The sequence below is a fragment of the Crocodylus siamensis genome, chromosome 14 (assembly GCF_052110815.1).
Source record: "Crocodylus siamensis isolate JL-2025a chromosome 14, ASM5211081v1, whole genome shotgun sequence".
NCBI lineage: Eukaryota > Metazoa > Chordata > Crocodylia > Crocodylidae > Crocodylus > Crocodylus siamensis.
This window is the reverse complement of record NC_143408.1, coordinates 8,873,661-9,012,232: the sequence shown is the minus strand read 5'-3', so window position 1 is coordinate 9,012,232 and position 138,572 is coordinate 8,873,661. Positions and strand designations below refer to the sequence as shown.

Genomic DNA, 138,572 nt, shown 5'->3' with positions numbered 1-138,572 from the left:
AGGATCACCCTTCTTTTTCATGAGACTTTGTGGTGCAGCGGGCAGCACCGCGGCAGACCTGCCACCTTCCCCTTGCTCTCTCTTGGGCAGATAGGTTGTGCACACTGTTTGGGGTAGGAGCCATCCCTGCCAGTGTGGGGCCCTCACAACGTGTCCTTGATCTTAACAGGGCCCTAACTGATAATACTTGGTGCACAGGGCAGTTTTCTCTCCTCACTGTGAAGTACCAAGAGCACATTGGAAGGTGGGTCTTGTTTCCAGCCGGGGTTGTTTCTACAAAACCGACTCCAAACCCATTTCCCTTCAGACCCAGACTTGGTTCGCGCTCAGATCCCAAGGCGAGTACGTGACATTCTCCCTCTTTAAATGATCGGACACAGAGCTGGGACTCTGCTTCTCCTTGCCTCAAATGCTTGTGTAGGCAGCTGGCGTGTCCCACCCCAGACGTCACCGCAGTTCAGTCCCTGCATAATCCTGTGCTGTAACCAATATGCACTGATATGTAGGGGGGTGAGGGGCACTAGATCTGCTCCCAGGCACAGGACTGCTGCCAAAGCTGTTGCTGTTGCTACTAAGCAGTAGGCTGGGCAAGTAAGACTACCCAGAAGTATCTACACAAGACATTTGCTGTGCATCTGACTGATTCACTGCCCTATTAGGGCGCTTGAAACCAATAAACTCCACGGCAGGACAGTTCTCATAAATACAAGTCCTACCCTGCTGGGGGAGATTTTTTTCTGCGCCGCAACGCACATGTAGACATTGAGCCAGCTGGCTAGGGCAGGAGCCTGCTGGCTAGCCTCATGCCCCAGCCAGCCCCTCTGCAGTATGCTGAGCCCGGATGGGGTAGCCCTGAGCTGGCAGGCTGACCCCTTGGGCCTCCTGCCAGCCTGGGCTGCTGTGACCCCGCTCAATGTGCTGCGGTCCGCGCACATGTGTAAACCATGCACCCAGGGGAGTTTATGAACTGTGGCGCAATAAGCTCATCACTTTATTGCTGCTAGTGCAAATAGGCCCCCTTTCTCCTCACCCTTCCCCCGCTTCCCAGTCTACTGTGGTCAGCATAGCCTCCTCCGGCAGTTCCCCCGCTCCTGGGCACCCTGGAGTCGAGCACTGGTGCCTCACAGGATTGGGCCTTCACAGATGACCACAGTTCCCATCAGTGGCCCCACTACGCTACTTTTACTATTCGACTGGATTGAAAAGAAAAGGGAAAGGATGTTTGCTCCCTCCGGATCTGACACAGCCACAGGTTAGCCTCATCTCAGGATCTGGATGGTGAATAGGTCCCTTTCTTTAGAAGGCACAAGACTAGAACAATTATATGAGGACTGGTTTTCATCTTGCAGGTTATTTGCTTGAGTGCATTCCCTTGTTACATACATTCAGCAGGTACCGTAGGCTTAAATAGGGCAGATCAGAAAAATAGCTCGGGGAGGCTGAAGGCTGCTAAGGTCACTAATACCTGCCTATTTTAGTGAAGCCTAATCTGCCTGAATCTCTTGTCCCCAGAGGACTAAGCCAGCTGAACTCATGTAAAGTATACTGTAGGATTCTGCAGCAGTGAGCCCCGATGCTGCTGTGCCCCCCTGGATGCCACGGGCTTTAGGGCCAGGTCTGAAGAATATGGGTTTAGTGAATTTTTATCAAAGCAAACAGCCTGTCCATGTGCAGTCCTTCCCTTCCCCCAGTGTAAACCCACTGGTTCCCAAAATCTGCTGAGCTGCTGGGGGCAGAGACACCATCTCCTTGTACATCTGCCCATTCCTTCAGCCTGTAGCGTGACGGAGGCAGGGTGAGCGGGGCAGCAGCCCCAGGTGCTATGTTGGGGGGCGGAGGATAGGGAGGAGGACAAAAAATAGCAGCTGCCACCACAGCCACACCAGCAGCAGGCGGCAGCGAGAAGTCATCACTGCACCATGCATTGCAGCTGCCCCAGGTGCCCGCTGCCTCGTTACACCTCTGCCTACAGCCCACACGCTCGGGGAAGGGTGCTGGAAAACATGCCAGGCACATGTGAGGGAGTGACCTGCCCAAGGCCATGCAGCCAGCGGGAGGCAGAGCTGGGCCTAGGCTCCTGCCCTGGAGCCCTGGGTGCCCTTCCGCTGAGTAACCACTAGGCTTCTCTCCCGCCCAGCATTTCATGCAATCTGGCCACATTTGCAGCCAGTAACAAACCAGGAGCTTGTGGCTGGCACAGAGAGTCCTTGCCCTCCTCCTCCGAGAGCTGCACGCTTGACGACTGTTATCTCTGAGCAGTTCTGGTGGCTGCCTAAGACACTGTAGCCAAAGCACTTAGGAAACATGATTTGGTAGCAAAGACTCAGACATGGGAGTCCCTGACTCTTCCTGGCCTTGTGGTTGGCTTATTGCATGGCCTTGGGCAGTTCACGTCTCTGCTCTGTGCCTCAGTTTCCCCATCTGTAAAATGAGGCCCATAATCCTTCCCTCCCTGGGAGAGTCTGTGGATAAGGGGTCTGCAAGCACCCAGAAAGGTTGAGTGTTATCAGTGTTAGACGATAACACTCTGGTACCACAGAACGGAGAGGCAGGAAGAGACGCTATTCTGGTAGGTCATAGAGAGCCCTCTCGTGACGTCTGCTGCCCTCCATTCCCGTTGCCTTCACTGCCTTCTGAGCACTTGCAGGATGCGGCCACAGCTGTAACAAGGCCACATCTGGAGAGGAACATACACTGTAGGAGCATGCGGCCATTCAGGCAGGTTACACCGACCCCCCGGAGGCCTGCTGCACCCTGAGTCCTCAGCTGGGAAGGGCTCCTGTGCCACGGTCCCTGCCGCCAGGGCTGTTTCGGAAGTTTGTGTTAAATAGTGGGTCGAATCAGTCACCAGAGCCCAGGGCTCCTTCTACCCCAGGCAGTGTCTACCTTGCTGACCAGAGAGCCAGGCTGCTCTTGCTCTTCTTGTGGCTCGTGACTTCCCGTTCGGGCTCCCCAGGGGCCTAGCGATGAGAGGAGGAGTAGAGACTGCTCTCAGCCCGACTTGCAATCTGGGCATTTGAGGTTCCAGGCGTTGTGGATGGGGGAGAGGTGGGGTCAAACCCCCCAAGGCCGAAGAGAGCCTAAACCCAAGCCTTTTATATTAACAGGGTTGCGAGGACTCGGGCAGGACTGCTCTTAGGCACCTAATCGGTGAACTAGAATCTGGCCCCGCGTGTCTGCAGGGAGAAGAGGGTCACCCAGAGGGTGCCGGGGGCTGCCTGCTAAGAGAATGGGAGACGTGGGCTTCTTAGAGGCAGGACAGGCTCACTCTCCTGAGCCTTGCAATGTAAGTTTGAAGCAAATGGTAGCTAAGTCTGTCACCTTAAAGGCAATATAGGATTTGAGCCAAAGAGTCACAAGATGCTTTTTCCTGCTCTGATGGACTTGTTGGCAGAGAGGCAGGGCTTGCTGTGGTCAGTAGCAAGGAGGAGAAGGACTAAGGGAAAACCCACACCCACCTCCTTCCCTCCCTCCTGGGGATGGTGAGTGTGGGGTGGGATTAAGGGGGATGAGATGCCAGCTCCCGCAGACTGCCTGAGAGGCACAGCTCAGACAGGCTGGGTTACCTAGTCATTCCCTGGGTACTGGGATGTCTTCGGAGACCCTAACCCACCCCTCCTTGCCATGGAGTCATAGACAAGTTGGGCTGGAGCGGACCTCCTGCGGCCATCTAGTCCAGCCCCCTGCTCAGGGCAGGATCACCCCATCTAAGCCATCCTAGACAAATGTTTGTCTAACCTGCTCTTAAAAGCTTTGTGAACAACCCTCACACGCATCATCTAGCAGGCACAAGTCCTGGAGCCTCAAATGCCCTGTTCAGACATGGTTGGATCCTTGCTGCTCCATTCTGGACACCGAGGGCGGGATCTTATTGCACCGCGTGGATGGTCGAGGAGCAGCTCGAGAACAACTCAGAGCTACTCAAGTAAGTGCGTGAGTGAGTCCATTACCCCCTGTGGGCACGTAAGTGGCCCCATGATAGGAACAGGATCTCCCTCCAGAGACGCACAGGCATCTCCCTGCTCCTTACGTAGTGCGGGTATTAACGCCCCCCTGTCCTTTAGTCAGGTACGTCAGAGTTAGTGGTGCTTTGGTCAGCCTCGGCGTCCAGAATGAAGCAGTAATGACTGATCGGGGCAGAAAGCCACTGAATGAGCAGCTCGCTAGAGATCTTACCTGGTATTAAGGAGGAATAAATCCCCATGAGTGTAATCCAGGGGACTTGGAGGGACAATTCTCCCATCAGCTCCCAGAGGCACACGCGTGTGAATCCTACAGACCCATGCATCAGGAGCAGCACATGTCTCTTAGCCAGGGCGGAGCTGTGGTCTCTGCCAGCCACAGTGCCTTTGCTTGCAGCCACTAGCGTGTTCATGACAAGCGTGGGGATAATTCCCAAGACGGTTCCAAAATCTACTAATTCAAGGAGGCCTCTGGTGTTGTTGTCAGACCCTGTCTGCTCTGGGAAGGATCTGCCACATAAGCCTCTGGAGCAAATGATCATTTTGAGTGAAAATGGGCATGGCCGGATTAACAGATAGGCAAGCTAGGCACAGGCCTAGGGCCCTGAGCTGCAAGGGGGCCCCGGTCCTTCCCTCCATGCTGGTGGTGCAAATGGCTCCATATGCCCCCCTTCCCTTCCTGTCCCCTCCGCCAGCCTCACAGCCACTGCGGCTCTGTCCTAGGGGCAGCTCTGAGCCCCGCTCCCCGTGAGCAGCAGTACCAGCTGGGGAGGAGGGCTCAACTGGCCCGGGGCCCATGAGTTTGTTTGCCTGGGGTCCACTAATGGGTTAATCCAGCCCTGAAAATGGGCCAGTTCTACAACCCCTGCCCCCCCCAAAAGGGGGCAGAGGCAAGAACCAGCAACCATTGGCAAGGTTACATTACACGCGCTCGTGCTGGTACAGGTTGATTTTCTCACTGAAAACAGAATTTGGAGATGGCTGCACTCGGGGACAGCGCCCAACAGCAGGAACCACGTGCTGAGACTGGCTGTCCCTTGCATCAGGCTAGGGCAGACCTGCAGTCCCCACACGGTGACCGTCCTCCCAATGAAGTCAGGGGGTTCTGCTTGCCGAATGTCAGCAGCCAACCGAGCCTGCCCTGGGTGTTGGCAGGTACATCCCCTCCACGGGATTTCCAGAGAGCTACGTCACACAGTCAGAGCCAGCCCAAAGTTTTCTACACCCACGTATCCAGATTCATTATTTTAAAGCAGTAGCGAAGGGGATAACACCCGGTACTGCGCTGAATGATTCCCAGGAGCTCATTAACCCTCCCCTAGCCTGTTCATCCACAGATCTCAGTTGCTTCCCGACGCTCATGGACTTATTCAGTTTTGCTGCAGTCTTGCCCTGGGGATCGGTGAAGCTGTGATTCCCGAGTGTGTGGTGAAGTGTGTGGGGCTTGGGTAGGTTCAGGCAGTGGGGCTGGTTGGTGGCAGGCAGGGGAGGGGGTAGGATTCCCATAAACGCTGAACAGTAATGATTGGTGCCACCTCCCAGGGGAGGTACCGGGCTGCATTGCATCTCCCAAGCCCTTCGGGCTTGTCCATGACAGAGCTCCGCTGCTGTATCTACAGTAGCTGGGTCTGTCATGCTGAAGGAGGCAAGGAGACGGAGAGGGACAGGGGCCATACAGGAGTGGCAGGAAGGGTATAACTGTGGCACCAAGTCCATGCCATGTCCCCATCCATCCGTAATAGGGAAGGGGAATGCCACTGAGAGATCTGCTGGCTGTGGTCTCAGGCTGCCAAGTCCAGAGCAGATCTTGGGAAAGAGAAGGAAGGAGACATTTCTCTAAGTTCAAGTTTGCCCCTACTAGGGGGGAAGCAATGAGACAATGCCATCACAGCCCTGTGACCCAGCTAAACTCCAGCTGTTTACTCATGAAGAGGACACGAGGCACATGTGGCTCTGCTGGCCTCTTCTTCCCTGCCCCAAGACATGACTGAGATGCATTTGGATCAGGGGCTGGGGTAGCTCATTCCCAAATGCCCTCCTGTGCCAGGAAGTACAGAGCAAGGGGAACCGAGTGTCCCGCTCAGCAGTGCCCAGTGCCACCCCCCTGCTCGTATGGGGGCGCAGGCAGCCCCGGCACCCGCAGCACCCTGCGTTCTAGCCACAAATCACTCTCGGTGTCTCCTCTTGCCCCACCCCGAGAGGCCTAAGCAGCCTGGGATGGGTTCATCTCCGGCTCTGGATGGAGGCGAGCAGGCATGTGATTCAGGTCAGAAGCTTCCTCCAGGTCTCCTTGGCTAACAGCCCTGTCCCCCCATGCCACCACCTGTCCCTCCTCTCAGTCCACCCTGCCTTTCCGGGAACCGTTCCTGTCACCCGCCTGCCTCCCACCCCCACCCCCAGCCTCTTAATGAACTAAAAAAATTATAAATCCCTCTCAGAGCTGATCACATGATACCCCCACCTCCCAGCCTCCCCTGCCCTGCTCCCCCCCCCAGCCTCCCCCCACAGTAAGCTGACGCAGCGTCTCTAAGCGTTAGCAGCTTTGGCTTCTAATAGGATTAGCAAGGTTTAAAACTGTCATTTGAGTGAACTAAACCTCCTGATACCCTGCATTGCACCTTCTTAACCAATTTGCCTTCAATTAGGGTAATTGGGAAACTAGCAAAGAAGTATAGCATTAATATTTTAAAGTGATGAAGCGATTATGGGCCTCGGACTAGGAAGCAAATCAATTTGCTATCTGTGCCTAAAAGGCAATTATCATCATTTGCAAATAAGTCCCCTCTTCCCCACGGCCCCTCCTCCTGTGCTGGCCAACACCTTAAGGAGGCTGGATGGGAAGGCTGTGAGCACGCAGCCCTTATGGGACAATCCCTGCCAGGGACCTGCAGGCTGTGGCTGGGCAGTCCTCCCACACGCACAGCACCTGCAATTCAGTTTGCCCTTCCTTACTGGTGAGAGCCATGAACTCATGGCCGGCTGCCAGTTCTCACCCAGGGATGATCTCTCCCACGGGCAGGACTGGGAGCAGAGGAGACAAGCTTCCTCGGGGGCCTCTTTGGAATGGGGCTCCTCCTCCCCAGTGACACACCAGCTCCACTTTCACGCGTGAAGCTCTGCCTCCGCAGGTGCTTCTGCACGCGGTTGGCCAAGTGAAGTGCACTTGTGCACACAAACCCAGCGTGCACCAGACACATGTGATCACTTCCTTTCATGTGTGCTATGCAGGAATCACACTCAGGCACACACTCAGACATTGTCACACCTGCTCACGTGCTCTTACTTGGCTCTCAGGCCCAGCTCCTTAAAGGTCTTTAGACACCCAACTCTGATTCAGTGGTAGGTAGCTGCGTAAGTACCTTTAAGCATCTGGGCCTTAGTGTCTTGCACAAGGTCATGTAGTAAGTGAATGGAAGAGCTGAGAACATAACCCAGGATTTCTGTCTCCTGGGCTCTTGGACTACATTTCTTCCTAGTCCCAGCTTGACCTTCAAACCCAAATACTAGAACTAGTCAGGAAATGGGGATCCTTCTCTGTGGGAAATGTTGAGTTGTTATGTCTTGGCACAGAAAATGTCTGATTTGAGGGTACAAATATTCAATTGTGGGCAAACAGTTTCGTTTCCCGAGGAAACTTTGAAATGTGCCATAGAGAGGAGATATTTTTCATACAAATTGTAACTGAGTTTTCAATGATTTTTTTCAATCCAATTGGCATTGCAAAAGAGTTTCAATGGGAGGTTTTCAACCCATCTGTCCAATGATAAACGCACAAGCACCCAGCAAACTGACTCCAGTGCTATAACAGAAGGCAGCGTTTCATGTACTGCCTAGTCCTTAGTGATGCAGAGCCAGTCAATAAAAGACAGCTAATGGCATCCAGATGTGGCCAGTTCAAAGCTGGCAGCCTGGCAACCTTTTTATCCACAGCGCATGGTTTGTCTGTGGAATCCATTGCCCCAGAAGATCAGTAGGCCCAGAGCCTGGCAGGATTCAGAAGGGATCAGACACTTCTGTGGCTACCATGAGTTGCTACTGTACATATTAAAAATAAACAGGGGTTTTTGAAGGGAGATAAACCACCCTGCTTCAGGCGGAGGTATATCTTACCAGGGTCTGCATCCTGCAGCAGGGATGGCAACAGAGTCTGAATGTCTGCCCCATCTAAACGGATGTGTGCAGCTGGAGCCTGACCTCCCACCTCTTGTTGCACTACTGGCTTCAAGGTATGAAGACACCTCTGTTCATGGACAGCAGGACCCCTTATCCCAACAAGTCAGGTTTTCTTGCATCTTCCTCTGAAGCAGCTGGTGCTGGTCACCAGCAGTGCAACACCACAGCCGGGTGCTCGGGGCTGCTACCGCCATGATCACAGTCAACAGCTGTGGCAAAAGCTGTTCTTTTTGCCCCCAACCCCAGCAGCACCCAGGGCAGTTACCCTGTCACCCTGCCCTCATTCTGCCACTGCTGATCATAGTCAGAGTCAAGCTCTGATCCAAGGAAGCAATCCTATGTTCCCCTGAGGGAGCCAATGGGTTTTTTGCCTGAGTCCCTGCATGCACCCAGAGGCACTAAGCAGCTGCAGTGAAGTGGTGCAATGGTGGGGCAGTGGGAGGGCAGGGGGCACTCATACTAACATAAGCGTGTGCATGTTGTGCTATTTCTGTACAGAAAGCCATACCGGAAGCCAGAACCACTATTCTGCTCTCACTGCATCCACACCTGGGGTTGTCCCAGTGTAGCAGTTAAAGTTTGCACCACTAACTGCAGTTGCTCCACTGATTCAAATGCTGCGTGTAGGCAACGCCTAGGAAGAGACTGCAGAATCAAGTCCCATAGTGCATCTAACATAGTAGTTCCCCCTGTGTTTAGGAATGGCAATGACAGTTCTCCACTTGCTTTGTAATCCAGATCCCAGGCACCCCAGGGCATGGGATGCTCTGGATCTGGATATTGTTTGCTTGCTCTTGCCTTCTCTCTTTCTAACACAAAAGCTAAACGCCCAGGCAGAACCATCTCGCTCATGTTGAACTTTGTCAGGATATTTAAAATCTCTTGAGCCAGGCTCTGTGGAGTCACTCCAGATGTAAATGAGATCATGTAAATGAGATCAGAATCTGCCCCATAGTAGTTTCTGTATTAACTGAACTCTTGTGATAAAGCCTTGAACCGAACAAGAAAGTGTAAGGGATGAGAAGCACAGCCAACAGTTGGCATAACTGAGAAAAATCAGCATCCTTTTACTAAAGCTATGCAGATTCACACCAACTAAGGATCTGGACCCGAGTCCTTCTGCTCCAGTTGGAGAAAGAAGCTATAACATCAAGTAACTGGGAACCAGCAGAGAGCTCCCTCGTCACACAGGGTGCATCTACTCATGCAATTAATGTGAAGCAATAAACTCCAGTTTATTGCTCCTGGGTGCTGTGTTTACACATGTGCCCAGGACCGTGGCACACTGAGTCGAGTTGGAGCAGCCCCAGCTGGCAGGGGTCCAGGATGGGGTCAACCCGGTGCCAGCCCAGTACTGCTGCGCCCTGCCTCAACATGCTGCAGAGAGCCTGGCTGGGTCACAAGGGTGCTTTAGTGTGGGGTGAGTCAGCAGGCAGCCCCTGCACTGAAGCACCCTGATGCCCCAGCCAGCCCCATTGGCATCTACATGTGCGCCGCTGCGCAGTAAATAACACTGCCGCAGGTTAGTACTTGTATTTACAAGTATTAACTTACGGTGACATTTATTAGTTTACTGCGGCATAATAGGGCCACACGTATAGACATGGAGACTTTGTTGTGGAGCTAATTAGGCAGCTCCGCAGTAAACGTCTCATGTAGATGCACCCACAGTGACAAAGAAGGAGGTGCACAGTCTTGGGACAGGGCAGAGATGGGATTGCAAGACAGAACCAGCAGAACAGAAGCATGGCATCCAACGCCAAACACAGTGTGAGCACCTAGCTGAGGCCTCTGCACCTGCCTGATAGAGACCTGGGGGTCTGTTCATTCCCTGCCCCTCAGCAGCACTGCGTGGCTTCTCAAAGAGGGGCAAGGTGGATGATTAGAAATCTGATGTGTGCCTGGGGAGCCCTGTGTCCCATTCCTGACTGCCTCAGTATGACCTTGGCAAAGCCACTTCGCTTCTGCTTCACTGTCTGTCTCAACTCTTTAGATTTGGATCTCTTCAAGAAAGGAACGGTCTCTCACCGAGGGCTGTCCAGCACCCAGCACCGTAAGCCCTGATCTTGATTGAGTATCTGTTACTCTGATGAATTAATGTTATATACAAGTGCTGTGCTTAAGGAATGGTAAACCTGTAAAACCAAACACTTGCAAAACAGGAAAATCCCGGGCTCAGACTGCCCTTACACTGTTAATTCAGTGCCCTTATTTATATGTGATGATACAGCCTTTAATTACATGATCAAATATGTCTTAAATGAGACTCCTGCCTCTCTGTATACAGGGCGGATGGTGCTCTGGTCAATATTGCCTTCTATCATCATTTTTTGTTATCTGGCTCCAGGTTGTATTTGCTGACTATGCTCTGCTCTCAAACCCAAATGATTCCTTTCCTTGTATGATTTTGTGTGCTGCTCCCATTCCTAGTAAGTTAGTGCTTCACCAACATGAATAACTTTCTCTTCCCTGCCCCTGTGTGCAGTGGAAGGGTGATGTTATCCCTACTTAATAGATTCAAAAGGGAAGAAGTCATAAAAATCACAGAGCTCATACAGAAGGAGGGCTGGAAGGGACCTCTAGATCCCTTGCCTAAGGCAAGATCAGCCCTGTTCCGACCATCCTATACAAACCCATAATCTAACCTCTTAATAAAACAACCATCAACCCTAGCATAACAACACATAGCACCCTAACCTGCCACCAGTAAAGCAATGGATGATGGCAGCCAACATGCTCCTTTGGTAAAAGGCTGTTAATATACATATGCTCAAAAAATCCCAGGTAGAGGGCCATGCCCCCCGCTGCAGAGGAAGGAAAAAAACCCAATCTGACCATGGCGTAAAACTCCTTCCTGACCCCAGCTATGACAGTTGACCTGACCCTGAGTAGAGGGGCAGGAGCCTCTAGCCACAAACCTCCAAGTTAAAGTCCCAGCAGGAGCAATGGCTCAGCCCAGTCACAACCCCCAGCCTTGGCTGCAGCCAACATCCAATGCCCCTGAGGAAGAGTTAAAAAAATTGCACCTGGCATATGTAGCAGAAAAGGGAGTGAGGAGCAATTCCCTCCCAGCCCCATGCAGCAACCAGCAACACCCAGAGGCATGGACAGTAGAGCATAGGCTGATATCGTCCCCAGCCAGTGGCTGTCCAACTTTTTCTTGGACACCTTCAGTGGTGGAGTCCACAGCTTCCCTAGGCCGTCTGCTCTGCTGCCTCACTGTCCTAACAGTGAAGAAGGTTTTCCTGATATCCAATCTAAACCTACTTAGCTGCAACTCCAAGCCAAGTGTTAAAGGTGTCTGGTTGAGATACCCAGGTGCCAATTTTTCACTGCTAGGACATTATCGGGCTGGCATTTCATCTGTTCAAAGCACAGCTTCCATCAACTTCGGTCGTAGCTGTGAGCGCCAAGCATTCCTGCACACCAGGCCTCAGGGGCTCAGTTGGGTCTCCAGATAATAAGAGACACGTGGTGAGTAGCCCACTTGTGAAAGATTTGCTTTGAGCAATTTCCCCAGCATCAGACAGGGAACCCCGGGTCCTGCAGGGTGCTGTGTCCTAGTAGTTACAGACTTTCTGACCCTGTTCCCTCCTGCCTCACTCCTCCTGCACTTTTCCTCTAGTACAACACCCCACCCTTGGCTCCTATCCCACCAGACTGTTCCCTGTTCCCCAGTCCCAGTCTGCTCCTGTCCCTTCCTCCCTTCTGCATTTGAATCAGGTTGCTCCTTCCATCCTCTGCACACTGCAGTGGGAATGAGACTGCAGGAGAGAGAGGCTCTCTGATCCCAGTTCAGTTTCCCAGCACCACAGAGCCCCCAGCACCTTGGAAGAATTACAGGGAAAGTCCTGCTTAGCTCCAGTTCACATGGAAGCTACAGAGAATTTAGCTGCCAAACTCTAACCAGCTGGATATAGCTGAAGAAAATTATTCTCAGGCTTAGAGCTTGGCTGAAGCTGGGTGGATGATCTGAAGGATGGTAAAGGGCATGTCCCTGCATCTCTGATGATCCTTTTGATGGTTTTCCAGTGCCTGCTTCACTGGTCTTCCTAGTACTTGCTAACAAAACAGTTTATAAGAATTGCCGTATGCAAAATAGAATCACAGACTCATCATGTAATTTCCTCAGAGCTTCATTTTTAGAGGCTGTTGGACCAATTTAGCTGAAGCTTTCAAAGCCCCAGCATGAGACGGTCACTCTGAGTGGGAAATTTCAACACAATCAGTTTAGACAAAATTCTAAGTGATGGAAAATAGGGTTTTAGGGTCAAGCGTGAGGCCACCCGAGCAGCAAGCTTTGCTACCAGCTCTGCCTTTATTAAGAACAGTAATGAAGCCAATCTGATTTCCCAGACCTGGGCCCACCTCTGACCAGGAACCCCCCATCGTTTTGATTTCCTGACTCTTGTGTGCTGGAATTCATAATTATAAATCATCTCACCCCCTTGGCAAGTGACTGCAGACACGTGTCCCAGGGAGTCTCAGTGTACTTGTGCAAGGCAGTTTCCGCACCATAACCTGAGGGTAGGATCAGTAAACCAAGGTGCAAACCACAGCAATCAAGGGCTTGGTTCTGTAAATCAGGAGAAAGCCCACAGGGGTGATGGTATTACACTGGTGAGAAACCCCTTCGAGACCAGAAACAGTCTTCATCATGATGCGCTAGAATTCAATCTGTTCCTGATGCAAGATCCAGAAGAGCATCCAACTCTCTCTGCCGCTGTGCAGATCGGGTGGGTCTAGCACAACAAAAAACTAGATCCCAGGGAAGTAGTTTGATGAAAATGCCTGAATTGCCTCCAGGTCAGAGCACTGGCTTAAGACCCAAGAGGTCTTTGAGTTCAGCTCCTGGTATTTGCCATAGATTTCCTTGGGTAAGTCATTTTATCTGCCCTGTACCCTATTTCCCTGCATGTAAAATGGGTCTAGTGCTGCATAGGTCACTGTGAAGGGATATGGGCAATATAGAAAGACAGAAATAATAAACACTTAACATCTGCCAGTGTAGTAGACAGGTGGCTAAATACCAGAGGGAACACTCAGCATAGTGTGGTCCTGGTCCAGGACTTGGGCTCTGTGTTACTGCTACAAACATGATCATCAGTGGATGAGGCACAGAGGGTGTGACATGGATAACAGGGGCAAAAGTTGTCTGGGGTACTGGAAGTGTGATGTATGTCCAAGGGAGGGGGAAGGTAAAGGGCTATGGGCTGACGGATATGACATGGATGAACATAAGGAATGGATGTGTGGTGCACATCTGAGAGAGCAGGAGGGGCTGTTGCTTGAGGTTTTCATCTACAGTTGGAGCTGAGGGTGAGAAGCTAGGAGGGGTGGGAGGGGGTGATGCTTCAAGAGCTGTGTTGTTGTGGAACAGGGCCCCGGAGGAGATCATAAAATCATAGAAAATAAGGGTTGGAAGGGACCTCAGGAGATCATCTAGTTTACCCCCCGGTCAAAGAAGGACCAGCCCCAACTAGATCATCCCAGCCAAGGCTTTGTCTAACTGGGTCTTAAAAACCTCCAAGGATGCAGCTTCCACAACATTGCTGGGTAATCTGTTCCAGTGCTTTACTACCCTCCTGGTGAGAAGGATCTTCCTAATATCTAACCTAAACTTCCCTCGCTGCAATTTGACACCATTGCTTCTTGTTCTGTCATGAGTGGAAATGGGAGAAGCTGGCTGTGGGGATGCCCCCAGGTTCAGCTCCAGAAAGCACCAAATGGTTAACCAGCTGGTCAGTATTTTGCTGCCCTGAAGAGGACCACCAGAGCCTGTCTAGCTTTGCAGGCTGTGTTGTGCTGGGTGGCTGGGGATGCTCGCAGCAACAAGGCTGGGGAACAGTGTAATGGTTCCCTGGCAGCAAGCAAATGCCCGATTCTCTAATCCCTGTGACCTCATGTCTTCATGGCGGCTTGTAGTGTTACTGAGAGTGGCATCATAGGGGGCACCTTAAGATGTCTCCTTTGTCCCCTGTTCGGTTGCCCTCAAGTCTGTCCACCTTGGTGTTCAGGCCCCTGGCCTGCCACCTCGCAGCCCCATTCCCTGTCTGCCTACTCTGGGTCACCCGTAGACGTGACTCCTTTCCTCCGCAGTTGGCTCCAGGATCCAGCTATACAGCTAAACCACTGCATTCTTGCACATCTCTTATCATGTATTTCCTTCCCATGGAAGAATTGTAATCCCATGCAGCCTGCCCTGCACCATGCTCCTGGCAATGAGCATGGGTGAGACTCCAACAGCTCTGAGTCAGGGCTTCTGCTTCAACAGCTCATCTGCACTGGGGACTGGAAAGGGAACAAGGACACGCTTTCAAGACTGACGTGGCAGGGAACGGGTCACAGGTCAGGACAGATATGAACTGGGTGTGGGAGGCCTGAGTCTGAGCTAGCAGGGCATGACTATGGCAGACTTGCATCCTGGTGTGCAAGCCATTGCATTCAATTCCAGCCAGAGATCTGTACTCTCCCTTTCCCATCTGAACTAAAAGTGACTGCAGTACTATGGAGCCAGCTTGAAACAAGCCTGGTCAGCAGGTACCAGCAGCACAGAGCTCAGCATAGGCTACAAAACCTGCCCATGGAGGATTAGCCCATGCTGAGCCCCACACTGCTATGGTGCTAGGCCCTTCTTAGGCTGAGGGGCTTAGAGACCACATTGCCTACTTTCCAAGGAAGTGTCCTAGCCACAAGGCTATGGTCTGAGCTAGACCTCTGCCCTTCCTGCCAAAGGACAGCCAAGAATGTAAGATCGGTGGGGCAGAAGGAGAGCAGACTAGATGGGGCCTGACCCTAGAGCCCAGTGAGGTGGGCAATGGGCATTCCTCTGGGAGGGAGTGACACCGCATTTCAGCCCCAGACCCCAATGCTCTTCATGCATTTGATGCTGCTAAACACATAAGCAGTCCCAGGGCACAGGCCCTGCTGAGCATGTGATGCTGGGTGCTCTGAGCACTGGCCAGATCCCCAAGGGGGTTCATTGCAGGAAAAGTTATTTTTAGCCCATTTATGATCAACCCCCCCCTTCACTCTAAGGGGCACCAGGCACAGCACTGCTGCAACTAGATGCCTGCTTTAGCCTGGGCCTGGGTAAGACATGTCGGAGGAGCCCATGTGATTTAAGTGACTACCAGTTTATAAAGCAGTGGCTATTGTTATGTCCCAGTGGCCAGGATGGCTGACTACGAAGGGTCACATAATAGTGCGGGGCCTAGATTGCTCTGAAGAGCAGACTTTGGTTTTTGTGCTGTTGATGAAGGCTGAGGCTAAAATTCCTCAGGGTTTGATACAGGCAGACTAGGTTCTTTGAGTGAATCTGATGTCTTTTATCAAACCAAATTAAATAGTTGGAATTTTTTTTGGCAAGCTTTAGGGTTTAAAAACCCTTTGTCAGGCTGAGGACGTCTCTGCAGTTGGTGTGCGCTCTTCCTGGATGCAATGAATAGTAAATACAAAGGAGTTCGATGGTCAGTAAAGCACTCCATCAGTCAGGAAGGCAGAGGATAAACTAGGTCCCTCAAATAATAGGGCCCTTAACACCATTCATGATCACAGTGGTCTTTAGAGCAAAGGTTCCTTTTCTCATTGAGAAAAACAGGACTCCAATTCCACAGAAAGCGTCATGGAAATCTCCATACCCTCCCCCACCTCCCATTACCACTAGTGAACCTTTCAAAGTGACCAGCCAAGGCGTGCAGTCCTTGTCAATGAACACCAAGGTCTGAGGTGGGGAACATGCTTTTTTTTTGGTAAAAATATATGTCTTTATATTTTTTTGCAAATTATATATATATATATATATATACACACACACACACACCCCTTCTAGTCGCTGATCATTGCCTTCTTAACCCACCAGAGGAACCACGCAATTCAGCAATTCCAGTTCTGTAAGTCCATTGCCAGGTTTTATGAACAAGGGCAGCTGTACCCTCTCAGTAGCCCTGTACCAACAATCTGATTAGCTACTGACAGATAACAACCCAGGGTAGCATGTTTCCATACAGAGATGGCCTCATGCTTGTCCATGCTGAAGGGGGCAATGCGTGTGCGCTGGGGATGGCTAGGGGAACCATAGATGGAGAGGAAAAGGAAAGATACATGTGCACTGGTGGTGGACAGACATTTGGATGGTTTAGTCAGGGATGATCCTGCCTTGAGCAGGGGACTGGACTACATGATTTCATGAGATCCCTTCCAACATAGAATACATGTGAACTGTGCAGCTGAATAGTATGGGTGCACTGGGGGCAGAGCAGGATGCCATGTGGGTGCAGAAAGAAGCTAAGAGGAGGGAACCGGGGGCTGGGTATCAGTGCGGGGATGGGGAACATATACAGGGTGAATATATAGTATAGAATAGGGTGCATGTAAAGGAAGAAAGGAATAAGTGGGTTATGGGTGTATTAGGGTGTGAGATGGGGTGTAAGTTGTGTATTAGGAGGATTAAATGTGGAAGGTAGGGATGCATAGGAGGGACAGGCCTACTGAGGATATATGTGCACCAAGGGAGAAGAAACTGGGGTGGCATATGTGCATTAGAAAAAGGCAGAGTAAAGGCAAGACACCTGATGGATGCAAGGTCCATCTCCCTGGGATGTGCTGAAGCAGCATCCTTCCCAATGCGCATATTCCCTTCTATGCCACTCCTGCTTGTGGCTCAGCCATCCACGGGAAAAACAGTTGGAAGTTACCATGTCTGCGAAAGGACTAAACAGAGGGAACAGCCTTTCAACCACCCAGGAGAGTCAGACTGGGCTCCTAGGAGCTCCCAGCCAGCACCCCAGGATAGTGGAAATTCACTGAGAGGAAGAAAGAGAGAACATGGTCCAGGCGGCAGGGCTGTGGCAACCTTTTGCTTGTAGTTTTCAGAATGGAAACCTCTAACATCCCAGCCCACATGCCCAACACAAGTTATTCTTTGAGGGGATGGTGATAACTTGGAGGGTTTGGCCATCCTGTAGACAGATATTACACTCAAGTACTATTGAGATTACCCAGCATTATAACACCCTAATATTTATTGAGCGTAACTTTATCAGACTTTAACACTTCAGTCTGAAATTTTCTGTGCTGAGAATTATCGTAGAAGATTTCGACTTAAGCAGCCCTGCCATTTCTACAGATAAGTCCAGGGAAAAAACTGGTTTTCAGTATTAAAAAATGTGGGTGCACTTTTTGAGAAAGTCCTAGACCTCCCATTGCTTTGGAGCAGGGCTGGGAACTGAGCCAGGAAGAGGCTGTGTTTTGCCATTCCTGTGAAGATCTGCCTCAATTTGGCCAAAACTGGAACTGGCTGGGCAAGGAGACCATGACCAGGAGCTGGGATGGAAACGGGAAGAGATACCGAGATGACGCTTACGGGAAACAGAGCAAATGAGAAGCCAGGAGGAGACTGGAAATGGCACTGAAAGGAGCCTGTGACTGGGAACACATTTTGGACCTAAATAGTGTTCCCATCAAGATTTTTAGGATCCCATCAGGATTATTACTCCATGTCACAGGAAGGTCCCAAGTGACCACGGCCAGCATTTGTGATTGCAAAGCCGGCCCTCCTCGCTGCAGGCAGGCTGGCAAATCACGGTGCTGACTGCGAGCCTGCTCGGGGCTGTGCCCACCACAAGGCAGGCGGGAGGATGGGGGAGCTCCTTTCCCCTCCGGATTGTGCTCGAGTCCCCGAGTCAGTAAACTTCCCCCAGGAAAACCGCGGAGCTGCTGAAAAGGCCAAAGCAAATTGTTTCTCTTTCGCCCTCTCCTCCACCCCCTCTGCCTTTCTTCTCTTCTCTCTGTGTTTCTAATTCTTTTCCTCTCCAATAATGAGGGGATTACAAGGAAAACTCCAGCAGGACGCCTTTGTACAGGAGACAATCTGAGCGGGGAAGGCAGTTCCCTTCTTTGTCCATCGCTGGACTCCCCCTCCCCTGGACTGGGGGGACATTTAGAGCAATTACTTGTCCAGAAAGTAACTGTCAATCATTCTTAAAGGGGAAGGCCTCCAATTAATAACCTCGGCTTAATCCTTTGGACTCGTTTCCAATCTGCAGGGCCTGGTGACATCTGCAAGACTAAATAAAGATTCTTTCGAGCTTTAGTGAGATGGTTCTGTGACAAATAAGAAGACTAGAGGGAACTTTGGCTGCCAAGCTGCAAGATTGGTGAGGTTGAGCCGCTTGTTTGCTTTCCAGGAGGGACCTTCAGAGTTAAATACTCCTGGAAAATCCAAGTTGGGCCCATCAGGTAATATTGTTTTCTTCCAATTCAGTAGAAAGTGCAGGGGGCAATTGCTTAAAAAAAAAAGAGGTCTCTAGAAAGAAGTACAGGCGCTGCACTAGTCACTAATGGGAAATGCAAATGGGACTAGACAAGGAGGGTGGTGTTGGCCGCGATGTGATATAACATCAGTCCTGGAAAGGAGCAGGAAAGAAATGCTAAGAAAACTGACGGCCCCTTGCCCTGGGTGTGACTTTGGTTCTCATCTCCCTGGCACCACAGTAGCACCAGCACTAACTTCCCAAGGCTCCCTCCTGATCCACACACAGGGATTTGGGGGCAGAGTCCCCCCCACTTCATTCACCTCCTGCCAAAGATAGCACATCCAAATAGGAATCCTGCTGGATACCTACTGGGACTTCTTTTCCTCTTTCCTTTTGAAGAAATAGATTCAAAAAGCCAATCGGTAAAACAATCGCAAATTAAAAAACAGCCCCTCAGTAACGTGCCTTTTCTTCCTTTCTTTCTATTTGAAACTTCAAACTTGCTATAGCAAAATAAAAAAATTCCAGCTGGTTTCCTAATACGCTGCTAAGAAAAAGTTTGACTTTTTTTAAAATTTATTTTACTTGGTCTCTCTATCCTTTTTCTCTCAGCCTGAAAAAAAAAGTATTTGTTATAGTCATACAGTTCATTTGGGTTTGGGGTTGAGGTTTTAATAACAGTCAGCAAATCCCTCCACTCCAAATTATAATTGTAAAAGAATAAAAATATATTTAAAACTACAAGCAAAACAGAGGCAAATACCCAGGGGATTTTGTGCCTTTGGTGTTTTCTTCGCTAGTCGTAAAGCCTAAGCACTCGAAACCAAAAATTGCTGTGATAGTAGAGTTCATATTAAAATACCAGGATCCACCAAAGACAGACATGAGAAAATGAAATTAGCTCTTTCCGTTGAGTGAATCTCATTACAGTGCTTTAAAATGTCTAGAAAATATGCATGAGGTGCACACTGGATGGAGATGGAGGTTTCCTTCTCTTAGATTTATTTTCAAAAAAGAATGGGATTCGCAGACAAAATTATTTAAAATGGGTGCAGGGAGCAGGGAGGCTCAAATCATACATTACCAGGCACGATCCTGCGAAGTTCTTGCTCAGGCTACATGCCCAGTGTTTACCTGAGCAAAGACTGTGGGATCCACGTCTCCTGTCAGCTCTGTTTCTGCAGCCAGTAGAGTTTATGATGTGTGGTGCCATTTATGTTTGCTGGATCAAATGCTCGTTCCATCAAGGAAGACACAGGTGAAAATGAAATGGTGAAAATTGGAGGCAGGACTGTGAATAGTAAAAGGAGGGGGTGACTCAGGGGATCCCAGTGGACCTTGCCTCCCCAACCCAGACCAAAACGAGGTGAAAAGGGGAGCTTTTCTTTTTTCGGGTTGGTTTGTTTCCAATAGAGAGACAGGACAATAAGCCACAATGAGCAGAGGAAAAAAGTAATCACTATCCCAAGATAAAGTTGGGGTTTAAAAAAAGTGGGGAAATGAGTCATTTCAAACAGTCAAGTGCAGATGATAGACCAGGGCATGGACAAGGATAGACAGATAGGCAGAAAGCCTTTGTCCTTTTATGTAATTGTACTGTTTGTTTCTTAATTATTTTCTAGTTTAGTCCCCTGTTCATTTGTCATTCTCACCTCTGGCTTTGCTTCATGATTTCCAGTTACTCGTATTCGCTCAGTTCCTTGCTTATTTTATTTGTGCTCCTACTCAATCAGATTATTTCATCTTGTTCTTTCCATTTGATATGTATCCTTTGGTTTCTTATTTGGCTGCTGTGTGTGTGGATGGAGGACATTTGCTGGCATTTCACAGCGTGTGAAACAGAGATGCGATCCCAGGCTTTCACTCCCATGAGCCATAACCTGGGATCTCAAGCACAGGGGCAATCCTCCCAGCCCCCAGCTGCCTGCACAATGCTCCGGCGTTTTTGCGCATTATTGGAATTTCTTAATCACAATTTTTCCTCGTCGAAGGACAGACACCTGCTAATCCTGGCCTAGCCATGGATCCCCTCCTGTCTGCACCCTCCTCTCTGCAGCAGGATCAGGCTGCTTGAGGTTAAACAGGGGATGTGATCCCACCCTAGGAAGCAGAGAGAAAATAGAGACCCTCCGTGGGGCATTTTCTGGCAGGCCAGGCCAGTCTGGGCACGGTGTAAAGAGGACCATCTCAACAGATAAACGGGTGCATAGGCAACCAGTTTTCCCGCTCTGAAAGAAAATCTCTGCCAAAGACCAACCTTGTGGGAGAGGACTCAGGCCTAACTCAGACCCCAAGATCTATGCCCTCCCGCTGCCGTGTCTCCTCTGCCCGCCATGGCACCGACTGGGCAGCACAGGGCAGAGACAGGGTGGGGAGGATCCTTACTGCTCCCCCACGGGGGCTGAGAGGAAGTCTGCTCTGACAGGCTGGCCTGAGTCTACTTATTCGCACCCCAAGCAAGCAGACCGGGCATAGCTCGGCAGCGCCGGGAGAGCCGCGGCCCCGCGGGGAGCTGCCAGGGACTACACCCCCTAGAAGCAGAGGTGGGTTTGGGGCTGGGGGTGGCCTGGCTTCTCTAGCCCAGGGCCTCTGCCCCGGCCTGCTCCTGCGCTTGGAGCCTGCGGCTCCGGCGTGGCGGGGGGCTGTGGCAGGGCCGAGCCAGAAACAGGGGCCCAGCACGGTGCCCACCCTCCTTCTCCTCTTCCCTCTCTTCTTTCCTTGCAGATGCCAAGGGCTGCGCAAAGGAGAAGCGGGTGAGAGAGAGAGAGAAGAGGACAGTGCCAGGAGGGGAGGCTGGTGGCCCCCAGCACCTGTGCCACGCTCCCGCGGGCCCCCGCCCCGCCCCATGCGCCTGGGCCCGCAGCGCCTGCTCGGGCGCCCGCACAGCATCGACGTGATCCTGGGTCAGGACGCGGGCCGAGCGGAGCCGCCGCTCAGCGCCCAGCCCCCGGGCTCGCCCCGCGACGAGGCGGCTCTCCACGGTAAATCGCCCGACGTGCGCCGTCGGGGCTCGCAGGCCCCGGGCCCGACGTGCCGGCGCATGCGCGGAGCTCCCGGCCCCGGCCCGGCCCGGCCCGGCCCGGAGCAGCCCGCCATGGCGGCGGCTCCTTTGCTTCCCCCCTGGCCCACCTGACAGGAGGCCGCCGACCCTCCTCGCCACAGGAACGGGAGGGGAGGTCAAAGGGGAATGTGCCTGAGGTTTGGGGCTGGGCTGAGGGGCGCAGAAAAACCACCCCCGTTACAGGCAGCAGCAGGAGTGGGAGCACAAGGAGAGAAGGAGCTGCCGCAGTTGGGGCTTTCCTTGAGCTGCGCCGGGGTTTTGGCCCCACGGGGTTGAGGGCGGTTCAGGGGCCGGTGAAGGGAAGGGCTCCCTGGATGGAGCCCGGGTGTGAAGAAGTCTGGCGTTTATCCGACCCGTCTGCTGCCTACCTGCATTTTTACATCATCACTTTCCAATTTATGTCAAGTGCAGCGTTGTCCTTGGCCAAGTCAGAGTTTAAGTTACCGCTTCGAAAGAGCCGTACCAGAAAGACGACACAGGAGGAAAAGGAACCAAGCGCTTGTTCAGAGTCGGTCTCCGTTGAATGGGAGTTTGGCGGGAATTATTCAGGGGGTGTATAGTTGTTTTTGCTTTCAAAACCCACCTACTAGATCCTATTCTGATTTGCATTTCTAAAGCCTGGGTTATACTGGCGGGACAGCTGCGTGTTTTGGTAAATACTGTCGTTCCACGTGTTATGAGAAACTCAGAAGTAGCTGCAGGGTTTTTGTGATTTTCTTACTTTGTCTGGGTGGCATGGATAAATATATCCTCAGAGGCATTACAACGGTGTTTAACTGTGTTGGGCCAAGTCGGGTGGGGAAGAGTTTAGCACAAGAAAGGACACAAAGTAAGAAATGAGGAAGAAAAGACATTCTTGCCTGTAAGACTAAAATATTCTGACACTAGCTGTTTCTGCTTTTTAAGGCCGTATAAATTGAAACTAAAAGAATTTCCGGGGTGAGGGCTTTTTAATAAAATCCTGTTGAGATTTCATAGGAAATGTAGGTTTTAATCTTTTTTAATCTTTGTTTTGATAAAAGTTTCCTTGCTTCATGTCTGTGATCACTGGCTTTCCACAAAGAATTTAATAATCCTCTATGTAATATAGTATCTATCTGGCTGTTTAAGGGAAGGGCTGGCTAGAGAGCTGCAATATATAATCTCTAGTTTGTCATCTAGTGAAAAATTGGCGTAGTTCTGTCGAATCCAATGTTGATTTATCCCAAGTGAGGATCCAGCTGAATCATTAACTAGGCAGAGCATTGCCAGTCCTTGTCTGTATTAAGGAAGATTGCGCACTGGCCTAAACGGCTGCTAGATTGCCGCCTCTTAATCGGTGACCCACCAAAATATGTGTCAAGGAGTAAATCTACTTCATGTAGCGAGGACCACAGCAGTGGATTGAAGAGGTTTGTATGTGGGTGCTTTAGCTACAAGCACACTTTGCAACTTGCTTGCTTCGTACTGGATTGTATTAGGTCCTGCAATATCTTCTCAGCAGAGCTCCCATCGTGGTCAGGCAAGAAGGGTCAGACCTATTCAGCAGCTTCATTTTTGTGCCACCAATTCTTAAATATAGAGTCGGTATCCAAATATGCCTGCCTGTGAATTCCCAGTTCATTAGGTTCTAGCTCTGTATGGCAGGCGGGTAGCCACCGGGTTAGACCCTCACGTCGAGTAAATCAGCCTCGGGGGTGCTCTGGCAGTTGGCCCACTCCTTCTGTGTGGCATGCCAAGGGGTGTTGGGCTTGGACCTTTTCTCCATATCCATGAATAGTCTGAACTACCCCAACTGAAGTCAGTGGAAAGATGCTCATCAGCTTTAATCGGAGCCAGGTTGGGTCCTTGTTGTCTCATCTCACCCAGAGGCACAACAGGTCAGCTTTGTTTTCAGGGAAGCAGCAGTGCCCGGGGCAGTGCTAGCAGCGGTGCTGCAGCCAGCTGCGAGCTCTGGCAGCAGGTGTTTGCACTCCCCCCAACGGTGGCATCTGGAGCTACTGCCCCAGTTGTCCCCACTCAGTTCTGCTCCTGGTCCCAGCTTTCTTTATCTGTCCTCTCTCATTCCCGTGAATGCGGTGATCTGAAAGGCAGGCCCAGTGGTTTGCTCTTTATAGTCCTAGTTTGAACAAATCCAGCTCTCTCCCAAGGAGCTCTGGCATTTTACAAAGCAGCCGGAGTTGCTGGAGTTTTGCTTGGATGCTGTCAGGAGAGTGCTTCACCCCCCGCGCACACGTGCAAACACAAATCTAGATCTGGTTGAAGCTAGTGGCAAAGCTCCCATTCAGGACTAGGGAATTAAGCCATTGAAAAGCCTCTGGCACATCCCTGTGCAGAGGTCACATGCCCAGTCTTTTCTCTTCCTTCATTCTAACCGTGCCACTTGGCCGCTGTAATGGAAGGATTTCAAAACACTTCACTGTGGTGGAAATAATTTTACAGAAGGGGAAGCTGAGGCACAGAGAGGAGAACAGATTTGTTCCCAGCCACAGAGGAGATCTGCAGAGCTGAGGCTAGAACCCAGGTGCCTAAAAGCCAAGCCCTTTGCTCTAGTCACTAGACAATGCAGCCTGTTTTAAATCCTAATCCCCTGGGTTGGGTAACAACACAATGGGCTGTTGTGGATATGATTGTGATGTCAGAGGGAAAGGATTATGACTTTGTATAATGGAACAAGCAGCAGGAGCAGATGAACTCTTAAAGGAATGAACAACCTGAAAATATCTGTCTCCGTGATCATGCAGGTTGTTTTGAGTATTTTGGTAAACCTAAGTTATGTGATCAGGTGCATGGCTAATTTGTAGTACCAGAGTAGCATAAAAGAGTCTAAGTGTGGCTGTTAATCTGGCCCTCAGCTGTTGATGCCCTTGGATGCCAGGTGTCCCTTTCCTTTCTCATGTCCTGGCGACAAGGTATTTAGCAGAATTCACAGATTCAGTGGAGTCTGACAGCCCATGCCGTGAGTGCTCCTGCTTTGACCTTGTACTTGCAATCATGCGCCTTAGTGCCCACGCCACCCCAGCTGCCACCAGCTGTCATTAATCATCAGTGAGGGGCTCAGAAGTACCTGAATCTCAGCTCTAACATCAAGATTGTTTCTAAACAGAATATGTTTTGTGAGATCCCCCAGCACTGTGAGGAAACATAAGTGAAAGGGCAGGAATAAATGAGTAGTGGCTTCTCTACACGTCCCGCTGAAGACAGCACCAAAGAACCCCCTGCTTAGATCCCATCTACCAGTGTCTGCAGGCTTGCTCCAAACCTCCAAATATGCCACCAAAGCCACACTAGGCTTGTCCCCGTATGCCTGCTCCTGGTGGGCTGAGAGCAGGTGCTAGGCATGAATCTGCAGAAACGTCCCTGGTGAATGTCTGGGTTTGGAGTGGGTCAGCAAGTGCAAATGGGCAGGGCATACTCCACACCATCTTTGCTGGGTTCTGCCACCACTGCAAGGTGGGCAAGTCCTCAGAGGCTGGACAGTCTTGTTTCTTCACCATAGCTCTTTATTGGTCTCACAAGCCAAGCAGGGTGGCGGCGGAGAATTCTTTAAAAAGAAGATCTCCAAAAATGGAGAACTGTTGCAGGAGGCAGAATTGATGGTTCAGGAGGATGTAGTCTTCCCAGTGGGTCAGTACTGCACCGGTGAAAATACTGGGTCTAGTGTGGACTGTAGGGAGCAGGGGCAGATCCAGATGGGGTGCATTAGTGCCGCTGCACCCTGCTTTCAGTCCTGCTCTATCCAAAGTTCAAAACCAACTGCCTGACAGTGGCAGCAGCATTTCTAGTCAGGCAGCAAAGAGGGAGTCATTAAAATCTACCTGATTTCTTCTACATTCTTCATTCCACAGGTGTTAATGACCCTGTCTCCTTTTTAATGGTCTTGAGGTTCCACTAATCAAGCTAGCCTTTCTTCTGCAGTTCTTCTGTCTATTAGTTGCGCCTGGTAATGTAGCTCCTATTTCACAGCCTTGTAAACCATTTTTAATGCATTCCACTTAAATTATGTTTGTTTTCACTTCAATCTTAAATCTTAGGCCCTAAACATATTAGTAAATCTTATGATTTCTTTTTGCCTGAAGAAAAAATGTGTTGTGTTATATGAGATGATACACCACACCATCTATACCCTCTTTTTCAAAATCCTAGATCTGCCCCGGGTAGGGAGAATCATCTTTTGGTCAATGAAAAGTAACTATAGCATTGTTTCCAAGGGCAGGAGGATTGGCCTCTCTGTCCAGACAGACAGTTGTCCAAAATCCTCCATGAAATTACAGTTAGGACCGACCTGCACCCTGTTTTTATATTGCCAAAATGTTAATTCACTACAAGCCCCTGGGGTATCTACAGTTTTAATGACACAATGGTGTCTGAGCCAGTATAGCTTCTCAGAAATGTGTAGTTTCTAATCAATATGTGTATGCAGACCAGCCTGTAGATACAAAATTCTTCCTCACATACTGTCCTTCTTCTCTTGTACAGTTATGCACCATGTGTGGCTTATTCTGCTGCTGAAGTAGCTGCTTTTTAGTGACAGATTAATTGATTTGCAAGTCGAGTCTATAAAATGCTTTGGGACCCCTTTGAATGGAAGGTGCTGGCTAAAGATATGTGTTAAATTTCTTCTGCTGTCCTTATGCTGCGATGGAGGGACCTGTTTTTCTAGCTGTCTGTGAGGGTAACATTCCCAGCCGGGCTCCACACTAATCCCCAACTATTGTCCTGTTCACAGAAGCCAGCATGTTCCTAAATAAATGTGAGGGGGAGCTGAGTGAGCTGAGGAAGAGTGTGGACAGTGAGGGCACCACACCAGACAACACTGAAGAAGAGCAGCCCAAGAAAAAACACCGGAGGAACCGCACAACCTTCACGACATACCAGCTGCATGAGCTGGAGAGGGCCTTTGAGAAATCCCATTACCCTGATGTCTACAGCCGGGAGGAGCTGGCCATGAAGGTCAATCTTCCAGAGGTCAGAGTGCAGGTGAGAGAAGCACAGCTGCTTCTATTACGTCGATGCACCTAGTTAATCTACAGCACATATGCAAGCCTTTCAGTTCTCAGTAACTGGTTCAGTAGTTGTGCTGTAGTATCTGTGTACTCCAGGGGTGGGCAAAATGCAGCTCGCGGGCCAGGTGTGGCTTGCCAGGCCATTCTATGCAGCCCGTACAGTCCCTAAAAAATAGAAAATTAATATTTTTCTGTCCCTGCCTACCTGTCATGTGGCCCTTGATGGCTTGCCAAAACTCAGTAAGCGACCTTCTGCCCAAAATAATTGCTCGCCTCTGGTGCAGTCAGTTCCTAGTGGTCAGGAGTCCACGCCGCGGTGCACACTAGGTGAAAGAACCAGCAGCAAAGCCAAGGAACGAATGAGCCAGGGAGCCCAGACATCCCTCTCCACTCTAATGGCAGGATTTCTTTAGCCCAGAGCTCAAGAGCTCTAGGTCAGGGATGTGGAAGAAGCTTGTCTTGCTGCGGTGTGTGTGATGTTGCCTGTTACATGAAGACAAAGCATCAGCCTCCAGGATTCCTCTTCAGCGCTCCTTCCTGGAGAAGGATTCATCCTCCTAACTGGGGCAAGTGCCTACTTCATGGAGCATTGCCAGCATTAGAGCCTCCTCTAACAACCGCCTGCCTGGGTAGACATGCACACATGTTCCTGTGGCTCCTTCACTGCCCCTAAATAATCTCTGTTCACTTGGTCCTCCATTACCTGCAGTGCTGAATCCTGCTGGCTCTCAGGCTTCTGCAGTTGTCTGAGCCATTCCTGAGCCGCAGATGCGATCACACTTCAACTGCATGTATGCACAGAGGGCAGCAGGCTGCTAGAGCTGGCAATATTAACTACAAGAAAGGAGAGCTCCTGCTTGCCAGGCTTGTGTGTGGCTTTGATATCAATAGTAATGTTATAGTGTTGGTGTAATCATGATGGTCCAGGGAATATGTGAGAAGCAGGATTTGTTTCATATCTTTCACTGGGCCAACTTTATATTAGAAAGAGATGTGAGACACAATTTGGGGCACAAAATGCCCTTTCTCTGAGGCTTTCCTCTGCTTTACAGTGAAGCTTGATCCAGAAAACCCCAGCTTCTGGTTCTAACTTGATGTGACTGCCTGGTGAGGGAGACCTGGTCCTGGTCGTTTCCTTGGAGCTGAGAAATGTTTAAGACACTTTAGAGTGTAGCGCATCAGACAGATAGAGAATCTGCTCCAAAATCTGCCACTAGCCTGCTGCTGATCTCAGGCTTGACATCGCTCTTCTCTCTGCTTCACTTTTCCAGTTCATCAGAATGAAGATGATGATACGTTCCTTTTCTTAGAGCTTGTAGAGATTTTTGGATGTAAAGCGCAATACAGGAACTAGACCTCAGCGTGAACTTATTATCAGTATCAAAGGAGTTTGAAAAACAAGGGAAATGACATCACAGGAAAACTGATATTTTGCAGTGATTTTCATTTTACAAGGCTCTACTCTTATGTGAAAAATGTCACAGTCTGTTGCATCGTTTTCCTGGGAATTTTCTCAAAATATATAATTTATTGAAAACCACATTTTCTCAGTGAAAATTAGGTTCTTAGTAAAACAAGATACAGGGAGTGTGATTTTGAAAATGATTTTGATATACATTTTAGTTAAAAATGTTGTGAAAAGAAAGGTGCATAGGAGACAGAAATTTCTAATCATTATATGACCTCAAGAATTCTAGAGCTAGGAAAGACTTGAGTTTCATAAGGTGTAGATTTTTTGATCTTGTGATATTCTGGAAAATTCTAGATCTGGGATCAATGAAATCCTGGTGTATTCTCGAGTGTCAGACTTTAGATGGTGTCTGTTTCCAGAATATAGAACTTCATAGACGCTGAGGTTTTGTTTCTTGAACTTTTGAGCACATTCCCCTATTGCCCAAAACTGGTCTGAAAAGAAGTTGTGCTGCCACGTATTTATATGTTAGAAACTCCCGCTGGCGAGCTAGAGGATGGTGAGGGGCAAACGTCAGTTCATGTAAACTGACAACACTAGAGGTCTAATTTTCTTTTTTAATAGTCCATAGCCTTCACTAGCAGCACAGGGAGGGATGTGCCAGAAAGCAGTGATCCCTGCTGGAACTGAATGGAAATCACTAGGAATGAGTTGGACCCATGGTTTTTGGGAGCACCATGCCTTCTGGAAATGACTGTAAGCAGTACAGAGACATAAAGGACAGAATAAAGGAGGGAAAATTCAGGAAAACTGGAAATAAATTTACAGAAAAACTAGCAAAAAATGAGCTGGAAGTGGGAAGAAGTGGAAAACCAAGTCACTCCAAGGAGCAGCAGATCTGGTGGTTAGAGGGCCCCATTTGTGGCACCAGACGTTTCAGTTCAGCACTGTCTTAGGTTGCAAATGAAATAAATTTGGTGGTTTTCAACCTATTTCCCATCATGAAAGTACAGGCTGATTTGACATGATTGGATGCCTCTGTTCAAGAGATGCCTAGCTGTCAGACCAACCTGGTTGCCTTCTATGACCAGGTCACAAAATCCTGGGACACAGGCAGGTGTCGCGGTGGACGTAGCCTTTCTGGACTTTAGGAAGGCCTTTGACACTGTTTCTCACCTCCTTAAGAAATAAAGCGACTGGCATCGATGCCTACACAGTCAGATGGGTCACAAATTGGCTAGAAGGCCGCACTCAGAGAGTGGCGCTGGACGGGTCTTTTTCGACCTGGAGGAATGTGGGCGGTGGGGTCCCCCAGGGCTCGGTCCTCGGGCCCGCACTGTTCAACATCTTCATTGGCGATTTGGACAAGGGGGTTCAAATTCGCGGAAGACACTAAGATGTGGGGAGAAGTAGGCACACTGGAGGAGAGGGACAGGCTACAACTAGATCTAGACAGGTTACGGGGTAGTGGATGAGTACAGGATGGGATTCAATACTGACAAGTGCAAGGTACTACGCCTGGGGAGGAAGAACCAGCACCATATCTACAGGCTGGGGAACTCCCTTCTCATCAGCACAGAGGCAGAGAAAGATCTTGATGTCATTATTGATTCCAAGATGAACATGGGCCGCCAATGTGGAGACGTGGTCAGGAAGGCTAACCGCACCTTGTCATGCATCCACAGATGCATCTTGAGCAGGTTCAAGGAGGTGATCCTCCCCCTCTATGCAACACTGGTCAGGCCGCAGCTGGAGTACTGCATCCAGTTCTGGGTGCCGCACTTCAAGAGGGATGTGGACAACATGGAGAGGGTCCAGAGGAGGGCCACTCGCATGATCGGGGGCAGCAAGGCAGGCCCTATGAGGAGAGGCTACGGGACCTGGACCTGTTCAGCCTCCACAAGAGAAGGCTGGGGGGGATCTAGTGACTGTATACAAATTGGCCAAGGGAGACCAGAAGGCTATGGGAGAGTCCCTGTTCCCCCAAGCACTCCCGGGAGTAATGAGGAATAATGACCATAAGTTGACAGAGAGCAGATTCAGGCTGGATATCAGGAGGCGCTACTTCACTGTCAGGGCAGCCAGGATCTGGAACCAACTTCCAAGGGTAGTGGTGCTTGCTCCTACCCTGGGGATGTTTAAAAGGAGGCTAGATAATCACCTAGCCGGGGTCGTTTTAACCCAGTACTCTTTCCTGTCCGTGGCAGGGGGTCGGACTTCATGATCTGCTCAGGTCCCTTCCGACCCTACCAACTATGAAACTGTAAACTATGGAATAAGAACTCATGAACTGGCATTATGGATCCATCAGAACAAGGCTTCATCTAAGCCGGTGTCCTCCACTATCTCATCAGTGAAAGCAATCAGTGACAGATGCCAATTTTTACCTCTTCATAGGGGTGTTTTCCCACACACTGATTATTCTTGCCACCATACTTGTAACCCCCTCTAGGTCTGTTATCTTCTTCTGGAGAGTGAATGACTAATACTGCAAATTAGGGCTGTGCAAAGCTTCAGGTGGTGATTTGATTCAGAGGAGATTCAGCCCGATACGGTGGCTGAATCTCCGAATCTGAATTGAATCAGGGGACCAATTTAAAAGTCCGAATAGATTCATGGATTTCATAGACATTAGGGTTAGAAGGGACCTCGGAAGATCATCAAGTCCAGCCCCCCGCTCAAAAGGCAGGAAGTCAGCAGGGATCATAGGATCCCAGCAAGATAAGCATGCAATTTACTCTTGAAGGTGTTCAATGTAGGTGCTTGAACCACCTCCGACGGCAGGCTGTTCCAGACCTTGGGGGCTCAGACAGTAAAGAAGTTCTTCCTTATGTCCAGCCTGAAACGGTCTTGTAGTAGTTTATAACCGTTTGACCTCGTCATCCCTTGGGGTGCTCTGGTGAACAAATGTTCCCCATATCCTGGTGAATACCCCTTATAAACTTATAGGCGGCCATCAGATTGCCCCTGAGCCTGCGCTTTTCCAGGCTGAAGAGTCCTGTAGCTCTCAGCCTCTCATCATAAGCTCTGTTTTCCTGACTTCTGATCATGAGTGTGGCTCTCTTCTGAACTCTCTCAAGCTTCTCCACATCCTTTTTGAATTGTGGAGCCCAAAACTGGACGCAGTACTCCAGCTGCGGCCTCACCAAGGCTGAGTACAAGGGGAGAATGATGCCCTGGGATTTGCTTGAGAAGCATCTATGGATGCAAGCCAGCGTTTTGCTCGCTTTACTAGTTGCAGCATCACATTGAAGGCTCACATTCATCTTGGGGTGAGTCCTGATCCCCCAAGTCCCTCTTGTCTGTAGTGCTAGTCAGTGTAGCACTGCCGATCCTATAGACATGCTGCAGGTTTTTCCTCCCAAGGTGGAGAACCCTGCATTTTTCTGTGTTAAACACCATCGGGTTCTCGCCCATTTCATAAATCTGTCAAGGTCAGCCTGGATTACCCCCCTGTCCTCAGATGTGGATGCTTTACTCCAAAATTTGGTATTATTGGCAAACTTGGCCAGTCTGCTTCTGACTCCAGTGTCTACATCATTAATGAAGAGGTTGAATAAAATGGGTCCAAGGACAGAGCCTTGAGGGACCCCACTGGTCACAGGGCACCATGACACTTGACTTCCATCAACCACCACCCTCTGGGTCCCACCACAGAGCCAATTCCCCAGTCAACAGATCGTGGTGGACCCGAGGCTGCAGTTGGCCAGTTTTGCCAAAAGGTGATCATTGAAGTTGAGATATATGACATCAAACTCCTCTCCCTTGTACAGGTCACCTGGTTGTAAAAGGAAATGGGATTGGTCAAGCAAGACCTACCCACAACAAACCCATATGCTGGTTGTCCCTCAGGATGTTGCCATCAGCCAGTCTGTTTAGAATGGCCTCTTTGATGATTTTTTCTAAGATCTTCCCTGGGATAGAGGTTAGGCTGATGGGCCTATAGTTCGCCAGATCCACTTTCCTCCCTTTCTTGAAGATAGGTACCACATTAGCCTTCTTCCAATCTTTGGGCACTTCACCAGAGCTCTCGAAGATCCATGCCAGGGGCTGAGCTATGATGCAGGCCAGCTCCTTGAGTACCCTGGGGTGTAGATTGTCAGGGCTGGCTGACTTGAAGGTGTGCAGCCTCTCAAGGTGTTCCTTCACAAGATTGGCATTGATGGAGGGTAAGGAACCACCCTCATTTAGGCATCCCTGTCCCGTAACGGGCAGGGGCCATGTGAAGGACCGACGCAAAGTACCCATTTAGCAAGTTGGCTTTTTCCTGGGTGTCAGTCATCGGTTCCCCCTTCTGGTTTAGCAGGGGTCCAGTGTTGCCCTTGCTTTTCCTCCAGCTCCCCACATATCTAAAAAAGGACTTTTTATTGTCCTTGATATTTGTGACCAGTTGGAGTTCAGTTGCAGCCTTAGCTTTCCTGATTTGCTCTCTGCAGGTCCGGACCAGTGCAGTATATTCCTCCTTGGAGGTGGATCCCATCCTCCATCCTTTGTAGGTCTGTCTTTAGATGCAGGAGGACCGCTAGTTCATTGTTGAGCCAAGGGGGCTGCTGTGCCCTCTTGCTGCCTTTCCTCTGAGACAGAATAGCCTTAGCTTGTGCATCTAGGATTGCTCCCTTGAGGAGCAACCACTCTTCCTGGACTCCCCTCCCCTTGGCCTCATGGTCCCTTAGGGCCTCACCAACAAGTCTCCTGAGCTTGTCAAAGTCAGCCCTCCTGAAGTTGGGGACCTCTGTACTGCTGACTGACTTGACAGCTTTTCAGCAGATGGTGAAGGTGATCAGCCCATGCTTCCTGTCACCCAGCTTCCCTTTGATCTTTAGGTTGCTGATTCAAAGCTCTCTGAATCTTCAAAAAAGATTCAGAGAGCTTTGATGATTCGGGCAGTCCCCGGTGGCTGCAGCAGGGAGCTGCAGCCAACTCCAAGCTGGTAAGTACTAGGGGTGGGGGAAGGGGGGGAAGGAGGAGGGGTCCATGGAGGGACCCCTGCCAGCCCTTCCAACCTCCCACTCCTCCAGCGCCCCCGTGGCTGCCCCTGCCCACCCCAGCTCCCAGCATTTAAAAAAAAAAGGCCCTGGTGCTCACCAGGTGGTGCTGGGCAGGGAGCAATTCCCACTGGCCCACACTGCATGGGGGGCTCTGCATGAGCCCCACAACCCTCCACCCTCGCTCCCCCAGCCCCCCCATAGGTGCCCCGTCTGGGCCAACTCTGGCCCTTTCAGAAAAAAAACACTGGAGAAAACCCCTGGGACTCATCGCTCCTGGTGCAGCTGTGGGGGGGTTGTGGGGGGCTCGTGCAGAGCCCCCACGTGGCGCGGGGCAGGAGGGGGAAGCAGGGATCACCCCTGCTGACAGGAGCGGTGAGTCTGGGGGCTTTTCAGGTTTTTGTTTTTTTTCCTAAAGAGCCAGAGCTGGCCCAGGTGGGGCACCCATGGCGGGGCTGGGGGAGCGAGGCAGGGTTGCGGGGCTCATGCAGAGCTCCCCATGTAGCGTGGGGCAGTGGAGGGCAGTGGGGATTGTCCACCACCCAGCAGCACCTGATGAGTCTGGACTTTTTTTTTTTTCCAAAGAGCCAGGAGCTGGGGGTGGACGGGGCAGCCATTGCCAGGCTGGGAGAGCGGGCAGAGGATGGGCCTGGCTGATTCAGAGAGTTGGCCGAATCGAATCAGGACAGTGATTCGAATCACCAAATTGAATCACTGTCCTCCAAATCGGCCGAATCCAAATCCAAAGCAAATACTCGCCACTTTGCACAGGCCTACTGCACATGTAAATCCCTGGCATTAAAGGACGTTATTCTCCATCCTAGTCTTAAGGATCCCTCCAGAGTTTCTCTAATTCCCTTTGGATTCTTGGCTAGTTTAAATAATCTGGTGCCCTGCAAATTTTGCTACCTCATTACTCACCCCCAGTTTCAGATCAGTGAACAGCAGCCTTGGAGTCCAGGATCTGAGGCCCACACCGTTAAACTTTTGCCATGCTGAAACTTGAGTACTTGCTCTTATTCTTTATTTTCTGTCTCCAAACCAGTTTCTGATCCCTGCCAATATTTTGCCTGTTACCCAATTACTACTTAGCTTCTTTACCAACTTCTTGTGATGGGCTTTGTCAAAGGCTTTTTGAAAGTCCAAATAAATTCTATCAGCCACTTCTCCTTTCTCCGCTATTGTGCTGAAAAGTTCGAGGAATTCTAATAGAGCATTAAGAGAGAATTTTCCTTTGCATATGCTGTGCTGTTCAGATTCTGCTATATCATCGTCTTTTATCATTCTGTTTTGAATAACAAGCTTTAGGCCTGAGGTGCAGTAGCAGAGTGGTATATACAGGAGTGGTATATACTAGCAGAGTGGTATGGTGGGAGGTCCAAGACTATAACAGAAGTGAGGCCGCAGGGCCAAGGTTGAGATGTATTGCTAGATTCATGAGGGACACCTCTGGCTAGTCCTTCTTTTTGCAGTGGAAGTGCATGCTCCTGGAACATGCTCTAAAGCAAGAGTTTACAGTTGTGAAGAAGCCTAATGCATAACATGTGGTTAAAAGCTCAAACCTGACTGTATTTGTGGGGAAGAAGACAGGGAGCAGGTCCCCAGCGGTGAAGAGTGGTGCTGATGGAGTCCAGCAGGAGTCATGGCCAGACTTGCATGGGGGAGCCTAAATGAATGGGATGATGGAGGCAAGGGACAGTGAAAGGCCACATGGTTCTGAGCTTGTTCCACATAAGGATAAAGATGGATTGACTACAGGATATAAATACCTACATGGGGAGAAGGTTGCTGATAGAAAAGGGTTTTTTAATTTACCAGACAAAGCCAAAACAGGGCCCAGTGCCTGGAAACTAAAGCTAGACCTCAGGATTCCTGGGAGAAGCCCTTTGGCCTGTGCAGTGCAGGAGGTCAGTTGAGGTGGCCTTGAAGTATGGTCTAAACTAGAGAAGTCAATCTCAGGTGCCCCAGGGTAAGAGCACCTTGGTCTGAGCAGCAGCTTTGGGGTAAAGCATCTTTGTATAAATGGCTCTTCCCTGGACACCTCTGTTTTTCCTCTTGTTCACATCACACCTCGCAGCCTCCTTCCCTCCTCTTAGCTACTCATAAAGTGCTTGGGGATGAGGCTTGCCAGAGGGACACCATACAGAACTGTGTGTCTGAAACATCCCAGCAGAGGTGACTGTCCTGTGGGTAATTATGGAAACAGCACTCAGCTGTCACACAGCATCTTCAGTTCCCAGTCTTCATGTGGTACCAGGATGGGGAAGCACTGTGTGTGGGGCTATGTTATCGCTGCCCTCTGCTAATAGACTTGGAATTGCTCAGCTGTGCATCATAGACCCTGTACGGCAGGATTCTCCTTTAGCCCAGTGTGTGGCAGGGGTGATTTGGGAACAGGAGACTCTAGGTTCTCTGCAGATGGCTACTGTGGGCAGTAATCCTACAGTCCTGGATGTCTATGGCTGTTGTGCTGAATGCTAATTAAATTAGTTTGGTGTGAGTTGGTGCAGCATAGGTATACCTGCAGTTAATCACTGTTCAGCATCTCCCATTGCAGGTGTGGTTTCAGAACAGAAGAGCCAAGTGGAGACGGCAGGAGAAAATGGAAGCCAGTTCAATGAAACTCCATGACACCCCCATGCTGTCCTTCAATAGGCCCCCCATGACTGCCAATGTTGGGCCTATGAGCAACTCCTTACCTCTGGACCCCTGGCTGACTTCCCCTATCTCTAGCGCTACCACGGTGCACAGCATTCCAGGTTTCATGGGACCTACCCAAGCCCTGCAGCCTGCCTACACTGGCCACTCCTTCCTCAACAGCCCGCCACCAATGTCTCAGACCATGCAGCCCATGGCACCCACCCCTTACCAGTGTGCCACCACCTTTGTGGACAAGTACCCTTTGGAAGACGTCGACCAGAGAAGCTCCAGTATTGCATCATTACGGATGAAAGCCAAGGAGCATATTCAGACCATTGACAAAACCTGGCAGCCTATTTGATAAATGGTCACTTCCCTTCTTCCCTGCAACTCTCCAAACTCCTATGCCTGTCACTTTGGCTGCTCTCCATTTTGGGTTGCACTGAATAGATGTTGGACACCGTGAAGCCCCAGCTGAGGAGAAGGGTGGGGAATTGCTAGGACCCTACTATGCAGCAGCTTGCCCAGCTGCTAACACACTTTCAATGCCATAGCTCAGTGCTGGGGGCAGAACCCTCCTCTCTGCCCTGTGTTTAGAAGCCTCCTCTGGCTGAATCAGTTGGGGTCACAAACAAGGAAGCAACCATGGAATCTAGCAAAAGGCCAAGACACCTAAGACCTCCACAAAGGAGAATTCAAGAGCAGCTACTTTGACTATCACCTCCACAAAGCCAAGTGGACAGCACCATGCCTGTTTGAGCTTTCATTTTCTTTGTAGCTGCAGAGGACCCGTTCTTTGGCTGGAGCCATGATAATTTACACCAGCTGAGGACCTGATCCACAGCTTCCCTTCCCTTCGGACCTGCACCAAAACAATCCTCCCAGGCTGCTAATTGCCTAGTGAGAGGTGTGAGAACAGGATTGGGCTCCATGCAGGGGTGACATTTGCTGGCCTTCCCATCTGGGAGGTCCTGTATCTCCAGAGCCCTGCCTTTCAGGAAGCCTTGGCTTCTCGCATCAGCGAGTGGAACAAGCAGCCCTCTGTACCAATGACTGGCAATAGAAAACTGCCAGGCCCCCACAGGGACTCTTGAACTCCCACAGATTGGTGAATCCCTGTGAATTAAACCAACAGATCTCTGGCAGCCTGTTGTAATCTCCCTGGACTTGATAGACTGTGCTTTCCCCCGGATAGCTGTTCCTCAGCCCCTTTGTCTTTACTCTTATTCCTTTTTTATATGTTGCAGATTTTAAAAAGATCAAAATGAAATGATCTAGTTTCCTAGAGAACAACTTTTGTTGGGGTTTTTTTACCCGTGTCAGAGGATGATGGTGGCTCTATTGAGAAATGCAGTGAAAGACGGGCCTGTTCTGAGTCACTGTTGGGCACAGGACCTTCCCGGGCACTCTTTTTACTGCTAATACAGCAATAGTAGATGGTTTGTTAGTAATAATTTAATAAGCGTATTTTGTCTCAAGTTTCCTCGGTGCTCCTTACAGGCTGTGCTTAATGTAGGAATTGCTTAATTTAACCAATGACTAAAATACAGCACTCTGGTGTGGAGAACGACCTGACAGCAGCACTACAGTGTGTTTTAAGGGAGGTAAGAGACTAAGGTTAGAGAGACAGGATATACTTGCCTGAGATGGGGTCTGACCAGAGTGCTGGATCTACTTTCATTATTCTTTTGAAAAATAACACCTGTTTGTTTGTGGGAACTTGTTTTACTGAAGAGTGCTCCAGGTCTGTGCTCTGAATTACAGACATGGGAAGACAAAGCAGTTTTGCTGGGTCTTGTCCATATTTTCTTATAGGAGCTTTTGCAGCATCCTGAACTGCAGTGTCCTGCCCTCCAGTAGCATAAGGAGGTGGAGTGAGTGGGGCACTTGTCTTGGCACTGATTCCTGGGTGGCAGTAGCAGCTCATACAGGGGCAGCAGCAGTCCATGTATGGCGGGGTAAGACTGGGGCTCGGCACTCCTCTCCCCACCTCCCAGGGTATCAGAATTCCTAGTTATGTCTCTGCTGCCCCCACCCATTCCCTTTGGTGACGGTTTCCACTGGGGCAATTTTCCCTAATATTCACCTTGCTGCTTACCAAATGTCAGTCCATTTATCTTGCAGCTTTCATGTCTTGTAGCAGGTTCCCTCTCATAACATATTGCTGGGCTCCAGGGGCCCCTGCTCCACTCTCCTCGCAGACAGCAGTACCCAAATGAACTGTAACCAAGGTGACGTTGCTGGATACCAATGATGTGTTTTATGGTAGTGCCCAATCTGATCCTGACTCCGTGGTAGTGGGTGCTGTACAGGTACTTGACCAGAAAATGGGCCCTGCTCTAAGGATCTCACAATGCAAGTAGGTAGGAATTGGAGGAAGAAGGATGGAGTGGCCTCTTCAGAGTCATACAGGAAATCCCTAGGAGAAACAGGAGGTAAACTCACCTATTCTGAATCACAGGCTAGTGCCTTCACCACAAGGTGACCCTTGCTTCTGCTTATGAGCCTCCTGTGAGCCTGTGAGAGCATAGGACTTAATCCAGGGTCATGCACAAATAGTACAGGTGTCCTGGGACTTTAGGGAGGCTTGTCTTCTTCATTAGTTTTGCCCCCTCCTGCCTGGTGCTTTAGGCCCAAACCTTGGCAGACTTTTGAGTAGCCTTAGGTTCAGAGGCAGTTAAATGCCTTAAATTCCTTCGAGGAGTTGGCCTTAATATCTAGCCTGGCTGCAATTAGAACGCCCGGCTGCTGAAATGGCTAGGCCACCCCTGGGACTTAGCTAACCAACCGGAGTGGGTGCCCTGTCCCCACAGCCTGTGGCCTGCTCCCATCACTCCTTTTGTCTCACTCCATTTGCATTTTGCTTCTTAGCACACATCTGGTACCTGCAGGGCCAGTGAGCAGTGTCCCATGAGCCAGCTGCCTGCTGGGGATGAAGGCTGCCATACAGGTGTCCTGACCACTGTCCTGCTGTGCTCATCCATGGCAAAGCAACAAGGGGCTGGACAGCCCACCAGGCAGAGAACTCAGCCCCACACGTCTCAGGAGGGGAAGGAGCAAGCTGCAAGTCAGCAGGGACTGTTCTACAATGAGTAGGCGGTGGGGGACACTGTAGCCTGGGGACAGGGAGCCATAAGGACAGGGATGGGCTCAGGGTTTGCTTGTGCCCCCGATGTGCTCATCTCTGCCCCTCCCAGTCCCCTCTTCATGCTTCTCAGTTCTGCCTCTCCCCATCTGATCTCTTTCTCATTCACGTCTCCCTGTTTTTTGCCTTGCTCTTCCTTGTGCTCTTTCATCCCCACTCTTTGCTCCAAAGTCTTTCTTCCTTTCTTTCCTGCACCCCTTCTCCACCTCTGCCTATTGTGTGTCAGGACTAATTCCATATTCCATGCATGGGTGACCTGACACAAGTTTCCAGTGAAAGTCTCTCCCAGGCCCTGGCCTGGGAGCTGGTATTGTTATATTTTTAACAGGCAGTGTCATGTCCCTTTTGCTTGTCAAGGGGAATCTGGTCTCCAATCACTCTGGAGCGGTGCGGGGGGCTCCGCCTGGGGGCTGTGCCTTTCCTAATTGCTCTCAAGCAGTGACTGCAAGGCCACATGTTGGACACACAAAGCTGCAGTAATTACATAGTTGAGAATGTGAATTTCAAAGAAACACAGATGGAGCTGCAAGGAACAGCAGCCGCCTTCCTGGGGCTCCACAATTGGGGCCAGGGAGGAGGAGGAGGAGGAGGGTGCCCACCGGTCTGGGCTGGCCCCAGGAGGCTGGGTGAGGGCCATCCCCATTGTTTCCCTGCCAGGTTGGTGTGATCTGAGGCGTATTTTCCAGATCATTTATGATTTCCAAGGGCTCTACCCCCCTGCCACATGGCAGTTGAGTAGGAGCAGGGTGGGGAGTGAAGTAGCAACAGCAGATGCCGCACAGAGAAGACAGGAAGACCCCTCAGGCTGCTAACAGTCTTCCAAGGGGGCCTTTCCTTCCCACCCTGCCTCTGGCACAGCCCCAGCATTCCCAGACCAAGGGCTGGCTCTGGCTCCGCGTAGATGCACAGTCCAAGGCGGGTTGTAGCCTTGAGGAGCCTTCCCCCTCAACCCCACAGAGTCCGGCTGCTACAGAGGTCCTACCTCACCCAGGGGTGTTGGGATGGAGTCTTACAAATGCTAATCCCAGTGCCTAGAAACTTCACCCATGGGACTGAGCTAGGGAGAGCCCCAGGGTCGATCTACAACCAGCACCCCAGGACAGAAGCATCTCTGTATTCATGAGAGCCGAGCCCTGTCTCCTCCCTGCCATGAAGACGGTATGAGCAATAGGGCTAACACTTATACAGGCAACAGCTTCCTCAGTGGAGCTGCAGAGAGGGCAACTAACAGGCCACTCTCCCCTGTGCCTGTCACATAGGGTGGCAAGACAGACATGTAGTGTAGGGGGTAAAGCCAGGAGCAGCCTGTCAAAGCATGTTACCTAGAGCTGCCAGCGTAGCACAGCTCCCCTCTGTCCCATTATGGGAGAAAGGCAGAGTCAGACCCTTTTCAGATAGATAGCGCTTGACCTAGGGCCACCATTTGGAGTCTGCTGGATCCTAACATAGGCCATTAAAACCCCTGCTCCCAAGTGCCCCTTACAGCCATTTCCCCCATCTCATTTCTCCGCATGGTCTCTGCTTCTCCAGACTGCGTATTTGCTATTTGCATGTGTTACACGAGTGCCCAGAAGTCCCAAGTAACATTAGGCTGCAAAGCCAGATGTGTCAGTCAAGTTCAGACCTCAGGCCAAGAGGATCCTAAGCTGTGTGAATAACTGATGGGTGCGGGAAGGAGGTTGCTGACTGAACTGCAAAAATGTGATTAAAAAGTCGTGTTGGGGTTGACCTGAAACAAAAAGCTAAAAGGATTGATTAGGGTTGAATAAACAGTCGTACTGGGGGTTGGTTTTTTTGGTGGGGGGTCCTCTCTTTTTATTCTTTGTTTAAATTTAGGTAAACAGAACATCATTTCCAAAGGAGAAATCAAAATGGTATGTTCCTGAAGTGTCAAAATGAAACATTTTGACTTTTCTTTTTTTTTTTTCCCTAGCTCCTTGTAGACCGAAAACTCCACGGTTTCAAGGCAAATTCACAAACTCTTGTGGCCAAGCCAAAAATACATTACTTGGCAAAAATTTGCCCACAATAGTTTGCCCAGCTCTGGCCATAATTGCAAATCTAAAATGGCTTTGGTGGCTGTGCTGGTGGCAGCTGCACAAGCTAGACGCATAACGGAGTGGCGTGACAGCCGGCTCTGGTTGTCCCCAGCTGCTCCGCAGTAGAGATGCTGTCTGCATGCTAGACTGCCAGGGGTCATGTCCCATTTGAGAATTTTGCAGTACTCTTCTCCCTGCCACTTTTGCTCCCTTTATTCCTTTTTTACCATTTTGCCCCTGGAAACAGGAAAATGGGAAGAAAAAAGGAGTGAAAAGGAGAAAATGGAAAAAAAAAGATCCCCCCCCAAAAAAACCCATTGAAAAAAATGGGGAAAAGGAAAATACCTTTAAAAATCCAAGAAAAAGTCACTGTCTCCAGCGCAGCACCCATCAGAGTGGACCTTGCAGCCCAGGTTCTGGAGTAGGACTGGTCTAAAAGCAAGAGCACCAGAGACATGGAAGAGGGTCTTTTCTGAAAAGCAGATGCTCAATTGTATTTCTCCTTCACTGAAGACTTGGATCCATTCAGGAATTTAGGCCTCAGGGGCTTGCCCATCGGTGACCCTGGGGCTCAGACAGATCCCTGACAATCGAGCCATCCCAAGGGCCAGGTAAACAAGTCCTGGCCTATAATCAAAGGAGCTGCCCCATGTCCTGGGCCAGGCTTTGATGGGTAGGGCCGGAAGAGCCCTAATCCCATGAAACTAGACACCTTTCCCCCTTGTTCCTGGCCGTTAGATTCTTCTGGATCAAGGCCTGCCCGTTAATGACAATTAAACCTCTAATGACCAATTAAAAGCAGAGTCAATTCTTCCCCTGCAGCCTGGCCTAGCTAATGGGACCAGGTTTCGATTAACAGCCCCATCAAGAGGCGCACTCCTGAGCAGAGATAATGAAGCAATGGCAGTGGAACTAATGGGGTTTGATCTTGGGGATGGGCTTCTCTGAATGGGGGCTGCTGTTTCACATGACATAATTGGAGAGGCCTATCCCACTGGCGCCGGCGCCACGGCTCTGTCAGGGCAACCAGGCCCCTCTCCCGGCATGGCTTGCCGCAGCCTTTCGAGTCCCAACAAAGGACGGCTGGCCAGGAGAAACGGGAGTGGAGGGCACCGTTCCCACCAAACCTTCCAGCTGGATCCTCCAGTCCCATCTTCCCCCTTTAATTGCCCCCTTGACCTGAGTCACCAGCTCAGAAAGGCAAACTCACCGCTTGTTCCCACAAAGGGCTGTGGGAAGATGCTAAGTAAATTCCCTCGCTCTTCACTGGATCTCGTGGAAAGAGGCCGGACACGAAGCATGGCAGTTTTGGGGCTGTTCTGCCCAGCATATTTCTACCAGAGCTGGCTGCGCGAGCCGAAGGCAAATGACTCCATGCTGGTGCTTTACACGTAGCTGCCCCAATAACTTTGCTATTCCAGATGTAACCACTTATTTGTATCGTTTAAATGAGCCGAGTTGCATATTACCAGCTCAAAAGCAAAATGGCACATGGCTTGAGTGCCATGGCATGAGGCAGGACTGGGTGGCAATGGTGGGGAGAGAGCACCCAGAGAAGCCACAGCCATGTAAACCACACTGGCCTCCCCCTGCCCCACCCCGGGACATGACCTGCCCTTCACAGCCATCCTTCCTCTGCACGTGAGCCAGTGGAAACAAAAGAGCCTGAAACTAGGACTTCTTGTATAGTCCTACATGGGATGCAGCTCTGGGGGTTTATTTGGGCCAGAGGCACAGCAAGCTCTTCCAGTGCCGAGGGGCAGGGGGAAGGAGTATGCTGACCACGGGAGAGCAGGGGAGCGAGGGAGAGGAGTCTTACCTGCTGGGGTTCTCCTCCTGCTGCTGCCATAGCATCCTGGGCTGGAGCTGCTGCCACTGAGGGGCCAGCAGCAGCCTGGCCTCCTTGGGGGGCTCCTGGTGCCATTTGTCCCCCCGCCCCTGGGGGCAGGGTTGTGCCTCATGGCAAAGCCTCCAGGAGTGTCATTCCACCTCCCCTCCCTGCAGAGACACAGCGTGGCTCCTATGGGTGGGCTGCACCCGCTGTGGCCAACTTGTACGGGGAAGAGAGCCAGACTGGTGCCCCCTCTAAGTCAGTGCCCAGGACTGGTGCCCCACTTGCTCTGCCCTAACAATGCTACTGATCTGGGCCCCGTGCTATAGCTTTCCAGGGGCTCTTAGCTATTCCAAGTCACAGTAACTGTTCCTGTGCAGCTAGCTACTTATCTACTAGAGCAGGTCAGACATTTTCCAGTTGGGGGAAAATATCTCTTCCCTCACTCTGTCCTTGATGGTGGGGGGGAAAGCCGATAAAATACAACGGAAAACTTTGAAACAACTGAAAACACTTATTGTTCAACTCTGCTTCCTTTTTTTTCCCCAGCCACTGTCCTTTGCAGCTCTTGATTGCCCCATTCCCTGTCCCTCCCAAGAGGTGACCCACCGAGCTGAGGGCTCCAGGCATTACTGCAGCGGCGGGGGCAGCAGGGCTGGGCTCCATGAGCAGCCGAGCGCTAATGCTTCTCCAGGTCTCGGGGTCTTGGGTTTTGGTTCACTCATGAAAGCCACATGGAGGCACTTCCCTCCAGCCCCAGAGCAACCTCATTTTCCTGCCCTGGCTCCCTGTAATCCACCCCCTTTGGAATCACCCTCTAATCTGATTATTTCTCTCCATTTCCCCTGTGCCCGAATTAACCTGATTGCAACAACAGCAACACCTTGTGTGCAGCTGATCTCGGCAGCAGACGGGCCGTCGGACAGAGTTGCTGGGATGAACTGCATCCTGCAAACCATCAGGGGCTTGGCAGCACACAACCCTGCAGGGCCATTGGTCCTCCCAGCAACTCCCCTGGCCAGGGCTGCCAGTGCCCGCAGAGAAGAGGTTGCTGGCTGGCAGCAGGCAGTGCTGAAAAGGCAGGGCTGGCTGGTACCAGGTACAGCAGGCCGGGAGGCTGGCGTGGGCAGGTCTGGGGCTGGCTGGTGGCAGGATCTCAGTGGCGTTCAGTCCTCGGGGCAGGCGGGGATGGAGGGGCCAGCACCCTCTGTCCTGCTTTGTCCCTGTAATCTTCCTGCCGATTTGGGGTATGCTCATATTTGCATGACTGTAACAGCTTGGTTTCCTTCTGCCCAGCTGCCAAGGACACTGCAGCCTCCTTAATGCTCTTGCCTAAGTCCCCGAGTGTCTGGAAGTAGATTTATGTTCCTTAGCTGCAGCAACAGCTCTGACACGGACCCCACTGTGGCTTTCAGGGCATCCCAGGATACACCGGGCCCACAGCTGATTAAAGGGCTCGTTCCCCTTGGAGACTTCCCTTTGCTCTGTTCCTGGGTGTATCACGGTTAGAAAGCACGACACTGGTGCAGCATAGCACCAATGTGTTGTTGTATCGGGGGGGAGATGGAGCAGTGTTTTATCATCCCCCAGGTGGTTCAAACAAGGGGTAAGTACCAGAGAGGCACCACTACCCTGACCTGGCAGGGAGGAGTCTTCCTTAATGGGGAGTGGGGAGTCCTGGGCCTGGGTCTGCCAGCCAAGAGGATGACTGCCCAGCAGGCAAGCAGCCCTGACAGGGGCAGTAGTATGGTCACTGCCCTCCAGAGCTGCTGAAAATCTTAGGGCACATAACACGTTGGATGAAGAATGCAGTTTGGGGGCAAAGCCAGCCACTGAATGCAGTCCTGGCTGGTATAGATCTGGGACCAGTTTTTAAACAGAGATGGGAAAAAGTCCCAAAGCTTCATTTCAGCATTTCTGCAATGGAAGGTTTTCAGTCATTTGTTTTAAAGGAATGGCTCCTGTTTAGGAATGTGCCTTAACTGAATCAGGAAAGAGCTAAAATTGACTAAAACCCCCGGTATGAAATTCTTTGGTGACACCTACCCCCACTTCTATTTTTTGGCCAGCCCTACTAGCCACAGCAAGGGGATCTCAAGCTACACACTTAGAGGGGAAGCGCTCTGGGCTCTGGTTCCAGTCTACTAAGCCAGTGTTTCCCAACCTTTTCCAACCCAAGGCACGCTTACATTAATAAACATTTTCTGCAGCACACCTGTTCAGGCATTCGCCATCCTTATACCTATTGTAGCTCATTGCCATGGCAAAATTCTGCGGCACACCTCTTCATTTCTGATGGCACACTGGTTCGGAAACACGGCCCTAAGCCATGCAGGCCCTGTTTCCACGCAGAAGGCCCAGCTGTTGTTTTATAGAAGGTTGTACCTTTATTTTCTGTATGAGTCACATGTAGCTCCCTGTGACCGCCATACAGAGGAGCCTGTATGGGGAATGCCGCTATGGACGCAGCATTCGCTCTTTAACACCTTGCGTGGGCCAGCAGAAAGTCCTGGGCATGAAGCAGGGTGCAGGTCTCTGGCCTGTGCCAGGTAGGAGGTCAACCTACATGGTCACTGCCAGGCTTTCCAGTCCTCAGACTAACAAATCCAGAGGCTTCTTTCTTGGGCAGCTCCATGGTTGTGCCAATGGCCTGAGCAAGAGGTTTTTAAGACCCAGATAGATAAAATCATGGCTGGGATGATCTAGTTGGAGATGGTCCCACTTTGAGCAGGGGGTTGAACTTGATGTCCTCCTGAGGTCCCTTCCAATCCTTATTTTCAATGAAGAGGCCCAGGGCCTGGCTCTGTTCTGAAGTTCAGGGGAAGGATCCAGCGTGTAGCTCTGTCCTCACTTAGATGGAGAGGCTGAGGTGACCCTTCGGCCAAATGGCAAGATCTACACGGAATTAGAGGCTGGAAACTCAGGACTCAGGTTCTCCTCTGGGGTGTTCACCCACTGGGTATCATCGCCACACCAGCTGCCAACATGGGAGCCAGAAGGGAGACTCCTGCAGGCATCAGAAGCAGCCGGTGACTGTGAGGTCTCCCCAGTGCTTTGGAAAGAGCCAGTAAAGACATCTGCACACACATCGATGCCAACCAGTGGAGAGTGGGCGCTGGCAAAGCCCCCTGGCCCATCACTGACACAGAGGTTGAGCTTTGCAATCAGCGGCTTCCCAATATTTACTGACTGGCTCTCCTCAATAAAGTCATCAATTCCTTGGTATTGGTACTGCAGGCAAATGGTGAAGGTCAGTTCCTTCTGCAAGGGCACCAAGAGCAGTGGTTAGTGTCCAGGAACATGATAAGAAGTGCAACAGCTTTCATTGCCAGACACACATTGCCTACTGTCCGCCCAAAACCTCTCTCCCCAGCAGTGCTGCCTGGAGAGTCTGCCTCCAGCCATGCAGTAGTAACCCCATCCCAGAGAGTCCTATGGAGAAGGCACAGGGCGCTAGGCTCTGGTTTGGCCACAGACCCTGGGTGTTCCTGGGCCGAAGCACAGCCTAGACATGTTGAATCTGTAGTGACTAGGTGAGAAGGGATGAGCACCTCCCGACATGGTGCTTCTGACCCCTGGATCAAAACCCTGATGCCCAGGAGGCAGCAGAGACACCAGGGTTCGCATTGTCCCTCCTTCAGTTCTTGCTGTCTTTTGGCCTTGCAGGGATGACAGAATGAGCTGGATCTCTTCCACCTCACTCATGGCCAACAGCACGGGGGGTTACATGCAATTATGACTGGAACGCATACCCTCAGCACCACGACAACACTTACTTTCAGCTTCTGCAGGCCACAGAGCCGGCTGTAGAGGCAGCAGTCTGGGAAGTGGGTGCTCGAGGCCTGGGGGAGAGTGCTCCCCACCTCCTCCGGGCTCTCCTTGTTGGTGAACTTCAAATCCACGTCCAGCTCCTGTCACAGACAGCATGGTCAGTAGTTGGGGTGGGGAAGGCTACCTCGAGGGCACAGCCCAGCATAGCCAAGCCTGAGGGAGTCTCTGCACTGCAGCTCTGCCCACCCAGGGTTCAGGAATCAAACCTCCCCAAATCATGGGGGGCGGTTCAAATCTGGGACCTGCCTCTTTGTCTCCTGCTGTTAGAGCCTTTGATGTCACACTCTCCCATAGTGGGGGATGGGCTGAACCTGGCTGGGTTTAGTGGGTTTAACCAACATCATTTGGCATAGTTGGGGGAGATGATTAACCTCCTTTGCGGAAGCAGCTGTCTGAAAGCAAACAGACCCCAAGCCAAAACACAAGGCTTTTGCTTCCTCCAAACAGAGGAGGAGGAAGAGGGGCTTTGCTGCATATTGTTTGAAGACAGGGAGTGGAGGCGAGACGGCCCTGGTGGAGATGTACAAACAGGTCCGTAGCAGAAGGGGAGCCGGGGCAGGCGGCACGGGGCAGAAGCATCCCATGCTGCCAAGGCAGTAGCTGGGAGTTGTACCTGCTCTGCCAGCACTGGCTGGTTCCAGCACTGGGGCTAGTGGAAGGGGAAACGTCTTTGTGCCGTCTCCTTGCTTGAATCCTCCCCCCACGCTCCAGACTGGTGGGATCTCGCCAGTCCACTCCAGAGAGGGGCTGAGCGAGACAACAGCGGTGCCCAGCCAGAGCAGTGATTCCCAACCACGGTGTTGCAGCAACTCGGGATGCCAGGAAATCCTTTTGAGGGTGCTGCACAATATTAGCACTGTTAGACACCTGCACAACCGATGAGATAAACCCAGAGATTTCAAAAAGTGTCCAAACCACTCTGACTCCCTGTGTGGTAGGACAGAAGAATTGCTCTGTTATGTTTCCATAGCCAAAAAATGAGTGAAAGCTAAGAGCTGGTATTTTCCTGGGGGGCCCTTGAGTCTAACAAGGGGGAGCCTTGGGTCTAAAAAGATTGAGAATCCCTGAGCTAAAGCTTCCCTAACAGGGGAATGCAGGTTTTGCTGCTTGGGTCCACTCTACTCACCTGTAACGACAGGAAACGTGCCTCCGTGGGAACAGGGCCAGGCTTGGGCCAGCGCTTGCACAGAGCTCAAGGGCCCCTATTGCTCCCAGAGAGCTGAAAGCCAACCCTACGCTTATCCAGAGCCAGATCTCTGGGCTAACCAGGGTCTCTCACCTCCGGGATGTCCGTAAGCTTTGCCTCACACCTGGTGATCTCTTTCGGTGTCACCACTATGTGCGTGTAGATGATCAAGATGTTGGAGAACTCGGCGGCAAAGCCCAGCTGTACTCTGACCCCGCAGTCAAACTGGAGGTATCGGCTTTCTGGGAGGACTGCGAACAAAAGGGAGCGATGCTCAAAGAGGGGGTCACATCTGCCACCTACCGGACTAGGAACTACTCACAGGCTCTCATGGCCCTGTCCTACTAAGCTGGTTCCTGGGGATGCTCCTGCAGCTCATGGGCTGGGGCCGCATTTCCAAAGCAGGCGAGTGCTTGGTCTTGTAGGTGCAAGACTCTGCTTTGCTGCACCCATTTGCCTTCCTAGCAGTGCCAGGGCTGGGCAGAGCAGGAAACCTAGCCGTGGAGGCCTCCTCTGGCTCACACCAGTCCCTGGGCACTCTCCTACTAGTGTCTAGCATGACCCCGAGCAAGCCGACCTCCCGCTCCCCCCCAAGGGCCTTGCCTAGGTGCTCTGGCTCAAGGACAGGCTTCTCAGTGTCTGCTTCTGCCCCCTCCCACTTTGGAGGAGGCCAGACACTCACCGTGAGCCTTGACCCATTGCAAGTTCCTAACAGAGACTTCCTCCGGGCCCTCAGATGGCTTAATTGGATCGGTGAGGGCTCGTCTCTCACATAAGTTGCTCCGTAGCTCCAGCGCCTGCCGGCCTTTGGTGATCTCTAAGGTTCCCATGTCTGAAAGACACAAGCAAGGTTGGGGAAACACCTCCGGCTTGGCAGGGAGTCCAGGATCTGTGGGTCACCTTGAGCTGTGCTTCCAGATGAACTCACCTTCAGCCACCTTGTCTAGCAGCACTGTGATCTTCTCATCCTCCAGCAGCCACCTCTTCAGGAAGCTGACAAAGATCCCATTGGAGAGCTCTCCCTGGCTGAGCTCATAGGCCTCTGCGTCAGCACATCTAGGAGAGGGCACCCAAGGAGGCTAAAGCCACTGGGACTCTATCAGTGGGCTGAACCTTCTCGACTCCTGACCGCTTCCTTCCTTGGCCCTTTCCTTTAGAGGTTTGCAGCAAAGATAACTCGGGGACTTCTCTCCTATGAAGCTACTTCAACCTTAGTGAGACCTGGGAAAGCTTCTGCTGCAGGAGGAAGGCTCAGGCTCCCCGTGGCAGAGAGCAGCCTGGAGCCATCTCATACTGGGGAGAGGCCCGAGCCCAGAGCCCCTGGTAGTTCAGGTTTGGGTGTGGAACCAGGCCCTGGGGCTTGGTCCTTCCATGACAGCCAAATAGCTGAGAATTTGGGTTGGGTCCTGCTGTGTTTTAAGCCTGGAGTTTTCAAAGGGAGTTTAGAGCCTAACCCCCTTCTTTCCAGTGGGACTAGGTGCCCAGCACCCTTGGGCTTCTTTCAGAAGCCCGGCCCCAGGCTTTCTTTTCTCCCCTAGGCCTGTTTGGGGTGGAATTCATCCCACTTTTCTTCTGCTTTGCCCTTCTCCTTGTACAGGTCCCTCCCATGCGGCCTCCGCAGGGCTGACAGGCACAGAGACCTGCAGAGCAGCCTGTTCTCAGCTGTGCTGCCCCTGGCAGAGAAGCAGGTGGCAGCCCCACGATATCCTGCTGGTTCAAGGGAGGGTGGAAGGGGCTTTGGCTTGGGATAAGGAAGCTGGACCAATATAAATAGCTCCAACAGCTGGAGAAGACACACAGAATAGAGCAGCACTTTTCGAACTGTGTTCTGTGGCCACCGGTGGTCTGCAAACCCAAGGTGAGCAGTTCACAGGTCGTACGGGCCCCGTGCGCCTTGAGAGTGTTTCCAGCTTGGGGACAGGGTTGCAGGACGGGCCGGAGAAATTGTGAGGGCAGACAGCTGTTGCTTGGATGGAGCCCAGGACTGGGAGGCAGGGCTCTGGGGCCTCTGTCCACCCCCGCATGGGATGTCCATGGAGCCTCCAGAATGCCAGCTCCTCCGGCCAGGGCTCAGCTCCCCTCCTCTGCCACCTCCAAAAGGTGAGGACCTCAGGCCCTGATCAACCCCCTGGCCATGCCCATCCCACTCTGCAACTGCGGGACACTGAAGACCGAGCCGGGGCAGTGAGCGTCCCCGTGGGCAGCAGGAGGCACCAGCCGATACGTACGTGGCATAGCCAAACACAATGTTGGCCGTGACCTGCAGCGCTCCCACCTGCGGGATGATGTCGTCGTTCAGGTTCCTGGGGGGAAATGGAAGCAGCATGAAACATCCCCGCAGTTCCCAGTGCAGCACCCAATGCCATAATTTGGGGCCTCCATTTGAACTGGTGCCCCTGGATCTCTATCAAGAGCATTGGCTTTGGGGCTGCTGCCAGCTGCCTGAGCAATGTGGGGAGGAAGGGGGGCTCTGCTTGGAGGCTGACTGGTGTCACCATCAAATGTCCCTCTAACACCTCCCACTCCAGCCTGCAGACTCCCTGGCATTTGTTACACCCAAACCAGCACTGTCCTGGGTCCTCTGGGCCGGGGGAAAAGGGACTGTGACCCAAACCTCACTCTGCAGCATCCATGTAAGGATACACCTCCCTGTGCACATCTCCCTGCATCCACATGTGTACAGCAGTACGTCCCTGCCATGGGAGAGCATCAGCCTGCCCCCACCTCCTCCCCAAGGGCAGAGACCCCCTGCCGCTGCCGGCTCGCGGGCTCCGGTGCCCGCTCACCTCTTGCGGCACATGTCCAGCAGGAAGATGTTGAGGCCGGTTTGCCGCTGCTGCATGCTCTGCAGCACGCTCTGCACGCACAGGCAGTGCTCCGACGTGTAGGATCCCGGCGCATCTATAGGAACCATGAAGCTGTTCCCGAAGTTCTCGTAGCCATGGCCGGCGTAGTAGAGCAAGCCTGGAGGCGGGGAGCACAGCACATCAGGAAGAGCTCTCCTGGCGGTTGCCTTTATCTCCGACTCTCCTCCCTGCTGTCCCCGTGTCCCACCGGCCAGCCTGCAGGGAACTCCGGCAGCCTGCTGTGCCCAGTATGTGAAGCCAGAAATCCAGCTCAAATTCTCTTTTCCTCCTTCTCAGCCTTGCTCCTGTCTGCCCTAAGCCCTCCCGCACACTGTTCACCTGCGCTGGTCACTTGGGGCTGCCGTTCCCTCCCCGCCTGCATGCACCGAGACCCTGTGGTTGCACGTGCTGTGAAACGAGAAGCACACGCAGGACTTGTCACCGCCCTTCTGCTGCTGGGATCTTCTTCCTGGATCCATGCCCTGACTATACCACCCCACTGGCTCCTTCTCTTTCAGTGCCCCAGTACAGACGTGCCCTTTGTTACCATTTAGCCGAGACCTGCTGATCCAGCCTGTCTTCCCAAGGCCATCTCCTCCCTTTGTTCAGCACACGTGCAACCTCCAGGCTCCCATTTTCCGCTCCACCCATTTTGCTGTACCCTCACGTTACGTGGGAGAAAAGCTCCCTGTCACAATCTGAAAGCCACCTCCGTGCCCATCCTCGAGTTCCCACGCTGAGGCAGTTTCCTGTAGGCACCCCGGTAACAGACTAAGGGCCAGACTAAGGGCTTGGACAGATATGATTATATCTGTGTGATAGCATTTCACTAGTATAAAAATGTAGTGGACAGACAACACTAGCCCCTAAACCAGGGGCCAGGGCAATTATTTCGGGCAGAGGGCCGCTTACTGAGTTTTGGCAAGCTATCAAGGGCCACATGACAGGTAGCCAGGGGCAGAAAAATATTAATTTTCTAAAATTTTTAGGGACCCCACAGGCCAGATAGAACAGCCTGGCAGGCCACATCTGGCCGGCAGGTAGCATTTTGCCCACCCCTGCCCTAAACCATGGCAGCTTTGCTCAAGTTAGTGTGCAATTACCCCCAGAAGGGTTGTGATAAAACTCTACTGATGTAGATTATACTGGTTTAGGTTTGTCTGTCCACAACCGTGTGGAGTTAGCTGTTTGGTTAGGGCAAACAAGCTATTACCTGTTTCCTCACCCTTTTCTGGTGAGGAACAGTTTTAGCTGCTTATTGCATGAACTCTGAGTAGCTGCAGGTCTGTCTGTTCCTAATCCCAGGGTAATTTATATCATCTCTGCATTCATCCATTCCCTAAGAAATATACGTTTCCTATTATTTGTATTACCCTGTCACTTCTCCACAACACACACACACACACACACACGCACACACACGCACACACACACACACTCGCCTCATTGGAAGAACTTGCAAGGAACCTGCAGGTTGGAACAGGAGTAATAGGAGGGATAGTTTGGAGAGTGACACTGGTGCTTGGTGCAGATGTGAGCACCTAGTGTGGCTGCAAACAATGTTTTTAATAAAGATTCAGTTGCTCGAGCCCAGATGGAGTCCCTGGATTATTGCACAAGGCTCTGTACTTGAAACATGGTGTCAGCGCCTGAGAACAACAGCAAAGAGAGAAAAGCGTGTACGATTCAAAGCATCACTTATGCAGCAAAGAGAGCAGGCAGCATGGAGGGGCTCAGACGCCCTGTGCATTTGGATTTTCAGTCAAAGTACCTAGCTGTAGCATGGAAATATTGCATTATTGGGAAAAAGGACAGAAAAGCGAGTGCAACATTTTTCCTGGAAGGGCACAATGCATTAAAGCAGCTGAGGAAGGCTTTTGATGAGAAAAAGGGAGACTGGAAAGATACTGCTTTTTTACCCAGAATAGGGATCTAGAAGAAGGAATAGATAATTATGTTACAGAACTGAGAACGCTGGCATCCGTGTGCCGTTTTGGGAACATAACAGATTCCCTTATTGGAGACAGAAGTAGTTGGGGGACATCTGATCCTAAGCTAAGGAAGAGATTGCTAAGAGAGGCAGATCTGACTCTGGAGAAACACCTTGAAATATCAAGAGCAGATGAAATATCTAAAGAAAGAAGCAAAACAATAACTGGTGCAGACCCAAGACATGGGGTCAATTTAAAGGAACCCAAGAGATGCAACAAAGATCGGCCAACTGAGAATGCAGTGCTAGGCTCCAGTACTGGTACTGCGGAAAGCAGTGTGAAAGACAGAAAGTGTAATACTCGGATTATGGGCAAAGATGCCTGAGCTGCCTTTTTGTGTCTCCACAGTCCCGGGGGAAATAAAACAACAGTACACTCAGCAGGAAAGGAGAGTGAGATGTTTTATAAGGCAGATGAGTGACTTTAGCAGATCCAACTACTCTGAATATACATGCCCTACAGAAGAAAGCTACTACACAGCCATCTGCCATATTTGCAGCTATTTTAGTGGAGCAGCAACCAGTCAGATGCTGGCAAACAGCTCAGCAGTTGTATCAGAATGGAGAAATGAGAGGAAATACTGATGCTATACAATGAAACAATTATACAACCAGTGGGTATATTCAGACTTTCAATACAACATCCATGAAGCAGAAAACAATATCCCCTGCATTCATGGCGGTTGACACTGAAGAAATCCATCACTGCTTTGCTGTTCGGCAGCCAAGCAGTGCAAGCTGTGGACCTGATCTCAGTGCAGCACCACGCTATCATCCACATGAGGAGGGAGAAAACCCAGCATGGTCCGTCTCAGGTATTTTAAGACTTCAAAGATGTATGTGGCAGACATGGTTCTTCGGGTAAATCTGATATCTTTTATTAGACCAACTCAAATAGTTGTAAAAATTCTTCTTTGCAAGCTTGCAGGTACAAATACCCTTTGTCAGGCTGAGGAAGCATCTGCAGTTGGTTTGTGCTCTTCCAGGATGGTTTTGAGGAAGATGTATTTGAGGAAGACGAGCGCTAGGGGTAAGCTCAAGTTAGAAATAAACCCACATGTACAGCCTGTACAACTGCTGAAAGAGTACCACTAACCCTGGTGGAGCCACTCAAACAGCCTAATAAGCCTAACAAGAAGAGGGATTATTAAATCAATGGAAATTATTAGCGCCAACCGGGTCAGCTGCCAAGTAATGATAAGACCATCTGACGGACTGAGGATTTATATAGACGCAAAACCTCTTACCAGGGCATTGGAAAGAAGTCATTAACTTTTCACTCTTGAGGACCTCCTGCTTGAAATATTGGGGGCAGAAATATTTACAGGCTCTGCTGTGAAAAATGCATTCTAGCATATCAAGCTAGATGAGCCTTCAAGCCATCTGACAACATTGCAGTCCTCTTTAGCAGATACCACTGGGTGCAAACACCCACAGGCATCAGTTCTGCTTCAGAGGTGGTCCAGGAATCAGGATTGTAGTAGATGACATCCTGGTGTGGGAGATAGAAACAGTGAGTCCAGGACCATGATGCTAAGCTGTGATGGCTCCTAAACAGGTCTGAAGAGCAGGATATTAAACTGAACTCAGAAAACTGAAGCTGGGGAACATGGAGATCTCCTACATTGGACACCTGTATTAGACACTTTCTGACCTCAGCAGAACTCCAGCCTGACCCTGATAAATTGAGAGCCAGTAAGAAAATGCCCAGACCACAAGATGTGAAGGGAACCCAGAAATGTTTAAGCATAGCTAACTATCTTTCCAGACCCTGTGCTCACCTGTCAGAGGCTTGCAACTCTTTGAGACAGCTGGTACCCAAGAAACATTAGCAGAAGTCTATCAGCAGGCATTTAAAAGGAAAAAAAGTCCTAAGTGAGGCACCAGTCTTGAAGTGCTACAAGCTACAGAGCAACAGCAACTGCAGTGTGATGCCTCTGAAAAAGGCCTAAGAGCAGTATTAATGCTGAACCAGCAACTCATGGCGTTTGCCAGCAGGGCCCTGACAGATACAGGAAGAGGGTGTGCTCAGATAGAAAAGGAGCTCCTGCTGTGCTCTTTGGAGTGGAGCGATTTCACCAGTTCACCTTTGGACAGAAGACAGCTGGATCACAAGCCACTGGAAGGCATTATGAAGCCACTCCTGAGTGCACCAAAGCAACTGCAACCCATGCTGCTGAGACTTCAGTGCTGTGATGTGAGCATCAGGTACTGTCCAGGGAAGCCACTGCTCGTGGCAGATACTCCGAGCAGGACCTACCTTCCAGAGCACGCCACACGTGGCTCTGAAGAACAGGAGACTAAATCAGTGTGCTACAATACCTCTGTATCTCCAAAGGAAGTCTCCACACAATATGTGAGAGTGCAGAATTGGATGGATGGCTAGAGACTGTGATAAGAATCACACCCCAGGAATGGCAAGATCTCAAGGAACAAGTACCCCAGGAATTCATTCCTTACTGGCGGGCTAGGGATGAGCTATGGGCACAAGATGGAATCCTATTTAAAGGAGACAGAGCTGTAATCCCTGCCAGTTTGAGGCAGGATATTATGAAAAGAGTCCATGCTTCACACCTGGGAATAGCAGCATGCCTGCAGCAAGCTCGGGAATGTCTACTAGTCTGGTAGACAAGGTGCTTTGGGTAGATGTGATATCTTTTATTAGACCAACGAAATCAGGGGTGGGCAAAATGCAGCCTGGGGGCTGGATGCAGCCTGCCAGGCTATTCTATCTGGCCTGTGGGGCTTCCAAAAAATTTTGAAAATTAATATTAATCTGCCCTGGGCTGCCTGTCATGCAGCCCTGGATGGCTTGCCAAAATGCAGTAAGCAGCCCTCTGCCCAAAATAATTGCCCGCCCCTGAACTAAATACTTGGAAAAACTGTTATTTCAAGCTTTTAGGCACAAACACCCTTCTTCAGGCATAGGGAGAGTTTGTCTATGTCCTGAGACCAACAGCCCTACTAGCCAGGTGTGCATTCCCAGGTGAGGACACACATAAAGCACTGTGAGCTGTGCAAAGAGCATGGAGACAGGTAACAGAAGAAGGTGTTGCAGGCTCATGAGATCCCAACATGACTTTGGGAAAAGGTTGGGGCAGATTTGTTCGTGTTCAGTGACAGAATCGTTGTCACAGTTGGTTCCTACCCCGGTGTTCGGGAGGGAGGTGGACTGTCTACAGGGCACTCGGATGAGAACAGTAGTCCAGTAGCTGAAGGTACACTTTGCCAGATAAGGCACACCCAGTACCAGGCGTTCAGACAGTGGGCCACCCTGTACAGCAGAGGAATTCAAAAGATTTGGCACAAAAGGGGAATTCAAGCACAAGACTTCTTCCCCAGGGTACCTACAAAGGAAGGCAGAATGAACTGTCAAAACAGCCAAAAGACTCTTAGAAAGGGCAAATGGACTGGATATGATTCTTATATGGCTTTGTTGGACCATCACAGTGCCATCTCTTGGACTTGATGGAAGAAGTGCTAGACACTGATGGGAAAAGCTGGACCAAGAAAAGGACCTAAGGCATCTGCCCTAGGGCTAGTATCAGCACAACTGCACCATCTTGAGGGATTATTGTTCTCATGCCCCTAATGATCTCCTCTGTCCAATGAAGATCAGGCCTTGGTGCTCATAGACAAATGGTGCTCACCACAGCATCTGATGAAGTGAGATCAAGGTTGCAAAAACTTGTGTTCTATGTTTCTTTTTGAGTTAGTTTATAAGGCGAATAGCTACCCTGCCTACTGCCTGACCGCAGACTAACATGGTAACTACTTCTCTCTTCTCATCATTTTGCCATTGCTAGATGGACCAACGTCCTGACCTGCACTTAGAAGCTTGGTCTGTGCAACCAGGTCAGATCTCCTTTCTGTACCCTGAGCACAGACCTTAGAGAAGACATTGTTATAGCGTTAGAAATGTCCTTTTGGCTTGGAATCAGAGCAGCTGATCCTATTTGGTGAGTAGATCTAGGATGCAGCGGCCAAGAGCTCTTGCCAGCGTAAGTAACATCTCCACTAGGTGGTTTGCCAGAATAGCTGTCAGTACCAGCAAACCCATGCTTGTACTGAGAAGGCCTCACTTGCTTCCAAGAAGCGTGTGCTGGCAACAGTTAGAAATCAAATATTCAAATATAAAATGATTGCTCATTGATATATCACTGTGTTCTAAATATTACTCATGCCTCCTCCCCTGCCCTCCCCCATCCCCAAGCCATGCTACAGCTTGCTCATCCTGTTGGGAGACAGGAGGAGACAGCCTTGGCCAGCAAAGACCACCCTGCAATCATCCTAGATGTCCCCACCTCCCTGTATATTTACATAAAGCACCTCTGGTGTTATGGCAAACCAGGGGTTAATCCTCCCCGTCCCTGGGGAAATGGGTGCTCCCCTTGTACCATATACGCCCTTGTCCAGGAGGAGGAGGAATTCGTTGACAGCCATCTGCATCTCGGCCTTGCTGAGGTCCAACAGGGAGACTACCTTGAAGTTCAGCTGGCGGAGCAGGTTGGTCAGCTCATGCACGTCCACCATGGGGGCTTTCAAGTGCTTGTGATGCAGGTAGGTCATGTTCCCTATCAGCAGGGCCACTTTGTCTGTGGCTGTCAGAAAGCAGAACGTGATTGTGGGAAGAAGCAGGGGAACTAGCTGAGTCCTTGCGGTGAGCATTCACTCTCTCCCATCCCTGCTACCTGACCTTCTTCCCTTAGCAGCCACCCACCCAGCAGTGGATGGAGCCCCTGCAACAGCCATGGCCAAAGACATGAGGCCTTACAGGAACCAGAGTTTAGCTTTGGGCCTTGCCCCTTATCCCAGGTCAAGGCAGAGCCCTGCATCTAGCTGAGAAGAAGAACAAAGGGTGTCTCCCAAAAGGTCACCCTCTGCCTGAGCAGCCAGCACGTGGTCCTCACTGCCTCCTGTAGTCACACACAACGCCTAGCCCAGGCTACATGTAGTGTCAGCCCATCAGGGCAGGAGGGCAGGCTGGAAGTTGTGGTGAGCTGGGGCAGGACAGAGCCTGAGAAACACACTTCAGGTCAGGACTAGATCCTACTTCTCCCCCTCTCACATTCACCCCAGCTCTGTGCTCAGCAGCTCGGGACACTAGGTGGGAGGAAGGGGAAGAGCCCATATGAGGATGCATGACCAGACCTAGTGTCTTCCAAAACACAGCCCTGGGGAGGCAGCGGCTGGCAGGGCATTGAGCATGTCTGCCAGAGGGTAGATGTGGGAGGTACGGGAAAGGGCTTGAAGCTGGGTTTCTTGAGCCATGCCTAGGTAGAGGTCTCATGTAAGGTTTTGCATGGAACTGCTTACCATACAGCTGGCTGTGGCCACCCTGCTCTGGGACAGTCCCTGGAAAGAATGAGAAACACGGTTAGTGGGCTGAGCAAAAATGATAATACAACCACAGGGGCACCACAGCTTGACTGCACCAGCACACCTGACCTTGGGAAGGGGGAAGGGATCTGCAGACACCCCACTCCCAGCCAAGAAACCCCTAAGAAACCAGGGCAGGCAGAGCCCTACAGCCAAAGCTGCCTACCACAACAGTATCCAGGTAGGTTGCTACTGGAGTTACTCAGGCCAGCAAGGCTGGTTTCAGGATTGTCTAAGGCCTGGCCCATCAGAGGCTCAGAAGCAGTCTGTTCCACTACTGCCTTTGAGGGCCATGTCCATAGGCAAGTGCAAAAGGCAGCTTGAGGAGGAGCTCCTAGTCTGAGCCAGGCGTCTCCACCATCAGATCGCCTGCATGGAGGGGATGGGTAAGGTGTACCCGTGTGTGGATGCATGCACTACTAGTTCAGCTCCTTGTCTTCCTTGCAAACTCCTGCCAAGGTGGCATACACACGAACACAACATCTCAGGTGCATTGAGACCAAAGCATAGCAACAGCTGTCGCCAGGTCTCCCAGCCGGACCCTGCAGTAAGGGGGAATGGCCCAGTCTGTGTTCAGGTGTGTGCTTTGGAGTTCACTTTGGAGTCCTTACATACCAGCCTCTCCCTCCTGCCAGCCTGTCCCGGAGGTGAACAACCGTGGTCCTGTGGAAAGAGAGGGGAGGGAACAGTCAGACTGGGTAGACCAGCTGGGTATCTGGGGAGAGCCAGCTTTGGACTGCAGAGACTTGAGCTAAGTCATGCCACAGCCCTCTCCTGGCATTCGCATCCTCTCAGCACTGGTGAAGGGAGGAAAGGATGAACAGGACGGCTCCTGCCTGCCGTCTGCCCCCTGCCCCTACACGCCTGGCCCTGCACTGCGATGAGGGATCATTGGACTGCGAGCTCTCTGGAGCAGCCTGTGCTCTGGCTGGGATGTAGCCAGGCTGCTTGAAGCAGGCAAGACCCTTGGCATGAGTCCCTAAGAGTCTGCTCCTGAGCCCCTCACTCTGCCCTTGGCTAGTTCAGAGCCCTGCTCTGTGCAGGTTCTCCTGCTTGCCACTCTGAGACCAACACCTGCCCAAGAGGCACCGTGGGTCTGTCCCATGAGACGAGCTTGTCCCACCGTGGCCTGCCAGGCAGCTTTAAAACTTGGCTGCAGGGATTTCTGGTGTCTTGCTATGCGGGCCACAACCCACAGCGGAAAGAGCACAGCTGGTTGAATGGAGGGGCACAAGCAGCTGGAGCCCTGAAGACAAGGGTGCAGCAGGGGTGTGCGGAACAGGCTTCTACAATTAGTCTTCCATACTCCTTTAGTGATTGACCAGCAGAAGGAAACAGCCTACTATTGCTGCCAGCTATGGGAGACACTCTTTTAGCATGAGTGATAGAGGCCTGGGCTTTGGTTCAGAGCCTGCTGCTGGCCTGTGGTGGAGGACACACACACACACACACACACACATGCACACATACCCTGCCCCCCCCAGCCACAAGTCCTCACCAATCTCCACATCCACATCCTTGCTCCACACCTCATGGAAAAGGTTGAACACTTTGCAGGAGTAGCAGCCTCTCTCTGCAGTTGTCACCAGCTTCACCTGCAGAGGGGAAGAGGAGGAAAGGTCCATGCAGAAGACTCCCAGCACCTCGGCTCAGGTGCTTGTTGTGAAAGAGCCCAAGGAGTCCTGGCAAGCTGAAAGCTCAGGGACTAAATGCAGGGACTGGGACTTCTCAAGACTGAGCCAGCAGGCTGCTGGCTCAGCTTCTTACACTGCAATCCACCACAGGGCTGAGGATCCTGACGCCCCATGAGACAGTCCCTGCAGCCTGTTATCAGTCCCCTACACAACCAGCACCATGGCCTCTCCTTCTTCCCAAAGCAGGTACCTGGAAGCAGGGGTCCCGCGCCCCCTCGATCACACTCCCATTTCGGAACCACTGGTACTGGGGTGGGGGGTTCCCAATGGCCATACACTGCAGCTGGAGGGTTTTCCCTTCATCCAGGGTGCAGGGCTGGGGCTGCTGGAGGATCTGCAATCCCACCATGGTTGGGCAATAGCCGGTTGCTGGAGAGGATGCTGAGAACAAAGAGCACGGCATCTGGGTAAGTGCATTGGCCTGCTGGACCAGGCCCTGGGGCAAGGGTGGTCTGTGTACCCTCTAAGGTAGCAGGTGGTCATCTTCCCCTTTAGTCCAGAGATGCAGCCAGTGGAGACTAGCAGGCACGTGCACCAAGCTGGCAGTGTATCATGCCAGCTTTCCCAGTTCCAGGCTGTCCCCAGCTCATCAAGCCTACACTCAAGAGTAGCTTGACAAAGCCCTTTCAGTCCAAACAGCAATTGTCCCTACAGGTTTTCATGGAAGCCTCCAAACACTTCACAAAGGAGAACAAAAGCAGAGGAGTGAAGAGGAAATTCAGGCCAAAACTCTGTTTGGGGATCACAAAGGCTCCTCAGGAAGAATTCAGCAAACAGGTTCAATAGAAAAAACTAAGAAAAAAGTTGTGACAGTTGAATGAGATGCCCCGATGTTCTTTCTGCAGTAGCACTTGGGTTTGAACCTGGCCTAGTATTAAAAATGGGCAAATAACTGAGAACCAAACCAACCCATCTCTGGCTGACTTGAGCTGGAATGGTGCTTTGCTTCTGGCATGGACACCACCAAGCTGCTCCTGGGAGATAATATGGTACTGCTGGAGTCAGTATCTCAACCCCCATTTTACAGATGGGGAAACTGAGGCACCGGGGTGGGAGGGCATACACATGCTCAAGACTCATGTAGCAAGCTAGTGCAGAGCTGAAAGTAGACCCTAAGTCTCTGGAGCCCTGGCTATGCCCTCTGAACTAATCCCTGCTGTCCCATCAGTTTGAGAATGATCCCAGGAAAGTACTGATCCTCCCAGGCTGTCAGGTGGGTTATGCATGGGCTGGGGTCATGGGCAGAGCTAGGGTTCAGGTTCACAGATTGATGGAAATTTGGCATGTGGCAGGACTGCGGTCCAGGGCACAGATGGATCCACTGAGCATGCAGACCTGTCACAGGCACAGGCCTTCAGCCAGGATCCTGCAGGAGCTACAGCCCAGGAGACTGTCCACCTCCAGGTTGTGGAAAGGTTTTGAAAAATCAACACATCCAAAATCAGGCCTCCCCTCCCCAGCTCAGCACACTGCAGGTGGGGTGGAGAGTTGGAGGGCTCTGCTGCTTCCCCTGCTGCTGCAAATAGAGTTGGGACCACCTGAGGCTGGGCTGCTTCTTCTCTTGACCTGGACCCGGGCCCATTTAGAGAAGGAAAAGCTGGTCCCACAGTTCACTCGGCAGATGTACCAGGCAGGCAGGGTCTGCAGGGTAGCTGGGTCTATCACCAGCTCAGGAAAGGTGGCACCGGGTACCTAAAAAAGACATGAAATACTTTGTTCCAGGTCTAAGGAGAGCAAAGAGAGAAGGGATGATTAAACCACGCACACTCCAGAACACCTGCCTCCGGCCAGCCACCAGTGCCCACATCCAACAGGTAGCACAGGCCCCCCAGCCGTGGCTCAGCAGTCCTGCCCCAAACACACCCTGCCTGTGTGGAAAGCTGGAACGTGGCTGGAAGGGGCTGTGCTGCAAAGCTTCATGGCATAATAAGCAGGTCAGATGCTTTGAGTGCTGCCAGGCACCAGCTAATCCCTTGGCTTTGGGGTGAGCTGGGGATGCTCAGCTCCTTCAGGTCTCAGGTTGTGCCCCAACATCTGACTTGCCTGGTGCTTTGCCAGGGGTCAGAGGACAAACCCAGATTCAAGACCAGCTCCCAAGCATACTGCCCTCCCACAGGGCTCTTCCCTCAGCCTCCTCCCTCTCCGGGCTCTCACCTCATGCTTCCCACAGAACCACTGGTAGCTGAGTCCAGGTGGCCCGCTTGCCCAGCAGGACAAGGACACGCGAGTCCCTTCTGTAACCACCTGGGATTCTGGCTGCACCGTGATCCGGATGAATTCTTGGACTTCAAGAGAGGATGGATAAAACCCTGAGCTTCCTGATCCATCCCTTCTCGCCCCACTGCATGCGTGAGTCACTCGTCACTCGAACACTCCCCCTGCCCTCCCCTTCCTGCCGTCCCTTTGTGGATTCCCATAAAGCCCCAGATCACAGTCACCCTGCTTAAGCCATTGCACCGCCATCCCTGCAATCCAGAGCGTCAGTCTTCCTCTCCTGCCCAAACAACCACACTCTCCCAACCCAGCTGGCATTGCAACCCAGGAACCCTACCACCCACTTTCCTGGACCAGCCGCTAAGCCCCCCACTCATCCTGCAGTACAGATCCAAGCCAACCTCTTCCCAGTCTCTACACCTCACTCTCACCCTAGAGCCGGGAATAAAACCCAGGCGTCCTGGCTTTCCTTCCCCAGTGCCCTCCCACAGGCCATACCAACACTGCTGACAAACTGGAAGGCCTCGGTGTGTCCCATCTTTTCTAAGCAGCAGAGCAGGTACTTAAGGGTGCAGTCTCGCTCAGACAGCAGCTGCAGGAGGTGCTGGCTGGGGCTCCCACGGGCCTCCAGGACCTTCAGGGAACATACCTCCAGCTCCTCCTCACTGAGAAACAACACAAACACAAAAGCACGATTAACCTCTTGGCCCTGGTGTAGACCCTGCTCCTTTATCTGCTCCGACTCCTCTGTCTGGGCACTGAAGAGAACAAGGCCTGAGAGCCAGGAGACCTGGGGTCTAATCCTGGCTCTAGCTCTGTCCTGCTTTGTGAACTGCCCTGTCTCAGGGTCCGTGACACCATCCTGTCTTGTGGGCTATAAGGGAGAAGGGCTTCAAGTTATGTCCTGGCCACACTGTCAGTCCTAACAGCCAGCCCCCTTCCTTCTTCCTCTATCAAAACCGTTCACTGAACTTCTCCGTCCCTGAAGTCGGTCTTCAACGCTCAACCCCTGGGGGCTGGAGGAGGGCACCGAATGGGTTTTCCACAAGATTGAGGTAGAGATAGGACTCAAATCAAAATCCAGGATCTGGACAAGGGAGCTACTTGGATCTGGACTTGGTGGTGTGGTCTGCTGTCCACAGGCTCCTTCTTTCCTGGAGGGACTGCTTTGCTGTGACTGTGCAAAGTGCCAGGCACCAACTCAACAACCCACCAGCCCTCTGCTTTCAGGGATCTACATGCCGAGGAGATGGGATCAACGAAGAGCTCACAATGAAGGGCGGGTTTAAGTATAATGGGGCAGAGATCTTCCCTCAAAACCCCACGGACAACAGCAGCAGTGACTCTGCCCAAGGCAGGGCAAAGGGCCCATGGGAGCAGAGTGCAGTCAGCTTCACCTGGAGTGCAGGAATGCAGGCCTCCCATGCACAGCTACAGCAAGAGCCTCAAAGCATCACGAGGTATGTTTAAGGGACACGTGAATCACTCCGGGCAGGGCTGGCCAGCATCCCACAGCCTTACACCAGAGAGCTGGGAACCATACACAGCAGGATGAGATCTGTGGAAGCATACACCTGGACAGGTGCCCTGTGCACTGGGACATCTCCCCCTGCAGACAGCCCAGATACACATGCACAGGAGCCACAGGCACAAGCACCCCAGAGAAGCAGCTTGGATACACAAAAACACAGCATGCATCCACATGCTCAGGGACCCCCAGAGATAGGAGACACCAGCATACATGCACAAGGACATGCCCTCCCCCACCCACAGAGCTCACATGGGGCCATTATGCACAGATGCACACAGGCCTCACACATACCTGCACACAGGTGCCCCCTCCTGCACAGAAGGTCCCAGCCTCCCCCTTCACCCCCACCAGCATGGGAAGACTATAACTGGGGAGCATCAGCTGGGGACTTTTAAGACTCCAAATCAGGTAAGAATCCTCCCCCCACACGCTCGGCACTGCTTCCCTTCCCCTCCATGCTCAACTGCACGCCCACTGCCCACCACCGCCACTGCCCCCATTCTCTGGTGGGGATGGTTGGGAGGAGGAGAGCTCCAGAGCTGATCCTGATGGCTCCAGATGGGCTGTGTGGGGAGTAGGACTCACCCAGGGACAGCGACAGTAGCAGGTAGAAAGGGGTAGGAGGGGAGGGGAGGGGAGGGGAGGGGGTGGGATGGGTGGCTGAGCAGAGGGGAAAGGAGGGGGAAGTTTCTTACCTGCTTCACGGACTTAAAAATGCCCCCGCTTCTGCTTCAGCAGTGTGGTCTAAAAGCGGGGTACAACCGTGCCACTTCACCCCTTCTGGATCTACCCCCTGCACCCACATCTCACACACACACACACACACACACACACACACACAGATATGCTCATGCACAGTCAGTGCAAGCCACCTGCTGCTAGCAGCACTGGCGTGTTGCTCACAGCGGTCCACCCACCTATACCTGTGCCTGACGCCCATAATGTCCCCAGCTCTGCATCTACCTGAATTTGAAGCGTTTCTCCGCACCAGCGACTTCAGCCAGCTTTCGCCAGCTCCGGCTGGAGCTGTCCAGGAGCTCAGAGAGCCTGGCCAGGGTGGCTTCCCCCAGGGTGCTGAGTGGCACACTCCAATCAGCCATCGGCCCTCCACTTCCCTTCTTTCTCTTTCAAGCCCTGAGCAACGGGCTGTGTTGGCTCCCTGCTGCGCTCTTTGGCACAGTTCACAAACCACCATCTACCTGGGCATTGAAAACACAGAGACCATCTGTATTAGGCGGGGAAGCCGGTGGGTGGAGTTTGAACAATGGGGCAAAGCTTCTGGATAAATTCCTGCCTGAGCTCAGCTTTCCAGATATCTCCGGGGAATAGCTCCTGCCTGTGACTCAGTGGTCTGACTCCCACGTTTCCAGGTGCAGGACCATAGGAGCACCTGGGTGTAGCAACAGGGGGAGTTAACCAAGGTTGCAACAAGCAGGAGATGCCAACAAAGCAGCAGTGAGGGCTCGGGGGCCTGTCCCACAGCTTCTTCTGAAGCACAACCTCCCACTCCAAAGGATCAAGCAGGAGGCAATGAAATAAATGGAAACTCTGGAGTTTCAAGCCCTCTTGATGCAAGGCCCGGGGCCTTGGGATAGGTGCCTCTGCTTTTTAGACAGGAGAGAAGTGGAAAAGCCAGCACGCTCTAGGTTCATGTGCGTGAAGCAGGACATTGCTTTCCCTGTGACCATGTCCTGAGGTGGTGGCTGGAATACCTTTGTGACTGGATATAGGTAGCAGGGTCATGCTGCTATTGCCAGGTCCACAAAATGCTCCTGGAATTGGGCAGGAGTGTTATCCTGGGAACCAGGCTGAAGATGGGGGTTTGGCCCAGAAGGGTGCACAGCGGGGCTCAGCTCTAAGAGAAAGCATCTGCCTGAAGGCCTTGCCTTGCTCTGGATTCCCCCGCCCAGGGGAGTTTCCATGCATTGAGGGCAGCTGGGGGAGGTACCAGTGCAGAGCTGATGTTACCATCAAGCCTGTAGCAGAATAGCTCTGCAGCCCAGCAAAGGCTTTGAGGCCAGTTTGACCATGCCCAGCAAGCAAAGCAACCCAGAGCAGATTGCATGGTGCTCTGGGCCAAGCCAGCAGGAGCAGGTCTGCTCTGGGCAAGAGCAGTCTGGCACAGGTCATCCTTGACTCCTGCTCAGTCCAGTGAGAGCCAGGTGTGTGTCTGGGGCAGGATCTTGGAGTCTGTCTTTATAGCACAGTTATCTTGAATTGTCTGCACTTCTCAGGCACCCTGAAGGAGCTGTATCTTCTCAAGCTGGTGCCACCCTCACTCACACATAGCACTAGCTGTCCTGGTCCTTTGTGGGCAGCAAGCTGAGCTGTGAGAGAAGTTGTCTGTCCTTTTGAACAGCTGGGAGGATGAGAGGTGGGGGGAGGAAAGGAATTAAAAGGATCTGGGGGATTAGCAGCACTTGAATGGAGCTAGGCTGTGTCCATAGCAGTCGTGCCGCATATGAGGAGCGTTTTGGGCACCCTGTCTGCTGCAGCTGAGTTGCTTAAAGTGCAGCAGCAGCTCATGTTCTCAGCTCTGGAGCTCCCCTGGTTCGGTTCCCCATCCAGTAGCCAAGAGGTCTCATCGCAGGCCAGGCAGCTACATTCAAGGTACGAGCTTGTGTATGGACAAGATCCTGGTTAAGGGCAACGCTCCAGTTAGCTCAGCAGTGAATACCAGCCCTGGAGCTCTGCATGGCACCCATGACTGAATACAAGGGAAAGAGGGACTGCAGTGAATGTGGGAGAGCCTCCTGCAGCCTGCAGAATAGACTCAGGCATGGGGAGGAGGCAAGTGACTGGCCACAAGGGAGCTAGTGTTGGACAACCCGCTCTCCAGGCCTGTGCCCAGACCATGGACTGCTCTGCCTCCAGCTGAACATGGGAACACCAGGCCTGCATGCCGGAGGACTTGTTGCAGGGACGTCATGTATTTTGTTGCCACGGAAATGGGCCAGCGTCCAGGCTGCCATTGCAGCGATGCTGGCTCCCAGATGTCCCGTACGGAGCATTTTGCAGGCACGCTGTGTTCATCGCTGCCCTGCAGGGACTGGGCTCTGTACCGCAGGGACACGGAGAACCAGGCAGTTCCCAACGGATGAGGCTGACTGTCACAGGGGTGCCAAGAGCCTGGCCATTCCCAGGATAGTCACTGGAAGGGTGCTGGAGCCTTAACAGGGTGGTGACCTAACCTCCCTCCTCCCTGGAGCCCCCTCTTTTCTTCCACTGATGTTACTGAAGCCCCCAAAGGGAACTGCTCTGCCGGGGCTGATGAGCCGTCTTTTCATTTCTCATCACCTTGGTCTGGAGCACAGTAAGCGTGGGAGACAGCCGGGGCACAAACGCAAGCCATCTGGGGTAACAGCACAACTCTGCAGCAGGCTTGGGAACAAGAACCCAGGTCCCACCCACAGCCTCAGCCACAAGCCTGCACTTTCTGCACCATTCAGCATGGCTGGCAAGACCAGGAGCACACTGATGCCAAAGGGATGCAGGGGGACTCAGCAGCAGGACGGGCTGACCCCTCGCAGGCACAGGCTGTTTGGGTTGGCGGAGGAGAGCTGCAGGGAGAGGATGTGAATGGAGGGGGATGCGAATGGAGGGACAAAGGGGGTGCCTAAGGATGACAAAGAGCAACAGAGCATGGGAAGGAAGAGGCGGGTAGGCAAAGACATGGTCAATGGGAAGCTGGAGCAGGACCTTCCAGGGACCAGCCAAGCCAGCATTCACAGAGCAGACTCACCTCGGGAGGCAGCCGAAGCCCGGCAGCGGGGACACGGGGCCCTCCTGTCTCTGCCCGATCACAGCCTGGAGCGGGTGGTGCTCATGGTGCCACTCAGAGGACCCTACTTGGCCTCAGGCTGCGGATCACAGCTCAGCGAGTGTCGATCCCCACAGAGGAAATGGGGGTTAAAAACAAAAGCCGCCCCAGCACTGTGGAACGCAGCACTTCTGCTTTCCTGAGCCGCTTCCTGTGCTGCAGCTGCTGCAGCGTGGCTGGGGTCAGACAGTGCAACACAAACACCTCTGTGGCACGTGGGTGAGTCTGGCCCCAGCCCAACAGCTGCATCAGAGCCCTCATGTGGAAGCAGCTAAAATACGAACCTCTGAGCTGACACGCCAAGCTCAGGGCTGCAACCCCGCTCCCCACCCCGCGCCTGGGCTAGAAGGGAGCGGAGCAACTGCTGACTTCTGGGGGCAGGACTCGCTCAGTCCCCCTGGCCCAGCTCTCTATGAAGTCCAGCGGTGCTGGGCAGGGAAAGCAGGCTTGGCTGTGGCCCTGCTCTGACACTCTCCAACTCACACAGGGGCCAGGTGGCCTCGGATGCCACGAGCGAGGGGTAAACCCTGCTCAAGTGCTGCTCTTCTGCACCTTCAGCATCCACCCTCTTGTCTCCTGAAAGAGAACCAGGCCTATGCCCCTGAAATCAGAGCAGTGCAAGGACAATTTCTCATTGAAAAACGTCTTGAGAGGGCAAGAGCTACAACTCAAACAGCTGTCCTGTGCGACCGAGTTGACAGGTGTCAGTCTAGTGCTGATGGGATTCTGGGGACAGCCGAACAGGTGCTAGGCCTTATCTAGACCCCGGGACACCTGGCGGATCGCTCCCGGCTGTGTGCCCCGCTCTTTTTTAAAACTGCGAACAGGACATTTCTCTCCCCAGTAACAGAGCCAGAGAAGCCAACCCAGCATTGCAGGGCTCCTGAGTCAGAGCTGGAGAGAGAAGAGGAAGTGAGAGCATGGACGGAGGCGGAGGCAGAGATGGGTTGCATGTGTAAATCCCAAAGGGTTCATTCAGGTGGGGCTACGGTAGGGCCCTGCCAGGCAGATGCCTTCCTCCCCATCACTAGTCACTGCTCAGCCCTCAAGGGAGTTTTACCAGCACCAGAATATTCTCCATCAGGCCCTTACCGAGTTGGCAGTGCAGCCCTGGCAGTCTCAGAGCATGGCGGGCCCTTGGCTGTCCTCAGGGGTATGGACTCTGCCTGTAACACTTACAAATGTGAGCCCCAGCTCCCACTCTTTCTTGCAGCTTAAAAATAAATAGGTGTCAAAGAATTACTAAAGGGGCAGGGTGACAGCCAAAACAATGATCAGCAAAGCACGGCTCTTCTAGGAACCTGCGCTGCAAAACCTGAGCTTTCATTGGGATCGAGGTGAGGGCCAGAGGGAGCAGGAGAAAGCCTCTACCCTTTAATTCTCAGCCACTGCGTTGCAGCACTAAGATCCTTTTAAGGGTGCTGCACAATACTAGCGCTGCTAGCTGTGCAAGCTCCTACACCATTCACAAGATAAACTCAAGAGATTCAAACAGGAATCCAGTGTCAAAAACAGCCTGACCTGTTCTGGTCTTTCTGAGGTCTTCGCAGCAGCAAGCTGTGCTACTTTTTTCAGTAGCCCTGAGCGATGGCATTTTCCACATGGACCTCAAATCTAACAAGGTTGAGAACCACTGCTCTAGCCCATCCGACTGAAATAAGTGTATACTCCTGCTCCATGTATGAGCGAGTCTCCAAGCCTGGAGAAGCACTAGGACAGCTCTCAGGGCCTATTTCAGCTCCAAGCCAAAGCAGAAAGAGGAAGTGCCATGTACCAAAACACTCCTCCGGTAATGCCAACTGTCACGAAACCATCGCAGGACTCGGGATTTCAAAGTCAAAATAACTCCAACTTGTGATCTCCCAATCCCACCTTCAGATCTCCACATTTTCCCAGCTGGTAAGGGGAGGGGGAGGAGGGCAGGGGAAGTGGGGGGGCAGATCGAGGCCCTCGCAGTGAGGGAGGGAGTGGGGCAGGAGCAGGAGCAGGGGCTGGGATGAATGGGGCCCCAGGGCTGGGGAGGGGGGGGAAGGCCTGCTGCAGGCTCGAGCTCTGCACCCTGCTGCCTTGCCCTGGGAGCTCAGGCGCGCCCCGTGCGCCTCCTGCGGCTGGGCGGGCAGGTCATGTGCCGCACGGCCAGCACACCCCACATCCCTTGCCCACCCGGCAAGCAGGAGGGGCATTGTGTGGATGAGCTCCTGGGGCAAGGCAGCGGGACGCAGCGGGCAGCCTGCCTCTGCCCTGCAGGGGCACGTGCCCCCGTGCCTCCCCGGGGGGGTATGCCGCTGCAGGGCGGCCCACTGCCCTCCCCTGCACCTATGGATGGCCCACCCTGGTGCCCCATTCGCCCCTGCCCCACTCCCTCCCTCCCTCACTGCGGGGGCCTCGATCTGCCCCGCCACCTCCTTTCCCTCCTGGCTGGGGCTGTCTGTGTCTCTGTGTGCGCGTCTGCGCCTCACTCCCAAACCACAGCCTGCCCAGCCCTGCTGCGGCTTCTCACTCCTGACCCACTGTACCCCGCCCCCTGCCAGGGTGTGTGAGGACCCCCCTTTCCAACCTCTCCCCCACACACCCACAGCCCCCGCCACCTCCACAAATAACCGCCCCCCACACACACTTCAAAAACAGCATTGCACGATTTATGTGCCAAGCTCTTGATTTTAAGCACTCGCCCCATGGTTTTTGGCATGGTGGGGTTGGCAATGCTGCTCCCCTGACGAGGATCTCACTTCTGCACCAGGCAGCAGAGCACGGTTACTGAGAGCACCACTGCTTGCATCTGCCACATTCACCACAGCCACGGAGAGAGCGGCGCCCGCAACGCTCGATTTCCACGGCCGTGCCCACCGCGTCACGAAGGGACCTGGAGAGAGAGCTCTGGTCCAACAGCCTGGATGGGTGGGAGGACAGAAAGGGCAGCATCCTTCATCGCACGAGAGTGATTTATTGTCAGTATTACAGGAAAAATAAGACGCAAGCTGGGGAAGAGGTCCCAGCTGCTCCCGTCTCCTGTCATTTAGTTCTTCTCCTGGAGCCCTGTACACCCCCTGCCCCGGCAGGAGGGCGCAGAAGGGCTCTGCGCGCGGCCCCTCCCTAGAATTTCCTGTTCTTCCTCAGCTTGTTTCGGTGCTGGGTGTTCAGCCTCTGCAGGAGCCTCCAGTACTCGGGCGTCTCCGGGTCCAGCTCCTCCAGCTTCTTGGGCGGGCCGATGTACATCTGGAACAGCCTGGGAGCCGCACAGCGCGGGGGGAGAGGGAACAGATCAGCGCTGTCCCGGCCGCTGGGGCCGGGCCCGACTCCGCGGCCGCACGCGCCGCGACGGGGCAGGGCCTCGCGCTAACCGGGCCCCAGGCCCGAGCACACGGCCGAGCCGGCCGGCGGCTGCCGGACCCGCTCGTCGTCCGACACCGGCGCCCCCGGGCAGGCGAGCCGGCAGGCTCACGCTGCGCGGGGGCGGGGGCGCGCGTGGGCCGCGGGCCCGAGCCACGCACCACTCGGGGTAGTCCGCGTCGTCCTTCAGCGCCACCTCGGCGCCCTCCTTGCGGTAGTTGACGCCCACGGCATGCGTGGCCAGCACCGCGGGGTCCCCGCACACCTCCGGGCGCTGCAGGGGCTCCTGCGCCGCCCCCTTCGCCTTGGCGCCTGCGGACGCAAGCGGTGTGAGCGGGACTTAGGGGCCGCCGCCCCCGCCGCGCTCCCCGGCCCCGCCGCCCCCGCGCTCACCCCCCGCCTTCTTGGCGTAGCCGCTGGCGGGGACCCTACACACGGCGCCCGCCCGCACCCACGCGGCCCGCGCCAGTGCTGCCATGGCCTCCAGACTACAACCCCCGTGATGCCCCGCGCCGGCGCCGCCATGGCCCTCGGACTACAACCCCCGTGGTGCCCCGCGCCGCTATGGCCCCGGACTACAGCTACCCGTGGTGCCCCGCGCCAGCGCCGCCGTGGCCCTCGGACTGCAAGCCCCATGGTGCCCCGCGCGCGGGGCCGGCCCGGGCCGGTGCTGCAGTAGGTCCCGGCTCGGCTGCAGCGGGGACGGGCCCCTGACAGCCCGCGTGTGACCAGGGCCCGGGACCGCCCCGTGGTGAGCACTGACCGCTCGGACCGGACAGGGTGGGAGCAAAGCGAGCGCCCCGAGCGGGGCAGGGCCCTGGACTCTGCCCGGGGGAGGAAAGCAGCCCCTTGGCCAGAGCCTCCCTTCTGGTCAGGGACTTGCCAGCCTGGCGAGGCGGTCCCGGGACTGGATGGACGGCAGACGGGGCCTAGGTAGGCCCAGAGGTGGAGGGAGGACCTCTGCAGAGGGGTGCACCTGGGGTGCTCCCGGGAGGTGTTACAGCCCCGCCAGCAACTCTCCCAGCATCTTTGCGGCCTGCGCCGTGCGTGTCAAGATGCAGCGTTAAAACCTAGGGGGAGAAACGGGCCTTGTAAGGTGGCTGGGTGTCATCCTGTCGGTCTGTGTAGGAGCCCTGCTCTTCTGATCCCGGGCTGCCCCGGTTTCTAAATATGCAAAAAAGACTTTAAAAACTCTCTTTTGTCCCAAAGATAATTTTGCCCGAGCTCATCATATCGCCTTTAGTTTAACTTCCCAAGGAGACAGTAGGTTGGACACCCCCATTCCCTCCTTTGGAAATGCAGGTTTTCCCCCACGACCTGTGGTGGATGATGCAGCCTCGCAGCTGCGCATGTAGCTGTGCTACTCGCCTACTCTTTGACTCGGACAGGTCGTGTAAGGCAGTCTTTGTCGAGTGAAGAGCTATTTACGTGCCCAACTTGTGAAGCCTGTGAGGCGCTGACTAGGAACTGTGCAGACTCAGCACTTCTGGAATAATCAATCCAGATGTTACGAGCGCCTCTATCAGTGGTGACCTTTGAAAAATGTTAGCCCCAGTGTCTCTGTGTCTCAATTTTTGCATCTGTAAATCAGGGATAGTGAAACTGGCTAGTCTCCAAGGTGGTTCATTAGATCAGGTTCATACCACACTAAGTACTGGGGTTTGCTCACGCTATAAAAAGCCATGTTCTTTATGCAGGTTGGGTAACCTGGGTTAGAGCAGTGATGAAGACACAGGTTTTAACTGAAGGCAGTTGCTTGGGGTTGAACCTGGGTTGCTAACTCAGGTAATGAACTGTTTTGTCCTTGCTGCTGTTCTAATTCCAGCTAGGGAAGCTAGAGCACATCTTTGTTTGCAGCATCGTCACCCTCAGAGAGACAGGCTTAGTCCACATGCAGAGTTCTGGCAGCCTGGTCCGGCCAGCTAGAAAAGTGAAAAGATCCCACATCTGGATACGGCTCTGCCGACAGCTGCTGCGATTTGTGGCAGCTGGTATAATGTTGTTGGTAGGAAATTGCCTTGATGTGTTTGCTGCATCTTGACTGGGGCTGTCCACAATAGTTCAGCCAGGTGAAAGCAGCAGCAGCCCCCCCCTGTAATACAGACAACTCCAGCATGGGTTTGCAAACTTGTCTAGTGCTGTCCATGTGAGTTCTGTGCTAGGAGGGACTCTGCAGAGCTGCTCTTTCAGCGTGGCAAACTCTTTTGTCAGTCCAGCCCTGCTCCTCTTAGTTTTGCTCTGCTGTTTCTTTCCATCCAAAAACCACAGCACCAGGTCCTTTCTGGCTTGAAAGGGACAGCTCCTTTGAAGGACAATGGAAGCTGTGACCCACAAAGTTGCTTGTCCCCTGTTGGTCAGTGGTGCCTTTCTTTAATGCCAAGCGCTTCTTTCCCTCTGTCTTCAGTGTAGGGTGAAATTCTTCTGCACGGGGGCAGGAGCAGCCATGACGGATAACAGCATGGAGTTTCAAACAGACACGCCTTCAGCACCCAGCTTCAGCAGCCTTCCTGTGGAGTTCCTGGAGCCTCCGGCCATGGACTTGGAAGAAGGTGCCTTGACAAAATCTGACTTACCAAAGACCACGGAGCAAAGTGTTCATAGTCTCCAGCAGCCTCGCTCAGCCTTCAGTGTCCTGTGCTCTGAGCTTTGCTCCCCTGCCTCTGACATAGAGCTGAGGCTTGGTGCTGCCACTGAGAAAGTGGCTGTCTCTGAAAGCACGGAGAGCATAGTGTTGGGAGGCCCGGATGCAGCCCCTAGCTCAGTGACTCTCCTGGGCTTGGACCTCCAGGAAGCAGGTGCAGAAGTTTGCAGGGACTTGGGTGGGGCAATGGAAAGCAGTGAGGATGCCACAGTACCTGGGACGGATGCAGACTGGAAATCCCCTCATAGGGTAGAGGGCACCAGAGGCCCAGTAAGCTCAGGACAGAGTGACTTGGTTTGCATGGATCTGGATGAGGAGCCAGAGGCTGGTTCCTGCCTGGGAGGTGAGGAATGGACCGATAACGATGAGGACGGTCAGTTAGAGATCCAGGGCCTCCTTGCCCAGCTCCAGACCCTCAGCCCCAGCTTCCGTGATGACTCGCCCACCTCGGAGGATGGCCTGCTGCCACCCTCGGAAGTGGGTGACTGTGGCGTGGACTGTTCTGAAAGAGATGCTGTGCTTCCCTGCAAGGGGGCCTCAGGGGCTTACGGCATCTGTCAGGGGTGGCTAGATGAATGTCATCCCTGCCCCCTACATATTGCCACAGGGAGAGGCCTGGCAACACAACCCTGCCATGCCCCGCACTCCACCTGCTCCCGGAGAAGCCGGGAGTGCCATGGCCTGCTGTTTGCAGAGGCCAACAGGGAGGACTTGCTGAGCCTCCTGCGCTATGAGGGAGGGCTCCCAGTGGAGACAGACACCGAGACACCCCTTGCCAGGTCGGATGTTCTGGCTGGGACCAACCTTGAGGTCTTGCACTCCCAAGAAAACCCCACGGCTTTGGAGGTGGATGAAAGCACAGCGGAGCTGGGCACCTCGAAGACGGAAGACTCCTGCCATTGGTATCAGAGCCAGGGTGTCTGTGAGGAAGACTCTGCCTGCTTGTCCCCATGTAGCTGGGATGGCCCTCCAGAGCCTGCATGGACAGTGACGTCCCCACCTCGGACCCAAGGACCAGAGCAGGCCCCCGGCGGGAGTGCAGCTGTGAGTTCTTTGCATGCCTGAGGCGCTGGAGGAGTTGGGAAAGCACCTCAGCTTGAGGCGGGAAGGATGCAGAGAGCAGCTGCCCTAACTCCTCTCCTCTGAGGTGCTCTCTGGGGTATGTCAGGGGAGAGTCAAAGGTTCCTGTGAGTGCAGAGGGCTTCTTTTGCCCATTACGTTCCTCTCCTATCATGTGCACAGCCCAGTATCCTGCATGATGGCTTGGGAATCCCAGAGCCTTGGTAGGGGCCAGCCCAGACCTTTTCAGTCCCTTGCCATGAGACTTGCACACATCCTGTTTTCTCGGCTCCCATGTGGAGAGAGCGAGTCTGGGGAGCTGGTGGGAGCTGTGTTGTGGTCTAGCCATGTATAAATGGAGCATGTGCCCTGTGTCCTACCCTGTCGTCACAGCTGACCAGAGTGACTGACTCCACCTCACTGACCAAGCTTGCTGGCTCGGCCAGGCCTAGCACATACTCCTTGTGGCTGCTGAGCTAAACCAGAGGCCTCTGCTTGACAGCAGCTTCATGTTCCCACTTGTAGGCAAACAGGGTCAGGCCTGCATCCCACACATGCATCATCCAGGGCCTTTCCATGACCCCACTGCCTTCTCCCCAGCCTCAGGTGGGGCCCCCCTCACCTCCTTTACCTGTTGTCCCTCCCTGCTCCTTACAGTTTCTCATGCGGAGTCTCTCCCTTTACCCGCTGTCCTCCCCCCGAGATGATCCCTCTCAATTCTCAGCGTTTTGGACCCCTCCAGCTTATCTTGTTTGCTCTTATTTCTTACTCAGTCTTCAGGGGCTCTGGTTCCTAGCAGCTAGCAATCGCATCATGCCTGCAGAGTCCCCCTGGCTCTAGGAGCAGATGTTAACTGATGTTATGGTTGCTTTACAGACTAAAGAATCCCTGTCCTCCTATCCGGCCTTCAAAGAGGGTGAGTAACTTGACTGCTTACTACCTGGCACAGCCCACTATTCATGGCACTGTCTCCCTGGAGTCCAAACTGCCAGTCCACCTGCTGTGGTTCTGCTGTCTCTCTGGGGTGCTTCAGGTCCCAGGGGTGGGTTCCAGTCAGGACTGGGAAAGGCATCTTCTCCCCTAGAGTACTTAGACGTACACCGAGAGGAAGGCTACAATGGCAGGAGTGTCTGTGGCATCCTAGCTCAGGAGGCTTTTGAGGGGCCAGCCTGGGCGAGCAGGAATAGAATCTAATGGCTCCAGGTCATGTGTTTGAATCCTGCTTTTTGTCACAAATAACAATTTGCCACCTGTATAGAACAAGTGTAGAAGGTCTAAGTCCAGAATCCTGGCATGTAACCCCCATCTCTGCTGTCTCTACAGGGGTCATCCTCTGTGGGGATGCTGAGGACCCAAGTAGCCACAGAGACTGAGCTCCCTTCTTGCCTTCAAAATGGGTTGTACTGACTCAGGCCCACAAGCAAGGCGGTCATGGGAGCTGGCAGAGCTGCTGCTGGTGCTGTTGGTTTCTGGGGCCATTGATGTGCCCTTCCAGTAACAAATACAGCAAGAAGAGTTGCCAGGTGGGGTCCAACATACCCAGCTCCAGCTAACCAGTCACTGGGCCTTCTAGACGAACATCTCAGGGAGAAGTGGGGGTGTCCCCCTCCTTCCCAGAGACAGAGGCAGCTGCCCTGGCCCTATTCTGCCTTTTTCCCTCCAGAAGCATGGATTCAGTGGAGTGGGCGGCTGGTGCCCGAGCTGATCTGGCTCATGAGGGTAACTGAGGAGCAGTAGTATTGGCAACTCTCAGAGGAGGTTGGAGTTAGACCCAGATGCTAGGGTCTGCACGTACCTGGGAATACATGGCTACCTGCACATGGGCTGAGATGAAAGGCCCTAGCATGGTGGGGGGAGACCCTACTCCAAACCCACAGTCCCTGTTGCAGTTGGCAGAGGCAAGGCCTGCTGCTTCCAAGGACTAATTTGGGTGTGGGGGGAGTCCTGTTTTGGCTAATGGCTGTCTGTGTGCTTCAGTTCCAGGTCCCTGTGACCCAGAGGACCTACTGGACGGAGTGATCTTTGGAGCAAAATACTTGGGCTCCACACAGCTCGTGTCAGAGAGGAACCCCCCAACCAGTGTCCGGATGGCGCAGGCCCAGGAGGCTGTGGACAGGATCAAGGTGGGTGGGTGCCGGAGGGAGCTGGGTATCAGCAACTCAGCAGAGTCCATGATCCCTGAGTGAGAAGCAGCTGCAGCTCATATTCACCTCTTGTCCTCCATGCCAGGACCTGCAGGCAGCTATTGTGAGAGTGCTCTGGGTGGCTCCCCATAGTCACAGGCAGTGACTGCTGCCTGCTGGGAGCTGTAGCCCAGCTTGGTTGGGGCATGCCAGCTACAGTGGCCTCTAGAGATGGCAGCACTCTCCTAGGCCAGCCAGGGAGTGATGGTGATGGTCACCTTACCCTCTCCCAGGCATGCAGACTGCAGCCTCCGCCCTCATCCATCTTCAGTCCTCTCTACCCCTGCCTGTCAGAGATGAGCTCCCAGGGTGAGTTGGGCCAAGCTGTGCCTGGGAGCAGGCATAGTAGGCAATCATGGGTATTGGCTTTGGGAGACTTGTCCATTCCCATGTGTGTGTCCTAGACTGCATGCAGCTGGTGAAGTCTGGGCCTTGCCAATAACTGGCTTTATTAGGGGGTACAGGAATGGGGCACCCCTCCCTGCTGCTGATTTTGCCTGACTCCAGAGCAATATTTTTACTGGAGTCTGCATGAAGCAGGAGTAAGCAGCATCCAGGGCAGGTCACTCCTGTACAATCAGTAGCAGAGCCCAGCTGGATACAGAGGTCCATTTCTCTGAGCTGGTGAGGACAGATTTAAACAGGATGCCAGCACTAGGAATGCAGGGCATTGTGGGAGAATAGGCTAGTGGTTAGAGCACAGGCCTGGTAGTTGTATTCCTCCTCCTCTGCTGGGTGACACTAGGCAAGTCACTCTCTTGCTCTGTGCCTCAGTTTCTCTACCTGTAACAAGGGAAGGATAACACCCTATCATGGGACTAGAGTGTGGCCACCTAAAGCATTTCCTGTAGATACTGGGCATGAGTCCTTTGAAGCTGAGGCAGAGAGGGAGAGGCAAGCTTCCTCACTGTGGCTCCTGCCTGCCAGCACGTTGTGAATCATGGTAGCCACTGCCCAGGTCTGTCCCTTCCCGTTACAGCATCTTGGAGTGCTTGTCTTTTGTGATCTGTTGCTCTTCCAGGGGCAGGATCATTACCCTGTCTTCCAGGGGCCCAGTCAGGGGGACAGGACTGTCCTGCTATTGTACAGTCTGTGAAAGAGCCAAAAGGAGGCCTCAAGTCCTGTCTCCAAGTCCCTTGCTCTGCTTGCCTGCCATGACACTGTAAGTAGCCACTTACACAGGTGCTCTGTTGTTCCTGTGCTGCAGGCACCCGAGGGAGAGTCCCAGCCCATGACAGAGGTGGATCTGTTTGTCTCCACGCAGAGGATCAAGGTCCTTACAGCCGACACACAGGTGTGTAGGAAATGTGATAGTCTTACAAAGCAAGTCTGTCTGCTGGGGCTAGCAGGTATGTTCCTGTCCTTACTAGAATCCTAATCCATCAGGAAATGCTGCTCTGCACCTTGCTTTCCCTGGCTCCAGCCAGGTGCTTGGCCCATGTCAGAAAGCATCCTGAGCGGGAAACCATGTCACTTGCACTGAGTGATGATTGCATGTGGGAAAGGTGTCTCATGTCCTATTCAGATCTTGATAAAGGCACCTTTCCTCTGGGAGGGACCCCAGGCACTTCAGATGGGCCAGTGAGGATCACACAACTACTGCAGAAATCAGCCACTTCTTAGACGGGTGGGTGCTTACGTGCATGTGTGTGTCTAATATAATTCAAACCTGGTCCAGAACAATGTGATGACCCTTGTAGACATCAGATGACTCCCATAGTTAGTAAGCCTAACTCCGAGTATACCTGCAGGGTTTTGCAGCTGTGTAACTCAGCCAGTTTGCTGCTTCACAAGAGATGAAGAAATTGCTGCTAGATAGAGAAGGCCAATGAGAATTTGCCTTCTGTGTTATGAGGCATGCACAGATTTGTCCCTACAGGCTTTTCTGTGAGCTCTCTGCAGGACCTGGAAAACTGGAATGAGGGATTTTATTCGAAGAAATGCTGAAACTTTACCAGAGATAGGATTTCTCCTAATTCCTGGCTGTGTATTTGAGTCATACAGATGCTAACCATAATCAGCTAAGTCAGTTTTAAATAGCCAAAAGAGCCTTGTCCTCCTCAGTTAGTTAAGCTTCCCTTTCCTATGGCCTGTGCTGCCATCGTCCTCCTGCCTTTCCAGCTGTCCATGGTGGTTGGCAGAGTTTTTTACATAATGCTGCTTCCTGCAGGAGGCCATGATGGACCATCCGCTCCAGACCATCTCATACATTGCGGACATTGGCAGCATCATTGTGCTGATGGCACGTAGGAAGCTGCCACGGCGGACAGACGCCTCGGGGGAGAAGCGGCTCTATAAGATGATCTGCCATGTCTTCCATTCGGCTGATGTGAGTGCGATAGATTGGGCTCCCCCATGAAACCAGGCAGGGCTGAAGGGTGCATCATTGGGAAGTTCATCGTGCAGGATGTGTGTGAGGGGAGTGGTACAAGGGTCGGCTCTGAGGTCCTAGGTGCCATGGCCAGGAGACTCACTGATGGACCTCCAGCAGGCACCGTGCTGGTGGCTGTACCTGTATGGGGTCTGGGAGGGACACGGGTCACATACCTTACTGCGAACACCCTTGGGTTCAAAACCTCCTGGAATCCAACATAGGCAAGAGAAGTGCCTTGGGCCAGGTGGGGAGCAGTCCAGAGTTAGCTTTGTCCTAGCCCCGTGGGTCACAGGCTGCCCTATAGCTAGGGTAGCAGGGTTTCAGTCTGTGTCTGTGTCCCTTGGGGGAGTCCAGACCAAAGGGATGGGCACTGGGTTGGGCTTGATCCCTTCAAGCCACTGGGCTCTGGCAGTGGGTGTGCAGGTAGGTGACCCCAGCTCCTAGTGCCACACCCCTGCATGCTGAGCTGTTCCAAATGACCCAGGATGCTGTCCTCCACAGGCACAGCTGATTGCCCAGGCCATTGGGCAGGCCTTCAGCGTGGCCTACCAGCACTTCCTGCAAGTCAACAGCATTGACCCAAGCCAGCTGAGATTCCGCCAGCAGGGCCACAGCCCAGAGGACGAGGAGCTTTATAATGGGGACCTGGCCCACTTCTCCAAGCAGGAAAACAGCAAGGAGGTAAGAACAGCCCATGGGCAAGTCTGTGTGCGGGTGTGCTCAAGTCATTTTGCAGCAAGGGCTTTACCTTGGCCCCCTGAAGGGCTCCCTGGTTCTGGGAATTGGCCTCCTGCTGGAAGAGGCTAGGATTGAAGTGGCCATGAATCTTACCAGAGCCCCTTTTTGGCCTTCCTCCAGAGTGAGGTCTGGCGGGGGGGATGAATAATCCAATTCAGTTGGGGGCAGGCAGATGATAGGACTCAGCTGCTGCCACCACTTCTCCCCACCTCCCAGCACTGGCACAGTATGGTGAAAGCCCCCTCCCCTGGAGCCCCAACACTTGGCTGAGACACAGGGCAGGGAGAGCCCTCCAGTTCAAAATGCTGCTGAAGCCATGGCTCCATGGCAGGATCCAGTCTGTGGGCCAACCCCTGTCTCACAGTGTTTCCTGTGGGGAGAGGCTGGAGCTAGAGTAAGTGGGGGTCCTACATGGTTAGTGCTCATAACCTGCTGCCAGCAAGTCTCCTGCTGGGTTGGACTGGGACTGGAGTGGTCATGGACCCCCTGGCTCCCCAGTGCCAGCCTGGCTCTGTATGGCCTGGCAGGCCTTCTGCTGGAATAAATCAGGGTAGGGCTGGCTGAGACCCCAGAGGGTCAGTGCTGTGCCTCTTCTCTTCATTGCCTCTGGTTGGGGAGGCCAAGCCTGACATGGCTTGTGCCTGTGCTGTGTCCTGCCCCTGGCTGAGCTCCAGAGACACTGTGCTCTGGTTGGCATTCAGCTGGACCAGATCAGTCCATCTGCTGAGAGTCAGCTCAGCCCCTGGACTCCCTGTGGTGCATAATGTGCTGTCCTGCATGCAGGTCTGTATCCAGAAGCAGAAGGGGGAGATCCTGGGCATTGCCATCGTGGAGTCGGGCTGGGGGTCCATCCTACCCACTGTGGTCATCGCCAACCTCATGCATGGGGGTCCTGCAGAGAAATCTGGGGAACTAAGCATCGGGGACCGGCTCATGTCCGTCAATGGGACCAGCTTGGTGGGGCTGCCTCTCAGCACGTGCCAGAGCATCATTCGGGTGAGGCTTGGGGCAGGACAGTTCAGCGTAAGAGCTGCCAGAACATAGGACTGTGTGCTCTCCTGCCACTGGTGCTGGTCAGCTCACAGAGCTTCCAAGCCAGGCTGAGCACTGTGGGCCAGTGTACTGCCTTGGCAGGTGGTCCTGTAGCAAGTGGGATGAGAGGGTGAGTGTCGTGTGGGTGGGGACAGCCAGCTGCTCTGCAGAGGAAATCTCTTGTTGGACTAGTAGCACCTTGAGCTGTGGATGTCACTAGTGCTTAGTTTGGGTTCTGGTTGGGGAGCAGGGGAGTGGTGGGACCAGTGGTCGGTTGGGAGTAAGAAGGGGACAGTGAAGGTGAAGGGCATCCTTGGAGAGAGTCATCCGCTTCCCACTGGGGGGGTCGAAACACTTTGTGTCCAGATCCTGAGGATCCAGAGACCTGAGGGAGAGCGTCCCAGCACTGTGGGGACAGAGCCAAGGGTAGAACCTGTGGGAATGGGCCAAGGAAGCTGGGGCTACTCAGATGACCTCTGCAAGCATGTATAGGCCTTACTGTGAACTGGGACTGGGGTTGTTCAGTCCCCTGAAACAGCTCTCGGGGAGCTCAGGAGTCTTTCTCATCCGTTCTCGCTTCTGACAGGACCTGAAGCACCAGACAGAGGTGACCCTGAGCATCGTGCACTGCCCCCCTGTCACTACAGCGATCATCCGCCGCCCAGACTCCAAGTACCAGCTGGGCTTCTGCGTGGAGAATGGCATTGTGAGGAGGGGAGCACGTGAGGGCTGGAGTCTTGGGGAAGTGTGGGGGTGGACTGCTGGGGGGGCACCCAGCCCGGTTCACCTGTGGTCTGAGCTGCAACTCCAAGCACCCCTTCTGTGCCCAGGCAGACCAGTGAAGATGCTGTGGTCAGTGGCCCAAGAGACTTTCTGGCCCTGACAGAGGCAAAAACTTAAGACCTGCTGCTCCAGGTGCGCTGGCGGGTGTCCTTGGTGTTGGAGGGGGATCTCTCAGCCAGAGGAACCCTATGGATTGTGGCCTTGTGTCACTAATGGTGGCTTCCTGCTGCAGGAGAACTGTTGTTTGCCCAAGGGCAGCAATGTGCCTGGGTGTTACCCAGTCCTGAATGAGGTGTTGCCCACACAGGGAGCAGTGTAGGTTTGGGCTGCGAAGGGAGGCCTGGTACCTTTATTCCACCACCAGCAAGCCTGGCTCAGAAACTGTCTCCTCACCCGCTCCACAGCACCAGCTGTATGGTAACCCCCTATGCAAGGGGTCACTGGCCTTGGCTCTGGTGATCATGGCTCTCTCCTTTCCAGCTCACCTGCAATGCTTTCTTATTGCCCCAAAAGCAAACATGTAGCAGGCAGCCCCATACCTCTGCCATGAGGAGGCACTAAGGCTGGTGCAGCAGGGCAGGAAGTACAGCCTGGACTCTGTGTGGGCACCTTGAGTCTGGGGTCTCCCGGCTCCACTCAGGACTTAGCAAGACTCACTGGCCCCTGGCAGCCTGAGGCGAGCACTCCTTGGTTCTGACCAGGCTCTCTGCTCCTCAGATCTGTAGCCTGATGAGAGGGGGGATCGCAGAGAAAGGTGGCATCCGCGTGGGCCATCGCATTATCGAGATCAACGGGCAGAGCGTGGTGGCCACACCACACGAGAAGATCATCCAGATCCTCACGCAGGCAGTCAGCGAGGTGAGCCCACCCACAGGCCAGGCCCAGGACTTGCTGAGTCCTCTTTCCTGCTGCCTTCGCTTCCTTCCAGCTCCCTGCTAGCTGGCCCAGCAGGTTGCTTCTCAGGGTCACAGCTCTGCTCTTGCCCCTGCTTTGCAGGAGCTGTGCCCCCTGCTGGAAGGGCAGCCCTGGTGTCACTTGGCCCTGGCTCCTCCTTGCACAGGGTGTCCTGTTCTGCAGAGAATGTCCTGTCCCCCTGTCCTTCCATCACTCTCTTCAATTGCAATAATGCTGAACCTTCTTGTCCCACAGACCAGATGGGCAGTTCTTAGCCCATCCACAGACCAGATCTAGCCCATGGGCCCAATCTGGCTGTGTTGGGGCGTGGCCAGCAGTGCAGGGGGTGAGGACAGGGCATGGACTAGCCCCAGTCCAGCTGCATTGGGGTGGGGGGGTATCATGGCTTGGTCACACAGGGCTTAGGAATTTGGAAGTGGGAGAGGGGTGGCAGTATTAATTGACACTGCTCCCCTGCTGTTACATTTCCTGACCCTGTTCTGCAGGTTGGATGCCAGGGCTCCGTGGGCTAGATCTGGCCTGCATGCTGGGGGTTGAGCATCCCTGACCTATGGCAAAATCTTCCCCTACCTCTCCCCAAAGTAGGTGAGCCTGCTCTGGAACTGCAGGTGCAGTGGCTCAGTGGGGTTCCCTGTCCTCAAAGTCTGAGCCCTCACAGGCGGCAGAGCAGGAGCTCCAGTGTCCCCAGAGCAGGAGAACCCTCTGCAGCGGCAGTCCCAGCCAGTGCTGGCCCACAGGCAGCAGAACTGAGCCAGTACTATGCTGAAGCACTGTCAGTGTCGCATTTTACTGTCAGCTCTGATGTAACTTGAGTCATCTTTGTCAGGGGTCTGACAGCCCATGAGCCATGCACCAGTGCTCTACAGCTCCAGTACAAGGAGGGAGGCCAGTGGGCAGGGGTGACTGGTGTCTCCTGAGTCTGGAGGGGGCACGATTTGTGGGTGGGCTGTGAGGTGGGCCAAAAGCCCCATATCCACTCCTCTACTTCTGTGCTGCGGTTTAGTGCCCCCCTCCCCAACACACCGCCAGCCAAAAAACTGCCCTGTCCTGAGTAGTGCCAAGTCAGGGGCCAATCTCAGGTGGGGCACATGCCCCTCCCCCCTCCATGCCCCCCTACCAGTCACCTGTGCCAGAGGGGCTAGAATAAGGACTTAGCCTAACGCCATGTGTAGCAGCTTGCCTGCCCCTTGCACATCTCCCGCTGGGGCCTGGGGATCATCCTGGGATATGATTGAAAATCCCTCCGGTGGGTCAGCACACAGCCCACTTGGGCCAGTCAGTCTTCTGGCCTTGTGTCCTGTCATCATTGCTTTGTGCACGTGCCTCTGGGCACAGTTAAGTGCTGCTCAGTTTTGCTCTAGGGGTAGCTGCATTTCAGCAAACGGAAGTACAGCTGGCATCTCCAGCATCTGTGGACCTCAGAGGGGCAAGGGTGTGTGAGGCTCTTCTCAAAAAGCTGTTCCCTGGGTCCCTTCTCCCAATGCAGGGGAGGGGGCAGTGGTTGTACTCTCCAGGACTCAGAGTCAGGGAGAGCATCTGAATGGAGTTCTTGTGGCTGATTGGCCCTGTTTCTCTAGGTCCACATCAAGACCATGCCGGCTTCCACATATCGTTTGCTGACGGGCCAGGAGCAGCCGATATTTCTCTGAAGAGCAGGAGTTTGTGTTTGACTGCCTGGCTGGCACCACACGTTCTACCTGCTTCACTTTAGGGTTTGGGAGGAAATTGCTGCCTGCGAGAGGCCAGAGCTGGGCTAGAAGAGGGTGTGTTCAGCCCCCACCCTGTCTGGCATTGACTCTTTGCCTGCTCAGGCTCTCCTGTCCTGGGCCCCAGATGAGGGACATGAGGGCAAAACCTTGGGGCTTTTGTAGAAGGTGCTTTATGCGGCCTCACCATGTGATGGCACCCTGCTTTTGGCCTTAGTATTGTTTCAGGGCTTAGGCAGGGGCCCTGGCCTTTCTCCTGTACCTCAGTTCACTTGCTGCCTTGCACCCCACTCACTCAGCTGCTCTATGCAGCACAAGTGGCCCATCTGGACAGGGCACAATCCTGGTCCTTCCTGTTCAGCTCCAGGGCAAGGTAGAGCCTCTCTCTCGGCTCCCTCTCCATCCCTCAGGCTTGGAGTACAGGGCAGTTCTGTGTTCAGAGCAGCCCATGCGAATGCTCCTAGTCTCACATGCGAGGACCTTTAATCCAGCAGGTTGCGTTAGCAGGAAAACGCTACTGCTGCAGAACCAGTGGTCCCCAGGGTGTTGCGCTGGAAGAGGGATCACAGTAATGTTCAGGCAGGGCCCTGGCTGCCCTGGGTTGTGACCGTACACTGTGACGTTCTGCTCCTCAGGCAGAGGCCCCAGCCTTGGCATCCCTCCCTGCTGAGAGCAGAAAAGCTAACTGCCTTATAGCTAGCAGCTCCTCCGAGAGCTGCTGTCCCCCGAGTTGGTCCAGGCTGCCTGCTCCACCCCCAGACTCACTGCTTCCTCTAGCCCTGCTGTCAGGCTCAGCTCCTGCAGAAAGTGGTTGCCAGACTTCCTCAGGGCACGGGGTGGGGGATGCATGGAGAGAGTCTGCTGTGGGAGCTGTTGACAGAGGCTTCCCTTTGCCCCAGGGAGCACCAGCTCTGTCACTTTATCCCGTCTGGTTGGCGGGTGCAGCAATAAAGGCTCTTTGGGACTTTCATTGGTGGTTGCGCTTGGATGGACTCTTGCTTGGGCATCTATGCAGTGGCCAGTTTGCAGCTGTGGGGAGAGTCTGTGGCCAGTCCATGCACAGCCTCACCTTTACAATCCTAGGAGCTCCATGGGCTGTAGTTCTTTTGGGATGACCTTCCAGCTGCCCCAGAGGGACCTCCAGCAGCCACATGCTGCTTGGCTGTTGCCAGGGACATGCAGAGGCTAATGGGCCCTCCGGCAGCATGAGGCCAGGTCATTCCCAGCTTCTGTGAGCTGCCATGGGAGCAGCCATCTGCTGTCTTGTGTCTCCTAGAGCATGCAGCTTGTGGCCATGGGTGCCAGTGGAAAGGGTGTGGTGGAGAGACTGGTGCGTTAGTGCTGGCAGAGGTGATAGCAGCTTGCTGCCAGGTCTGCTCTGGGCCCTGGGATCCTTCCTACAGCCTACCCTTGCCAGCTGGCCGGGGGCTGTCCAGATGGCAGCCTGTGGGCCCCATGTGGCCTGCAGGAGGTTAAATTGCAGCCCCCAGGTTCCTGCTCAGCTGCCAGTCCCCCAACACTAGCTGTTTCAACACAGCCAGTGTCCAGGCTCCCTGCTTCTCCTCCAGCTTTCCCTGCCCGCTCTGGTCCCAGGGGATGTGGGCAGGGGAGCTGAGGGTGCAGCAGGGGAAGGGCAATGGCGGGGGCAGGGAGGTGGAGGACAGGTAGCCTAGGGCTCTGCAGAGCAGCTCCTGCTGGGGCCTGCTGAGAGGTTGGACAGCCCTGATTTAAACCCTCCAATGCACCCCCACTGTTGAACAGAAACAGCAAGCACTAATGAAAAGGACCCCTTTATTACAAACCAAACCCTGGGGAAAGGCTGCCTGTGTCTGTACAGCACTGTACATGCAGCTGCTCTGTCTGTAGGGTCACACACGGAGACTTGCAGGGGCCGCAGCTGGGGGAGCCTGGTGCCACACGTCACTGAGATGACACTGGGTTGGTGTTGCTGCAGGCAGCTGGGACAGGGCAAAGACCTGGGGCCTGGCCGCACACATGGCTCATGTGTAAGCAGCTGTAGACTGCAGGTGCAGTTAGACTAGGCCTGGCCGATGCGGATGCCATGGTTTAGACGGAACCAGAGCTATGCTGGTCTGCAGATGGGGCAGAGCCCTCAAGGGGCAGATCAGGGCTAGGCCAGCAGAGCATGTACAGGACGGAGCTGGGCCTGGGCCTGCCCCTCATGGAGCTGGACTGGGGAGTGCACAGCGGAGCGACAAGGGCCAGACCACAGCTCCAAGGGGAACAAGTCCTCAAAGTCCTCATCGTTACACGTCAGTGGCCGGGCCCCAGTCATAGTCTTCATCCTGGTCAGAATCATAGTCCCTGGCCCGTGTGAACTTCTTCTTCAGAGCATCATGCTCATATTCCCTGTGGGAAGAGGCTGGCATCACATCCTGGCCAGGTGACAGCAATGACCCAAGGACGGGTATGGAGAATCATATGGGCAGTTTGGAGCCCCAGGGGTTTTACTTCATAGCTGTTGGCCAGAAACTCCTGCCCAGCTCACTCCTCCCAAGTCTCAGTAGACAGCACCGGCCCTGCCCCTTGTCCTGGACAGCAGTGCCCACGGCCTGGGCTGATCCCAGTTCTGGGGACCACGGGGCCCGGGCTGAGCTGTGCATAAAGATCATGTGGAGACACCTGGATGGGAAAGACTGTGCCCAGCAGCAAGTCCCTCGACTGAAGAGCTGCTAGTGGCCCATGGTTATCTTGCATTCAAACCTGGCCTGGGACTAAATATCAGCCCAAACTGCTTCCCTCATCCTCACCCAAGTCTACTGAGTGACAGAGCTCCCACCACAGGGACCTGTGAGGTTAAAAGGATCCCAGAACTGAATCCATCGCTCCAGCCTGGATCTCATCCTGCCTAAGTGAAAAACCCAGGGAGTGGAGCCAGGCTTGGGGCAGGAGCAACTGTCTTGAGCAGCAATTCCCCAACCCAAGCAGTCATCTACCCCTGCTGAAGGGGTCTGTTGTCCCTGGAGGGTCCCTCCCTGCACTTACCGCATGCTGCTGTACTCCTGTCTCCACTGGCCCTGAGCTTGTTGGTCTCCTTCCTGGGAAAGTGGAAGTGAAGCAGTCAAAGGCTGCAGGGCTTTGTGGGGGGGCTAGCGTGCTGCAGCCCCTGGTGCTGCCCTGGCAGGGGCTCAGCACAGAGGGACACTAGTGCCAGGCTTCCCCTTTCAGCCCCTCCCAACAGGTGAGGCAGGGTCCAAGGAGCTTGGGGAATCCAGGAGCTCTGGAGCTCTGCACCTGCAGCAGTCTGAGCTAACGCAGCCCCAGACAAAGATGTGCCAAGAACAGGGAACATCCCGTGCCCAAGCCCGAGTTTGTACAGCCCCTTGGTGCCCCCTCTGAAGGGATGGTACTGACACCTTCCACACGACGCGGCCAAAGCCCACAGAGCAGAGCTTGGCTTGCGGGGCACTCATCACAAACAGGCCCATGAGCCCTTGCCCAATGGCCTGGCTTACCTGCGTGGTGGGATAAGCCAGTGCAGCTGCCACCCGCTCGCTCAGGTTATGGGTCGGGTCTGGCTCTGCTGGCTCCGACGACCAGGCCAGCGCCGGCTCCGACGACCGGGCCAGCGCCGGCTCCGACGACCGGGCCAGCGCCGGCTCCGACGACCGGGCCAGTGCCGGCTGGTCATAGACATCCTCCAGCTCATTGTCTGTGTAGGCACCTGCCTCGCCATCGGTGTCCTCGTAGTCACTGTTGGCACGGCTGTCACAGGTCAGGTAGCCTGAGCCCAAGCCCGTGGCGCCCTGCTGGTTCAGCAGGTCCAGGTTCTCCGCAGGGGAGGCATCCACCTGCACGGAGAGGAGACAGGTTAACTGGCACCCTGCATGCACCCCTGCCCTGTGTGCGTATCTTTGGCGGGCGGGAGAGGAGTAGGCAGAGACAGGAGAGTGCACATGCACATGGCCACCAGCAGCCAGAGCCAGCTCCTGAAGGGCCACCTGGTCAGCCTGGCATCTGGATGACGGCCTTCCCTAGGACCTGCACCTCTGCCCACCTGTTCCCTGGCTCTGCTCATCCCTACAGGCTGCCTCTGCAGTGCTCAGTGCTGGGGAACTAGGCAGCAAACCCGGACCAGACGCCATGCAGCCCTGGCCACCCGCACAGGCTCCAGCTGTGCTCTGCCAGGACATCATGCCCATGGACATCTGGGCCTTGCTGCCAGCCCGGGGGGAGGGCTTGCGCTGTCAGTACAAGCAAAGGGGCCAAAGCATGTGGGAACTACAGGGGAAGCACGGTATAATGAGGGCGCCTGCAGGCACCTGCTCCTCTGTTGTCCAGATAGGCCGGGCCTGGTGTGTCCGGATGAGGTCTTTCAGGGTCTGGTACCAGGTGTTGCTGCTCCCGCTGAGGCTGATGGTGGCAGTGAAGAGGTGGCTGCAGTATTTCTTCATCTTCATAGCCTGGGCGTAGAGGCGCCGAGAGCTCTTCTTGGAGTCAGGCACAAGCCACTGGCGCAGGGCCTTGATGCCCTGCCGGCTGTCCGGGTCACAAAACACCACCACGGGGTAGTACTGCACGTAGTTGAGGCGCTCCACTGCCGAAGGCGTGATGTCCAGCAGGGCGTGCTTGTCCTGCAGGGGGAGAGGGAGTGAGAAACCTCTTGACAGCCAAGGGCTGGGACTGGGCAACATGGCCAGGCACATAGTGTAGGGTGTCTACCCCTGCACCAACAGCCCTCTGGACCTCCCCTGCCCCACGGGCCCAGAGCAGAGGCTTGGGAAGGGCAGAGCGCTGCATGCTCCTGGCCCCGGTGACTCACCCGCTCAGCAATCTGCCGCACCGAGTCCAGCTTGATGACCTTGGATGACCCTGTGTCTCGGGCCACACTCACTAGGGAACAAGAGAACCGTGGCAGGGAGGGTGCAAGCAGCTGTTCAAGCTGGATGTTCCCCAAGCGCCACTGTGGGGGTGCTGAGCCCCGGTGGCCTGATGACCCAGCCAAGCCCAGGGCTGCATTGCACAAGGGACAGCCTGACCCATCCCAGACTGGGCACCAGCAGAGGCAGGAGAGCGGAAGGCTCCAGACGCATTTGCTCAGGCTGCAGGCAGCCCAGGGCACTCCTGGCCGTAAGGTTAGTGCTGTATAGCAGCTAGCATGGAGGGGGGGGCGGGGGCTCCTATGTGCAAACGGGAAGGCCCAGGCCCAAGCCAAGGAAGCAACTAGGACCTCAGCCATGGGCACCAGGGCTCCAGACTGCAGCAGCTGCTGAGCATTAGTTGGATGGTGCCAGGGTCCCTTCACTCTGTCCCCCTAACCCTGGTCCAGGCAGAAGCCCTGTGTTCCCTCCTTACCCCCTAATAGGCCTGGCAGGAGCAGACACTCCTTTGCACTTACAGGCAATTTCAAACTCGTTGGGCATCTCAGCTGCCAACTTCTCCATGGCGATGTCAGCAATGGGGCCCAGGATCACAACGGGCCGCTTGAAGCTGGCTGCAGAGAGGAGAAGTGTAAGTGCAGGGCAGCAAGTACGGGACACAGCCTGCCAACCCCATCAGCCTCTGACCCCGCAGGATCTGCCCAACCTCCTGAGCTACTGGGGGAATATGCATGGTGGAGAGATCCCAGTCTCCCAGGAGGCAGAGACCGTCTCTGAAAACCTGCTTGTTTAAATGGCAGAACTGGGCTCCAGATAAGGAAGTGAGTGGGGTTGAGACGAGATGCACCCAGAGTTGGCTACGTTTGGAGCATGTGGCCCACGGTGCAGCAGGCTGTTCAGAGACTAGCACAGGCTGGGCAGCTAAGACCTTCCTTGCCACCCACCCAGCATCTGGCCCACAGCTGCTTCCCAGCCCCGTGTATGGCTGGAGCCTAGATACCCAGCCAGGGCGGTGCTGCGAGCAGAGCGGGCTCCCACGGGATGGCGTAGCTGACCCCATTGTGTGGGGCCGAGGCAAAGGAAGATCAGCAGCTCCCACTTCAGCCCTATCCCTGCTACTGGGTCAGGCAGCTCATCAGGAGCTGCTGCTTCATGGGCCTTTGGCAGCTCCCAGGAAGGTAAAAGCCAGTGAAACATCCCCCCTGCCACTGCAGCGGGATGCACAGCTCCTGGCTCCCTACACCCCAGGGGCAAGAGGCTGCCAGGCCCCCAGCAGGGAGCTCGCTGCCCGCAGCCCCGCTGACAGAAGCCGCAGAGAGCAGGCACACTGAGCAGCTCCCCTTGCCAGGAGGTGGCAGGACAAGGGCCCAGGGCAACACTGCCTGGGTGATCCCAGCCCAGCCAGCTATACTGGAGAGAAGTGGAAGGGCATGGGGGCTCCAGTCAGCAGAAAGGCTGAGACAGCATCCAGCCCTCAGCCCCAGAGAGGGGAGATTGTGCACAAGGGGTGGCTACATCTGCACTGGACATGCAGGGACCTGACTAGTTGCGGGGATGGTCCCCGCACAGCATCTCCCAAGGCACCACTGGCACTGCAGCCCTTGTGCTGGAGGAGAGGTCCTGGGGTCTGTGCCATGATACAGGGCAGCGTCACTGCTTTACCAGGCTGAGCTTGGAGCAGCACAGCAAATGCCTGGAGCAAGCACAGGCCACAGGCCCCAGCAATAGCCACATCCGTCCCTGCGGGAATCTGAGACGTTGCTGCTCCAAAGCAAGGCCGCAGCAGGCTGAGCAGCACCAGCTCTGGTCCACTGCAGCAGCGAGGGCAGCACCCCCACACCCTCCCGACCCAGACCCACCTTCCTTCAGCACCACCCTCTCGTAGGGAGGGTAGTGGCCCTGCTTGGTGAGCACAGACAGGTCCTCGCGGCTCTTGCGCAGGTTCTTCTTGGCTCCCCTCAGGCCCCGCAGCTTCCAGAACTCAGCCCGGGGCCCAGAGGAGCTGGGGGCGGCCGCGGCTTTCAGCACCGACTCCAGGCTGGCAATCTGCTCGGCCCTGGAGTGACAGGGCAACAGCCTCAGCAACGGAGCAAGCGTCCCTGCGCTCAGTGGTGCTCACCCCCCCGGCTCTGCCACGGGCTGCTTGCACCCCCAGGGCTCCTGCTTCAGCATCCACTGGCAAGTGCTGCAGCCAAGAGAGGTGCTGGCAGCCAGGAACCGGGCTCCCCTTAAGCTGAGGATGCCAACTCCCCATGCAGCCTCAGGCAAGTCCTGCCGGCCCTCTATCCCCCTTTGCTTGTCCATGGGGAAAGGGTGAAGCAGGGAGCCAGACAGCACCTCTTGAGAGCCCAACTGGGTGCAGTCGCATCAGCATGGAAACATTCCCTCTTGGGGCACGTGGCCTCAGTCACTGTCTCTAAAAGCCAGGACCGGCTTCTGCTCTCCTTCCTCAGGCTGGCTCTGCCCCGGTTGGGGAATGGATGTCTGGCATGAGGTGACACTGTGCAGACCCCATGCCAGCTTGGTGCTGGGAGCAGGAGAGCTGCATTAGCGCAGCGCTGCCAGGGTAATGCACCCAGCTTCTCAGCACACGGAGCCACCTCGGGCCTGGCAGGAAAGAGCTGCCCCTAGGGGTGGGAGACAGCCCCCTGCCTCCCAGGAAAGTTGCTATCCCCATGCACAGAGCAGACCGGGCACAGAGGAGAGACAGTCCCACAGCAACCCCAGTGTCCTGTGGTTTGGGCCCTGGACAAGACTTCCGCCAAGGCCATTGAGGAAGCAGCTCTTCTTCTGCCTCCTTCTCCCTCCACAACTGGACTGGAGCCTAGCGAGTTGGGTGGAGCAGCTCAGGGTGCCCAACATGGTGCTGGCTGGGTGCAAGACTCCATGGCAGCAACGTGCCTCAGCCTGGGGTTCAAGCAGATGCCCTGTCCCCCTTGCTCCTCAGTGGCTGCCTCTGCACAATCTGGCTGGGTGACAGCCCAGTATGGAAAGGTCTGGCTCTCTGGAGGGATGGAGGGCCCAAATCACTGCCGTCAGATGACCCGCAGCTGCGCACTCCCAGGGCCAGGGAAACCATTGCAACCTGCTCCCCACATCAGACACTGAAGAGCTTTCTTCTGCATGGGCAATGGGGTGTCTGCTGTCCCTCGCCAGCCGCTGGGCCCCTCCTTCCTTCCCAAGGTCCCACCTGCTTCTGTTGGGGATGATCCCCTTATCCAGCTCCTGCAGGTCTCTTCCCACGCGCACAGCCAGCCAGCTGCCCAGCTTGCCCCGGTACATGGTGTCCACCACATGGAAGACCTCTCCCCGTGTGAAGCTCAGCCCAGAGGGCGCGTCCTTCTCAAAGTCGAAGTGCGTGCGGATGTAGAACGAGTCGCCCACATTGGACTTGATCATCTTCCTGTAAACTGGGCAGCCCCAGGCAGGAGAGACTGTCAGGGAAAGAGCAGCCCAGGGGCAGGCAGCAGGTACCCGGGAGTGTCAAACTATTGCTCAGAAAGTCTGCGGGCAGCACTATACCAAGACTCCTGGTGGCCCCGGGCAAACATTTAGTATAGGTCCCCTCTTTGCCAGAGATAATGATAACAGTAATCATTATTTTCACCATTTTCAGGCCCCCTCTCTGTCATGTCTGTGTCTGGCCCTGTCCATGGGAACTGGGGTCTGCCATGCATTTGCGCAGGGCTGGCCACTGGGGCCTGGTATGAGTTGTCCATGGGAATCACTTCACCCCCACCCAGGCACAAGCCTCCTCTGAAGGCACGCGTGCTATTCGATGAGTGGTGACGCCAGGGGTGCGGAGAGGCTTCATGGACAAGGTCAGGCAGGTTCCTGACCAGGCTCCTCTGCACCACAAAGGCAATGGCCGTGAGGGGCAGGGGATGTAACCACAGCCATCAACATGCCCCCTACTTCCTTGTGCAGATACTCCAAGGAGGCCAGCCTGAGATGTTGCTTTTGTACCACCACTGGGAGGGGCTCATGGGGGGGCAGGGGCAGCGGCTTCTCCTGGGAGGCAGTAGAGATGCGAGTCACAGCCTTCCTCCCCACTCCCCCGTACTAGAGGGGCTTCGGCTGCGGCAGCGATTGAACATCCCCAGAAACTTCCCAGTTCCCCACCAGCATCAGAGGGGACAGCAGGATGAGCACGGCGCAGGGGTGGGGTGGGGTATAGTAATTGGATCCTGAAGAAAAGGCTGAAAGGGAGAGACAAGCACAAGGCTGGGAAAGCACCCATCAGCAGGATGGGAGCTCTTTGGGACAGGACAGGATGGGGCTGGGGGTGGTGTTGAGAAGCCCAGGAGCCTGCAGCTCCATGCAGGGGCAGAGAGTCACTTACTGTCCTGCTTGCACTGGGTCTGCAGGACCACCTCCTCACCCGGCGGCAGGCTCAGGAGGTATTGCACGGCGTCCTCACGCGGCAGGCTCTGGAAACTGGTGTCATTCACCTGCCACAGAGGAAGAGGCCTCACAGCTGGCGCCCAGCAGCTGCCTCTGGCCAGCAGCGGCCAGGGCCTGAGCATGCTGAGGTCCCAGCCAGAGAGGGCAAGGAGGGCAGGCTCCGCAGGAAGCCTCTGCAAGACCTGCCGGGTGCCATTCCCACCTCTCTGACCTTGGCCAACACATGGAAGACCTTGGTGCTACCCAGCCACTACAGGCTCAGTTAGTGATGGGCTCGGCAATCCTGGCCTGCAAGCAGGCAGGAGTCTTCCTGATCAGCTGCTGAAAAAGGGAAGCTCCAGGGCAATGGGGAGCGGGGACTTTGTGATAAAAGCAGAAATGCCCAAGCTGTCCTAGCTGTGCTGCCTCTGGCATAGCTCAGAGCAGGGCTGCTAGGCAGAAACACACCCTGGCAGCTTGGGCAGTCTCACAATCTCTGGGCAGGGCAGGGTACAGCTGGCAGGAGGTGGCCAGAGGTATCCCCAGTGTTTCCAGCCAGGGTCAGCATTTGGCATGAGCAAGCAGGGACTGGGATGATCACAGGGCTGGAACAACCGCAGATCACTTGGCACAATGCGTACTGTGGGGCATGCTGGTGGGCCAAGGTCCCCGGCTGACTAGGCCTCCTCAGGCTGACCCCACTCCCCCACGCCGCCTGATCGGGCAGAGCACTGGGAGGGGGTCCAGTCAACTCTGCTCAGAGACACCCCATTGGGGGTGGCTGTGTGGGGAGGAGGCGACTCCAGCAGGACAACGTCCCTTGCCGGAGGCACCAAGGAGCACACGTGCAGGGACGTCAGCTGCATAAAGCAGAGTCCAGGCTGTCTCAGCCCAGAGGGAGTTCAGACTTCTTCCTGGCCTGAGACCACAGGCACCACTACCCTTCCTGGGGCCCGACGCCAAGAGGGGCAGGGGCTCGTCACCAGCCCCACGACATAGCACTGGCAAGGCCCTGCCAGCAGGGAAGGGGAGCCAAGCAGCAGTTTCACTGAAGTCTCCTTCCCTCCCCCTGCCCAGGGCTACCTGCAGGATCTGGTCCCCTTCTTTGATCCCCTGACCGGCTGCAGGACTCCCTTCTTGCACGCCTGCCACGAAGATGCCCACATCATTGCCACCGGCCAGCCGCAGCCCGATGCTCTTGGCCTTCACAAAGCGCACGATCTTGGCATCCGGGCTGTACCTGCACCAGGAGAAGGCCTCTGTGTCAGCCTGGGGGAGGCCAAGTGATCCTGGGGCAGCAGAAGCAGCACAGCTAAAGGAGCAGAGGTCACCCAGCACCAGCCTGGGAGGCTCGTGAGCACTTCACTACCAAACAGAGGGGCACTGCCTGCAGGGGCCAGCACCTCTTCGGCTGTTCCTAGCTCAGCTCGGCTTCCTGGTCTCACAGACTTGCTGGCAAGAGCTCTGCCTTTCACCTTCCAGGGCTTTCACGCACCACATGGCCAACCACCCAGCCACCATCATGACCTCCCCAGCCAGCCCAGTGCCTCCCTGCTTGTCCAAAGGCTTGTCCTAGGCTTGCATCTGCCCATAGCCAAGTTGGGATGCGTTCCCCGGCTCTGCCCAGTGTCTCTGCACAGCACCAGAAAGGGCCTGATCCAGCCATCCTGGCCACACATGCAGGCAGCTTCCCAGAACTGCTCCTGTCCCAGGCAGGCAGGAGAGGACCCCAAGGCTGGGCCAGTTCAGGCCAGCAACTCACCCCTCCTTCTCGCTGGCTCTGGGAGTGGGGGAGCCGTAGGTGATATTGCAGCCGCTCTCCTCAGCAGCCTCTGGGGAGTCTGAAGGAGAAGATGAAGCAGTAAACAGTTTGCTTAACCCCCCAGGATGCTCAAGCTGCTCTGGGGACCCCAGTAGGTTTGCTGGGGGGAGATTTAGAAGTAGGGGATCATGGGACAGCTGAGGGGCTTCTGGAGGGCAGAGAGAGCCTGTTACTGCACAACTGTGGGAGGCAGCACAGAAGTGAAAGCTCAGGAGACGGTTCCCGAATGGAGCACCCATGCTGCTGGGCTCAGCTGCGTGCAGAAGCACCATGTGGCAGACAGATCTCAAGAGGTCCTATGGAAAGGCTGCCTAAGAGATACCTCAATGCAGCTATGAGCCAGAGCCCTGGAGACTTCACACTGGGCTGCTGGTGACAACCACAGTCACTTTGCACTGGGACACTAGACACGGTCTAGCTACTAGCGACCCAACTCCCAGCTGTCTGGAGCCGGGGCTATCGCCCTTCGTCACAAGGTCTGGTGAAGCAGCAGACTGGAGACCACTGCTCATCTGCACAAGCAATGCAGCAGGACAGAGGCAAGATAGACATCCCAAGCCCCAGCATCCCCTGGCGAGCCATCCTTCGCCAGGAGAGACCTCCTTTTGGGGCATGGGAGTTCAGTCTCCATAACCTCACCCCAACCCCTCCGGTAAGACAAGGGCAACTGGAAACCTGCTGTCACACTGGGGACTTGACGGCCAGGGCTCGTTTCCGGTGACCACTCAGCAGAAAGGAACTAGCGAGCCGGGCCGGATGGCCCCGTGGACTTATGAACGGGGGAGAGCTGGACACTGCCCACAGACTTGTTGCTTCACCGGGCAGGCACGACTCACCTGAGACGGGCACTTCATTCGCTGGCCTGGCAGCTGCTGGCTCTCTGCCGCCCGGTCTCCCCTCTCTAGAGCAAGCAAGAGGTGACAGAGTGCAGAAGAGCTGCTGCAGTTTGCTGGCTCCTGGGGAGAGGACTGCCCTGACCCAAAGAAACTGTTCCAGCAGCTGCTGCAGACAGTCAGGCTGGACATGTGGACCCATCCCCACCTGTGCTCCGTGGGCCAGCAGGAGAGCACCCCCCCAACTTGACTCCTGATGGCACCAGCTCCAGACTCTTCCCAGTCCACCAAGAAGCCCTTAGCAGACCCACGTTTCTGTTCACCTCCCAGCCAGAGAGAAGACAGAGCTTGCCTGCCAGACAGCCCCAGGCGAGTGCTCTCTCCAAAGGAAGCCCAGGGCTCCCCTGCCCAGATCCAGTGACCACTAGCCTTGCTAGGGAGGCTGCCCAAGCTGCAGCTGGAGCGTGAATGTTACCTGAAAGACTCCAGCTTGTCCTTATTGGAACAGGCCGTCTGGGAGACTGTTGGAGGGACGGGACTTTTCACTTGCACATCAGCGTAAAGCTCAACCATGAGGCTGAGGGGCTGGCAGGGGAGGGCCTCCCAAGGCACCGGCCAGGCCGGGGAAAGGTAGACAGAGACTAGAAGGGGGAGGAGGGGGAGAGACAGGTGGAGGCTTACGGCAGTGAATTCATCCCGGGGGGCCCTGGGAAGCGCTGGGCACTCTCTGCTGAGGGCTGATGGGACAATTCAGAGCCGATGTCCGAGATGTCTAGAACCAAGAGGTGGGAGAAATTCTCATTAGGAAGCCTCCAAGCCATAGTGCTGGGTGCTCCAGAGTGAAGTGCGCCAGGGCAGTTGTTCAGGACCCTCAAACCGATGGTTGCGGCAGGGCACATCCACCCAATGGGCAGTCAGAGGATGGCGAGGGCTGAAGGGCTCTTGCTCCCTGGTGCAGCAAGCACAAGAACCCCGATGGTCTCCTTTCAGAAGCCAAGTCTGATGATTTCTTGCAATATTGCTTTTACCTTCAGGCTTGCGCTACAAAGGAGCAGCTACCAACCAGTTTCATTTCCAGGTTCAGGACAGAAAACCCCTCTATGCAGCAGCTCTGTGATGGGACAGTCTGACCCAGGAAGGGAAAGTTTTCTTAGTGTCCCTTCAGAGTGTGCCACGATTGCCTAGTGGAGTCCAGCAGTCGCCTGGGGCTCCCGCCTGTGACCAACAGCCATCAGAGTGTCTGAACCCCCTGCAGACTCAGTCAATGACCCTTGGGTTCAAGCCCAATTGCAGCTATGGCACCTTCCCTCCCACCCCCGATGCCACGAACAGCGCTGCCAATCCTCTGATGCCCTGGCTATGGACACCTAGGCTGTTCCCCATGGCCCGGCACCCCCCCTTACCATCCATCTGCGAGCTGTCACTGTCACTGTCTCTCACTTCAGGGATGCTGACCAGGAACTGCCGGTTGTCCCGGAGCACGAGCAGGGTCAGCGTCCCCTCTGACCGTTCAATCAGTCTGCGGGTGTCAGCCAGAGACATGTTTTCACTCGTGATGCCATTGATCTAGAGAGGAAAAAAGTTAGAACGGTGCTACCATCTCTGCCCTCCGCAGGAGGTCATCGTAGGAGCCTTTCCTTGGGCTGGGAACAGCCAAGAGCAGTGGCAGGGGCAGTTTGAAGAGATCACAGGATCCCAAAATCTAGATGTCCCATTCCTGTAGGCAGTGCTCACAGATTAGAAATCCAATGCCAGGCAGCTGGTCTCACCACTTTAAGGGCATGCCCATGCCAGAGTTCCTCATATAAGGGCTCTTACCAAGTTAGGGCAGAGCTGTTGACTCAATGGGGCTGGGCCCAGGCTGTCTCAAGTTCCTCATAACTACCTCATAACCAGGAAAGGGATTCCTCAGAGACACCTTGGGGAGGTCTGAGGCCAAAACGAATCTCCTCGAGCGCTAGGACAGACTCTTGGATACTATATTAGAATTGTAGAAAATGAGGGCTGGAAGGGACCTCAGGAGGTCACATCTAGTCCAGCCCCCTGCTCAAAGCAGGACCAGCCCCAAGTAAATCATCCCAGCCAAAGCTTTGTCTAGCCGGGTCTTAAAAACCTCCAAGGATGGAGAGTCTACAACCTCTCTGGGTAACCTGCTCCAGTGCTTCACTACCCTGCAAGTAAGGACCTTTTTCCTAATATCCAACCTAAACTTCCCTTGCTGCAACTTGAGACCATTGCTCTTTGTTCTGTCATTTGTATCGATGACAGTGAGAAGAAAACAGTCCCCAGCACTGCTAGAGAGGTTTTCACTCAGGGCCTCCAAAGCACTGCAAAGGTGGTGGGAAATATCACCGTGGCTTTCTAACTGGAGGGGAAAGTTGAGTGAGGAGGAAAGGACGGTGTTAGGGCATGAGTGTACTTGGGAGGCACATACACACATGTGCACACCCAGGCTTGCTCTTCTTCTCTTCCCAGTCTGACCACTTAAGCCGGGGACCAGGAGCTGCTGGACGGATCTCTCCCCATGGAAAAGAAGGGCCTCTGATCACACCAACAAGGAGTGCTCCTGGATGCACCCAAGTTGCAAAATGTACTTGCAGATCAGTAGAACTGTAACTGCCTCTTCCATATCACCTGCCCAGAGAGGTGAGACTTTAGACAAAGCTCTCCTAAATTTTTATGCACTAAAAAAGCATCACCTCCATGCCAAGGCAGAGTTGTCATCTGCAGCAATCAGGTGATGCAGGAGGCAGCTGGCCCCTTCGAAATGCTACATCTAAGGAAAGGCTTGGGGTAAACCCTGGCACCCAGGGACCAGCAAGAAAACTACTGCCAACAGACACACTGAGGGCTTGGCTGCAGCAGGAGATGGCAAGATCTCCAGGACACAGCCTGGTTTTTGATCCATGTTCATGCAATGGCTAGTGAGGGGAGAGAAAGGTGGTGGGGTGGGAGGCACTGATCCTTAACAGATTCCTAAGCACTGCTGCAGCATGAAACCACTCGCATCAAACTCTGCATTAAAATAGCAGCACTCGGGGGGCAGAGAGAAGCCCCCAGTGTTAGGAAACACCAGGAGGCTTACTCTTTATGAAGATGGAGATTTTAGATTCAAAGGACTCCTCAGCTCACGCATCCCCATGACAGCTCCATCCCATGAAAAGGATCAGGACTGACCAGCAAAGGAGACTGTTGTCCCTGGGACCCCTGGCCCATTTGCTGGACAAGTTGAAGGTGTCCAGTGAATGAGAAAGGCCAACACCCTGGAGAAGCAGATTTGATCCCTGCCTCTGCTACAGAGTTCCTCCATGATGCTGGGCAAGTCACCTAACAGGACCCACTGTGTGTCCTTCATTGTCTGCTGATCATTCATGCTGCAACTAAATCAAGGTGACCAGTGCTTTGACACATCCAGCTTTGCAAAACATCAAGCACGGAAAGGGTCAGGTCCTAGCACCCTAGAGTGGTGAAAACTTTTGACCTTAATCTTTGTCCATCTCCAAAACAGCACAAGGAGTAATACCAGGACTGGGAGAGATCAGTGGCAATGTTCCTGGGCAGATCCCGAATCACAGCTGAGGCAGCGTGCCATATACCCCGTAGGCACAATCCTGGATGCCAGTTTGTTCTCTGAGCTCTCTGACATGTGGCGCTCCAAGGGCTGACATTTTCCATGACCTTCCCTCTTTTTGTCTGCTGTTGAATTTGGGGTGGAGTGAGGTTGGGAGGGAGGCGATAAGGGAAGGGTAAACAGTGGCAATGCTCACCCGAAGCTCCAGATCCAGGTAAAAGCAGACACCGCACCAAGCAGCTGGTGAGCTCAGAGCCCACAGCACACATGGAGCTCCAGTAAGGAGTTGCATGGTAATGCCAATATGCTCAGGGAACTCACTATGCATGCTATACACAGCTGAAGTTGGGCGCAACTCTGTCCCCACACCCCTTGGATCTGTCCCCAGCAATATTTATTTAGTACTCTGACACAGTAGTAATAAAGGATGCAGAAGCAGTGCACGAGGAAGTGATTCTCTCTTCTGAGCTGGGTGTGAATAGTGTGAAGGAAATGGAAATATATTATGCGGCCACTGGTTAAACACCAGGACTGGCTGAATACCAAATAGCTGCTCACTGAGCCTGCTACGAGGCAGGGATGTTGTGGGGGAAAAATAAGTGATTGTACAATAGAAAACTGTATCACAGGGTATGTACGCAGACAGGCAAAGTGACTTGGCATTACCTAACTTTGAGCATTTGAATTCACGAACCTTAACAATAGCCTTTTTCAAAAAACATTTGGGAACAAAATAAACACACATGAGGAAACGAAAGACCACACAAACAAGCGTAACAAATTCCCGTCCTGGGACACCATCTCAACACCCACAGCTTTCCGAGCTGGAACCTCTCTCTACATCCTTTGCCACCTGAGCTGATCGAGGATGTTACTGCGGTGGGGAGAGAGTGCCACGAGAGGGGGAGGCAGGGCCATCCCTAGGGTACGGCAAATCGGGGCGACTGCCCTGGGCCCTGCACTTTGCAGGGCCCTCCTGGAGCTGGCGGCTCAGCCCTACATTGCAGAAAAAACAGAGACTGTCCCCATGCCGGGTACCATGGCCCCAGGCATTGTTAAGGGGGCCATGCACAGGCTGATTTGCCCGGGGCTGTGCACCCCCTAGGGTCATCTCTTGGGGGAGGAGACATTGTCCAGTGGGTTTCGCGGGTATTCGCTGACCGTGAGACAGCAGCAAGACTCCAGAATCTCAGGTGCCATCCCAGACTCTGAAAGGGCTCGTCCTCTGTGGGGACAGACTCTTCTGCCTCCTCCAGTCTCTTCTCATCTTCTACCTCCTCATGACAAGCCCATTCTCCTTGCCTAGCCAGTTCCCCTTTCCAACTTCTTATACCAGCCCCTTTACCCAGCCAGTTCTGGTCTCCTTTTCCATGCTCACAGTCTAAGCCCCAGTTGCCCCACCTCCATTCCCACCTCCTTGCTCAGTCAGTCCCAAAACCCCTTCCCAGCTCCTCATCAAATTGGCCTCCCCCACTGTCACTGGCATCTCATCCAACCTCATTCTCTCCCCACCCTAACTCTTTATTCTAGCTTTGCTTCCTCCCACCAGCTTCTTATCTGACCTTGCTGTTCCTGATCCCAGGTCAACTGAGATAGACAGAGACTGATCCCTATCCCCACATCCAACAAGTTGTCTTAGGCCCTGTGCACAGAAACTAAAACAAATTGGCTAATTGTTTTTCTGTCCTAGTCACTGGGGGGAGAGAGAGAAGGGGGAGAAATTACTTTTTTCAGAGCAAAAAAAGTTCCTAATTAAATACAATTTAAAATCTTTGTTTTTTTAAACCAACTTGAGTAGTATCTAAATAGCAGGCTCTCACATTTGCATGCCCACAGCCTGCACTGAAATAGCTCAAGGTGAGACTTGCAGCTGACTGAGGTTAGATCACAACTTGAAGATGAGACAGCTAGCGCAGGACTGGCTCAAATCTGTTGCACTCATCTTTCAGCCCTGCCAGAGGAGTGGCCCGGGGCTAGTCCATGGGCCAGATCAGCCTCACATGTCAAGACTGAGTCCACATATCCGGATCAACCCCATGTTGCCTCAACTGGCCCCTGCATGCTGGGATCAGACCCCAAAGCCCCAAGCTTCCCCACCCAGCCCTGCGTGTCCGTGCCACCCGCATCTGACCCTGCATGCTGGAACTGGGCTCTGGGACCCTGTGCCACCACCACACACTGGGATCAAGCCTCACACCACCTTGTGTGCCTGATCTAGCGTGCAAGGCCACAGCCCATTGGGCTCCCCGTGGATTCATGCTGGATCTGGCCAGGGGCAGGGGCTGAGTACCCCTGGCCTGAATGGTGCATGGTCTGGTGTGAGCCCCTGCATTTGCATGGATCTGGAGCCCAGGGGGTGAGCACTGCCACCATTCCCCATTCCTATCCCCCCCCTCCAAACCCCCAAAATTACTCTTACATCACCTGCCCCACGAAAGCTAAGTAGCTGGCTAATGGGAGGGCAAACCTGCCCTTTGTGCAGTAAAGACAAAGCCCTGGTTAACTTTGTTTCTGTTTACTGTGTAGGCAGAACCAAAGGTTCATTGGAACCAGCTGAAAGGGTGCGAAATCCAGTGCTATGCATGCATTGTCCACTGGGCGTTCCCCTCCACTTGGTGTAGACCACCCAGGGGGACATCCTGTGCCAGGCAAGGAAAACCTGGGGCAGGCAAGTAAAATCACTGCCTGTTACACCCATGCACCCGAGGGCTCTTTGGAGGCATGGATTGCAGCTCTGTAAGTAAGGCTTTGCATGGTATCTCTTTAATGGAGCTTTCACAAATCTTTCCACTTTGCTTTGGTCCCAAGTATACTTTTGAGAGGAGTGCTCTTGAGTGAGCAGTGCCCTAGGGCATGGGTGGATTTCTGCTCCGGTGGTTCTCCTTGTGCATTGCCTAGCTGCACAAAGGCGCCGAGAGGAGCGTGCTCTGCTGGCACCTTTATGTCAGAGGAATTGCCCCCAGCACGTCCAGGAGTTGTCCCATTAACTGTATGAACAGAAGAGCACACCCTTCCCAGAGCAGATAAAGCAGTGCAAAAGCTGCCTCGTTCACGGACACTGGGCCTACAAGGCTTTCACCAGTGTTTCAGGCAGGAGGTCTCAGCCATTTCCGGAGCCTTTTGGGTTCACACCACAGCAGGCAGACCCCTCACGTGTGAGCCAATTATGCTGTTCTGAGGGCAATACCACCACGGAGGTTTCCGCACTTAACATCACAGAGGTTGGGCCCCACCACTGTCAACGGACTTTGAGCATGAAACTCCCGCAAGAGTAAAATTTCAGACACCAGAAAAGAGGTAGAAGATGCCCGTGGCTCCTCCAGCGTGCATCCTGGAGACAAGGCAACATGGAGTGGTAAAATCCTGTTAACCAGCTTGATCCGTCTCACTTGCACCCACCTTTAAACCCTGGTGCAGACAAAGCCATAATGGCAAACAAATAACCTAACAGGCGATGGAATGATGATACAGTCACCCCATCTACAAACCACTGTGGGGAGACGGGGAATAGTGTAATATAGCGTCTCACTCGCCCACCAGGCAGCACCCAAGCGTCCCTAGAGGTCATCTAGGCAGGAAGAGCGGTAGGCCCTGAAGTGAAACATTGCAGCATCGGGGACAAGCTGACCCCAGTCCCTTTGGTCCTCCACCTACCTTTAAGATGAGGTCCCCCTCCTGCAGCGAACTGTCCTTGGAAGCCAAGCCGGATTCTGCTATGTGTTTGATAAAGATCTGGCTGCCCAGCTTCAAGCCATATTCTGCAATCCAGGAAGAAGAGCAAGGGTCAGCAGATGGGACTAGAGGAATCCCAGCCCTGGTGTGCAAAGCTGAGAGCTGACCATCGGCCATGGATCCCAACAGGCACCTCCCCACACCCTCACGACATCTGCTGCGGAGCTCCCCGGGTGATACCTTACTGAACTAGATTCTACATGTCGAAAATTTAGGAGTTTGTTATTGGGTTCTTGGTTGTGGCCGTGTTGTTCTAAGGGCATAGGCAGGCCAGGTCCTTTGAGTAGGTGCGATATCTTTTATTAGACCAGCTGAGTAGCTGGCAAAAAGTTCTTATCAGGCTTTCGGGCGCCGGCGCCCTTCTTCGGGCACAGGGAGTCTGCTGGTCTGAGAGGCCAGTGAGACTTCCTCGGAGTCTCGGACCAGCAGCGCCTCCCTGTGCCTGAAGAAGGGCGACTGAGCCCGAACGCTTGATAAGAACTTCTCCCCCGAACCGCTCAGTTGGTCTAATAAAAGATATCACATCTACTCAAAGAACCTGGCCTGCCTATGAATTCGAATATTACAAAAGCCCTAGTCTGACTTTCTGCCTGTCCATAATGCTTTATTCGTTCTCTGATTGGCTGACTGAAACAGCCAATCAGAGTGTGAATAAGTGTTCAGACAGGAGGTGGTGGTGCAGCGGAGCACCACCATGATGGTGGGGACACAAGGGAGGGAGTGGTGAGGCCAGTAGTGCTGGCCTTGCACCCCCCTCCCCCACTCCCTGCAAGTGGTGACAATGAAGCAGGTGGGGGTGGGGGCGGGAAGGCCACCACTGGCCTCGGACCGCCCCTCCCCCCTTCCATCCTTGCCACCTGCGGGGCTGACAAGGGCTGAGCAGTAGCAGTGGGGGGAGAAGCAGACCCAACGTGGGTGGGGGGAAGGGGAGGAGCCGGCCCCATGCGGCAGGGGGAGGGGAGGAGCGGGCCTTCTCCCCCACCTCAGGCTAGGGCCCACTCCTCCTTTTCCCTCTACCCCCTCCCCCCCATCAGCCTTGGGCCTGCTGCTCCTCCCCCTCCCCCCCGCCACGGTGGGCTGCCTTCTCCCCACCCTCAGGCCTTGCCCTTCCCTGCATCAGACCCGGGCCTGCTCCTGCCCTCCCCCTGTCACTGAGGTGTGGAGTGGGGGAGTGGGCCTGGATGTGGGGGGGCGGGGGTATGGGGCTCTGTCCTCTCCTGCTCTATCCCCCCCCAAAAAACCCCCAAAAAACAAAACAACCAATCAATCATTCTTGACGGGCAATTGGCTAGTTTGTTATAATTTTCCATACACAGAATTTAATTATTGGAGGTTGTAGCAGGGCACTGTTGGTGCCTGCCAGTTTAAGGGCTGGAGCAGGCAGCAGCCAGGTGCTTGGCTGCGGTGGCCATTTTTGAGATCAGGCTATAAATAGGCTGAAGCAGCAGTTTGCTGAGAGAGACATCAGTTAGCCGAGTGGAGGCTCAGGAACACCTTGAAGGTATGAGCTGGGGCTGTGGGGATGGAGGAAGCCCCAGGTCCTGGGCATGACCTAAAACTGCACCCTGCCAGGGTTGGTAGGCCTGGTGGGACTGCCAGTGGTGCAGCAGCCCCAGGAAATGCCAGGACCATGAACCTCCCTGGTGAAAGGTGGGTAAGGGATGCTTAATAACCTCCAGCCCACACACAGTCCTGGCTGGGGAAAGCCCAGGCCGGGGAGATCTTTGAAAGGTCTGAGGATTATGTGGTCCAGTGGAGTTGTGAGGGTAAAAGCAGGCATGCAGCTTAGACCTGACCCAAGGGACCTCGACTGCTTTATGTTGGGTCAAGGACCCAAAGCAGGGGTTGAAGGACTGAGGTGTCCCACCACGAGGGATACCCAGAGAGCAAGAGGCTCGGGATCCCAACTGGCTTGAGACAGGGCCAGGGCCTAAGGGAGAGCTGAAGGTCCCAGAGAGGCGACCACAGCTAATGGGGTGAAGGGTACAGCTGGGTTTAGCTGCCTGAGATGCCATCTGCGAGGCTCAGGCCGCTGTGTAGGGGTGGAACGGAGCTGAGGATATTCCCCTTTACATCAGGGTTCAGACTGGGCAGCCTCCCACCTGAGTGAAATCGTAATCATTTATCATCAAGGCGTGGCAGACAACAGAGGTGGGTGGTTAGCCCGCCTCAGAGACATGTGGGCAGGTCAAAGTCAAACCAGCCCCAGGAAGGCCCCGTTACAGAGTGTCATCTTAAATTCATACTTCCCACTGCTACAGTAGACAAAGGAGCAGTGGCAGTGGGGAGTCAAGCAGCCTGATCCCCACCCCTTTCTCTCCCACACTTTGCCCCCTGCTGCCTCCTTCTGCCTGCCACCACTTGCTCTCCTTCTGCCTGTCCCCTCTATGCCTATGCCCCCTAGCGCCTGCCCCTCCACCAAGTGCCCAGAAAGGTGGGGTAGAAGCAGTGCAGAACAGAGGCAGATGCAGGCAGTTAGCAAGAAAGAGCAAAAGCAAGGAGCTGGGGGAGGCCCAGAGATCGTGGGGGGCAAGGAGTGCAGGCCAGCAGCTCCAAATCCAAGCCAGAGTTCTCTGTCCCTCCCATATACTCACTCAGTAGCCTCTATCACATGTGGGGACTAAGGGCTCAAGAAAAGGGGTGCTGGTTACAAGAAAGGGGTGGAACAGTCTAACAGGATGGAGGGCAGGGAGAGTGAGAAGCAAAAATGGGGAAGCCTCCATTTGAGCTGCTCCCTACCTTCGTTCTCCTCTTGCTTCACCAGAACCGATTTGATGGGTTTCATGAGGACATCCTGGCGTGGCAGCCTCTTGAATCCAGACACTAGAGCCAGCCCGTTGGCATCCTCTTCCTTGCCATACCCATTGGTGGACTGTGGCCTCTGCCAATCCGAACCACTATCTTGACTGTGCCTCCTGTAACCACCGTCTTGGCTCTTCCTCCTGCCTTTGGACAACTGTTTCCGATAATTGCTGTCATCCCGATAGTGGCCCGAGCTCCTCTCACTAGAGGAATCTCCATCGTACCCTCTACTGTAATCCATGTCGTCCTGGGGCCGGCTCCTGCTGTAACTGTCATACCTATACTCTTTCCCTGGGCTCCGTGGTGATGGCTCGTCTTCCTGGTCTTCCCCATCTGAATCATATCGGGCAGTGTTGGCAGAGCGTACGGAGTTGCCAGGGAGCGGCTGACTGCTCAGCTGGCTGGTTTTGGTAACAGGAAGATGAATTTTCTTTGGTCTCTTCAATGTCTGTAGGTGGAAAGATGATTGCACTGGTAAAGTAGCCTGGCTTTGCTAGACACAGACAACTCCCCTGAGTCCAAGGCAAGCCAAGCACTTCTACAGTGCTTCTCAAGCGCAGAGCTCCAAGCACTTCAGATGGGACAAGGTCATTATCCCCAGCTGACAGGTGTGGAAACCAAGGCCCTGAGACAGTACTGCATTATGAACAACACAAGCCCCTACCTAGTGTTGCTGCTGTTATGTTAGTATAAGTGTGCTGGTTTACCGGAAGCTATCCTCGGGGAAGGGGAATAACTACACTGGCTTATATCACCTTTCTACTGATATAACAGCCTCCACACTATGGTTTTTACCAGTATAACTGTCCAGTCATCATACCTCCTACCCAAAGGGTGGTGTACTGATGTTGTCAGTAAATGGGGATCCAGATCTGCTGCACTGCTCCACATGCATGAATAAAAAGGAAACAAGAAGAGGAGGTGATCACCAGCTGAGCTCCACCCTTTGTTCTACATCCCTTCTGCCAATGCTTGTGTCTTGACTGCCCTTTCCTTTCCACCACTCACTCCCAACATCATGTCTTAACTCCCTGCTGGCCCATGGCTTTGCAATGGTCACATGTGCCCAGCTACCCAAAGGGCTACCCATTAGATTCAATATTCCTTTTAGTGACCATGGTTTGAACCATGGTGCACTTCTGTGGTGCACTGCTCCAAACTGCACTGAACACTGCCTTTAATTTCCAGGCTCCTTGAGGTGCACTCCCTCCAGTCAGGGCTGCACAGCTCCACTGCTTCAGCAATGATAGCCCAGGTCACAGAGCCACTTTGTCCACAGCATCTATTCAGGAGAGCAGGACAGTGGAGGGCTGCCCACCCCACGTGTAGAGGCCTTCCAGGCTCTGCTAACGCTGGTCTCAGGAAGTAGTCGTTTGAGCACAGGACCTAGAGCTCATGGTTTGAACCTTATCCTGGGGAGCTACATCCTGGGACCCTTTAATGGAATCGCCTTTGTTTCGCAACAGCTCTGGGCCAGGCCAGAGCCTCACGCACTGATTTTCAAAAGCTGTTCTGATTATGCATGTGATTTAAATTCCACTGCTGTTTTAAATGATGGTGTTTGCTGCTTGCCATCCCATAATAACTGCAATTGGCTTCCAGCTGTGACTGCCCAGGGTTATTCCTGGATTTATCCTCTCTTACAAGTTTAGAACTTTGCAATGAATCAGCGCCCTGCGGTGATTTAAGATGCTGGTTTATTCTGGCAAGTCAGGTCTCATGTTAACAGGGCGCAGGAAGTGTCAATCTAAACAAGTGACATCACAAAAACCTGGAGCTTTTAGCTTTAAAAGTCTCCCAGTCCACAAAAATGAGGATGTGGGCCCCAAATCCAGCCCTAGTGGGATCCCACCCAGGTCCGGGTATAACTTGTCTGGCTCGTTATCAGCTGTCACGTTACTTCTCCGCAGGCACCTCCAAGCCATTTCCTCAGAGCGTAAGGGCACTGAGAAGCACATCCCACCTCACCCATCCTCCCTGAACCCATCCCAGACCTGGAAAGGAGGCAAGTGAGGGCACCGTGGAGGTGTCCTGCCCCCACTGCTCTCACTGTCTGGGTTGGGGACACCCCACTACAACTTCGCTGCCTCCTTTCCAGGTTTGGCATGAGCAGGAGTGTGCAAGTGGGACCAGGTTTTTGCACAGTGCGCTCCGGAGGGCTGAGGGAGTGGAACAGACACGCTCCAAGTTAGCTCAGCTCGAGTGAAAGCACTCAGTAGCCCTGCCCTTATTTATGCATGGCGCCAGGTCTTCCAGGGCACATCTCATGCCTCTTTGCACTGCTCGATGAAGTTCTTCCCACTGAACTGTAGGAGGAACGAGCAATCCCTTCTGGACAAGGCAGGGAGGCACTAGAGCACGAGTGTCACTCGAATGGAGTTAGCCTATAGCAATATTGCCCAGGTTGTGTTTGCAGCCAATGGATTCAGCTAATGTGGGTTTAGCCTACACCCCAAAAGGGGCAGCTAACTCGAAGCTGAGCATTCATGAGTGACAACTCGAGCTCAGGGCAACATCTGAGCTAAAGGCGAGGGAGGTCAAACCTTCAGTAGAGCTGCACCCAGTCCCACAGGCTGAGTTTGACCCTCTTGTCTGCCACTGGCAGCAGAATTTGAATCTATGTTGGTCCCTAATAGGCTCCCTTCCTGCCCAAACCAAACCAGCTCCGCTCCCCAGCAGGCTGTGGGACACTTACAATGTTGGCCAGTTTGCCACAGGTTTTGAGCGTCTGGATGGCGAAAGAGGAGGACACGTTCTCCATGGAAAGGCCGTTCACCATAACAATGTTATCTCTTGCCCTGGAAAGGAAAGAATTAGGTTGGGCAGATCCCTGGGCAACACTCCCCCAGCAGGGCACCGAGCCATTGTGAGCAGAGACACAACTAACCCAAGTGCGATGGCACCCTCAAATGCCTGAGAGCTGCCCCTCAGCCACGGGAAGCTGCAGGGAGCCAGATGCTGTTGCAGCTGGCTCTGTAGTTCAAGCCTGACCCTCCCATGCTCTCCAAAGGGCAAGCACACATGCCTGCATCTCCCCAGAGCCAGATCCCCACCAAGGCAACATGATGTCCTTTAACCTTCACCCATCCACAACCCTAACTCCTCTCCACCCACCCGCTCTGTCCCCAGTCTGACCACTGCTGGAAGCCGGGCTGCCTCAGAGTAAGATGGGAGGCAGAGTTCCTCAGCAAGCTGACACTGATGGGGGGCTGGCAGCTGGGATCTGCTTTTGTAAACCCGCCTAGAAAAAGACCCAAGTTCTCCTGCCTCTGCCCTCCGCCCACCACACTAGTAACTCCAGCCGACCTATTTCCCAACCCTGGCAGCATTCAATCCTCATTCGTCATGTCTAGAGCATGATAGAAAACCAGAACCCCTCAAATTCTAAGCCAGGGTCTGCCAAACTCACTCTGTTGCCTTGAGAGTCAGCATCCCCACCTTTGAAATGGGCATAAGGATAGTGACTAGCAGCTGCAGATCAGTCAGCAAGCATTTGGGCTGTTCTGTCCACTGACTGAGATGGAGCCAGCTCCCATACACCCCAGGGACCGGGAAGTCCAGAATCCAGCATGGAGCCTCAACCCCACCTCTGGTCACAAGACTTTCCCTAGTACATTCCTCCAGCCCCGTTTTCACTTACTGGAGCCTGCCGTCAGCTGGGCCCCCGGGTACCACATCAGAGACAAAGACAGAGGTGTCCCCATTCACACCGCTGGGACGGTCCCTTCCACCTGAGACAGCAAAGCCAAAGCCTTTCCGAGGGTCCTAATGCGACAGAAACATGCACGGTTAGACAATGCAGCCAGAGCTGGAATCAGGAGTTACCAGCTGCTGGTAGACGAGGGAGGGCAGGAGGCAGAGGGCAGCAGTAATGCATTGCTGGGAACAGTCTCCTTTGACTTGTGCAAGGAAACTGCCCTCCGGAGTCAGGAGAGTCAGAGCACAGGGCTATAAGACAGGATCCCCAGCTGGCACACCGCTACTGGGGAGCTGCTGGGGCTACTTGGTGGTGGCAACACTATCCAGGCTTATGCACAGCTGGCCCCATGAGAAATGCTCAGGAGAAAGCAGGCAGAGCACTGGGTGCCAGGTGGCATGAACAAGACACTTTAAGGGGGCTCCTGCTGCCAGGGGGCCAGCTCACGTTAACAGGAAAGCTGTGGACTGGCACTCAAGAGACTTGATTTCTGTTGCAGACTCTGCCACTGCCTGCTGGGGACGCTGGACAAGACACTTCCATTTCCTATATCTCGGTTTCTCCATCCCTACCATTGAGAGGATGCTGAGCACCTTTGTGAAGCAATCTGATGAAGCACCCAAGTATGACCATCATTATCCTACTTTGGCAACACGGGTCTCAGTGAAATCCCAGCCACATCAGAGGGGCACCTCATTCAGGAGGCTCACAAGATAAGCCACTGCCAGCCACCTACCCAATAAAGCTACTACCCTCGACTGCAGTTCCCTAGGAATCAGAAAGGGTTGCCACTCACCTTGCTGAGCGTCACGGTGTACTGCTCCCAGATGACCATCTCCTCCATGTCTGTAACCTGGGAGTAAGAAGGCAGGCAATCAATTAACCACATTTGATTTTTGCCCCAGAAAAGAGAGATGGCGCAAATCTGCTCCTCATACCTCTCTACAGCCCCAGAACGGTGCACTCGAAAAGGGAAGAAGAATCACAGCTGCAAAGGCACTAGCAGCCTCCTTCCAAGAAGTGCTCAACCACTGAGAGATCTCAGCCTCCTCCCACCTCTTGTTCCATGTGCCCAGCCTGTAACATTTAAATGACTGCCTCTCTGCTGCAACTGGAGAGGGGAGTGCCTCCTATTAAGGGTGTGTCCAGGCCAGGTCAGGGGTGTTAATTCTTCCACAAATAGATACCAGCTCCCAGCACATGGGATGTGGGCTGTATAAAATGAGAGAATGCACAAGCATCCTTCGCTCCCAAAGCGTCAAGGGCAGGGTTCAGCAGGAGTACAGAAGATATGGAGCATGTTAACAATAGTGTTAGATAAGGCCCCAAGCACCAGGATCCTTGGGGCTCAGCACAGGCAGGCGCCCCCACGCCAGGGTAACTCCAGCCAGCGTGGGCAACAAAATCAGTGATGACATGCTCGAAACAGCTTCACCATGGGCTGTGGGAGCCTGCCTGGCCCATGGGTGCGAACTCTGCTTCCTAAGCCCACTTCATTGTCCTAACTGCTGTTACCACCCATGCTGGCCAGACTGGAGGTAGCTTGGGGGAACCTTATCCTGGCTGCAGCTGCAGTTGTGACCTTGGCTGCAGAATAAGCGCTCCACAGAGGAAAGCAAGCGACTCCAGCACTTGAAGGCCAGGTTTAACTCAAACCCATTTTTGAGAACGGCTTCTTTTACACCTATACATTTGTATGGAAGCTAGTCTGGTAGATAAGGGTTCAATAAAGGACGGAGCTCTAACTCCCTGCAAGCCTCTGTGTACCCTTCCAGCACCCACCCCAACACAAAGGGTTCAGTCTCCCACCCACGGGGGCTTCTGTGGGCCCCTCTTCCCACAGTTCAAGGCTGCATGTGGCGCACCACCCCCACTTCATTATTCTCTTTGTCTTTTTCTTTCAGTGTCAGCATTTTAAAATAGATCCTAAAGAAGCCAGGGGAGTCCCCTGTGATTCAGTGGTAGCATCCTTGTCTACCACACAAGAGACCTGGGTTTAGTTCCCGAATGCTTATACAACTACAGCCATGAAGGCACCAAATGTCTGGACTCAATCTGGCCTCCGGATTCGGTCTTAAAGAGGGGGTGGAAGGTCTGGGCAGCCTCTGCTTCTCCATACTACTGCCTAAGCATATGTGGTGAAGGTCTGGGTGACCTCGCATGCATACACCACGATCTGGAAAGATTGATGGTGGCCAAACCAGAGAAAGCGGCCAGGGGAGATGGAAGAAGCTGTCCTGGTAAAGTGCGGCTCCCAAGGATTTCTGCATCAGACCCCTTGTATTTCCAGCAGCTTTGTTGCCTAGGTACTGCCCCCAAAACATGGCCAACAGTTGGGACAGGGCCAGGCAATTATTTCAGGTGGAGGGCCGCTTACTGAGTTTTGGCAAGCCATCGAGGGCTGCATGGCAGGCAGCCAAGGGCAGATAAATATTAATTTTCTAAATTTTTTAGGGGCCCCGCAGGCTGGACAGAACAGCCTGGTGGGCCGCGTCCAGCCCGTGGGCTGCATTTTGCCCACCCCTGAGTTAGGACCACACTTTATTTAACTAGGCACATGACCATAACTCAGCTCTCCCAAAGGCCCATGTACAAGGAGTTTGTCATGAATCACAAAAACCAATATATCAAAAAACTGATTGGAAGGGACAATCTTTAAAGCGAATCAACCAAAACGTTAAGGGTAAAACAACTGGAGGGGTGATGAACTGTATGCCTGGCACTTCTGCGAAGAGCATGATACCCAGGCAGTGATCCCCTTAACCCTATCAGCTGGTGCAGGGAACAACAGTGTTGAGACAGCAGGGTTTCTGCATGGTTTTATTAACTCAGCTGCCACTGGTAACTAAGTCAGTCAAATTATCTTATTTGGCTGCATAATGGACTACTACGTAAGGATAGAAGCACCAAGGCAACTGAAGGGAGTTTACATAAAGCCCCTGCTCTAACATGGAGTATTGGATTTTGCTGAAGACAGCTTGACATGCTGGTGGGCGCAGCCCAGGTGCAAAGCTAGCCCATGGGCATCCCATAAATGGGCCCAAGAAAGCAACCTGAGGAAGCTGGCACTGAGTCGAGCTAAATAATCAGCATACGGCCCAACATGTCTTATTGCACGCACTGCTACAGCACACGATGATTTTCATCAGGATGCTGGGACTTTCCATACAACACTGCAAAAGACAGAAGAGGCATAGGACACTTTTGCTTGGCAGGAGAGCAAGGAGCTCCCTGCTTAATAAAAAGGACTGTATTTTCACTGGCAAGCATTCTGTTAATTCTGTCTTCTTAAGTCCTGTGTACAGAGACCCCTGCAAAATCTAGAGAGAACAAGAATCCAGCTGACCTAATAGCATGGGTGAGTCAGCTGTAGGAAGGCTCCCTAAAGAAAGCAGTCATCACGCTGAAGCTGAGCTGGACAACCCACTTTCCTGCCAATTCTCATAGACAAGCAGTAAAATGGCTTATACCTGTACTGTTTACTCAAGCTAAATGCTTCTCAGAAGGGGCATTCCAGAGTTAAACCCTCTGAATGACTCACATGCACCTTGGGTACTAGCGCTCCACCACCAAGGGCTGTCCTGAAGTTACATTAAACCGTTTATAGGGCCTGGAAAAATGCATCATCAGCTCTGCCTACTAATGTTTGTCAATGGAAACTACTTCCCTTCAGAAAAATAGATGTGGTAAAAAAAAGTAGCAAATGTTTCAGAGATCTTCAGGAGGAACAAAACCCCCAAAAACACACCATCCGAGTGGCTGAGAGAACCGGCAGCTTCTCGCGGGAAAAAGCAGGAAGCAGCTTGGAATCGGCTTGCTTCTCCGAATCTTTGGTGAGTGACAAGTACCTACAGCCAGGGCCGTCCCGGGGGGGGGGGACACAAATCAGAGCCCTTGTGGAGCCGGACTGGCTCTGCCTCTGGCCACGCACCACCCCACCCCGCCACCGTCGCGTCTGGGCCCCGCACAGGCTGATTTACCCCCGGCCCCGCACCCTGCTAGTCGTCTCTGTCTAAAGCCCAGGTGAATTCCAGAGATTTTAGTAAAGCTTCATAGAAGCATTGAAAATGAGGGTTGGAAGGGACCTCAGGAGGTGTAGTCCAACCCCCTCCTCAAAGCAGGACCAGCCCCCCCTAGATCACCCCCTGGGCTGGCTCGTCCTGTCCTGCAGAACCTGTGGCCGCAGGGGGCCCTGCAGCCAAGGGGCCGTGCCCCACTCGCCCCCCGCCACCTGCACCACGTTTAAAGGGCTCGGTGCAGGCAGGGAGCCCCTTCCTCGCCAAGCGGGGAAGGGGTTCCTGGCCCCAGCCCTGTCCCCGGCCCCCGGGAGGGAACTCAGGCGTAAGCAACACGTGCTGCACCCACCTCGCACCCCCTGTAGTGTGCAGCCACCCCTGACTTTTATTTCAGTGAGTTTATACTGCAATTAATCACAGTTTTGATCTTGATGGATTGGGGGCCCCCAAAAATTGTGGGCCAGCCCTGATCATCCCAGCCATGGCTTTGTCTAGCCAGGTATGCTAAAAATCTCCAAGGATGGAGATTCCACAGCCTCTCTGGGTAACTTGTTTTAGCGCTTTACTAAAAAGCACAGGATTAGCTGCCAATTTTTCACAGGATTAGCTGCCGGTTTTTCACAGGATTACTTTCATTCTGCTGGGGGCACCGCCTGCAGTGGTGCTGCACGCAGAAGGGGCAAAACCTAGCTTGCAAGCACCCCCCTCAGACCTCCAAGGTAGTCTCTCTCTGAATTGCGACCCTGTGATATAACTGGAAAGTCACACTGATTTCATTGCACCCACCGGGAGCTCCTGACAACCCTCCATTCCCTGTGTGCTCCCTCCCACCCCCTCCTATTTCAGAGAGTCCCTGCAACTGCCCCATCTGGATTCCCACCCAGGTTTGCCACCTGAACAGGGCAGTCTGTGCATGCACCTATTCCCAGCACCCATGCCAGGGACTCTGTGGCTCCCTTCACCTTACTCTTACTCCTTTTCTTGTCCTGTCAGTGGTAGCTTTTTAAAGCTCTTTTTTGGAGGATGGGCTGAGATGGGGGATGCTGTTATGGCAGAATGTGCTAATGGCTCCCATCAACCAGCTCTCTCCTCTGTAGATACATTACAGAGGTAGCTGCAGCTGGTAGCTCCACTAAGCAGATACCATGGGCCCCCTATTTCACCCTTCTGACCATTTGAATTGTCACCAAAGCCATCAGGGTTCTGCTCACCGATGCCTACATCATTCCCTCAAAATGTGGAATAGATTGGACCTGGCACCAAAAGCTCTCCATTACCTCCAAGCACAGAAGAAATACCACCCAGCTCCGCTGCTTGGCCAGTCCAGGAGCTTTCCTATCACTTTCAAATGCCACCATGGCAGAAACAATCTCATTAATTCCGTTTGCACTTAAACCTGATTGAAATACATATAAGGATCCAGAGTTTTACCTAGTATGAAGACATCATCTGCTCAATGAACTGGGATAAAAGCCCGTCATTATAACAAGATAGCAATGAGTCTGTGAATTAACCAAATGGATTTCTCTCTTGGAAAGTGTTTTGAAACAGTTGCTTGGTTTTGCTTACTAATACTGTTTTGGTAACTTTGGAAAAGCTGCTTTGATTACTAATATTAAAAATCGTTAACAATTCCTCAGTCTGATCTTTAGCTAAGGGACATTGAATAGTGAGAAACCTAACAGAGGTGGCTGGTTAGTTAAACGCTATTTCAAGCCTGTTTGATTGATAACCTCTCTCACACGGGTCATCTAAGGACAAGAAAGAACAAGCCAGTGTGTTTAATGCAGGGGTGGGCAAAATGCAGCCCGGGGGCTGGATGTGGCTCACCAGGCCATTCTATCCGGCCCGCTGGGCCCCTAAAAATTTAGAAAATTAATATATATCTGCCCCTGGCTGCCTGTAATGTGGCCCTCAATGGCTTGCCAAAACTCAGTATGCGGCCCTCTGCCCGAAATAATTGCCCTCCCCTGGTTTAATGAACAGCAGTTTTCCCAGGCCTACCCTATGCCTGCATCAGAGAGGAATCTAGCCAGGTTTATTCAGAGCCACACCGCCAGGTGAGTGGCACTGCAAGCCACTACACTAGTCTCCATCTCTGCAGGCTCAGCTGCAGCCTGTGAAGCCCTTCAGTTCTGTGCTGTTTGCAACTCTGAGCCAAAATCAACATACCCCTTTCCGTGGAAAAGACCCAGTCAGAAAAGGAACCAAAATGGCAGCAAGTGCAGGAGTTAATTAGCATCACCCCTTACTAAAGACCTCCTCTCTGGCCCAGCCAGGAGAGTGAACCCCCAAGGCAAGACTTGCTGCAGCTCCCTGGCAGCACTCCTTTGCTTTCCCAGAGTCAGGCGGGTGACCCCCTTATAACCTAGCTTATTATCTGTGGCACAGTGATTAACATATGTTCCAGTTACGAAAGGATATCAGAGTTGTATGCAAGCCAGCCAGCCTGCAGTACGTATGGCAATTCCAGCTGCACGTCGGTCTATCAAAGATCTTCATCCTATTATAGGCATATAAGCGGTGTATGGAGTAGTGAAATGAATTATCCAAACCCCTTGGAATGACAAGCTGAGAAATAGCACCAGATCTCTCAGTCCAAGTCCCATACACCGCCCCACGGCACAGTGCACCGCTGCACAATTCAGGAGCATGAAGAGGTCAGGAATCCAAGAATAAGTGCAGCAGAAGCAGGCAGCTTCTCAGCCTGGCCGCAAGTGGTGAGCAGACCGGACCCTGAGAAAGCAGGTCCATATTCGAAGGGTATTATGAGAGAGAGCCCTGACACCCACTGTCTCAAGACTATCACAATCCGGAGTATCTAAACACTCTGAGTTACAGATCTTAATTAATAGCCTCACCTACAAAACCTAGATGATGATCAAAGAACTTTGATCAGACTTATTTATGACGAGGGATTAGGATAGGATTGTCAGGAGGCCTGAGACTGGGCAAGAAGGGAGTGGCGCAGGTCTGAACTGAGAGCAAATAAATGTTTTGAGGCCTGCGTGGAAAACGCTGCTGCACCGTGTGAGACCCCAGCCTCTTCCCCATCCCCACGATCCTGGGCTTTAATTATAACAGAGAAAGGGGAAAGTCCAGAGATCTTCCATTTCCTGCCCATCCTTCACAGCAGTCTCTGAGCCCTGGACACCACCCTTGCCACACACTCTTCCCTTTCCCAGCCTCGCACTGAGCAATCGCAGCTTCCAGAAAATCAGCTGCCACTGCCAGTGGTCGCTCGCAGTGGAGCCATCGTTAACTCTCTGCTCTGCACTGGGACAATTTCACCGAGACCAGTGGAATTACAGGGGTTTATGGCGATGCAAGACAGGAACCTTGGGTCCAAACCCTTGTAGTACTGACGATAAAAAAGCAGCCCAACCCAGGCAGACTGGCCGTCCTGCTCCACTGAAAGGAGTCTTTCTTAACCAGGTTTCTTGGCAGCAAGAGACATTCCAAGAACCCCAGAGGAGGATTCCTCATAGCAATCTGAGCAGGGAAGTCATCCAGCTGCCTCGAGAAAGGAAAAGCTAAAACACGCTGTAAACAAAAAGCCTACCAGACAAAAAACCTGTTCCAGGAGCTGGAGGGAAGGATCGAAATCCACCATGCACAGCCCAATTAAACCAGTGCCTCCAAGGCCTGTGTCATCGCGCTTCTGCTCCAGGAGTACAACCGTGCTGTGATGCAGCTAATACCCTGCCAACGGCACGTGAAACGGTGCAGCAAGAAGAGAGAGCGAGCCAAGACGGCGGCTGCAGATTTAAAATGCCCAACTTGGAGGTTTAAATCTACTTTTCTGGCTCAATTAAAGCGTCCCTCTGCAGGGGAACCGGTGCCTCCACGGGAACGCCGAGGTCCGGAGAAGTCATTCCACCCAGCACAGCTTTTCTGAGAACAATGGAGTGGCGAAGCAGCTAATGCAGTGTGATGGGAATACAAAATACATCACCCAAGTCTGTGTATGATTAACACCAACCTTCGGCAGGTTGCAGCATGAAAAGTGATAGGATGGCACATTCATATAGAAGCAAAACCACACGGCCACCGTAAACAGCAGCTTTCAGAGGCCGACCCTATTCCTGCATTGGAGAGGAACCTAAGGGGAACAAGATAGGCAGCAAAGGGACTTCTCCCAGGAACACAGGAGTGCTTCCGGCCCCTTTGCTCTGAACCTCAAAGAAACATCAACAGGTTGCTGGTACAATTCAGAGCAAGGTGGTCATGAACAGAAGCTGCTGCCACTGGCTCAACGTGAAATGGGTTGGGTTTCAATCCATCCCCCTCCAGCGACCCCACCACAGCAGCCATTTCAGCGAATGCCTTGCAGTCTTTTAGATCCCGGGGGAAGCACAGGGCTGGGGACAGCGTGTAAGAGACGCTTGCCCTGCCGCTGCTTTGCATCTGCTCTGGGTACTTCCGTCCCCACGCAGTTTCCTTTCCCAGCACTAAGTTCACGGGCTGGAAAAGAAGCTAAGGGCACTAACCCCCTGCAGAGAGCCAAGGGGTTCAGCTGTCTCGTTGACACCCACAAAGAGAGCAACATTGCAGGGGAAATGCACCTCCCCCTCCACCTCCCCTTAGACCAGGTGGTTTCCTCACCCCACGGTTCTCATCCTTTGTGGAGGCAAGTTACCAGGTTTATCCCTGCAGCCCATTCCCCCGCTCCACTGGCCGTTGTTCGGTGTGGGGCATGCAAAGCTACCCGCGCAGAAGTGCCTTCTTCAGACACGCGCACCTGCTGGGATAGATAGAGACACTTGCCTGGAATCTCACGTTCATATTCCACGGAGGCCCGGACTGCTGGCTGCTCCCATGGGCAGCGCTGAGCCTCGCTGCCTTTCACCCGGGAAACAACAAGGAGCCCAGGCGTGCCTGGCACCGGAGGAGATTATCTTCTCAGAGCAGGTGGGCAAAGGCCGAGAGATTTTTCGCTTTTCAGTGAAGTTCAGGCACTTCAAATCTGCTCTTCCTTCTCCCAGCGAGATGTGGACTTACACCTGCTGCTCCACCTCCTCTGCTGGCCCCCAGCCCCACCTCCTGCTGACACAGCAAGGTGGGAGGCACACCTATTCCAGGCCAAGCCTATGTGCTCAGGTGCTCTCTGCCAGGCAGCAGAGTGCTTTCCAGCCAGGCTCCTACATTTGAGCCATTCTCCTTTGGCAAAAGAAATCCAGACCAGGGTTTCCCTGCAGCTAGCCCAGGGAAACAGTTCTGGCTAAGGAGACTTGCACGGAGGTCAGGTACGGCCCGGAAGCCAGGGCGCAGGAAAGGATTTCTGGAGTCGATTTCTTCAAGGCAGCAGCCATTGGGGGCAAAAGCAAATCCAGAGCAAAGACAGATTTTGCCACTGTGCCAGCAAACTAATGAAGGACACGGTCCAGGTTCTGTATAAGGTGCGCTTACTCCACCTCAGCTTCAATAGTGACTGCAGCAGGAGCCTGCGTCAGGGCTCTGGGAAGTTTATATTTGTAAGGAAGAACGTGAGTGTGTGGGTCAGAGCCCCTGGCTCTGCACCCTTGGGCGAACACTCAGCCTCTCTTCCCTATCCAGTCAACTGGAATCGTAACCCATGGCTGCCACCCCTCTCGGCAGCGCATGGTCACAGACATGGGTGCATTGCTTTCACGGCCCACGTGAAAAGAGCTACAGAAGCGTCATGCACTTATGCTCCCATATGCAAGAATGACTGCATAGATCAGGCCAGGGATTAACAGGCCACACTTCAGCCGGGACAGATTTGCAGGCACCTCCCCTCCCATTCAGGATCACACGGGCTACCTTCCGCCCTTTGCCATCAAGGAACAGGCGGCCCCACCTAACCGCCCAACTATGCTGTGGCAAAAGTCAGCAATGTTTTAGATGGCAAGTAATGATAGGTAAGTATTCCAGGAATGTATAGTTCCTTTTAATGCGTACTAGCATCTGGAAGGAGGGAGGAGCAATTCTCTCTGCAGCTTGCAGCTTGCAGCTCGGGAACCTCCAGATCAGCTGGCCTCTCCCCTTTCCTATGGGCTCCCATCTCCTGCCTGTTCCCACAGTGATCCTGTACCTCTGGCTTTAGCAGGGCAAAACGGTGAAGGCTGATCAAGGGAAAGAAGCGCCCCTCATTTCCTTGTTCAGGCCAAAGGGTGTGGGGCACTGCCTGGATCCATCTAACACGCAGCATGCTTAGATGCACCTCGCTGAGCGACACATGCCACAGGCCTCGTCTCCTGCCCTGGCTTGCATCATGTTGAGACTTTGCAGGCAGTGTTTACACTTTAAGGCAATAGAGCAGCGCTGGCACTAACCACAGGATGACAAACAGCCCCAAGGCCAGCACAAACACACAGGAGCTGCCATAACGCGGTCTGCTCTAGTCTTCCTGGGTTTGCACACTCTAGCCATTGGCTGCGGTACTGAGCACCTTCCAGAAAGACATTAAGCAACATAGCTACCTATTGTCACATGGCTGATCCCTCCTCCCCTGCAGCTCCTCTGGCCGAAACCTGTGCAGCAGAGCGCTTTGTTCTCAATTTACTCTCGCACACGCCTCCCTGTGTCTGATACAGAAGGCAAGGTCAAAGGAAACACTGAGCACACAGAGCAGTAGGCAGAGAGTTCCCCCGGGAGTTGATTCTTTCCCTCTGTCCCAAAGGTAACTGTCTCCTAAGCACAGCTGATTCCCCTGTTTGTCCAGCATCCTGCCCCTAAATCAGGGGTGGGCAAAATGTGGCCCGGGGGCTGAATGCAGCCCGACAGGCCATTCTATCCGCCCCGTGGGGCCTCTAAAAATTTAGAAAATTAATATTTATCTCCCCCGGCTGCCTGTCACGCAGCCCTCGATGGCTTGCCAAAACTCAGTAAGTGGCCCTCCGCCCGAAACAATTGCCTGCCCCTGCTCTAAATGCAGGCAGTACCAAATGCTCTAGTCTAGATTAGATGGGGCATCAACCCCCCCTTTTTATGCCCCCAAGGCACTCTTATCCCTTTAGCTTTTGCTTTCAAGCTGGAAGGTTTCTGTCCCTTCTAAAATTGATTGTCCTAATTGTGCTAATTGTGTCCTTGCCCTTTTTGTTTTCTAATCCTGTTTAGCGTTTAGCCTTGTGGCAATGAGTTTCACAGATTAATTATGCCTTAAGTATTTATGGTGTCTTTTGAAATTTCAGAGATTTCCTTCTCTGCTACAGCCACAAATACAGCCAGTTTCAGGCTTTCCTTGGTACCAGGGAACAGAGCTGGCCAGGAAGAACTTTTTTTTTATTCAAAAAAGCAGTAACAGTTCACATTTAGAAAGCAGCTTTCACCCGAAAGAATTTATGAACTACTCCTATGCAGGAAATGGAAAATACACCTTTAAGTGCCTTAGCAAGTGGATCAGGACCTGTAGAATAACTGACATGAAATCAGCTCTTGGGTGAGACATTGACAGCTGATTCACACTTGGGGAAAAGGGAGACAGAATATGTTCCCTAAGGATTCCTTGCCTTTTGCATCATTGCTGGACCATTATGGCTACCACATCACTGTTATACTACCCTAAGGGTTCACAGCATATCCATGGCAGAACCAGGGATGTAACCCACATCACCCAGTCTTAGGCTTTAGCCACAAACACTCATCTTTTCCCTAATCAGTGGGCCCGATCCATTGCCTACTGCTCTGGTAAATGCTTCTTTGGGCAACTGGCAGGGGGCATTTGTTTCAGTGGCTGTTTTTCAACAACCCTTTTCATTTTACACTTCTAAACTGTGGCCGTGTTAGTGACCACCTGGGGAACAAGGGCACAGCTATCCTGGGAGATGCTCACAAAGAACCAGCCAGATTAAGCCCCAAGATAAGAAGAAAAACCAGCCAGCACACTCAGAGCCCAGGCCTGCCATGCGCTCCAGCACACAGTCAGGAGGAGCCTGTCTGCTTGATGGCACTGCAGATGTTTGGAAGGCCAAGGACACGTGCAAAGGCGAGGAGTGGGAAAATGAGGCAGGGGCAGCTGCACTCTAGGGGAATAGTTTTGTTCATATTGAATCATAAAGGCAGCATAACCATAAAGGTGGTTAGAGCCATACTCAGTTGCTGGGAGATCTGGTGGCAGGCAACAGGTGCCATCACCAAGGCATGTGCACAGTAACACAGTGCTCAGTGACAGCAACCGCGACAAGGACAGTGAATGAGCTGAGAAAGTAAACCCCCAATTGGGGCTTGGACTGAGACTGCGTTTGGGTTAGGGGAGGGTAGAGGGTGGGTGCGCGGGGGTGCAGGGGTGTGGGTGCATTTATTGTGACAGCAGCGCGGGCTTCCGTTTAAGATGTGCGATGGAAAGTTTATGATAGAGGCTGTGTGTATATATATATATAAGTCTATACATATATATAGAAAAATATTTTAATAAAAAATGTGCACACCCTCATGTAGTGATTCTCAACCAGGCTGCCAGGGCACCCAGGAGTGCCTAGATCCCTTGAAGGGTGCAGCGAGGTGTGAGGAGATAAGTATGGTGTGAGGGCCGATCCCCAACCCCCACAGCCCAGCCCTTCTGCAAGCACAGTGGTATATCAATTCAGTTTGGAAACTGGGTGCCACTCGATTGACAAGTCCAGCGAAAGGCACTCCAAGTTCAATGAGGTTGAGAGCACTGCACTGGTGCTGCAAGCAGCTCCGTCTTTGACTCCGCTGCGGCAGCTGAGCCGCCAGGATGGGCAGCGCGTTCTGGGCAAGTGCCAGCTGCTGTGTGCGCTGTGGCAGCCTGCAGAAAGTTCAAGAGCACCTCGGCACAGCTGCCAGGCAGAAGCCTTGCTCCCCCAAGCAAGGCGGTTGCGCTCTGCGGGCAGCGTGGAAGGCTGTGCTGGACAGACGGGCTTTGAGCGCAGACGTGCTTCAAGGGTGGCTGGCACAGGCCAAGCCTGTTTGTCCAGACGCCCATTTTCTATTTCCAGCTCAGCCAGGAGCCTTGAGCAAGGGTCTGTGGGGCTCTCCCCTTCTCCACAAAATGCAAATACGGGGGGGGTTTTAGGGTTGGTTGTAGCCATGTTGGTCTAAGGACATAGGCAGGCATGGGTCTTTGAGTAGATGTGATATCTCAACTGACAGTTGGTCTAATAAAAGATATCACGATACAGGGGGAGGGAACCCAAGGTTCATCCTCAGTGTGAGGCTGAAGTTGTCGACCAAGACAGATTGTTACTCCAGTGAGGGCTCACGGGGTCATTCCCACACAGCCACTGCCCTCTTCCACCTCCCCAACCTACTGCCCTAGCCACCATCCCTCCTGCCTCCCCAGTCTTCCAGCATCTGCTTAATACAGCCTTGGTGTGGAATACAAAAGAAAAAAGCTGTGTTTAAAAGCAAGCCCCGATGCAGGCAAGGTGAAGACTGGGCCCTGCTCATTCCTGCTTTTTTTTGTCGAGTGAGGAACCCTGTCCTGGTCCTGCCTCAGCTCAGCCAGGACACTTGACAGTGACCTGCAGCCCCAAGCCTGCATCACCTGAGCAAGACCCCTGGAGCCCAGGTTTGCTTCTGCAGCCTGGATGGAGCCGTCCTTCTCTCTTGGGCCATTTAAACACTGGCCTGGCTGTTGTGTGCATCTAATGCTAAGGGACTGGAAGGTAGCAGGAGCCCGATCAGACAGCCAGAGAAGCTGGTTCGGCAGGTTTCACTGCAGAAACCGGCCCCCACCCTAAAACAAGCAGGGAGTAGAAGTATCTGAGCTAATGCTGGTTTGACCGCAGCCCAGCCTGAGTCACACTGAAACCTGACAGGCTCCTTCCCCCTGCAGCCCACTTCACCTGGGCCCAGGAACCTGGTGCTCTGGGGGGCTGCACACACAGTCCGTGTTTAACAAAGCACAGGCCAGCCTGCGCGGACTGCCCGCATCGGGAAGACCTTTTAAAAAACATTTGCAGTACCCAGTTCCTCTCTATGGCCTGAGGGTAGGATTGTGGCTTTACACTGGAAACTTTGGAGCTTGTCCCCTGGAGTGTGCAGAGAGCACTGTGAGCATTGCTAATGATCCGCCTTTCCTGCCTACCACACAGTTTCTTGCTGAACTACCAGTAACCTGCAAGGACACAAACAGTTTGTGGATATTTGACAAACACAGCTGGCTTCTAAGTCTTTTTCATGGAGCTTTAAGCTCAGCGAAGGTCCCATCTGCAGTCCATGGGGAACAGTGTTGGAATCAGATCGCCTACCTCCAACATTAATGGAAGTGGCGTATTTGCATCCTGGAGGGTATATCCTTCTGCAAAGACAAACCTTGCTGGGGTTATTTGACCCCAGCAGTCTTTCCTGCCTAGAGCAAGGGGGCTGGATCTGATGATCTCACAAGATCCCGTCCATCCCTAAACTTCTGTGAATCTGTGACACAGGAGCAGATCTCAGGCACACTTGTGCAAAGCAAAGCACCAATTGGACAACCTCTTCTAAGACGGCCTGCAACCTGTTACAGCTCCTTGTTGGACCAGAGCCCCGTGCAGTCAGTCTCCTGCTCACCTATACTGCTGCTTGACTAGGTGAACATCAGCTGTGCTGCATGGTCATCAGAAAGGACAGACTGTTTATCATAGAAAAGTGGGACCAAGAGGGTCTTCAGGGGATAATCCAGTCTATTTCCCCACACTGAAATAGGGTCAGCGCCGGACAATCCCTAGCAAATATTAGTCTAACCTGGTTTTGAAAACCTCCAACAAAGGAGATTCCACAGCATCAGTTCTTCACTACTTCGTAGTTTGAAAGTTGTTCCTAAATCATCTTTTCTGCAAATGAAGCAAGTTACTTTTTGTCCCATCACCTGTTCCCATGGAGAAAAATTGATCACCATCCTAGACAGCACATTGGAAGCCTTATCATGTTGCTGACCCCCTGCTCACCTTGAAGAACTCTCTTTCCAAGGCTAAACTATCCAAGTTGTTTTGTGGCTACAGCAGAGAGCTGTGTTCCCCACTGCCCAGGGGAAGGAGGCCTTAGACCTACAGATCTGATGGGGTTTAGATCAAGTAACTAATCAGACAGTGGGAAAATCCACCCAGGAAATACAGCTCACAACTTGAAAACAGACTCCTCCAGGCTGCCACTTCCAGGGCTCCGGGTTCAGCCTAGTGTGAAGTCACTGGCTGTGATTAGCAAGATACTGCTGCCAAGAGCGAAAGGCCAGTTTGCTGGGAAAAAGTTGCTGCTTAGGAAAAAGCTCTGTTTGCAACCCTCCCATTTGGCACCTGATGCAGTAATTCTTTAAGAAACTTCACAGGAGTCAATGAGAATGAAAAAGAGAATTTGTAACACTGCTCTTTCCCTGTTACAGGGGAGTAGCAGCTTCTTTGGGGGCAAGACACACCAACCTAGAAACAACTGTGGGTCGGAAAAACCTCCTGCCCTCCCAGGAAGGTATGTTGACAAAACGGTGGCAAGTCTGGGGTTTTCCCAGAGCAGAAGAATTTCTGCTCTTTCCCCCAGTTACCAGCAATACTAACTCCAGTTAAAGCCACAGATTCAAGCGGAGTTGGGCACTCACCTTCTGGAGAGAGGGATATCTCCTCCTCAGCAGGGTATAGACATTCACCTGACTGCAGCCACCGGTGGGAACAGACTCCCCTGGTGTTCCCCTACCAGGAAAAGCCAACTCTCCACTCACCAGGTAAAGCCTGCTGGAAATATGCAGCAGCAGCTTTCATTTCAGGGCTTCTTGCGTAACCCTTTGTGGGCCAGACTATGCAGCAAACAATGGGCAATGGGACACCTAACCTCAGGGAAACGGGGCTTGGGGAGCTTTGCTGGCAATCAAACGCCAACACCAGTGCTGCAGACACTCTTCACATCGCAGAAAGCTTTCAGAGGCAGCAGCAAAGGGGGCAGCAGTGATAGAAGACAGCCTTGCCCATTTCAGCTGGTCCCCTGGCCCCTTGGAGGACAGCTTTTTCACTACCATCTTTTTACCATAGACAAGTGAGGTCAGAGCCTAGGCTGCTAAATTGTCGGGAGGCTCCTGCAGCGCTAAATACAGAGACTTTTTCACCACCTGCTATAACTCTGCGGCCTTGCTGGAGCCTTGAGGCCTCCTTCTCTGCTACATGATTTATTACCATATGCCTCTAGCAAAGGCTGGCTAGGTAGGACTCTCCTGGGATCTGACCAGCACCAGGAGAATGATTATCTACTCCCTGGAGAGGTGCAGGAAGAAGAACAATGGTAGAAGCAGATTAGCATCATGAACTCTGACTTTTCCAGGGAGGAACAATTGACAACCCAGGGGTAACCAGAAACGGCCCCCTTACCTTTCAAAATGCAACCAACAGAACTGAATGGGCCAAAAGGATGCCCACCCCCGCCCAAAAATGGGCCAAAAGAAATGGGCCAAAAGGATGGCCCTCCCCCGCGCCCAAAAATGCCTCCCCAATGCTCTCAGTACAGGCCATTTTCTCCCCCTGGCAGACTGGACCCTGGCTGCAACCTCCTCACCTGTTCCTCTACATCCTGTTTTCACTTACCCTGCTCCCCTCCTCCCACCCTCTTCTATGCCCTTCTCTATCCCTTGCCTTCATGTCTAGCAAATCCTACCACAGACACACTGACTGAACTGCATCAGGAGCTCGGTGACCAAATGTTCACTAGGGCATCCCTGGGGAAGACGAGGATCAATGGGTACCGACTCCTAGAAGGCTTCAGGATTAATACCAGGAAAACCTTCACAGTCAGGGTGTCCAGACTGTGCAATAAACTCCCTTCAGAGGTGGTGCAGTCACCTACCCTGGAGGTTTTCAAGAGGAGACTGGATAGTCACCTCACTGCGGTCACCTAACCCTAGTAGTCTTCCTGGCTAGGGCAGGGAGGGCTGGACCCGATGATCTCCAAGGTCCCTTCCAGCCCCTAACAATTTATGAATCTATGAAAAACAAGGATGTCCCAGCAGTAAGAGTGATTTGCACTGTTGCAGTACATCCTCCTCCCATGTTGAGGGTCTCCCTAGTCTATTTGTACCATTGTCCTTGATGCAGAGGCTATTTGTTGCACTATATGGGGCCAGGTGCAACACAGCCTTGTATTCAGCTGATCATTATTAGGTGCCACCATAGCAGAAATGTTGTTGGTGCTCAGAAGTGAGCGTTGTCCTCTAGTCTGCCCAGGGTAGTGCTGGACAAGATTTTTAAGTTGTCACAGTGGGTATGTAGCTGGGCCTGCTGGCATCAGTGCCGGATTTGACCCACTTCCCATCACAGAGGAACAGTTTGGGTCCAGGCTCATGCCCCTAGCAGCAGTCAATATTTGTTACTAGTGAGGAAATCATTACAGCCACATAAAACAGCTAACTAATTATGCAATACTGTGCATTGCATGGGAAGAGGTCCCCTAACCTCTGCAGTCATGGACTTCCATCCCGAAGTGGGAGACATGATTAAGCTCCAAACTCAGGCCAAGTGAGCTGCTAATTTCATTGCTACTCATAGAATTGCTGCTCTTTGTTTTCTGTTGAGCTCTGTCTAGATGTAGGGTGGGGCCACTTCTTAGTACTAATTATGATAATTGTGCCCATGGGACTGGGCAAAAAAAATCATCTGTATTTCAACTTTGTTATCTGTGAAATGGGGATAATACTTCCTGGTTTCACACGGGATTCCTTGAGTAGTATCTGCACGTGGCAGTGAAGATGTGAAATGCTACTGAATGCTACAGGCTGTCAGTGTCTGACACCACATTATGCAGGTGCACTGCTGATGCCTAGGAAATAAGGTTTCCCTTGGCTTGCGGATAATGCTGAACACCCATTTTCACACTGAGGTGCTGTTTCCTTTAAGCCCTTGTTCTTCCAAAGTACGAAGCGGTTTGTGTTGTGCTGCTTCTTTCTTTGCTGAACTCTATGAGTGAACCCCCTTCTCTGTGCTGGAGGGATCCCACCTGTCTTCCAAAATAGTGACCACAACTGAATGCCAACCTCAGATACCGTGCGTGATGATGATGGATGCTTAGATGGCACCTTCCATTAAAGGATCTCAAAGAATTTTGCAGAGATGGAAATTACAAAGCACGCCTATTTGGCACATCAGGGAATTGAGGCACACATGGATAAGTGACTTGGCCCAAATGAAACAGCCACTCAGTGACCAAGCCAAGTCTTGTGATTCTCGTGCATCCCTTCATTCCTAGTCCAGGCTGTAGCACATCTCCTGGCTCCCAGTGTCCTGCTGTAACCACTGAATATCACTACCTCCGTAACCAGATGAATATAATCAAGGAATAACTGAAGGCAGGAGGGTTTGTTTGTATTTTTTTAAATCAGAGCCCTTGCTAGATCACTGTCAGTCAGAAAAATTGTAGGTATCAGCTGTGGTGTTTCCACTTGGGAGTCTGCTGTGGCCCAGTTCTACAAATACTTGACTTTACTGCAATGAACAGTAGAAGCATACTCATGGTACCTAGTAAGTGAGTGTGTGCACATGTGCATGTAGGATTTGTCTGTGCAGAATGAAGCCACATTCTCACTTACCTTTCTCAGTCCCTAGTGATATGCAGCAAATTTGCATTCATCAAGGGGGACTAGAGATAATAGAAAAGGATCTTGAAAGCTTCCTGCTGCGTAGAACTGGGCAAAACCCTTTCAAATTGGTCGTGGTGGCCAATGGACTGTTCTCAGCCCAGCAAGTTCCTAGATCGTTGGATGGGGGGAAGCGCTACAGGGCAACAGGAGGTACTTCCTGGGAGACGTGGTGCGGTATTTCCCTTTCATTGTACTTGGCTGAATGAGTGACACTAGAACATTGGCTATGCAGCATGTGCACGCGAGGCCTGTCTGCACTAGCAAAAACAGGTATATTTCGAACGTGTGTTGCTATCCTAGCGAAGACACAGCAGTTGTGTTAGACCCTGGGATTTAGAGTGTGCCTGTGCCAGCTAATGCATATTAAATCTACAAGGGCCTTGTCTTCAAATGTTAAAGATTAATCTCTTAGGGCGTCTACACTTGCTTTTACACATGCCTAAACTTAATGTGCATTTGCCTGATGCGCATTAAGGCAATTGAGACGTGCATCAACATGCAGACGTGCTGAGGCGCATTAATACGGTATGCAGACTAACTTGGGACTAAAGTTAGTCTCATGTCAGTTGACATATACAATGTTAATGCGCCCTAGCCTATCTACATGTGCATTAGGCACTGTAGCTATTCACGCCTAAATCTGACACCTGCTTTTGCTTTTGCAGGTACCAAATTTAGGCATGAGTAGCCTAAAATTGCCATTTTTAAGGTGCGTTGGGGCACATGCATGTAGACCTGCGCCCTAAATGCACCTTAAAAATGGCTAATGTGCCTTAAATCGGCACACGTAGATGTGCCCTTAGTGAAGATGAAGCTGAAATAGAATAGAAGCAGACACAAGTGCAGACCTCTACCACTAGATGGTACCATTGTATGGGGGAAAGACTTGCAAGAAGCCTGCAGAAAATTATGCTGAAGTCCTGGCCCATGGGAGTTGGAAGGAAGACCATGACAGTGAATGGGTTGTTTAGATCCCCAGTGGCTCAGCAGAGTCTGCTGAAAGGCACATGTCTGGTGGGTTATTACAAGGAAGAGGGGGCTCAGTGCCTTCAGTCATTTCTTTTAAAGGAGCATATTCCACAGCAGATAAGATATTTTCTTTTCAAAGATATGCTTAGAGACCATTCTCATTGCTACTAGGCAAAATATCCTCCAATTGCATTGGCTAGCTCAGCCTTATACTGGAATCTGCATGATTGCTACAACCCCCAAGGGTATATCATGCTGCTATCAGAGAAAACTTTTACTGGCATCTACATAGCCAGTTGGCTGCCTCACAGGAATGGTGAGTACTACAAAGATAGAAAAGGAAGGTAAGACAGAAAAGCATGCACATGCCCGGTGGACCTCTTTCAGCCCTGATGTAAAGGACTGGTTTGCTGACTTCCGTGGAACTAAGCTCTCTTATGTTCAGGCTGAATTTGACCCAGTATTAAGGAAATGGAAAAAGATGTTGGAGCTGTGGGACGTTAGTGATGGAGCTGCTGGTTCAAAGCTGAGGAGGCAGAGCCAGCTTGAAAACTAGTCTACTGTGAACATTATTACCACGTTCTGATCAAGCCACATCTTCCAGGAATGTCGCAGTGCCAAGGAAACTGCAGGACTCTCCAGGGGCACAGTGATGCTGACTATGCATTAGGTGCCACTGAGCATGTAAAGCATCAACGTGGCACTGAGTGGAGCCCAGAGATCATGCCCTGTCCCTACACTGGGGTGGGCCCTGGTGCATCCAGGTATCGTGTAGGAAGAGCAGTTCCCTGTATTATCATCATGCCGTGTCCTAGCACCTGCCGGGTGATGGGGGCAGGGCACATCCAGGCACCTTGTCAGGCCACAATGTTTCCCACCCCCAGCATCAGGCAGGAAGGAGAATGCTGCACGCTGCTTTAGTGTACATGATACCAGCCTTCACTTGACATCTGGCATCATAGTGGTACCACATGCTGCCAGGGGCAAGGGAGGTAGCACATCCCACTCTCTGAAGTCTAGTACTGTCAGTAAGTTGTCCTGAGCCTAAACTGTGTCAGCTTGATGCTTGAGGCAGATGGTGGCAGTTGGCTCTGTGGGCAGAAAGTACCTATGCCCTGTATTCACTGGGAGAGAATTATCCTCCCTTTTTCCTCCCTGTCTTCCTCTGAGTCCCTCTCATCCTTCAGCACCTCTCTGTGGTCATGTTGGCATGGGATGCTAAGTTGGCACGGGATGCAAAATGCATCCTGTTTGAAGCCAAGCCCTCCCATCAGTTTGATGCAGCCCCTGGCTTCTGTATCACGCCTTCCTTCATCCGCAGTCAGCTGTAAACAACTCAACCTCATTGGCATTTAAGATGTCCAGGGTAAGGTTAGAGTTCAGCCTCCATGAGCAGCAATGTGTGAAGTCTTCCGATGTAACCAAGATCCTGGCTGGAAACCTCTAATTACCTCCAGGGTGGGAGAGCTTCAATGCCCAGCTCAGCTGGTAAATCCCCTTAAATAAACAAAAAATGGCCTGAACATCATGGGCAGCATTGCCCTGGTGAACTCCCTAGGCTACAGCTGCACATCTCCCATCTCTGGGGTGTGCTTTTCCCAGGTGGACTCAGTGGCTTCTTCCTCAGTCTTCGTTACACTGCTGCTACCTCCTTTTTGTCTTCTTACTACTCCCCAATCCCCACTACAACACCTCTCACCCTTTGGTCTTCACAGATCACTTGATAAAACATGAAGTGCTAACAAATCCAAGCTCAGGGCTAAATTGAAGGACCCTTAGGGCTTGTCTGCAGGTGGATAATTAGCGGCAAAAATGATATGAGTGTAATGGTGCCATTACAGTTATATCAGTGTAATAACCTGAAGGAATACTCTTATTCTGGTGTGCACATTTATTTTTTTCTAGTTTAGCTTGTTGCTTTGAAAATGGCATTCACGTAACCAGAGTAATGCCCTCCTGCTGTGATAGGAATGTCCACAGGCTATGGTATACTTTGGTACCAAGACCAGTGAAATTACACTGGTAACTGCTAATACATTCCCCAGTATAGACAAAATGCAGATGTCGCAGGAGTTGGCCTGTGGTAAGAGCCTACTTTGCATGAGTGGGGAGGAGGGGGCAGGATCTGGCCCTCAGATTTTAACCTTTGAGGCTAATGGGTGTGAGGCTTCTGCTGTGTTCTTCATGGAGATGCTTACAACAGCTCCAGACGGGAGGTTGCACTGGGGCATTCCTGTTACTGATATTTTGAAAAATGCTTGAGATTGCCAACTTTAGCATTTTTGACCTTCTAAAGTGCTTTTTGATTGAGAAGCTGCACAGTCAAAAGTGTTGCAACACAACTTTACTTAAGATGAGCAGAGCTTTTCAGGCAGAGTCCTTTAAAGCCCTTTTTATTAAGACTACAGTATGAGGGTGCCTTTGCAGTTACTCCTAGCAAAGATTTCATGCTATATAGTAAAACAGACAGGTAGAAAAGGCAACCACACTCATTTTTTTTATATGAAAAGCAATTGAGCGATGGCAGCTGGATGAGAATTGAAGTTCATGCTGCCACAGCATGATGCTTCAGGCACAGGAGTGTTTGTGGGGGTGCGTTTCCATTATACAGTTCAGTATAGCACTGTCTTTCAAGCATAATAGGACTGAGATTTATTCCATAAAACTTGTAATGTAGCATTTTAAGAGTGAAAACCCTGTGGTCCACACTCCCACTCCTCATCACAGACCACCGAGGAGGATGCAGAGCATTCAAGAGTTGCAAACACAGGTGCTCTTGCAAAGAGCCCTGGGCTTGAGGGAGAGAGAGAATGAGGAGAGTGGGAAGATGAGAAGAGGCATGGGCAGATCTTCACCAGAGGCACATGCCAGCACAGCAGCACAGTCCTACCCCTGAGTCACAGAATGGCCTGTTTTATGCACAAAAATGGAGCTGAGCAGCACCAAGATCTTTGACAGAAAGAGGAACAGACTTGGGGTTCAGCTCCCCCCTCCCACCCGCACAGCCTGGCTCTGTCCCGTGTTGAAGAGCAGCACATTTGATGTGCAAGTGGTGTTTAGGGTGAATGGCATTGGGACAGCCCTGCAAGCTCAGCCCTTCTTCCTCCTTTTTCCAAGATCCCAGGGTCTGGAAGCAGGGCAGGGAGCCGAGCTGCAAAGCCCAGGTTTTGTTTTAACCAGTATTTTTTAGAGAAAAAGACGTGAATTTTTGCCAGTGCCTGGGAGCACAGTCACTAGAGGGAAGGCTGGGTTCCTTCTGCACATTGGGGCAGGGAACAGATTGGTTCAAAAGCAGGTTAAAACCTGGGGCATGAGCCAGCTTGCATCCTTTGTTGCCACAGTGCCTCTTGCTGTCTTGGTCTTGGCACTGAGGGATTCTGTTGCAGGAGCTTGCTGCCCTGGAGCAATTTGCCAGGAGGGCTCTGTGGCCATTTTGCATAGCACACCTGGTGCAAAGTGAGCACAGGAGTTAATTCCTCTCTGCAGTCTTGCCTACGCCAGGCAGTTCTGTCAGCATGCAGTGGCCACTGTTGCTAAGCCATTTATATGTTGTCACACGTCTTCTGGCACCATGCAACCATACCAGTGCATTGTGAGGTAGAGGGGCAGGTACATCATGGGACATCCAGGCCACCAAGAAGGAGTATTAGGCAAGCACCACCTTCCACCAGCAGCACCTTTGTCTCTGCCCACTTTGCCTTTTTTGCTCCTGTTCCTGTCTTTTTGCCAATGGCTGCAGTGTGCTGCAGCACCCTGCTCCTGGCATGGAGGCTTCTGTAATGTCCTTTCATCACAAAAAGAACCATTCTGGGGGAACGTTTGTTCACCAGAGCGCCCCAAGGGATGACGAGATCGAATGGTCACAAACTCCTGCAAGACCGTTTCAGGCTGGACATAAGGAAGAATTTCTTTACTGTCCGAGCCCCCAAGGTCTGGAACAGTCTGCCAGCGGAGGTGGTTCAAGCACCTACATTGAACACCTTCAAGAGTAAATTGGATGCTTATCTTGCTGGGATCCTATGACCCCAGCTGACTTCCTGCCCTTTGGGCAGGGGGCTGGACTCGATGTCTATGAAATCTATGAAATTCTCATGGGTCTGTATGGAGTGGTATGAGCAAGAAGGACCACAGGGCAGCCATAGGTGAGACACAGACAGAAGACAAAGAGTGGAAGGTGTAGCAAATTTAGAAGCTGTGGAGCACAGCTGGATTGTGGAGGCCATCACAGACCTTTTGACCACTGCTGGGTAGGGCTGTGTGAGGCTTCAGGCCGTGCTTTGGATCTGGAGAAGCTTCGGACACTTTGGCATCTGAAGCAACATGTCCGGATTGAAGCACTGGCTTCGCTAGGCTTTCCAAAGCGCTTCAGAAAAGCTTCGGAGCCACCTCGCAGATCCGGCCGTAGGGTATTATGGAGAATCAATGAAATATCTATAACTTTGCTGTTTTGTGTCTGATTTGGATGAAACTTGCTGAGAGCATGAAGTCTGCCAAGTTTCAAGAAGATTGGGTGCAGGAGTTCAGGGGACACTGCACCCCAAATTCTTGAAAGTAAAACTCATGTCACATCTATGTGTTACCCTACAGGGAGGTGAAAACTGCAGGGATGGTAGCCCCTGGTGAGGCCATGAAGCCTGCCAAGTTTCAAGAAGATTGGCACAGGGGTTTGGGGAAAACTGCACCTCAAGCTGCTGACAGGCAGAACTTGTGACATAGATGATCCTGTGTGTGTTAAGGCTCAGTAGGCTGAAAACTGCAGGGGTCATGGCCCCTGCTGAAGCCACGAAGCCTGCCAGCTGTCAAGGAGATCGGTGCAGGGGTTTGGGGGGAAACTGCACCTCAAGCTGAGGACAAGCAAAACTCGTGCCATGGGTGACACTGTGTGTGTTAAGGCGCAGCAGGGTGACAGCTGCAGGGGTGGTGGCCCCTGCTGCGGACACAAAGCCTGGCAGCTGTCGAGGAGATCGGTGCAGGAGTTCTGGGTTCTGGACAATCAACTGCCCCAGGACAGAGCCAGTCAGTTGCACAAGCACCCATGTCACGAGTTTTGTCTGTCAGCAGCTAGAGGTTCACCTGGCAGCTCAAAGCACACTAAAAACCCATTACGCAGTTCATACTGTGCAACCATGCGCCCATGCACCTAGCTCTATACCTGTACCCCCACCCACTGCCCTCCTATCATGAAGAGAGTCAGGAAGTGCAGGGTGCCCTGAATACCTCCTACACTCTTGTGGAATAGGGAAGCTGGGTAGGAGCAACCTGCTGGGTCTGGGGGTCTGAGTTTCTGCCTGAGGAGCTGTGTCATATGCTGTTCCCCTCCCCTCCGGGCCTTCTGCTCCTTCTGGCATTCTTAGAGCATCCTCTCCTCCCACTTCTGTTTCCAGGTCTCCTATTGCTTGAACCATCCCAACCTCCTATCATACATGTTCCTCCTTGTTCTCCTCTTTTGCTTCCACATCAGTCAGCCAGGGACTGCTGAAGGCCTTGCTGAGGCCAGTAATGAAGACAGGAAAGCTCAGGCACAAAGGAAAGCAGTGAAAACTCTAAACGTTTCCTCTCCTAGCCTTGCTAGAGGTGGCAGCACAGATGCTGCTCAGCCTGCAGGGCTTGCTTACTGCTAGATGCCTGTTCCACTAGTGACCTGGTGAGCTTGCTGGGCTTCTGCAGAGAGAGAGAATAAAGTAGGGAAATTCAAGCCTGCCCACAGTGCTAAGCAAAATGTTAAATTCTTTGTAGGCAGCTGATCTGGGCAATGTCTCCCTGCTGTGGGTCACCAAGGCTCAGAGGAAGGAGATGCTGCTGGAGACCGGGGAGCATGTGAGCCACTTCACTGCCTGCCTGTCTGCAGCAATACTCTGTTGGGCTGTCCTCCCTTAAGGCTGCTGTCCCCAGGAACCTGAAGGAGTGGAGGAGTGGCTGTGGGAATATCTGCTATGGCACTTGCTCTAGGTGCCCCAGGGAGCAAGGGATGTTGCTGTCTATTCAGGCAGGTGGCGCAGCCCCTATCAACTGCAAAGCTGAAGTTTCTCAATGTGAGTCTCAAGCTAGCACTTTGCTACTGCACCATGACCTCACTAAAACTCCCTGGCAAGACTGCATCTTCTCCCATCTGCCTCTGCGCATGGTACTCCATTGCTTTCGAAGCTCATGGCCACCCAGTATTTGCAAGCAGCTTCCCCATCAAGACGCCGCTCCTGACTGAGTCCCTGACCCAGCAACGTGCCTGTGCACACACGGCCCCATCATGCTCATGTTGCAGCACACTGTGCTCTGCAGGACAGAAAACAATCACCACCTCCATCTGAGTGAGGAAGGGCACTTTTTAGGGTCCAGGGAACAAATCTTTTCTTCTCTCCTTTATGTGCCCGGGCAAGGAGTGGTCAATAAAGCAGCTCTTACAGCAAAATTCAAACAGAAGGGGTAGAGTCTGCCAAGGAACAGGCAGGCACAGGGGAAAACAAGAAGTTATAGCGTTTGCCAGAGCTTGTTTCTTGAACCTTGCTACTGTCCAGCTGCATGGACCATCCCTGGCTGTGACTCTCCTGGGTCTTAAACAGCATCTGGCCATCAGTGGCTCATCCCATTTCTCCTCCTGAGAAAGGCTGATCAGTTCCTTAGTGCAGAGCACAGTCATGTTTCCTCCCTGTGGTTCACTGGACTGTCGTTCAAAATGTCCACTGTCAAGACATGGACTGTGGTAGGGGCATAAGCGGTGAAAGGCTGGGGCTAACCGTTAGCACCCAAAACTTTTTGCTGTGTCTGACAACAGCAGCAGAAGCATCGTCCCACAGCGCCCAGTGCTGTTTGGCATGCAGCCACTCCTTCATCGCTGCGTACAGCACCAGCACGTGTTGGCTCTGCAACAGCCATCCGGGAGGGAGGGGCAGGGTTCAGGCAGGGCTCAGTCCCCTCCCAGTAATATTTCCCCCCACCGCTTATGGATAGGGCCTTGCCTTGGATTGCCTCCAGCTCCATAAAAAGAGGGCATGTCTTAAATGTTCGTTGTGGAGGACCACCCTGTGACAGGCCTGCAAACAGCTTTCATTTGCCTTGCACTGCTTGCTGTTCAGTGTGTTCCCCCAGCCTCCTTTCCCACAGCCATCTCCTCCAACACATGGTGGTTCCTTCATGGAGCTGGAATTGAACAGCTCCTTGAACCCACAAGCTTCCTTCTACTCCAGTCAAATGCTTAGGCATTGCATGACAGCCTCTCTTGGCTAGTCAACTTGCTGACTCTCCCATGTGTTGGTGATAGAGAATGGGTGTTTTCAGAATGATGGACTGATTTTAAAGGGGGGTGGGTGGGGGACAGTCAGTTTGGGCTGTAGTCGGTGGAGTCTAAACCAGACTCCAGAGAGGAAGTATGAGATTGCTTCTGAAGGATTGCTGTGGTTAGCACATTGCTCTTGGGTGGCAGAGGGTTTCTAGGTAAAGCTAAGGGATTTTTCTACCTTGAAGGCATGTTGTGTGTAGATACGTGCAAACTTCTGCCAGCAAAACTTACATGGGGCAGCTCTGCATGAGATAGGCACTCACTGAGAGAAACTCTTCACATCTTCTCTCTCTTCAAAGGTTTTGAAAAACTACCTGATTTCAAACTTAAAATACTCGCTAAAACAAACAAACAAACAAATTTAATGCAAAATTCAAAGCCACACAGACAAGAAAACCAACAAGAGATTATGTATCTACCAACATCCTCTCTTCTAGTTTACACATGCACAGACACTCACAAACACACCCCGGCTGTTTTATTGTGAAAACAGCCAGTTACCAAGGTCACACCCAGACAAATGTAACTCAGCCTATTGCAAGTTCCTGGTGAATTAAAAGTCTCCTGGATAGAAAATAATAAATACTGTAATACTAGAGACCTCACATCAGTGTAGGGAACAGATTCTTGCTTTCTCATTCAACCAGGACTGAGTACATTGCACAACAGGTGTATTTGCTTCCATGGGAGAAGGGGATACAGCATTTTTCACTGTTAATAGCAAGGCCCTGTCATCCAAAATGAGGCTTAGATGTTGTATTTGGTTGAAGACTGTCCACAGTCAGTTCCTGGTCTATGCCTAGGGGCCCTAAGTGATACTGCAATACACATAATAAATTATGATTAATATTTTTTAATAAATGACAGTAGCGAAGTGGGACTTCTAGGGTTTGTGTCTGGGAGATCTGCTTCCTTTTCTTTCTCACACCATCAGGAAGTGGTGCTCTGGTGAGAGAAAGGGAAGATGTGCAACAGCTTGCAGTAACGTACTACAAAGTCTTGGAACGCATTCAATTTGTGTCATTCCAAGTGCATTTGTGACATCCCAGAGTACAAGCAGATACACTTTCAAGCCATTTGTGACACTGAAAGTGTGAGGAAAAAGTAAAAGTTGTGCCCTTTAGGTTTAGGTTTATCTTGAGTGACATCAAACTGTGTACCTGCTCCACTGAGATATCACGCTACTCCAGCATCCCAGAGTGCCCTCTGTTTCTCCTTATGCTCCAAGGCTCATCTCTCCCTTGACCCAGACTCTACTTCAGCGGTTCCCATCCTTGGGTCATGACCCAAATGAGGCTCATGGGGGCAATGCCAGCAGTGCTGGGCACAGGGGACCGTCTGTGTCGCATGCTGGGAGATCCCTTGCTCCTGGCCCTGCCGCTGTCACACACCACTCCCAGCAGCGGGTCATGGCAAAAAAAGGTTTCAAAATGCTGGGAAAAAAGCAATCCTAGAAACCTCCCGAAGAAACCAAGTGTGGCGTGGACAGTGCTCAGGGCAGTACAGTTTGCTGGCAGGAAAGGGTGGGGCAGAAGGGGGTAGAAGTGGATTAATTTTCCATTCAGTGATTTGGAAGCAAGAATTAACCATTAACTGTTCCAATGAGCAGTGAACTATTCCATGAGCCCTTTCCACATTGCATCAGGGGCTCGGATTTTAACAGGGTACAAGAAAATGAGCAGGGGGGGCCCTGACACCAGTGTCTCTCCTAAACCTCAGTTTCTCAGTTTTTCCCATGAGCCCTCTGGCCCCTGTGCCTCAGTTCCCCTCAGCTAGGGGCAGTGTCAACCAGACAAGTAATCAGCGCTTGCTTTCCTACCCTGTTCTCTGATGTCAACTAAGGCAGGGGACCCCCTGCATACTGGGATACCTGCTCAGCCCCCTCAGGTGGTGGAGTGTCAGCAGGGTATGTTCAGACTTGGGAACATGAACCAGAGCCTGCTCCTCACATCCCAGCTCTGCTCGCAGCACACAACTGCACACACTGGGAACGGCACAAACTGAACCTGTGCCAAGCCCTAACTGTATCCCTATGAGCCAGCTCTGAACCGGCCAGTTTAAGGAACAGAGGCCATCTGGCTGTGCTAATGCACTGGGCTAATTAATATGCCCAGCTTCTCAACAGAAACAGGCAGAGCTCTATGCCAATGCAGCAAAATTTATTTCCAGTGCCTAAACTGGCTCATCAGCTCAGCTGCCTCAGCATGACGCTGCACTATCCCTTGCAAATGTGCTCCAAGAGTTGAGCTAGCGACAGAAGCTGTGCTGCAAATTCACATCCTGTTGTACCGTACGCCGACTGCTGTGCGTAAACAAGACTGAACCTATCCTAAGGAGCTGGTGTGGACAGGTCAATGGGCGTTTTAATGTGCGATAGAGGA

The 138,572-nt window shown here is 53.1% G+C and overlaps 5 protein-coding genes across 8 annotated transcripts; 2 read left to right on the top strand and 3 right to left on the bottom strand.

Moving 5' to 3' along the window:
- The first annotated feature begins 21,571 nt into the window (after positions 1–21,571).
- RAX2 (retina and anterior neural fold homeobox 2) lies at positions 21,572–36,750 on the top strand. Its single transcript, XM_090027305.1, has 3 exons — positions 21,572–21,960; positions 26,161–26,411; positions 35,391–36,750. The coding sequence occupies exons 2-3, from the start codon at positions 26,169–26,171 to the stop codon at positions 35,832–35,834; spliced, it is 687 nt and encodes a 228-aa protein (XP_089883431.1). The 5' UTR covers positions 21,572–21,960; positions 26,161–26,168; the 3' UTR covers positions 35,835–36,750.
- Positions 36,751–42,235: 5,485 nt separating this feature from the next.
- On the bottom strand, positions 42,236–67,161 carry LOC149853331 (mucosa-associated lymphoid tissue lymphoma translocation protein 1-like). 2 transcript variants are annotated; one of them, XM_090027459.1, is made up of 17 exons: positions 66,902–67,161; positions 64,123–64,358; positions 62,127–62,293; positions 61,569–61,699; positions 60,953–61,106; positions 59,605–59,795; positions 59,219–59,315; positions 58,336–58,383; positions 57,658–57,696; positions 56,739–56,942; positions 50,292–50,469; positions 49,734–49,808; positions 48,434–48,561; positions 48,188–48,337; positions 47,599–47,756; positions 46,265–46,399; positions 42,236–45,749 (listed from the first exon to the last, which is right to left on the bottom strand). In XM_090027459.1, the coding sequence occupies exons 2-17, from the start codon at positions 64,257–64,259 to the stop codon at positions 45,384–45,386; spliced, it is 2,358 nt and encodes a 785-aa protein (XP_089883585.1). In that variant the 5' UTR covers positions 64,260–64,358; positions 66,902–67,161; the 3' UTR covers positions 42,236–45,383. The 2 variants fall into 2 exon arrangements, with proteins under 2 accessions (XP_089883585.1, XP_089883586.1); XM_090027460.1 differs by having other exon boundaries at positions 64,123–64,354.
- A 2,742-nt stretch (positions 67,162–69,903) lies between these two features.
- MRPL54 (mitochondrial ribosomal protein L54) lies at positions 69,904–70,852 on the bottom strand. Its single transcript, XM_090027496.1, has 3 exons — positions 70,703–70,852; positions 70,471–70,621; positions 69,904–70,205 (listed from the first exon to the last, which is right to left on the bottom strand). The coding sequence occupies exons 1-3, from the start codon at positions 70,785–70,787 to the stop codon at positions 70,073–70,075; spliced, it is 369 nt and encodes a 122-aa protein (XP_089883622.1). The 5' UTR covers positions 70,788–70,852; the 3' UTR covers positions 69,904–70,072.
- Positions 70,853–70,922: 70 nt separating this feature from the next.
- APBA3 (amyloid beta precursor protein binding family A member 3) lies at positions 70,923–84,710 on the top strand. Of its 2 annotated transcripts, none has more exons than XM_090027493.1 (11): positions 70,923–71,060; positions 72,714–73,994; positions 74,886–74,925; positions 75,987–76,132; positions 77,400–77,486; positions 78,363–78,521; positions 79,068–79,247; positions 80,088–80,300; positions 80,923–81,042; positions 81,837–81,977; positions 83,612–84,710. In XM_090027493.1, exons 2-11 carry the CDS (start codon positions 72,753–72,755, stop codon positions 83,681–83,683), a joined length of 2,400 nt encoding a protein of 799 aa, XP_089883619.1. In that variant the 5' UTR covers positions 70,923–71,060; positions 72,714–72,752; the 3' UTR covers positions 83,684–84,710. The 2 variants fall into 2 exon arrangements, with proteins under 2 accessions (XP_089883619.1, XP_089883620.1); XM_090027494.1 differs by lacking the exon at positions 70,923–71,060 and adding an exon at positions 71,100–71,242.
- Positions 84,711–85,517: 807 nt separating this feature from the next.
- On the bottom strand, positions 85,518–125,047 carry TJP3 (tight junction protein 3). 2 transcript variants are annotated; one of them, XM_090027513.1, is made up of 20 exons: positions 124,932–125,047; positions 110,218–110,274; positions 109,365–109,489; positions 108,420–108,522; positions 105,662–106,172; positions 102,845–102,948; positions 97,023–97,185; positions 96,301–96,391; positions 95,623–95,687; positions 94,727–94,805; positions 94,048–94,204; positions 92,924–93,032; positions 91,772–91,991; positions 90,441–90,637; positions 89,100–89,195; positions 88,524–88,594; positions 88,024–88,335; positions 87,217–87,552; positions 86,747–86,799; positions 85,518–86,110 (listed from the first exon to the last, which is right to left on the bottom strand). In XM_090027513.1, the coding sequence occupies exons 2-20, from the start codon at positions 110,263–110,265 to the stop codon at positions 86,008–86,010; spliced, it is 2,943 nt and encodes a 980-aa protein (XP_089883639.1). In that variant the 5' UTR covers positions 110,266–110,274; positions 124,932–125,047; the 3' UTR covers positions 85,518–86,007. The 2 variants fall into 2 exon arrangements, with proteins under 2 accessions (XP_089883639.1, XP_089883638.1); XM_090027512.1 differs by lacking the exon at positions 124,932–125,047 and adding an exon at positions 118,205–118,581.
- Between the last annotated feature and the right edge of the window lie 13,525 nt (positions 125,048–138,572).

Coding starts and splice junctions, on each gene's coding strand:
- RAX2 (XM_090027305.1), top strand. CDS start 26,169: ATGTTCCTAAATAAATGTGAGGGGGAGCTGAGTGAGCTGAGGAAGAGT. Junction 26,412..35,390: donor TTCCAGAGGTCAGAGTGCAG/GTGAGAGAAGCA, acceptor CTCCCATTGCAG/GTGTGGTTTCAGAACAGAAG.
- LOC149853331 (XM_090027459.1), bottom strand. CDS start 64,259: ATGGCTGATTGGAGTGTGCCACTCAGCACCCTGGGGGAAGCCACCCTG. Junction 49,809..50,291: donor CTGGACATGTGCCGCAAGAG/GTGAGCGGGCAC, acceptor ATTTCCCCCCAG/GAACCTGAACGACGACATCA. Junction 45,750..46,264: donor GTGGCCTGCAGAAGCTGAAA/GTAAGTGTTGTC, acceptor GTGCCCTTGCAG/AAGGAACTGACCTTCACCAT.
- MRPL54 (XM_090027496.1), bottom strand. CDS start 70,787: ATGGCAGCACTGGCGCGGGCCGCGTGGGTGCGGGCGGGCGCCGTGTGT. Junction 70,622..70,702: donor CTACGCCAAGAAGGCGGGGG/GTGAGCGCGGGG, acceptor TTGCGTCCGCAG/GCGCCAAGGCGAAGGGGGCG. Junction 70,206..70,470: donor GACGCGGACTACCCCGAGTG/GTGCGTGGCTCG, acceptor TGCGGCTCCCAG/GCTGTTCCAGATGTACATCG.
- APBA3 (XM_090027493.1), top strand. CDS start 72,753: ATGACGGATAACAGCATGGAGTTTCAAACAGACACGCCTTCAGCACCC. Junction 79,248..80,087: donor AGCAGGAAAACAGCAAGGAG/GTAAGAACAGCC, acceptor TCCTGCATGCAG/GTCTGTATCCAGAAGCAGAA. Junction 81,978..83,611: donor TCACGCAGGCAGTCAGCGAG/GTGAGCCCACCC, acceptor CTGTTTCTCTAG/GTCCACATCAAGACCATGCC.
- TJP3 (XM_090027512.1), bottom strand. Junction 96,392..97,022: donor TGACAGCTCGCAGATGGATG/GTAAGGGGGGGT, acceptor TCTTGGTTCTAG/ACATCTCGGACATCGGCTCT. Junction 88,336..88,523: donor TGCGGCAGATTGCTGAGCGG/GTGAGTCACCGG, acceptor CTCCCCCTGCAG/GACAAGCACGCCCTGCTGGA.